The sequence below is a fragment of the Anser anser genome, assembly GCF_964211835.1.
Source record: "Anser anser genome assembly, chromosome: 1".
Classification (NCBI taxonomy): Eukaryota; Metazoa; Chordata; class Aves; order Anseriformes; family Anatidae; genus Anser; species Anser anser.
In genome coordinates this window covers 58,860,573-59,004,751 of record NC_139720.1, presented here as the reverse complement: position 1 = coordinate 59,004,751, position 144,179 = coordinate 58,860,573, and the positions used below count along the sequence as shown (strand labels likewise).

At 39.4% G+C, this 144,179-nt stretch overlaps 4 protein-coding genes across 9 annotated transcripts in view; 2 read left to right on the top strand and 2 right to left on the bottom strand.

The window, feature by feature from the left end:
* The window catches only part of CHST11 (carbohydrate sulfotransferase 11), a 170,338-nt gene extending 144,869 nt beyond the window's left edge, over nt 1–25,469 (top strand). For both annotated transcript variants that reach the window (XM_083846609.1, XM_083846608.1), the window contains exon 3: nt 23,544–25,469. In XM_083846609.1, coding sequence (XP_083702735.1) covers nt 23,544–24,392 — 849 coding nt within the window. In that variant the 3' untranslated portion in view covers nt 24,393–25,469. The remainder of the gene's footprint in view (nt 1–23,543) is intronic.
* Nucleotides 25,470–38,900: 13,431 nt separating this feature from the next.
* On the bottom strand, nt 38,901–98,603 carry SLC41A2 (solute carrier family 41 member 2). Of its 4 annotated transcripts, XM_083846574.1 has the most exons (12): nt 98,194–98,603; nt 94,071–94,254; nt 88,903–89,647; nt 85,540–85,647; nt 80,890–80,961; nt 79,858–80,002; nt 77,815–77,961; nt 67,456–67,603; nt 66,803–66,882; nt 54,810–54,941; nt 53,614–53,762; nt 38,901–42,623 (listed from the first exon to the last, which is right to left on the bottom strand). In XM_083846574.1, exons 3-12 carry the CDS (start codon nt 89,455–89,457, stop codon nt 42,438–42,440), a joined length of 1,722 nt encoding a protein of 573 aa, XP_083702700.1. In that variant the 5' UTR covers nt 89,458–89,647; nt 94,071–94,254; nt 98,194–98,603; the 3' UTR covers nt 38,901–42,437. The 4 variants fall into 4 exon arrangements, with proteins under 4 accessions (XP_083702700.1, XP_083702699.1, XP_083702701.1 ...); XM_083846573.1 differs by lacking the exon at nt 94,071–94,254; XM_083846575.1 differs by lacking the exons at nt 94,071–94,254; nt 98,194–98,603 and adding an exon at nt 94,019–94,037.
* A 1,497-nt stretch (nt 98,604–100,100) lies between these two features.
* NOPCHAP1 (NOP protein chaperone 1) lies at nt 100,101–103,751 on the top strand. Of its 2 annotated transcripts, none has more exons than XM_083846632.1 (4): nt 100,101–100,256; nt 100,989–101,075; nt 102,356–102,492; nt 103,543–103,751. In XM_083846632.1, the coding sequence occupies exons 1-4, from the start codon at nt 100,202–100,204 to the stop codon at nt 103,723–103,725; spliced, it is 462 nt and encodes a 153-aa protein (XP_083702758.1). In that variant the 5' UTR covers nt 100,101–100,201; the 3' UTR covers nt 103,726–103,751. The 2 variants fall into 2 exon arrangements, with proteins under 2 accessions (XP_083702758.1, XP_083702757.1); XM_083846631.1 differs by lacking the exon at nt 100,101–100,256 and adding an exon at nt 100,287–100,441.
* ALDH1L2 (aldehyde dehydrogenase 1 family member L2) lies at nt 103,715–138,446 on the bottom strand. The gene is made up of 23 exons (XM_083846559.1): nt 138,258–138,446; nt 132,243–132,384; nt 129,747–129,981; nt 127,596–127,761; nt 126,628–126,729; nt 124,720–124,809; nt 123,174–123,308; nt 122,659–122,784; nt 121,177–121,268; nt 120,137–120,284; nt 119,275–119,394; nt 118,159–118,286; nt 114,883–115,033; nt 114,112–114,182; nt 113,900–114,005; nt 113,456–113,543; nt 112,599–112,692; nt 112,232–112,328; nt 110,694–110,792; nt 109,804–109,969; nt 108,426–108,531; nt 107,101–107,300; nt 103,715–106,080 (listed from the first exon to the last, which is right to left on the bottom strand). The coding sequence occupies exons 1-23, from the start codon at nt 138,306–138,308 to the stop codon at nt 106,025–106,027; spliced, it is 2,769 nt and encodes a 922-aa protein (XP_083702685.1). The 5' UTR covers nt 138,309–138,446; the 3' UTR covers nt 103,715–106,024.
* Nucleotides 138,447–144,179: the final 5,733 nt, after the last annotated feature.

Sequence of the window (144,179 nt, the reverse complement as noted above, 5' to 3'; positions counted from 1 at the left end):
TTTTGCTTTGGGCACGTAACTCCTCCTTCGTACCAGAAAAATTAGTGTATTAGGATGCATAAGATTTCTAAAGGTTTTGATGAAAAGCTTAAAATAGTGGGGCAACGTCAACTATTTTTTGTAGTGAAAGCCTGAAGACCGAAAAGGCTTTTAAACTCAAAAGCATATCAGAACATAAACCAAAACATTTAGCTTTGTAGAGCGGAGACAACACAAAGCTTGGGATTTCACGGTGAGCGAGGAGAGCCAGGCTCCATTCCCTGGTGTGGAGATGAGCTGCGGTGGCACAGATTGCTTCCCTGCTGCTCACCCCACACCCTCCAGACCAGGATGGCGGTATCCAGAGCGTCCAGATGGCCTGGGTCTGTCTGGGAGAGGGCTGCGCGCCACACAGCAACTGTAGGCCAGTGCTGGGGCCCAGGGAGGAGTTTGTCCAGCCGGATCATTATGTAAAGTAACCTTGGAGTTGAATCTCTTTCAGCATAAAAAGGCTGGGATTTTAATGCGCTGAATGGGGGAGCTTCATCAAATGGTCTAGGCGCTTAACCCATTTTGCTATGACTGCGAGCACATGGCATATTAGTGGCGAAGTAAACTTTCCATCACTACCAAGGAGGAGAGAGCAGAGTAGGACAAACCTTTCTAATTGGCCCAATTCTTGCTATACCATTGAATTACTCTAATCTGAGAAATTTATCATGTCAGCCAGCTGAGAGCATATGGGTAACTAACAAGCAGACCACGAAGGGGCATTCAACGTAGCTGCTAAATGGATGAAACCTAATGTGGAGTCACGGCTACAAGAGGTGAAGCACAGTGCAAGTCTGCTTTAATTACACCACTTCAATACAGTGGTAATGGACAGCATTATAAATCTCTCAGAGAGTTAGGTTTTTCATTACGTTTTTAATGAAATACTGATTAGGTTGTGCTAATTGACACGAGTCCTGAGCAGTCAGAAGCGAATGAAAACAAGCTGGCAAGCCGGCTGCTGCCAGGCATTGGTATGTCCCATCCTTCCTTGACTGCTCATCACGTGCAGACTGGTGGGATGCTAAGGATGAAGTGTGGCAGAGGTGGTGTGATAGGATCTGTTCCACCTATTTCACTGTTTAAAGTGTCTGTCATCGTTTCCATTTCTCGCTCTTCTTTTTGCAAATTAATTGAATTCACTTCTAGTACCTGCTTCGCTTACATTTTTATTTGCTGACTTGTCTGGGCAAGTAATGGTTTTAGACAGCCAAGTAAAATAGAGTTGTCCTCAAGTCAACTATTGGTGAATGGTTTTTGTATCTGGCCTGGTGGGTTTTCATCAGTTTTTCAAGCTCACTTCATGTTTATGTCTATAGGAGTTCTCTGCTTGCTTCCAAGAACAGAATTTTGTGCAAACATTTTTGTTTAAGATAATCAGTATATTGAATTTATGGTATGTCTATAGCTGAAATGCAAGCAGTGGATGAAATAGTTATATTTAATTCTGAGGATAGGAGCCTGAGAGCTTTAGCAAGACTGATCTTTTGATTTGACCCCTAGTCCTTAGGATTGACTTTAAATTAAGTGGTTGCTTTGGTTTTAAATGAAGATTTTCATCCTAGGCACATAAGCCTAAGTTTCATCTTGAATCATGTTAACCTGGCTTTCAGAAAGTCAGGTTAAAAGCCCAATGCTTGCTGAAAAGCTACTTGAATTTATCTAAAGTTGATTTTTGGAGGTTTGTTAGCTATTTTAAAAAATATAGACCATTATCTCTTGCAGTGTAAACACTGTGGAAAATATCACATTTAATAAAAACTGTGACCTCACTCACAGCCTTATTTTAAATAGTTTCATTATTTTACTCAATATATTATTTATTCATGTATTCAAATATATTTGTTCAGTGAAGGCAGAGATATTTTGATTAATTCAAAGACTAAATGCTCTGTACTTCACATGCAAATTGCCAAAAAAAAAAAGAGGTAAAACTCTCTTTGTACTCCAAAGGCTAAATGCATCATCAGAATGTAATGAATGCTGCTGCTTGTGCGCAGTCGAGTGAGGATTCATGTTATCATCAATCTCTCTGTGTGGCTTTTATTATTATTATAGTAAAAATAAAATCCAGCACATGGGTTATATATCTGCTCAATGCTTATTTACAGACCCCATTTAAGTGGGAAGTAGAATAAGTGGTCAGATGAACCATGCCAGTTACTCAGTTAGGTATTACGGGATGACTCCAATAGTTCTTTGCTATTATTTCTGTATTTCTCTCAGTTTTGCCTTTCTCAATTGGAAAGCAGTAATTTAAAAAAACAACTGTACAGCGAGAGAGGTGGCATTTTCAAAAAGTGCTTGCCATTCTATTAATTAATTTCCTACTGAAGTGGGGGAGTTAATCTCATTCACCTGACTTTGATGGAAGCAAAACTCTGGCCAATACCCAGCACTTCAAAACAGCAGGGGCAGTTGCATGTTATAAAGTGTAGACTTGATTTAGCTTAGAAAAAAGGCCAGTGAATTTGGTTTCTTTTGTTTTTTAATGTATGTTCAGGGCGATACGTGTACTTTCTGTCCCCTCAGTGCTATGAGCTGCAATGCCAATGATGTCTGCAATGTGAGGCCAGGTTGTCTGTGTCTGTGCAGGCTGGCGTTGTGATGGGGCTCTCCCCACGGGTACGGCTGGACAAGGGTCCGAGGTAGCAGAAAAATGGGGCCCCTTCACTTGGCAGTGTTGTGCAGAAAGACTGCTAATGGCATCCACCAGGCATTTTCCTCAGCGTCTTGCAGAAAGCAGCCTTTCAAACTGCAGGGCGAAAATTTTGCTCTCAGATCTGCACCAATTTTTCTCTCTCATGTTGTATTCAGTCCCCAGGAGGGATTTCCATTGACATTAACTGATCCTCTGTGCATTATGGATGTGAAAGAAGATTTTTTTTGCTCAGATTGCAAGACTTCATGCAGACACAAAAACATGACAGTCTGCAGCAACCCTGTACAGATCTCTGGAAAGAACAGTGGCTTTTTCATTCTGGTTCTTCATAGATCAACCCCGAAACATCAGTCTGAAGGTTCCTGCATCCTAGAGTGCAGTACAACTCAGTATTCTTTATTATAATGATTTTGTACTATAATATAGAAGTGCGTGCAGTTATGTAGTATGGAAATTTCCAGCAAATGCGTCTGTTCACCTTACTTATGACAAGGACTCACTAGTCTTACTTTTTTAAAAACATGCTGTAGTTCATCTGAGTCCCAACGCACAAAGTAGCTGTTTTATTTTATTTTTTATTTTTTAATTTTTTAGCCAAGGTCCAAATGAGAACATTGCAGTAAAAGCGTTTCTATTTCTTCAAATATGTGTTCTTCTAAATTGTGTTAATAAAATCCTGTATTGTACTAAATATTTTTTTAATGTATGAAGCATGACAAGACAGTAGCTTTCTATCTAATAATACATTCCATAAGTTATATCAGTAAGTTGGAATTACACATCTGCCTACTAAGGCAGAAGAACTGGAAGTTATTGAGTGGTTCTCATTGGAGATCAGCTTTACCATCAGAGAGGGACAGAGCTGAATTCTTGACCTTTCATTCAGTGGATACTGGATCAAGTGAAATGAGTCTTACTTCAGCAGGTACAGGATCATCCATTAATGTAGGCCATTATAGAAGAGAATATCCTCAGAGATGCAGGACTAGAAAACGCTGTCCTCCCATTGCACTTTAAAAGCCCCCCGCACAGCGGGAGTCTCAGACGTGGTAGCAGCAGCCGTGGAAGAAGCCAGGTAACTGCTGGGCAGGCAAGGAACAAAAAAATATTCAGCTTTTTAATTTCTTGACAAAGATAAGAGTGAAGCTAAAAAATTCATCAGAGAATGGGCTCAGAGGATGTGTCTTTCACATGGGATTTGTCCAAAGTAAGAGCTTTCTGTTCCAAAAATCTGGTTACAGAAATTGGGTTGCTACTGAGAGCATGAAATACTGCCTTGGCATGAACTTCCCTTTGGCTCCCAGTGATAGCACAGGCAGAAAACACAACCTGCAAGGTTGAAAAACTGTCTTCAGGTCAGAACTTACCAAATTTCAATGTCTCTGTTATGCTCTTCAGAGGAAGAGAGCTTAAAACAAATCCCAGCACCGCAGGAGGCAGAGCACTGCCAGTCTGCTGATCTAGACATCAAATTCTCGTTGTCTCTTTGCAGTGCTCACTCAGTCACATCTCCATCTAAACCTTCCGAAGTGGACGCTTGTTTAGGATATCAAAGTCTTTGCCTTTGTCATTTTTTAATTCCTCCTGCATGAAAACTCTGGTGTGAGACTTAATAATAAAACCTGTGGGCAGCTCTCCTAATAGTACAAATCTCCTTCATGTCAGTGGATCATCTGCTCAACCCTCAGCAGAGTGCAATACATCGTGCAAAAATGCCCATATCTGTCTCAGGTGGATATTTTCATGATAGCTACTGGACAATTCCCATTGTTTGTGACTGATGAAACAGAGCAGCCCCATAGAAGCAAAGAGGTTGGGGGCATTTGTAGATCTTTTGTTTGTTTTCTTAAAAAGTCTGCTGTACATTCCCTCATAGAAAATAACACTTTTATCTGAAACTGCTGTTGATGCACTAGCCTGAAGGCTTTAAAAATAAAATCTTTCATACCTGGCTTTGTGATGAAACAAATATTGCCATGAAGAGGCAAAGCATTTTGATATCATTTGTCTGTATCCTTGTTGTGCTCACTTTCTTTGCCTTTTAATTGGGGTGAGCTCAGTTTCTCCATTACTTTTATTTTTTGATTGGAACAGCACTCACTGGTGTCAGTTCACAATCAGCCTTTCATGGCTCTGGACATTGCACACACAGTGGAAGAAATTCAGAATTCCTTGAAGTCACTGTCAGATTTTACATTAATTTTGATAAGTCCCATGATCTGAACCACAGTCTTCTTGCATTGAAATGTAGACAGTAAAAAACTGTTCTGTGCTCAATTCTAGTCTTCTCAACGGCAAATGTGTTTTTCAATCAGTGTTGAACTCAATAAGAAAATTGAGAAGGGTGATGCAGAAAGGGAAACATTGAATTAAAAACCGTGAAACCTTTATTTTGATTGTTATATTGGTGGATTTGCTGCTCACAAATGCTGGTGTTAATGGCAGAAGACCAAGACACTGTTGAATATCAAGCTTGGCTCTGGCAGAGATTGACCATGTCAGCTCGAGCAAGTCAAAGTTTCACTTTTATTGAATGGAAATAGTGTTTCTATGCTTCATTGTGGGGCTGAGAGTTTGTAATTGCAGGGAATCACATATACACAGATGTTCACAGATATCCCAAATGAATGGCTGCTGCTTTATGTTTGGATGACAGATTAATTTGGTCTCTTCATGGTTTTGTTGGCGTTCACCTTTTTGGCATCCAGTGGTGAGAGCACTGCTGAGTGCCCTTCTTTAATCTTTAAATAAAATACATGTTTTTCTCTATCTGAAGATCTTACTAGGTTAGATACAAAAGACAGGTTATTGTGACTAACTGTAGTGTAAATTGCCATTGTCTAGATTTAGACCCATAAGAACTGAGTCTGGGAATAGTCTGTGTTTTTTCTACTTTGTTGAGCCGCAGATGGAGCAAGCTTACATCATGCCTGATGACCACAGCCATAACTAGTGGAGTGGTTTTGCTGATATAATTAGAGATTGCTTTTTGGTTTAATCACTTGCTATTTAAAAGTCCATGGGAGGAACTGATTTACACATTCTCTCAAATTTCACATAAGGCTCAGGAAGGCCATGAATGCACAGAAGGCAGGGCTGTTAAAAAAAGCAAAATGAGGGTATCGACATGTGCATTTTAAAAACACATCTATAAATTTTCCATCCAAAATTACATTTGTTATTCTTTGCAGTAGCTGTATAGCTTTGAGTTGCTTATTGAATTACTGTAGCATTCCTGAACATAAAATTTTGTTGAGTAAATAATTTCAGAAAGTGTTTTCTTATGGTACTACTGAATCTTTTTAATTACCCCATCTCTATATACCCTTCCTGTCTGATCCCAGATGCAGTTTTTTTAGATCTCCGTGAAGTGATAAGTTAAGTCCCCAGCTGCAATCCCGTGAGTTTAGGTATCCACACATTTCATTTAGTTTGTCAGTTTGGCAGCAAACCAGCCGCACTGGCAAGTTCTGGGAAACCAGATGGCTGGAAATGCTCAGGGGTCAGTGAGTCACCAAAAAACAGGCCTGCTTTGCCATGGACGCGCTCATGGGCAAGTGCAGAATTTGGCTCTTCCTCTGTGTCTGAGCTGAGAGAACTGGTCACTACGGCTGCCTCCCGCAGCTTTGGGGCTCACTGGAGGCCACGTTGGCCCAGCTTTCAGCTGGAGCAGCCACCTGCTGGTTCCCAGGTCTGGTGACCGGTGGGAAGGTTGCGTCAGTGACTACCACAGCTTCAGTCCTGCCTGCGGCCTGGGAGCTCTCAGTGTGGCCACGGGTGGGTCAACAGACCCATGGCTGCACTTCTGCAGTGAACTTGGCACAAAGCAAGAATCAGGCTCTTCTGTAGGCCCTCCTCAGCCAAACCTCCTTGTGCAGGTCTGGGGACATCCCAGAGCCCTCCCCGGGCATTATGTCCTGCTCCCACTGATGGCGGCGCTAGACAAGAGTGTTCATGAGCCAGCACCTCAAACTCATCAGGGGTTGAGCACTCTACGTAGATTTTCTATAAAAAACTAATTATAGACTTTACTGCTGAGTGCCAAATCCATTTTCTCCTCTTCTGGGAGCCGTTCAATAAACTTTATGTTCTGAGGTAGAGCAAAACTGCCGTCGTTTAATGCAGTGTTTTACTCACGTTCCCTAGCACTCTTAACGCCTGATTTTTGCTAATATCTCAGCGTGGTTTTTCTTTTTCTTTCTAAATTATATTAATAGGCCAGAATTGCACTGTGACCTGATGTTTCCCTCTAGAGGCTTGCTCTCTCTTCCCCGGAAAGAAGCCTGTAGTGTCAGGAGCAGTCACCTGCACAGATCTGTAGCCCAGCCATGGATGAAGGACCCCGTGGCACCCCCCCACAGTCTTGACCCAAATGTGGCTTTGCTCAGGATCAGCAGCCCCTGTCAAGTCAGGGCTGCTCCCAAAAGAAGGATCTGAGTGATTTGGGTCTCTGTGGTATGCACTACTTGCACTGTAAGTACCCTGGGGTGAGGACGTGCTCACTCCTCACCATGGCAAACACTCTGTGCAACATGATTGCTTGTGAAGAAGGGATGCAGCAGTTTTGTGTGGTTTCCGTAACTCTGAGCCTGGGGACACAGGTTGCGATTACATCGTCTTAAGGCCTCCATCTGGGAAGCTCTATTAAAGAAGAAAACAGTGCAGAAGGTAACATTTTCAGATGGTTAGCATCTATGTTTATACTCCTGTCACAGAACCATAGGACTTTGTTAGTGCAAGTTCTTGGGAATAAACCAGAGCAAACCGTACCTGGAAATGAAAAAACAACCCTACCTAAAATGAAAACCCCATCCAAGAAATCAAACCACAGAGAAACAAACTCAGAATTGAGGTCGTCACAGTGGTTTTCATTCAGGCTTTCTGAACTGGTCCATTTGCACATGCATGATCTTCTGGCCATGGATATATTTAATGGAAGAAAAGAAACATAAACTTTAGCTGGGTATCGGAAGAAATGCTTCTCTACAAAGACATGCAGTAGGATTATAAAACATTTTCCTCCCCCAAAGCAAACAGCCTTTAAAAATAAGACTAGAGAGCACACTGAATACAGTATAGTATGACACTGCGTGGCTGGAGGAGGGTTTAAGTGTGCAAACATCTTTTCTAGCTCACGCTTGTGATGGGGGAAGATTTTCAAAGGCTCTAAGAGGCCATTAGTGGAGTAACTCCCATATGCAGGTTCAAAAATAATCATCTCCATAACGCTGCAGGTAACATCCCCCCAGTGACCTACAACGGGACTTCAGATGCACCTTTGGTCTCTGCTGAGCAGAGGAGCTGTGAACTAATGGCAGTAAACCTTTGGACCTTTTGCATTTCACTGTGCTTCTGGGTGAAGGGTAGGATGTCTTTAGGTGCTGATAGTGGGGGTTTCCAGCTCTTAATGGGATCAGAAATTCCCAAAGCTTCAAACCAGAAGCTTCTGGAAACCAGGAGGAATTTTTCCATTGACTTCACTGGCTTTTGGATCAAGTTTTTGTATGTGTTTTTTTCTTTTGACATTGCCTAGTACAGAGGGGAATTGTTTCTTGATAGTACAGAACCAGATTGCAGGCTCTGTATCTTTTTTTTAATTCAGAACAACTCTGCTTTTATTAGGTTTGTGTTATCTCGTATTTCACCACAATCTTTTTTTTTGCATTTCATAAATATTAATTCCCCAGACAGTCTCTTTTGTTTGATAGTTTTTGTCTATCACAGGCTTTTCTGTTTTGTTTTCCTCTCTTGTCCCACAGAGATGTCATCCTCTGCCATCAAAAGCAAGAGCTTCTCTAAAGCAGCTCTGCAGCCCGGCAGTATTTTTACTGCAGATCTTTGTCTTCTTATCGGTGTTCTTTCCCCTTCACTTTCTACTGCCAGAGCCAGGCTCTGATTTACCTGCTTCCTTGGAGTTGGGGGTTAAAAATCTGTTTGCCAGCTTTTCTTGCTGTCTTCTTTCATCTTTGTACCAATGTGGAGGTACCACACTGCTTTACCAGATACCATTTAAACTCAGAGGGTTGTACCCAGGCAGCCTGTGACTTTGTTACTGTGTTTTTTTTTCATGTTCAAAGTTTCCTTCATGCTTCTCTCTGCCTTCTCTACCATGTTTCTAGTTGTTTTTAACGCAATAAGTAAGATGTGGTAGGCTAAAGCCAGTAGGTAGAATTATAATATTTTATTTAAGCTGTACCCACTAACTAGCTTCTTAATGCAGTTTCTCCAAATTGGACTGTTTTGACTTAATATTGTCGAGCTATTCCAGATAAATTGTATGCTTCCCAAGTCTCTATTTATTGCAGTGAACCCAGTACTTTTACCGGAAAAAAAAAAAAAAAAAAGCTGCCTTCTGCTTCTAACCATGCCCCTTATATATTCACAAACTATATTTTTCAGTGCCATACTGGTTGATTTTCAGGGGTGTGGCAAACTCATATTACCAAATTAAAAACCAGACCAACATGTGTAACCCTTCCTTGTTTGTACTGAAGTGATTTTTCTTTATCCTGGTACAACACCTTGGAGTGCTCTGACTGCACTGAATTTTGGTGACTATTTGATGACTTTCCTCTAGATCTCAGTGGCATATCTGATAGTTGTTTTGATAAATCATGAGAGATATGTGTTGCTGTAGTACATGCTATGCATTTTCACAATAGTCAGTGTTCATTGTCTGTTCTTAATTTCTCATAGGCACCAACTTGATATAGGAGTTACATCCAATGGTGAATATCACAAATATTGTTCAGGAAAGACATAACAAGGGGGGAAAGGTGCAAGTCTAAACCAAACATATTGAATTCCCACAATCTGCTGATACCAGAATTCTTTACTGCCACAATTTCTCAACCTGAATTTTGAGACTGCAGTTTAATCCATTTAGTTGACCTTTAAGTAACTAGGAGGACTCGAAATTTCAGGGAGGACAAATATTTAAAGAGAGAACTTGTTTTGTAATTCTTCCAGAGAAATACTGGGAAACGGTGCTGAAGAATAACCAGCTGTCCATTCTCCCTCCTCACCCCCTTCTTAAAATACCAGCAGAATCACAGAAAAAAAAAAAAAAAAAGAAGTGCTGGTAACATGGGGTTGCCTTGCCTCGAACCTAGACAAGTTGCACATCACAGGGGCTCCTGCTGCACCTGGGTAGGGAAGGGATGTCGGGAGGTTCCTTGGGAGGTCAAGGCTCTCCCCATGAAAATGGTAGAAAAATGCAGCAACATTGGACCAGTTCCCTGTGGCTTGGTCCTCACATCTGGAAAGCAGGGATAATGTGATGTGCTTTGAAGTTTACAGATGGAAGAAGACCAGATAAGTACCGAGTGTTATTTTTATCCCAGACCTCAGTCTGTAATAGTGGCTCCAGATGCAGCTTCAGGAGAAATTATCCATCCTGCCAGCACCTGCAGATTCCTCTGCAGTTTATCTGAGGTTTACTTGGGAACTAGCATTTATTCCCAGTGAATGTGTACATCTGTTGCCTTCGGTCGCTACTCGGGACTGCTCCACTACCTTGCTACAGGGAACAGGGAGATCTCTTAGTATTTCCAATAGCTTGTAGTTACAGGCTACTGTCGAGCTCCTAAGATTTAGTGATCACAATTGGTCCAGAATCAGTAAGTAGGGAGTGGGGGACAAGAGGGGGTCCGACACTGCCTGCAGTGTTGTGGTGGGTGAAGAGGGAACAAAAGGTGCTCCTAGGCTGATACATAGGATCTGTATAGCCTAGCTGGCTGTTCAGCAGTTTGTTTCTTCTCAGCTAATCTTGGCAAGTGTTTTCTCCTCCTGGAAAAGGTGTAAGCAACCTGCCAGTTTATCTCTGCTCAGGTGGTCCTTCTCTCACTGGAGCTGCAGAGCAGAGAACGTGAATCATTAAAAGTGAAATAGGAGCAGATGTTCTGCATCAGGTTTAAACTAGTGGTGTATGGTAGCTGCTTTATCTTAATCTCCAAAATCCTGTGCATCTTTTGGAGCAGCCTCTTACTCATCCTGTTTGACATTCATGCCTTCTTTTGAAAATGTTTGCATCTTCCTCCTCTGCTCCCAGCCCTCCGTGGGTTTGAAAGTTCAGCTTGAGCTCTGGTGATACGGAGTGCAGCTTGCAAAAGAGATGCCGTGGGGGGTAAATAAAGAGCAGCCAAGGAGAGTGAGGAAACAGCAGTGAGAAACATGAGTGAGAAAGAAATTCAAGCAGAACAGTTAAAGCTAACCTTAAAATAACTAGGATTACATTGGAGTCTGCATTGCATTAAGGGGCTCAGAGAACACAGTGGCACTAATAAGGTGAATTAGGGGGCCTTGACCGCTTCCACACAGCATTGTGGGGAAAAACAGAAATTGGGAGCATGAACTTGCACATGTATAAAGGTGATGGTGAGGTAGAAGAAGAGAGCATCCACGCGGACAGAAGAAGTTGAACAAAATTGCAGTGTGTTCCTGGAAGCAGTGAATCCCACGTACTGTTTTCCCTTGTGGACAAAGCTTATTTTTAAACAAACAAAGCTAAAGTTAGGTCATGGAGCAGGAAGAGAAGGTCTTTAAAAACAGTGGGAGTAGAGAAGGGGCTCTGTAAGGCTTTCCTGTTCATGCCAGCTGGGGTACACAGCAGTTGGAAAATGCACATGGGATGGAGCACAGGAATGGATATAGGGTTGCAGATCAAAGCCTGACCAAAAGCATTTAAGCACGGTCCTTGCAAATGGGACCTTCACATGGTGACCTGCTCCAGCTAGTATTAACCTCCAGAAGGGCTTTAGAAACAACAGGATAAGCAGACTTTTACAAAATCAGTTTTATATTTGAAATGCAAAGCTAAAAGGGTTCAGAGCATTTGAATGCTGTTGATAATCTCTAGGTCAGCTGTGCTGATGCATCTCGTACAAGGCCTGATACGTTCAAAGAGCAAAACCCGCTGTTAATTACCAGCATGTTTGTGGGAGGCATTTGTGCCATGGAAGCCCTCCCATGGGGCAAAGGGCACAGTGGTGCTTGGCAGCTCTCCGTGCCTTGTGAAGATGGGTCCTGTAGCAGGCAATGCCACGAGCTGGGGGAGGAATCATTAGCTCTTCATTTGTATGGATACAGTGGGTGGAAGCTACTGCACAGAGTCTCTAAAATGACAGCCCTTTTAGCTGTAAACTGTAATTTAGGTTTGCTTCGCCTGTCAGGAATATCAGCTTTTCCAGCATTGTGTGAACTTGTCACTTTTCCCCACCCCTAAATCCTTGTCACCTGGCAGCTCCAGAGAAGGACAACCTCCGTTCAATAAGCCAGGACAGCATCAGCTCCCAGTGTTTCTCAGGAGCCAGCAGGTACCTTTGCTGCTTGGATTGAAGTCATCAGAGGGATGATAGCAGTTCCCAGGTACTGACTGGCTGTGGGAAGCAAGGATGCTTCTCAAACTGCCCTACTAAACTCAGTCAGTGGCAGCACATGCTTTCCCCACACTGTGCTGCTGGATTTTTTCAGCCCTACCTACTTACCCAAGCAAATGTCTTCCAGTGCTTGGGTACTGTCTGGAGACTCCCATATGTCCTGGCCTGTGACTGACATAACCCAGTATGCCATCTGGGTGCTTATCATATAGGGATGTGGGCAGGGATGTATATGCATACGTACACAGGGAGATATATGTATTCCCACTCAGCTTACTAGTGTTATTTGTTAATCAAAGAGAAAAGTGTCTTTGTTTGAGGAAAAAATAAAAATAAAAAGTCCTGAGAACAGTAACAAGCTGGGGGTATGGGTAGGCAAGGAGAAGCCAGTGGTAGCTGTAGGTATGGGTAGCCGGGCTGTCAGTTCCCCCATACCATTTCAGTGTAAACCACCAGATGCTATGTTTTACCTGTGCTGAAGGGAAGCTGCCCAAGCTAACAGCTGAAGGCAACGCGCACCCAGCCACACGGGAGGTGAAACAGCGCCGGCCCTGTGCCTGGGACAGAAGCCGTCCTGTTTCCCTCTCTGCAAAGGAGAGGGCACATTTCCATCTAGCGCACGCTCTTGGCTCTCGCCGTGCGCAGAGCTGAATGCCTTGACTCACTCCTGGCTTTCCAGCCACGTCCCTGCGGGCCGCAGGGCTGCGGGCTGGCACCTCTCCCTGCTCGCCTGGTCCTGCTGCTTGCGGGGTGGGAGGGGGCCATGGGACAGGGGCATCTCCCCTCTTTCTCGATCCCCTCCATGCTCAGGAATGCCGTGAGCGCCCACCGAGCGCTGCGCTTAGCCCAGAGGCAGCAAGGACCTGCTTTGGGGGATTTTACATGCTGAGGGGTGTGGAGTGTGAGCTAGCTGGCAGCTGGGTCCTGGAGCTCCTCCTGGCCTTTGCTGGAGTCCTCAGGCTGCAGGTGGGACAGGGCGTGCGGCGAGGATACAAGGACAGCAAAAGGGGAGCCAGGCCTCTCGGCAGATGGAGAGGGCACTGATGAGGGGCTGGCGTGCGTTCAGGAGCCGTGAAAGGTGCGGGGCGCAAGGAGACAGCACTTGGCTGCAGCCAAGAAGGGTCCCAAAAATGGGATCTCAGAGTAGCCTTTTCTGCGCGACCGCTTTGGGAAGTTTAAAAAAGACTGAGCAGTAAAAAAAAAAGGGGGGGGGGGAAGTGATTATGTGCAATTTCTTTCAGGGTGTAGTTGAGGGAATGGTTTAAAAAAATAGCAGCCATTTAAGGACATACTAAGAATTTGTTCTTCCATTGTAAGCTAACATTTAGTATGCAGTGCCTAAATGGATCTGTTATTAGATGAGACAGAGACCCTTAGAAATCACAGTAAACACAGCTGTAGAGATGAGGAAAATTAACAAGGCATCATGCTAATAATTGTACCTTCCAGTTGTATTAATCACTGACGAAAGTTACTTTTAACGTTGCCCTCGTGCTCTGACACAACAAGTCTTAGTGTGGCAAGTCAGACGCTTAAAAATACAAGCCAGACCCTTTGGGATTTGTCAGGGTTTAAAGCAGATTACCTAGGCGTGTGTTCTGCTGCTGCTCTTTCAGTGCTGTGCCAAGGTCTCCCTGTCTGCAGGACAGAGTGACCCAGGGAGACACGTAGTTCCCAGCATGGGCCTCCTGGTCAGACCTGCAGGGCCTCAGGCGTTGTCCTTTGGGTACAGCTGGCATGGCTGATGGAGCACGCTGCCATTTGGGAAGGGGCATCAGTGGCCAGCAGAGAGGAGGGCAGCCTTGTGCAGATGCTATTTGCTTCCCAGAGAAGCCTGTGTTGGAGTCATTTGTGGTCTGCTGCTGGCAAAGAGCTTCTTTCAGTGCACAAATACTCAAACAACCTTTTTTTTTTAAACAAAAACAGAAATTCTTGCTGAAGCAGACATGGCGAATATTTAGTCTTTTGCTTTGGTCTCTCTCTGGGCCTAATGTCCAATGTCTGTCCAAACCTGACAACACTAGGTTTGGACTAAATGGTGGTGGCTTCATTTAGATCTGAGCATCCCTCAGGACTTGAGTCACTGGTATTCATCTCAGGGTAGAAGAAATAGATCTAGGAAGCTCTTGATGATACAGACTTTCCATGTTAACCCAGAATTATTTTTCATTCAATGGCAGAAAGGTTTTCTGGGAAGGCTATTGTAATTAAGATTATAAATGGATGCTAGCATTTTAATAGAGAAGGTCCTTTGTCTGTTCAAGCAGAGGGTCATCTGGTTCATTTTGAAGAGTAGCAGAAAGGTGAGAACTTTGGGGTTAACTGTAATTAAGGCTGTGGAGAAAGAGCAACCCTGGTTAGTTGCCTTCTGTGAACATCAGTGAGCAGCATGGACAGAAAAGTTATCCTTGGAGTAGAGTGTCTTAGTCTGAACAAAATACAACCTCACCAAAGGAAAGTAAAAGAAATACAGTGTTAATTTAGAATGGTTTAATTAGAGGAGAGCTCATAGCAGCATTACACACCCCAATGTGACGGACCAAGGGCTCGGCGGACAGGGCAGCAGCTACATCATAGTGTTTGCTCCTCTCTCCCAGTTACAACTCTTTACCTTAAAATAGTCCACACAGCATTTCTTGGTGGGGACTGACCCTGTGTCCCTGGCTCATGGGAGCAGTGGTGGCATGCAAGAAGGTGACAGAAGGGGTCATCCCGCAGCGTCCCACGCACAGTGCTCATCCTGGTAGTGGGGGACAGGGGCTCAGCACAGCTAAAGACATGGCTTTGTGGTGCCTCTCGCCTCCGGCAGGCTGCTAAGTACCTTGAATTATATGTAAAGAAACCAGCTATGCAGCAACTATCTTCTGTTTTTCTTATTTGGGTTTCAAAAGCTTGGGAGCAATATTGGCGTGTTGCATGCTGAGTTAAAAATTGGAAATGTATTACCCTGATTTAGCATGGGACTGAGAAAATTGTATTCAGTTAAAATAGCAGATATCCTGCTGGGAAGAAAATAAGTATTTCTACTTGACTGTGTGGCACCTAAGCTGCAACCCAGAGGTACAAGGGGAGGATTTGTGTGACTGAGAAATCCATTATCGCCGGATGCCAGGTCAGAGCTGGCTGCGGTGAGCAGCACACTGGTGTCCCAGGCAGCTCCAGCCCCCCAGGCGGCCTGGAGGGCGGCCTCCTCCTCCTCACGGTCTCGCACAGTGTCGCCGTGGTGCCACCAGAGCACCTGCCAGGCCTTGGCCCGTCCCTGGTCTGGTGGTGGTCCCTCGTCCCTAGGAAGGCCTTGTCATGAGGGAGGCCTTGTCCTGAGGGAGGCATTACTGCGAGCGCTAGCTGGTCTCTGCTTGTGTGGCCCTGCAGCGTTTGCTGGGACCTTTGTTTCTGAAAGATGTGAAATACCTGGGTTTGCAGCAGCAAGCTTAGCTTTGGAGGAGAACTTTGTGGTCTTAAACTCATGCTGATTCCAGCAGCCAGCGTCATGAAACTTGAAGGAGTCACAGGGAGACTCCTGTACACATGGCAGGGTCATTTAGGTTGCTCCTAACACCTTCCCTGGGAGGTTCCCGGGGGTTTCTCATGCTGGAGATGCCTCACTGTTTTACAGCACAGACATACCCTATCCTCTCTGTTAGGATTTTTCCCATATCTAAACTGAGTCTCTGTTGTTTAGCTCTGTTACTACACAGTGAGTCCGGAGAGCAGGTTATATTCCCTTCCTCCTTCTGGAATTTATGTGTTTCTGTATTTACGTATCTACTTCGTCCCGTTTCCCCGCTCCACCCAGTTTATCTCACCCCTACTGCCATAATGTCTTGCAAGAGAGAAATAAATGTCAGTGTTTCCATTGTCTCCTGGATGCCAGCTCTGTTAAAATGCAGTTCCTCACTCTGTTTTTTAAGGGCTACTCCCAGCTCCGCCCTGGCTGACTCCACGTATCCCCAGCCCAGTGCTCCTTCTGGTGCACTGCTTGCAGATGTCTGTGGCATGCATTTTGCTAAGTTGTTCTCAAGCCTCTCCTTGAAAACCACTTCTACAGCTCCCACGGTAGGGATGCAATAGCAGAGCACAGCAGATACTGGCTTCGAGCTTCCCAATGCATGTGCTGTTCCCTGGGCTTGGATTGTCCCAGTTTGTGACTTAGCAAGGGGTTTCCAAGATGAGGCCAGCGTAGATTTTTCTGGCTCAGCCAAAAAGATACAAGCACAGCCTTGTGCCCTCAAATGTGGCATGCTGTTGCATCCCGCTGCAAGGTCCTAGCTGTGAAATGGCCATCCCTGGGGACTGGGAATGGTTAGAAGGACCATGGCTGAGCTCCCGTGTGTTACAGGTTGTACACTCAGGTATGGAGCCGAGCTCCAGTTATGTGTGCATGTGTTGGAGGGGAAAGGCTAGAAAGTTTTCATTTGAAAATTAAATTCATAAGACAGCCAGACCTTTCAGCTTTTTAATATGAGCAGTGATTTATGGCGGCACTTAAAGAATGAGCCAGAAGTGGACAGATTCATCATGTGCTGTCCTTCCCTGTGGAGGCGGTGGCAAGGCTGGGCTCAGGGGCAGAGCCCAGCCGCAGAAAGGCCACACAGCTCTGATCGTCATCCCATCCATCAAGGCATCTTGGGGCCCAGCCCCAGGCTTCGTCCACTTGTTTTGTCTGAGAGAAAAGAAACGGATTGGCTAGCTGCTGAATTCCTTTCCCCACTCCCTTCCTGCAGCTGCCTTGAAACACTGAGGAGGTGACAGCAATGTGCTCATTGTACATGTAACAGGAGGCTCCAAGCTTGTCTTCTATATACGTCCCAAGAAACACACCAGCATTAAGTTTTTTTGCTGTAATTATTCTCAGCTCAAGGCTCCTCTGTACTTCCCAATGATTTCTTACCACTCAGGTGTATTGCGTTTAAACTCAGTCATTTCAATTTTGCCTGTACTTTGTTTGCAGGATTCCCATAGAGCCTCAGAATAGCAGCAGGCACAGAGACACAGTTTAGTCACCCCGTTTGGACAGATAGTATGTCTTTCTCCTGGGCACTTCCAACTTTTCTATCTTGCTGTTCCAAAGAGACCTTTTACAAGTGTGTACATTCACCTTGCCAGCCCCAAATCCTGCTTGCTGCATGAGCCCTGGCACCAAACAGTTTCTAGCAGAATGGCAATGGAAGGGCTTGAAAATATGTTTGGGGCTACAGAAGTTGTCATTTTTTTTAAAAAGTCTCACTCTTTTCTTCCTGAATCCATACCTGTATCTCTTATTGTTGGGTGGAGTACTTAGGATGATAAAAAAAGCTGGCTTTAACATATAGCTGGTATTGTTTGTTGTCAATCCCTGCTGTGACCCTCATGCCAGATAGAGAGCCAGCTTGTGTTTTTTCAAGGAGACGTCGCATTGTTCAGGCTCTGCGTGGTACCTTCAAGACAAAAAGGCCAAGACTTATTGACCTAGTGGTGATGCTTTCCCAGGACAGCATTGGCACCTTCAGCAGCATCTCTTTCTGCCACTGCATTTTGCCTGATGTAGTGTTGTTTCTTCCCCAGCATCCAAAGACGAATGAATGCCAAAGTTAACGCTGATGTGTCATTATTCAAATAACTGTTACCTCTGGACGCAAAGCAATGCAACTGCTGAACTGTTTCACCCTTCCCTTCTACATGCATGCATGCAGACACACACATGAGGTGGGATGCATGTATAGGAGGAAGAAGGAGGGAATGTGTGAAGCAGTTTAGGATTTTTGACAATACAGTGCTAGCAGCTGCAATGTAAGACAGTTTTCACTCAAAAGCTTTGATCCTTTTTTTTTTTTTTCAGAGCCCTGGTGCATTCTGTACGATGGGAATTTAAAAAGTTATGGTTATCTTGGGTTGCAATACAGAGAATTACTTGAAATAAATGCATATTTTGCCTTATCTTTGTGGGGCAATAAGTTCAATGAATTAAATGGAGAAAAGAAAGCAGCTTTGTAATATTTCATGAATTTTCCTTCAGAGGATATAATCTGTCTCTAAAATTTTCTTAGCACAAATGCTCCTAAGTTAATATTAGTTTTATTATCTTATATTATCCAGCCGCTCTGTAGAGACATTTTCATAGCAAATTTGTTTTCCAGTTTGTCCATCCTCAAGTTGTCAGCAAAGATATTAAGTATTTCCATCTCCAGCATGCATTATGTGCTTTCTAGTCTCCTTTATTGGACTCTGAACAAATATTGATTGAGGTTTTGGTGGGGTTATTTGAGTTCTGGGATTTTTTGAAAACATTAAATCAAGAATAATATACTATGAAATGTAAAATAAAGTATGAAATATTTCAAAGCTGTTACTTTTTTTTTTTTTTCCAGTCCAGGTCAGTTTAATTAAATCTCTTTATTTAAAATTTGCTTACTCTTTTAGATTCAGTGTCTTGATTCACATACTTATAATTGTCTGTCATCTATATAAATTGTAAAGACTAATAGTTATGTGTGATTTATTAGAACTACTTATGTTTGGACTATGACATATGAAGCATAGTTACTACCCCTTTATTGCCTAATGGTGAGTGTTTTTAAGAAAACAGTCTAGAACTTGTTGCATAGAATGTATATATACCAAGTATGGCAGCTATAGATCCAAGCTTTAAAAGCCAACCACTAAAACAACATCTAAAATATGTTTGTAGTTTCAGAGCAGTCCATCAAGATTGTAACAATCATTTTCACACTTTTTATGTTGAAAATCGGATTGGAAATGTGCATGTGTATAACCTCATGCTAAAAAAAAAAACCAACACCCCTAAACATTTGGGAAAATATAAATAATATCAATAAACATTTTATACAGTAAATGCCAAACACCTCCTGAAATTCAGATGATGTGGTTGCTGGGCAGGAGGGAGAGCTGCTCTTATTTTGAGAGTTTTCACTCAAGTGAAATATTAGTCTCTGTAGATGTCACATAAGTAGGACCATTAGTGCCACCTATAGTTAGTCTGTCTGACACTTTTCACTTCAAGACCTTGCTTTCAGTGGATTATGAGTCTGCTCCGCACAGCTCTAAACGAATACTCTCAAGAAGAAGTTGGTGTAGATGAGCTCTGGTTCATGCTAAGCTAAGCAGTGCTACTGGATAGACACAACTCAGAGTTCAGCGGAGATACTCCTAATTTTGATAACTTCATGGACTGCAGATAGTAGGAATGCCACGGCAACTTGCATAGTTCTAGCACGGGACAGACACCGAACCTCCAAACACAAGTGTAATTGAAGAACTAAATGCAGATGCAAATTTTTTGTTAATGCAAGGAAATGGCAGTATAGAAGGGTATTGGTCTGCAGACCCCTTTCATATTGTTTGTCCTCTTTATTCCACTTTAAACTAACTTGGTTACATTACCCTTCGTCCTGCCATGCCCAATGTCACGTTAGCACTCCCAGCATCGATTGTTTGTGAGCCCAGTTACAGTAATTTGCAGAACAAGCAGGAGCTGCAGGCAGTGCAATAAGAATAAATAAAACCTGCCTTATAACAGTTTGAGGCACTTCTTTGCACTGTCGTATTTTATAGAGAGGTGAAATTTAATGAGGTTTGTTGGTTTTTTTTGAGTGGCACCTTGGTTATTTCTGTCCTTCCATTCAAAAAGTGCTTTCATTGCAGCCATCTACATGAATTTTATTGATCTCTGCTCCTAGGCTGCATTACAGTACACTGTTCAATTAAAAAAATAATTTAAAATGTCCTGCGTTTAAATCTGAACTTGCTGCTTGACCGTCAAGCTTAGAAAGGCCCTTAAAGATTATTTTATCCTGCTGTGCCTAAGTAGTCAGAAGAAAATACCTCCCATCTCATTACTGTAATTTACCTTGAATAACCTTTGCATTTCACAGGCTGAAGGTTGTAAATTCGCCAGCGTATGTATTTCTGGTCAGTGTGTTCTCTCCAGTGCACTGTGGAGAGACAGCCCTAAACCACGGCAAATGCCTGTGCTTTGGCAGGAGCTCCGTTAAAGGCTCCTCAGTGCCATACCTGGCTCTGCTAGTTTAACAAGAGCAATGCTTTCATGTCATCCACCCCTTCAGTGAGAGGGCTGTTGTCACCAAACCTCAAGGAGGGTCAGCAGGACACACCTCTCTCAGCAAGGCAGGTAACTCAGCTCCTTCAGGATGCATCACCCACTCTTCGTCAGCTGCAGCAGAAAGTCTCTTCTTCAGTAGCGGGGATGTCAGACTGCGCGGAGGCATCAAGGGCCCTGTTCTGCTGACCGTGCAAATGTGGGGTTGGGAACAGTTGGCATTGTACAACACTTAATATACTGGCTTTTTTTTATGGTATGATGAAGCCTAGGGAAAAAAAAAAAAACGGAGCTTTCAGAACCACATTTCCTACATGGCTTTTCATCCATCAGCCATGGTACTGCAATTTATGAGAACAGGACAATACCCTTTTATTGTTACATTGCTCTTTAATATGCATTGTGTGCTACCAGCCAGGCCAGAGCAGGTGCAGAGCTGACCCCAGAGCACTGGTGTATGTTTAGTAAATGTAGCTGACAAAACTTCTATGCCATTTCTTCTTATTTTCTTTGTGATAAAAAGAGTGGGAGACAAGTGCCACTTCAAAATCCACGAGCGTTGTCTTTTAAGTGAATTTGACGTAGCGCAGTCTCGTTTGCAATTGCAAATATTAAGGCTGCATTTTTCCCCTTGCTCCGAATGCCTGAAAATCTCATTAATGTTGATGTGTAGAGAGAAAGTGCTTTAGCCCATTGATGTAGGAATGAAATCAGGAGCAAAGCACAGCTCTACAACGATTCATCCATAGATTAGGGTCAGAAGCAACCACTAGATTATCAAGTCTGACCTTCCATCTAATACAGGCCGCAGAATCTCATCCACTTAATTCTGTATTTATCCAAAGAACAGCATCAGAGAAGCAAATACAGTGCATTAACATATTGTAATGTAGCAGTATCTTCAGGCTTTTCTAGTGTTTACCCTAAAACCAGAGACAAACACCAGTACTATGCTGTATGATATTGATGTAAAATCTGCAGAAGGAGAGGGATTTGGGCACTTTATCTGTCTGCAGAGGAGAATTTGCATGTCTGTATGTTTGCATAGGGTTTTGTTTAGTAGTATGAAAATTATTCACTGGTAACTAACCCGTATAGAGCTGACCACTAGTTCTTTATCTCTCTGAGAACAGCACAAATTGAAATAGGGATTTATTTTTTTTTTCCTAAGAAAAAGTAATTTTCTTCAAACATCTGTGTGGTCCTTGACAACTGCTTTCTAACATCTTACTTTGGAAACTCCCAGCCAGTTTCCCTAGGAAATCTGAAGCACACTTCACATCGGTTTTCTCCTCCCTTGGACTACAACACAGAACTGCCCTTGAAATGCACCTGGAAGGCATTCAGGGGGATACCACACACGCACAAAAGGCGAGCCAGTCTAAAGTGGTCACGCTGGGCAATTGCATGTTTTAACCATTAGCCAACATTTTGCTGAACAAGGGACTAAGGAGATGAGTTGAGGAAAGTCTCAAGGAATTCAGAGGAGAAGTGGTGATTGGCCGTGTACAAAATACAGAGGTCCCAGGCTAAACACATAAATGTTGTCCTGGAGAAAAAATCCTCCTGCCCAGGTCTGAGGTGCACCAACCCCATGGTGTTCCCCATCACCACAAGAGCATTCCTCTGCAACCTACCGCAGCACAGAGGGAGGGAGAGTCTCAGCTGCTCAAGTGTTGCAAAAGCTTTTGCTGCCCTTGGGCGGGTGAAGCCTGGGCTTTTAGGGTTTGTCTGTAACAATACCATTTCTATCTCCTTTCATTCCACAGCTCACACATCCTACGACTGGCTTAGTTCCATTTTTCTGTCAGTAAGATGCTTTGGGGGATCTTGTCTGGTCTGGTTTTTGCCTCTAAAGTGCATTTGAATCCTGTTTGTTGCTTTCTTTCTTTCTTTTTTTCTTTTATATGAATCAGGGCTTCTGGTCTTGAAAGCAGAGATATGACCCATGACTGCAGGAACCCCCAAGCTGGTGCAGAGCCATTTGCCCAGGGTATTTACCACACAGGGGAGGGGGAAGGCTCAGTATGGCCCTGTAGCCAAAGGCTAAATACCCTCACAGCAGATGAATGCAATCTGCATTGCCCCAACTGCTTCGTTGCAGCATCCTGTGATGCGTGTTAACCTGCCTGGAAGGCATTAAATAAACACATTGGGAAGACTCAGCATTCAGGAAGGCATCTCAGACCTCTTTGCCCATCAGACTGGAAGGTCAATACTTGCCTTACTACTTGGCTTTGAGGCTAAACTAATTACTGTGCACAAGGCTCTTCGAAATTGACAGCTAAGTGGTGTTAAGTAAATGTAAATGCCATTACCAAAACCTTCCCTCTGCTGCTTTGATAAAATTCATCCAGAATATGTAAAAAGGCATTTATATCAGTGAGGACAGTCTGCACAGCAAAACACAGTGCTGTGCAGGGACACCTCAGGTAGCTCTGAAAAACCAAATAGTTTTACCCATTTTTAGCCCTGCATCGGTGTGGTCCTTTACCTGGGGTAATAGTTCGCGTTTCCCAGAGGAGTTCAGTACCTGCCTTAGCAGAAAATCTTGCTCCTGTTGCTGTTCAGGATATGGTAGCTGGTGGCTGCTGCACCGCAGCCCAGTGGGCCCTGTGGGCTCCCCCTAAGAGATTACAACCTCTCCAAAGCATCCAGTAGCAATAATAGTAGAAAATTAGGGAGCTATTAACAAAATAATAAAGGGCCATGGGTGAATATAGTGCTGTGTGTGTTAGAAGGCTGTGTGCTCTTTCCTTCTGTCAGTCTGGCTTTAGCAGAGAGGCGAATTTATAGCTAATATTCTCCCAAGTCCCCAGGAAATCATGTCTGTGTGAATGGTCCCCTTAGGAACTAGCAGAAATCTCCATGGGCTTCATTTCTTCTGCCAAGGTCATAGCCAACAAACAAGCAGAGATTATTAATTCTCTAGCATAAAGATATCAGCAATGAAACCACATACTGTTTTCATTTTGACAAACTTTCTGAATCTGGTGTCTTCCTACCCTATCTCATCAGCAAAAAGTCAGGCAGGGTCTGACTGCTGTAGCTGTGGGATGGATTGCGGAGTGGAGATCGGTTTTCCAGGGCTAAGAAAAGCGGCGACCACATCTCAGGGTGTGAGTTTTGTGTAAATACACTTGTCACCAGGATGTGTAAGCACTTACACTTCTTTGCATCGGTGTCAAAGTGAAACCCTGGGCAATGTGAACAGTGTTGAAGCAGCTCGTACCAAGAAGTTTGGAGACAAAAAAGTTTTATCTTCTAGCACAGGAACATTTTTACTCAGCCTCATTATGAACTGTTTTAAGTTCCATATAAACACTAATCTGCTTTTTTGTGAATTCTTTAGTAAGTAGAAAGGCAGTAAGAGCTTCTAACCTGCTTAACTTACTTGGTGCATGTGCTTTCTTCGCAGTTGTCCAACACGGCAATTCTTCATCAGATTAGACGAGACCAAGTGACAGACACATGCCGAGCAAACAGTGTGTCTAGCAGGAAGCGCCGCGTGCTGACGCCCAACGATCTCAAACACCTGGTGGTGGATGAAGATCATGAAATGATCTATTGCTATGTTCCCAAAGTGGCCTGCACAAACTGGAAGAGAGTCATGATGGTTTTGACGGGAAGAGGCAAGTACAGCGATCCAATGGAAATCCCAGCCAATGAAGCCCATGTGTCTTCAAACCTGAAGACCCTCAACCAGTACAGCATCCCAGAGATCAACCACCGCTTGAAAAACTACATGAAGTTCCTCTTTGTTCGCGAGCCCTTCGAGAGACTGGTGTCAGCCTACAGGAACAAGTTCACACAGAAATACAACACTTCCTTCCACAAGCGATACGGCACCAAAATCGTGAGGCGCCAGAGGAAAAACGCAACCCAGGAAGCTCTGCGGAAAGGCGATGATGTGAAATTTGAAGAGTTTGTGGCATATCTCATCGACCCGCACACCCAGAGAGAAGAGCCCTTCAACGAGCACTGGCAGACTGTGTACTCCCTCTGCCACCCTTGCCACATTCACTACGACCTCATAGGAAAATACGAAACACTCGAAGAAGATTCGAATTACATTCTCCAGCTTGCAGGAGTCGGCAACTACCTGAAGTTCCCCACCTATGCAAAGTCCACGAGAACTACTGATGAAATGACCACAGAGTTCTTCCAGAACATCAGCTCGGAGCACCAAACGCAGCTGTATGAAGTCTACAAACTTGATTTTTTAATGTTCAATTACTCAGTGCCAAGCTACCTGAAATTGGAATGAGGGATGGGTTGGGGGGAGAGTGGGGAGAGAAAGCTTGTTTTATTTAAGATTTTTATTTGTCATAATAAATATGGAGAGTGGGTTATTTTGTAAATTAATATTTTCTTTTTTTTTTTTTTTGAATGATGCTGCGAGCAGCACAGTCAAAATTATTTAAATCAACTGTAAGAAAGGACAGCTCTCTTTGCAGGGTAACAGGATTGTGACGATCTAGCTGTAGAAATGAATAATACTGCTACACTGTTTAAAAAAATGTTAATAGTGTTCTGGTGAATTTCGTTGATCTTGCATTCCTCAAATTCTAATTAATGTTATTTATACTTATTTAAAACATGGTCTCTTGGTAGGTTTCACTTTAGTGACAGAGATAAGATAACATTTGGACAAAAGGAATCTGGTTTTATACTTTTTTCAGTTGAGCTTGTCTCTGGATAATAATATTCTTCCATTAGCCTTTCATACAGGTAAACACAGGCGTGGTTCTTGATACCACATGCTTTGAGAATAATGATGGAAATAATTTCTGCAGAAAGTGATATTGCACTTAAGCATACTAAAAAGCTGTCTTTCTAGCCCTGAAAGGGAAAAAATAAAACAGATTTTGGTAGATACATGATCTCTAAAACCCATGACTAAAAGAAATGTGAATGTATTCTTTGGGAAGAGAAACCATGAACTTTTTTTAAATCTGGACTTAATGGTTTTATCAAGAATATGATGAGTCCCGTTGTCTCATAATTTGAAGCCCACCCACACAAACGAATGCAGATTTGCGGATGCTTGATCTGAAAAATCAGCATTTTGAAAGTGGCTGTGGAGATTTTTGAATGCCAAAAGCAATTGGTGTTCACTTAAGTCATATCCAAGATGGGGTTACTGGGGGAGCTCCATCGTCTGAAAGTCATGCCTCTCTACTTGATCTTAGGGTGGGCAACCAGAATTGGCTAATGTGCTCCAAAAACACCAGTCACAATATGTTGCTATAAAGGATGTGGGGATGTCATTTAAAAAGTCAGAAAGTCATCTTCGTGTTGATCTCTAAGCATGCAAGGCAATAAAAAAGATCTCTAATCTTCCTACATGCTGGTTTCATGGCTTTTTCCTGTGGGGAAGGGGGAGTCTTCTCTTTTCAGTTGTTGCTGACAGGGATGCTTCTGATTTGCCATGGTTAGGATTTCTTCTCAGTCAGGTCTACTGTAAGAGCACAGCCTTTTTACTGAAGGTGAATGTCTCCATGGCAGTTGTTTCGCTTGCTTTAATGCGATGCCCATGAGACATTTGGCCTGGAGGGCAGCAGGAACTGAGTGGGATGCACTCCAGAGTCACCCATGGGTGTTCTGCCCCGGGGCCTGCTCAGGGCCAGCGCTCACCTGCCTTGGGTGCTGCGCTGAGCAGGGATCCGAGGCTTTCCTCCAGTACCAGTGCCGGTAACGCACTGTGTAGTCCTCAGGGTGACCACCTGTGTTTGTGCCACCAGGCAAGCTACAGCTTTCCGAAATCAAGGGGTAGCTTTGATTGTGTGAGGCTTTGGGGAACAAAAGAGAGAAGATTGGCAAAAGGAGGCATAGGCTTTAGGCGAGGCATTTGTGGGAATGTTTGAAAGCTGTTCACTAAAATGGGGTTTTGAATTGCCTGCATGTGTATCTTCTTATGATCAAACCCAACGCTTCCAACAATTAGTGAAGATTTAGGTAAACTCAGTGGAAGGCAGAGCAGTATCAGAACCAGATCCGGACAATGTTGCAGTGTACAGTAGCTGATAATAGCTGCTGAATTATGTAGCCTCCGGGACACTACATGGTTAAAGAGGTAACATAGGTCTGTCTTATTTTGTAAAAATAAGTCACTGAGTAAATCTCAGTGGAGAACAAATTAGCATAGCAAACAACAGCTGAACTCCTTTCATGATTGTGCTCAGTCTTACCCAGGCTTTGGGTCTTTATTTTTTTAATCATAGCCTCCAAATAAATCTCTCATCCACTCTGGAACAGGCACAGTTTTTGTAACCCAGGTCCTATTTATAACCCCAATGACTGGTGAAGCACTGGCTGCCTGAATCTGACAGCTCTGAATTCCTGAGTGGTTTCTGATTGCTGACTAGTGCTTTACTTGAAAGCAGTTTGTCTCATTTAGAGTATGTGGAGCTGTTGCAAGTGCCTATCACAGTGTGCCCCGTCTTTCTTTTATTTGTAGTTTGATGGGTATATGTTTGTTAAAAAAAATAAAAAATTGTATGAGGGTAGATTCTCCCTTCCCCCCCATCCTGCAAGCTGTTTCTGTGCCTGTTTCGTGTTGTATCCAACAGTGCTAATATTTTTGTCCCATTTTTTCCTCAGTTATCTGTTAATCCACTCCAACACAATGTGATTATTTTTTTTTCATTTAAGAAAAAAAAAGGTTGCTTCAGAAAGTAAATATGTTAAAAGCACGGTGTGCATTCTCCCTTCTTTCTGTACTTTTTGCCTCGCTCTCTCATCACCACATTTTTATCTGTTCTTAAATATTCTCTTTAGCTTCACCGCTTTGGAGACACACACACCAAGAAAACAACCACACATATTTGACAGCTCTGATAAGGAAGCTTTAGGTGAAAAAGCATGTTTAGAAGATCTGAGGGCTGAGTGCTGCTGGTGCTGGGGTTGTTGAGAGCAGTGCTGGGCTCATTTGCCCCTCTCTGCCTCCATGCAGAGGCCGGCCTGAGGCGGGTGCCCAGCTCTGACATGGCCTCCGTGCGGTCTGGAGCAGGCACTTAAAACAATCTCATGCTATTTAAAAAATCCTGATCCCAAACTGCTGCAATCTGTCAATTTAATGTTTAATCTGTTCTGAGGTGCTGTGAATTGGTTGTAGATTCCTGTTTAAAGTGAAGAGCTGAGATGCTGGATATGATCGTGTCCTGTATGTTGAACGCAAAGCCCTCATGAGGTTGAAGGAGGACCACAAATGTTAAGGAATAGATTTTGTTTGGACTACTGGGTGTGCTGTTTTGACTGAGCCAAAAAAAAAAAAAAATCCCTTTCCCATGACCCCACGTCGGAGGTTGTGCCTCCTCATCTCAGCGAGCTGGTGGCCACCGCCTGCAGTGAGGGGACCAGAGCATGCAATCCCAGCAGGGGTCCGGCCTGCTCCTCAGCATGGCCTCCTTGTGGGGTTCATTTTATAGCTGTGGCCACAGCTGGTCCCAGGAGACAAGCAGGCAAAATTCAAAACACGGATGTGTCCATGGGGCTGCAAGGCCAACCGGGGAGCTGCCGTTTTGGAAAGAGGTACAGCAGTTATGGTTGAGCCCACCTCAGCCACCAGCCCCCTCAAAGCCACTGGGCCTCGAAGTGTTGATCTCCATGCAGGAGCTGCTGGTGCTGCCCCATCATCAGGCAGGGCCAGCACAGCCCAGCAGCACCAGCCACTCCTCCCTTGGCTTCACCCTCACAGATCACCCCAAGCACCTTAACCTGGAGCCCAGCCTGCATTTGGCCCACCTGAACACAGTGGTGGCTTCAGGGCGTGGGGGGCCCCCAAACCCAACTTCTTCCATGTTTCAGCCTCTTCATAAACCATGCCCATTGTCACAAAAACTTGCAAACTGCCTGAACCATGCGCTGCATAAGACCTGTGAAATAATTCACAAGCTGAAGTGCTTTTAGAAGTTGACCCCAGATGTCTTAGGGTTTCACTGTAGTCTGCTGCACTTTTCAGGTACAAAAAGGGACTGTCCTTACTATTACTCTTGTTACAGAGAGTGTTATTTTCTTACATGCATGCACAATACAATGTGTACGAATAATTTAACATCAATGTGGGGTTGGATTTTTTTTTTTTTACCTATTTGTATGCAGTAGAAGGCTTGTTGTAGAAAAGTATCTCCTCATACCTAAATATACTGTTAATAAAGAAAAAAGCTAAATTATACATTGCCAACACAAGTGTGAACTGCTCATGAATCTTTCCTTAAAAAGCCATTCAAGCCTGATTATTTTTCTAAGTAACTTCAATTAAATTGAAGAAAGAAAGTTCTTCTCTGTGTGCTTTATTTCTGGCTCATGCTTTCAGGGTTGAGGGTGGGATTTTTTTCACAAACCTTTGCTTTCTCACAAGGGTTATTGCAGCAGGACAAGCAAAAGACTCTAAATTTGCTGTGGCACAGCAAAGCTATCACCTACCAACATCCCTCGTTCCCTTCCTCTCGGAGTTCCCAGCCAGCATAGATGAGGGCTGTCAATTTAAGACTGTAGGATGCCCAGAAACACAGTCCCACCTCAAATGAGGGTGCTTTGGAGCCAGTTCAACGAAATAAACTCCCACTATCTGATGAGCTTTAGGTCGTGTTCTTGCCCATCCTCATGAAAATTTGCTAACAACAGCTTAGTGTTAAACATTTCCAGCAGCCCCCAGACCTGTGTGGCCGCATCTGTGATTTTCACTGAGACCACAGCTAGCCCCAAAGCGGAAATTTCCAACTGGGCTTTGAAGACAAACTTGGGTGAGGAAACCAGCACCGTAAATTATTTAGGCAAAACATACATTTAGGAAATAACTGCTCACTGTGGTGGCTGTGTTGGTGGAAGGGACCCTGGTGGTCAGCTGGGACATGCTGTTGCTGCTGCTCAAGACCACCAAGGCTAGGCAGGGTCAGCCGTGGTTTCGACAAGCCAAGGCTTCAATACCTCCAGGGACAGAAGGCTCACGGCCTCCCTGGGTGCCCTGTGCCATTGCTGTACAACTTTCCCAACAGAGATGTGTTTTCCAAGTTGCCACTGTGCCACTGTCACCCTTCAGTTTGTGTCCATCCTCTGTCACTACTGGAAGGAGAGTTCGGATTCCCTTTCTTTGTAAGTCCCTGTCAAGTAGCTGGAGGCTGCCATTAGATTCCCAGCTAGCCACATCATCACCAGGCTAAAGAAGGCCAAATATTCAACTTCCCCTTGTAGGTTATATGCCTCAGGCCTCTGAACATCGTGGTAGGCCATCACTAGGCCCTCTCCAGCATCTCAACATACCTCTTGAGTTGAGGAGGGCCCAAAACTGGATGCCATATTCTGGGTGCAGCAGGGCCAGTGGCAAACAGGCCCTTTGATCTGCCAGCCCCTGCCTCACGAGGCAAGCTGCACCGTGAGCCATGTTATTCACAACAGGAGAAGAAAGCTAACAAATAAGAGATACAAAATATGCTGAGTAGGTGTCGCAGCACCTGTTGGGGCACTCACTGCCTGTCATTAGCGTCCGAGCCCGTTCCCACTGCTAACGCACCCCCACCCTAATTAGCAGGCCGAGTTGCAGCGCAGCTTCCTGAGCCGCGCAGCATCGAGGCAACAACCTCCTCGCTGCCAACACCACCAATTTGTTTCCTCTACAATCTCGATCAGAGAGGGAGGTAATTAAGGAGGTCTCGAGAAGGTCTCAATGTAAGCGAATGCTCAGCCTGGCTCCAGACACCACGCTGATTGCTCTGCCTCCCCTGGCAATTTGGCAGGCATTACACACGCTTCAAAGCAACCCAACCCCGTTCCATCAGTACAGGGGCTAAGAAAACTGCAGCGCTCCTCTGAGGAGTCTACCAGCTTCGGTAACAGCTGTATTCATTCACAAGGGTGAAGTGTCTGCTACTGCCCTATGACAGCAGGGCTGTGGCACACCCAGGCATGGGGGAGATGAGTGTGGAGCATGGGGGCACGCAAGGAAGCGGCCGGATCCTACTTGTGCCCAGGCAGGCGAAAAACCTGTGCAGTAAGCCCAGGGGAGGTGACACAGGGATTGAGCAGAGCCTGCCCTTGTGGTCATGTAACACGTTCGGTGTGGGCATGACCTTTCATCTGAATGAAAATACATTTATTTCTACCATAATTAAAAAAATAAAATCTGGGAAGCTGGGAAGAAAAGAGGAAAAAAACAAAAAAACAAACAAATGCAGCCACCAGCAGAGCAGAAACTAGAGCATATGCTTCCTAAATTGCCATGCAGGGCTTTTCTCGCTAGCTGTGTTACACATAATTACATACAAAACTCCTGATGCCACAGAAAAATAGCTTGCCTTTCCAGTTGCACTTACAGCTCTGCCATAGCTTGAAAATTTTGAAAAACTAGAGACCAGATCTATTCTGCAGTGCTTGAAAGGACAACATATCCCAGAGCAACCTCCCCAAACTGCTTGCAAATCAGTTGTTAAAAATCTGTTCGAAGAGAAGAAACAACTTTATTTTCCCTATTTAAGTGCTCCACAGCCTCCCCTTTCCCCTGTATGCCCTGTGCCAGTCTGCGGGAGCACTCAGGCTTCTGGAACAGGAGACAGCCCTGGCCACTAACCCACCTCTGCTGGGTAAGTCCCGGGTGCTTAGGACTGAAAGTGGCACCTTATTCATGGGGGATAAGTATAGAAAATATTCTCATTCAACTATACATCGTTAGAAATATCTTTTTCCCACTGTTTAAAAAATGTTACTGACTTTAATGTTGAAATTGGTTTCTCTGTCATTTTTTTTTTTTTTTGAGTGAACACAGATTTGATAACGTTTCTTTAGGTGTTCAGCAGCACATGGCCTATCAATTCGCAACAAATGCACAGAATATTTGGAAAACAAGGCTTTGCATTTCAGGTAAAATGATGTGTTTTTAAAAACTGTATTTCAGTCAGAGATTTTACTTAAGAAACAAGCAACCAGCAAAGCTGCTTCCCTCAGCAGGGGAAAAATCAAAAGTTTATGACACTGTTTCTATTTTTCGACTAATATATAAAGCTGTCAGGGTAATGCACAGCTGAATAATGACAATTAATCCATTAGGCTTCAGTTTATTCAAAACCATAGAATTATACTGTGGCAATCCATGACTTTTTAGCTAGCAAGAGGTCTCCATGGTGTCAGCAGCTATTTGCAGTGCTACATCCTTCAGAAGCTGCTGCCTATTGCAGCCCCCAGCTTCCTGGAAAATCTCCTGCAAAGCCAGCAGTTAGGCATCACCTAGGCCTTTCTTAGGCTTAATGTAGTCAGACCTATCTTAGCAGAAAACCATTGTACCCAGCTAAAACAGGTTGTTTTACTTCTACAATAGGTGTTGTTTGTTTGTTTGTTTTAATAACTGTTCACTCAATTAATGCAATCAATCAATGCATTTTTTTGCCATTTTGTAAACTTGCAAGAGACAGTAGTATAAAAAAATGTCAAATCAGAACATGCAGAATAGCTATGGAACGGTGAGAGCTGTCTGCAGAGCCATCCATGTAACAGCTGACACCTGTACTCAAGAAAAACCAAAATATTTTCCTTCCTGGGATTGTAGGTATATGTGATTTATTGAGAGTTTTTCCTCCAGTAATATGGAAAGAGATAACACTTCAGCTATTGTGTATTAATGTACTTTGCTATTTTATCATAAAAATGTTACTGCTGTATATGCAATAAGATTTTATGTGCAATATGTACCGTTCCTACAGCAGATGCTTTTAAGACTCCGTTTTTCACTTAGGAAATTTTCAAAAATTATATCTGCAATTATTTTTTATGAAAAAAACCTTGAAGTCAATGGTGCAAGAATTAGAAGGAGGAACAGCTGAGTGAAATTCAGATGAGATATTAAGTCTGGGTAATTATGGAAAAGGAATGGGAGGAAATTTAAGATGCAAAGCCTCTGCAGAACATTTTGGGAGTCTCACTGTGAGATATTTAGAATTAAATCAGAGGACAGTGTTTAAGACCACAACAAAGTGAATAATCTTGCTTTACTTATGGTATTATGTTTCAGGTTATCTGGCCACTCTTTCTTTGCCAGGGCTACTGGAAGTGGCCATAAACCTACGAATGACTCACGTCTAACATTAATGAGCATTGCCATGCTGAGAAGTGCAGCTGGATGCTAGCACGCAGGCTCCATCCCAGTTTCTCAGTGAGGAGTTACACGCTTTGTTTGCAGTGTCTAATTCCAGTCTAATTTTTCATCAGTGTAAAGACGTCAGATGGAAAGCACTCAGGTCAGCACTTCTAAAATAATTACCTGGTGTCAGGTTTAAGACATTCTGTGCTTGGTTTTGAATGGCAGAGGCTCCACCTGAAGCTATTAGGAACAGTGTTTCCTCCACACCTTAATCCAGGCTGAGGCTGCAATCAGCCTCTTGCTTGCAGGTGCTGTCACAGTCCCGGTGATGGGTGTTACTGCTAACTCCTCTTTTATTATCAAATTGTCATGCAAAGTGAGCTTTTCAGGTGAGAAGAGATTTGCATCTGGAGACAGAGATGCTCGTTTTCCCTCTAGCAGAACATTTCAGTAGATGTACTCAGCCAGGTGTGCTTCTGCTTAGAAGTAAAATAGCACACTCACATCTTCCTTTGATCAAATAAAAAGCCTCGGGATACTTAGCTGAAGAGATGCTGGTGATGGCTAATGGTTTCCTTCTGTGCCAGAGATCTGACTGATGTGAGCTGGGTGTACCTCAGGAGAGACGTGGACTGCATGCTGCTGCCTGCTGCATTGCCAGGACCTTCCCTCTTTGGAGGCTATCAGACCGTGGAGAAGCATCCTAAAACGGGGCATCCTAACGCTCTGCCAGTCACAGGGGTTCGTTTTTAACAAGTGACCGTGAGAGTCTGCTATGCAGAGCCAATGTGGCTACCTGTATTTTTTTGACCATTTCGTATGAAGGCAATTGAGTTCATTGTGGGTTGTTGACTGAGGCTTCCAGGCCATGTCACCTGCTTCAGAAGAAGTGAATTGATGTCGGTGGTGCGACAAAGCTGGGTCTTCTCTTTGGCTACTGGCACACCACGTAGCTCGAGAGGGAAGCAGCCTGACCCCTTCCTAACACTGCAGGGAAAGTGGGTGAGTTACTGAGCACACAGCTGTGCACGACGCTGCAGCCTTCCTCATCCTCATCCTGAGGGCTTGCATTGGAAAAGAGAACTCTGAATACTTAAAGGGCTTTCAGAGGTCCTTGTCTAGCAGGAGACATGACTGAACATAGGTGAGGGATACACATAGCCATGACACGAACTGGAAGCAGGGCATCTGCAGGTGTGCTGTGGCTCCAAAATAATCAGGTAACTAACAGCAAGCTTTCTGTTGAACGCCTCAGTTTAGTAATCTGCCACAGAACTGAGCGCGATGTTGGAGCTGAATGGGAATTACCAGTCAGAAAGGTGAATGGTTATTACATGTGACAAATGAATCCATGTCGTGAGAAGCTTCTGACAGGAACAGGACATTTTTTTTTGTTTCTGGCAGGGAGTGCTAAAAATGTTCAGGTTTGTTTCTCTTAGCACAATTCTGAAAGCTATACCTATTCCAGACGTATGTATGCATTAATCAGAGCTTTAAGTGTAGATTCTGTACCTATTAAATATTTATGTAATGCAATAATCTCATTCGAAATACTTTAAAATATTTACATGCCTTAATAAATGTTTAAAAAGCAATATTATTTTTTTGTACCAAACACCAGTATTGGACTTCCTTTGAGCTAATGGACATTTCTGCATCCTCCTGTGCCTCTAGTGAGACACGAGAACCTGGTGAACATGGAGTGCAGCGGTATCTGCGTGCTGCCCTCCCATATGAAGTCAACAAGGTAAAGGAGAGAGAAGCAGATGGTTGAAACACCTTGCATGGGACAAAGGCCCATTGAGTAGAGGGTGGATAGCTCGGTAAGCACCTTCAGATGGGTTGGAGGAACTAGATGGGTTGGAGGAACTGTTGCATGGACAGGTTCCCCCCCCCCCCCCCCCCCCCCCCCCCAGTTTTCAGCAAAGTCTTACTCTGCAACCAGCATGGACTGTGCCAGCAACACAGCGGGTGTCCTGGTGACTGCTCCTCCAGGTATGGAGCTGCTGGAGGGGAAGAACCCCACACAGCCAGTACTGTGTGTTGAGTACAGCGCCAGTCATAGATAGTGCCCGTTCGATGTCAAGATGATATGGTCAGGCTTTGCTCAAAGTAAGGGATTTAGTTCTCTCTAAGGGGCTACCGTAGTCACAGATCATGTCAGTCTCATGCCCAGAGCACATAACCAGATGTGGTATCTCCCGGAGCAGGGTTTCATGCTCTTTGGCATGGTGGTCCTACAGTGCTCTATAAAAAGTCTTAACAAAATGAATCAGCTTTCAGCTGTGGGAATAGAGCAAAGGCCAGCTGGAAATCAAACCTAGGAATGAGGCTGTCTCATTATCTGAATTCACAGCATTTTAAATCTTTCATTTTGCAGAAATGGCATGCAGGTTTTGCGAGGGGTTTAGTTAGTTCACTCGTTTTCAAAGGCCTAAATGTCATCTATTACAGAGGGGGACCATAATTTCCATATATATGTTATAGACTTACACTACCAAAGCACTTAGTGGCCTTAATGGATGGGCTCTATAGAAGCCACAACAACAAAGCATTAACAGTCTGAGCAAGTGAGATCTCAAATGGGAGACAGACAGAAGAGCGATCAGCCAATCTTTACATATTAGATAAGTAGTTTACTCACATCTCTGAATTTTGTACATGAATTCAGATGATCTCAGTGCCTGAGCTGATCTCAGTTATCTAATGTGGTTAAGAGCTAACTTCTATTTTGGAAAATCTCCAAATTCCAGAGATACTCTTCTAGTTTAAGTGAAAGCTATCATCCATCTCCCCAGAACTAGAATCAATCAGCCACATCTAAAATTGCATTCAGTAAAAATTGATTCAGTATTCAGAACAACTGAGATGAAGCATTTAATGTTTCTCCAGAACCTTGGACAGTATAAGAGGAAAAAAAAATTGGATGTGTCAGCACAGTGAAAAACACCTGCTTCAAAGAGAGTTGAAAAAATGGCTGATCTAAAGCTAACCAAATTAGGAAGATTCACAAGAAAGAAACCTGGTGGATGATTGCTTCCCAAATATAAGTTCATTTTGTACAAGTATTATTGGTCCTGACTTTTGGAAAATCCTTTAGAATGTCAATGTTATTAGAATGGTGTTCTGCTTTAGCCAGGACATGACAACAACTTCTTTAATCAAAACCAGGAGACAACAGCAAGTATGAGTAAACAGACAAAATCCTTCTTAGATCTTGTTTGTAGTAGAACTTGTAATGTGAATCTGAGAACTTACAGATATTAAATCTCAAGGCACTATTAAGAAGTAAATTATTCCCAAAGATGTCTATGAAATAATTCATTCAGGACCCTAATGATTTTTTTTTTTTGTAAAAAGCAGATTTCAAATTATTTAGGGAAGACACTTCTTAGACTTCTCAAGACTCTTATCAACTCTTGCAGAGAAAACTCCCAAATGAGCAATTTGAAGAACGTTAAATCACATAAACAAGCTAGTTAAATAAAAGAAGCAGATTTCCAGAATAGTTTGAACTGAGAAATAAATGCATAAATAGAGCATATGATGAACTGTCCTGCATATTAAGTAAACAACTAGTAGGACTGAAACCAAACTAGATTTTTAGCTGCAGAGAAAGTAGAGCCCATCCAGCATAGGGAGTTTACAGCTCTACTTCCATTTGAGAAGCCCTTTGTTCTCCAAGCCTGACAAGGCTGAATGGCTAAGGGCTACATTACTGCTGTTGGGTACCCCCACAAAATATGGCAATTTCACATACTTACTAAACATGGTGGTTCTTAGCTTTAATCATGAATTATTCATGTTCTGCTAATACTAGGTTCTCTAGAGTATCCTGCGTGACACGATCAAATTTTCACTGAATTTAATACAAAGACTTTATGAATACGAGAAGGAAACTTTCACGACAAACCATGCCTCTACTAGTTCTTCCCCCCCCACCTTTATATACTGAAAGCTGATTTATAACATGGAGTGTATGTGGAAAAATGATGATCTAAAAGATAACTGAACAACAGACTGACTTCATTAGGAATGGATTAGAAATCACAGTTAACAGAGCATATGACAAAACAACCTGGCCAAAAAAAAGAAGAAAAATCACACTGGAGACCTCACGTTGCCTCTGGTACCTTCAGTACTGTTTTTGAGCATCATCTTGCTCCTTTTTAAGCAGTTGGTAATTTAATTAGCATATTATATTGCTATTTTCTGCTCTTCTAAAGAGACTATCCTCTTTGCAATAGCAATTTTACCATAATAATAACAATGAATTTCAAACACTTCATTTCACAGGGTGCTTATACTAGTGCTTCCCAATGTGTGTATTATGCGTTATTCTTGGACTTAAGAGAGCTTGCATGGTGCTCAGAACTGAAGTGAAATAGCAAATCCATTAAAAAGAAGATAGGTCTTATTTTGAGTCCTGATTCTGGAAACTATTCAGCATTTATAAAGCCTTAATCCTCATACCATTTTAATCTTTGTATGAGAAAAGTCTCATTTAGTTGGTAAATTGCAAAAAGAATTGAAATTAATTTGCTGCTCACCAGTTTTTCATCAGCATTCTAAAAGCCCCGAAGAAATTAATGTATTAAAAACTGGATTGGAAGGGGATATCACAAATTTAGATATCACAGATCAATGTAAGATATATAGTGATGCTAAAAACCTCAAAATATTGATCTAAGTAGTTAAAAGAAGCACTCTTCCCTGTGTCAAATAGCATAATAAGCCTGCAGAACTGTCTTGGCTATGTAATTACTCTAAAAATAAGCTGGAATAATTCAGTAACTCACTAGATTGCAAAGATCATCTCAAAGCACTGCACAGAAGAAGAAAAGGCCCACGGTATAAAGTGCTTCTGACTCCAAATTTAAAGCTGCATTTGGTTGTAGTTTAACAAATGAAATTGTTCCCTTTCAAGCACGCTGATAGAACAATTGAGAAGGTCACAAAATCCTTCAAAATGCCAAACAATGCACATTTCGAATAACTCACCCTTACTTCTATTTACCCTCTGGATATTTCTGAAGTAGGGAAAAAAAGAGTAGACAGTAGGAATGGCCAAACAGGAGGGCTCCGACTGTTACACATCAAAAAGGCAAAGCAACGGGAGTTTCTGGCTGGTCTAGCTTGTCAGAAGAACAACAATGGTACAAGAAGCTGCGGAAGGAGCTTTAAGACGAATTGCAGCTTAAATAAGGAAAATTAGGTAATATGAACAAGAGTCAAATAAAGAAAGTGCTATATGCTGACACAAAAGCAAATAGATGTCAATCAGCCATAGCCCTAATTAAACTACAAATTATAAAGGGAGGTACAAACGAATCTTCTCCAGTTAGAGGGGAGGAAAATATTTAATTCATTTTAATAAGAATTCATCATTTTATCTGCAAGCTTATAAAATATATCTGCTTTGTTAACAAGAGACAATACTATCTCAGGCTGTCCCTTTCAATTGTATGCTCTGAATGGTACAAAAAGGGACTTGTTACCTGTCTTCAGTAGAATTTTTAGTAACATTTCTTACACACACATACATTGAAGTAACTGACTTCTACTAGGATAAGCTTAAAAATCAAGTTGGTGGAATGCTGTAGCAAGGCTGACTTGGCCAGAGTTAAAATTGGTCTAGCTAGTAAAGTTTCTGAGCAGATGATAGATTCTCTGGTATCCAGTAACTCTTTTGTGACTTCTCCCATGTTATGCTCGTGCAACAGAATAATATACCCTCCAAAACTTGGGCATAAGAGCTTTTTTCCTTCATACTACTGTGCAGAAGAGTTAGCAAATTGGCATGTTTTTTAAATGCCCCTCCCACATATGAATTAAAAACCTTTCCACATCATACATTATTTACTCCTTCTCCCTCCAGATGTCTAGGTTCTCTCTGCTTCATCAATGTGATGCTTCTTTCCCCACTCAGACTTCTCTTCAATCATAATCTACTGAGTACGTTCTTTTTTTTTCCAGCTTCCACCATTCCTCAAAGTACCTCTTTTTCCACTTCTTCTCCAACTCCTTCCAACACCAGCTACATTTTTCTTCCCTTCCTGAAAAACAAGCTTGGCTGTGTCTTTTTTTTTCTTTTCTCCAAATAACTACCTTCTGTTTGCTCCTGCCTCTCATAATGAATGCTGTGTGAAAGTTTGCACCTCTTTCTTTCCCACGACACGGATTTTGCTCTCAGCCATGCAATGACTTTCCTCTTCTCGAAGTACCTTGTTTCCCATTATGCTTTCCCATCATTTATTGTTACTGTGCCCAGATTGTTCCAGCCTGTCTATATATTTATGCTTGTCAAATTTTACTGAATTTGTCCCATTTGACATTTCCTCCCCAGTTCTGCAATCTAATCACTCACCTATTTGTCAGCAGGCTGTACCAACAGTTGTTGCTTATTTACTGTGAAAATATTTAACACAATAAGGATACTGCTATGGCTAGATACCACAATTCCCTCATGAGTCATATAAGCACAGATCACAAGTATCTCAAGAAATTTTAATTTTTAAGAATCCTGAAAGTCATTTTAAAAGGACTTTAAAATCCAGGAAGTCTAATGAGAAAAGTGTTTGAAACGGCAATTTAGTTGAAACGGCAATTCAGATGGCAGTTCTATTAGAATAAAAAAATCTTGCATCTAAGTCTGTACCAAAAATAAATAGCCATTATTGAAAAAAAAATAAAACTAGAGTTACATCTAGTCCATTTTAAACAATTTAATGGGAATATTTCCTGCAATACTACATACAACTATTTTAAATAACATTAATTCAAACTAAGAAAAGTCAGAGAACCTGAAGTTAGAAAGATTTCATCTTTCACATAATAAAAGACATAATACATATGATTCATTCAAACAACTATGCCATATAACTGTAAGAAAAATCTTAAATAAAAATGTTTATATGAGGGTGCTAAAAGTCAGGCATCTAAATCCATGTGTAGGCACTGGATAGCTGGTTTAATTTTCAGAATTGCAAACACTTTCAATTTCCACAGAGTTTAAGGTGACGAACACCTATAAAAGTCCCATTAACACTTATGCACATAATTAACTTAATTCATCTGAGTAGGTCCATCAAATTAAAAGGGACAATTTATATACCGGCAATACCGGTTGTTCTCCGGACACCCAGTGCCCTGAGCTGGTGGAAGGGGATGGGGAGCAGGATGTGGCCTTCGCTATCCATGAGGAAATGGTTGGCGACCTGCTACGGAGCTTGGATGTGCGCAAGTCGATGGGGCCGGATGGGATCCACCCAAGGGTACTGAGAGAACTGGCGGAGGAGCTGGCCGAGCCGCTTTCCATCATTTATCGGCAGTCCTGGCTATCGGGGGAGGTCCCGGTTGACTGGCGGCTAGCCAATGTGACGCCCATCTATAAGAAGGGCCGCAGGGCAGACCCGGGGAACGATAGGCCTGTCAGTTTGACCTCAGTGCCAGGAAAGCTCATGGAGCAGATTATCTTGAGGGTCATCACGCGGCACTTGCAGGGCAAGCAGGCAATCAGGCCCAGTCAGCATGGGTTTATGAAAGGTAGGTCCTGCTTGACGAACCTGATCTCCTTCTATGACCAAGTGACGCGCTTGGTGGATGAGGGAAAGGCTGTGGACGTGGTCTACCTTGACCTCAGTAAGGCTTTTGACACCGTTCCCCACAACATTCTCCTCAAGAAACTGGCTGCTCGGGGCTTGGACTGGCGTACGCTTCGCTGGGTTAGAAACTGGCTGGATGGCCGGGCCCAGAGAGTTGTGGTGAATGGAGTCAAATCTGGTTGGAGGCCGGTCACTAGTGGAGTCCCCCAGGGCTCGGTACTGGGGCCGGTCCTCTTTAATATCTTTATTGATGATCTGGATGAGGGCGTCCAGTGCACCCTCAGTAAGTTTGCAGACGACACCAAGCTAAGTGCGTGTGTCGATCTGCTCGAGGGCAGGAAGGCTCTGCAGGAGGATCTGGATAGGCTGGAGCGATGGGCTGAGGTCAACTGCATGAAGTTCAACAAGGCCAAGTGCCGGGTCCTGCACCTGGGCTGCAACAACCCCAAGCAGAGCTACAGGCTGGGAGATGAGTGGCTGGAAAGCTGCCTGGCCGAGAAGGACCTGGGAGTATTGGTGGATAGTCGGCTGAATATGAGCCAGCAGTGTGCTCAGGTGGCCAAGAGGGCCAACGGCATCCTGGCCTGTATAAGAAGCAGTGTGGCCAGCAGGTCTAGGGAAGTGATTGTGCCCCTGTACTCGGCTCTGGTGAGGCCGCACCTCGAGTACTGTGTTCAGTTTTGGGCCCCTCGCTACAGGAAGGACATGGACTTGCTCGAGCGAGTCCAGAGAAGGGCGACCAAGCTTGTGAGGGGTCTGGAGAACAAGTCTTACGAGGAGCGGCTGAGGGAGCTGGGCTTGTTCAGCCTGGAGAAGAGGAGGCTCAGGGGCGACCTCATCGCTCTCTACAGTTACCTTAAAGGAGGCTGTAGAGAGGTGGGGGTTGGTCTATTCTCCCACGTGCCTAGTGACAGGACGAGGGGGAATGGGCTAAAGTTGCGACAGGGGAGTTTTAGGTTGGATGTTAGGAAGTACTTCTTTACCGAAAGGGTTATTAAGCATTGGAACGGGCTGCCCAGGGAGGTGGTGGAGTCACCATCCCTGGAGGTCTTTAAAAGACGTTTAGATGTAGAGCTTAGGGATATGGTTTAGTGGAGTACTTAGTGTTAGGTCGGAGGTTGGACTCGATGATCTTGAGGTCTCTTCCAACCTAGAGAAATCTGTGAATCTGTGTGAATATGCATACATCGCATGACTAATGTTTACCGGTTTACAACATATGCTGATATATGGATTTAGTTGTCTAATTTAAGTCTCAAAATTTAAAACATCTGATCACAACATTTAAAGTCTGACATGTTTATATAATTATGCATTTAGGATGTATGTTGTAGTCTTTAAAAACATACACCATGAGGAACTCCCACTAGATTTTAAAACAGAGCATTTAGTACATTTTTTTTTCCAAAGTGACAACCAGAGTCCTCATGATCAATGTATTATTTGAAATATTGAGGTTCAGAAATAAGATAAATCATTCAGCAGCAGTCATTCCTTACTAACCATATTACTTCTAGAACTTGAAAACAGAAATCCTGTTAACAAGAATGGAGATTTTTGCTTTGAAATGGATGACATAGCTCTGGAATTTCAAAGTTCATGTAACTTCCTAGGTACCTGAAATGCAACATAATCTTCTATACCCTAAGTTTTAATCAGGGGTAAGTATTTATGTTTGACTCAACACCTCTAAATAATTCATTAAAGTCAGGATACTGGCCATCACAACACCATTAATATCAGTTAGTTAAACATTTTTTTCAGTTGCAAAATGAAAAGACACTTTTCAGCACAAGGAATTCTAATAATTCATCCATTATTATTGATCAGGTCAGTCTCACATTATATGACTTTACTACGTTCTCGTTCTAATAAATTACAACAGCAAAATAATTAGGTTGCTCTTTTTAGCAGAAAGAAAAAGGGCTCAGTCCTGCAGACACTTTTCAAGTGTCTGATTTCAGAAATGATGATGGTCATATTAGTATACAATAAAGCTTGAGACAAAACATTTAGACAATCAGGGTTCAAATCGCTGTAACAGTTATTATTGATATCAAGCCTGCGATGGTCAGAGAGTTACAGCACTGAAATTGCAAGTTAAGAACATATCAGCTAATCAGGTAATGTCTATGAAAGAGAACTCATCTGAGGTCTCCTAACCACCTCTGTGGGAATAAGAAAACGTACCCACTTTCTTCTAGGGATAAAAAGACAAGGCAAGCCACTGATTGTTTTTTACCTTCTTCTTTGTCACCACCGAATGAGCGATTGAAGATTGTTCTGGTTTGCACTACAGGTAAGAAATTGTTCATTTAAAAGACCAGATCTTTAAAAAATTTAAAATCTGATAAAGGATTGACATGTCCTTTATTGTGTCTACTCAGATATTTTCAATTAGCAGCCATCCACCTTGTTTTCAGTCTGAAGTTCTCAAATATCCTCCTCGGTCAATCCTTTTTCACAAACAAAAACAAAAACAGAACAACAACAACAACAACAAAATGATTAAGGCTGTTTCATATCTGTGTCAACTTGATTTACTCAGACCAAATGGAACAATCATTTTGAGGACCTTCAGATGGAATGATTGATCTTCTCAATATTCCAGGAAAAGTCATTGCATCCATTGAAATAACTAATCTCCGACATCACCATCTCTGTCACCTATGAGCCACAGAAAATGAAAACCTACGGCTAGTAAGGCAGTTCCAAGCAGATCTCCCAGTGCAGTAAGATAAGGGATAGAAAAACTGTCAGGATCTTTCCCTTTTTTCCAGAAGTGGTGCACCATCCAGTCGGCAATCCATAGCAGAGTAAACACCTACAGAACAGCAAACAACCAAAATCTGTATTATTATCACTGAAATTCCACTGAAAGGGAGTCAAAAGCCAACATTATTATCACCTTAGTACTTAGCAATATTGTATACTACTGTTTTTGAAAAATTTAAATAATTAAGGTGCATTAATTTCAGATTAAAACTCCCCACAACTAGAGACAGGGACACTTAGTCCATTTCTCCCAGGAAATCATGTGCACAGTTAGGAAGAACATAATGAATCATTGATAGCATTCTTCATCCTGGCTATTCTTGAGGATTCCTGACAATGGCAAAAAAAAACCAAACCAAAACAAAAAAAACAAACCACCAGCCAAATGTGTGATTGCATTTCCTACACAAGACATCACTCTGTGTATAGTGAGAGCATAACTGGGATTTCAAGATCACTCAGAATTGACTGATGTTACCCAGATGAAAGCACTCAACACAGGCATAGCTCTTGTTTCCTGACACCTAGATCAGTACTGAAATCAGACACCATATAAAGAATATGGGGTCAGATTAGGAACAGTTTCACCTGGATCGTATGAACCACTGAAAACAGCCTAGAAGCTACTTTTAGGCATGAAATACCAACTTCAGCCCTTCTGTATAAGGCACACCTGCAATATATATTATGAAATTGTCACTCCAGGCTGAATTCATCCCAAAGTAAAAGATCTCATTCCCAACTGTGAATGCCTGAACATTCAAGTAGTTTGATCTTAATACCAAAGGTATGCATAATTATTAATCCAGTTTTAGAAAAGAATTCTTTTAATGTTGCACAGCTGTATAATAAGAGATTCTGGTTCAGTAGAATCGTGGTGTGGCACAGCACAAGATGAACGGAGAAAAGCCTGCTAATTTCCTGTCTCTTATACAAATCCACTTAAGCAGAGATAAACTTTTATATTTTATGCATTTTAGTTAATCAGATCTTTAGGAAGGGTAAACTTAAGAATTATTACCATATTACTTTTCAAGAATTCCTACTATGTACATTTAGAAGAACAGTAACAAAAGTAGTAAAATGTACAAAATTAATTTTATTTCCTAAGTGATCAATTATTGGAATAAAAAAAATCTTTATACATGTATGCACTCCTTTGCTGAAATATTGATATGATAGTTGAAAGACTCTTCCCAGCAATACAAAATACAGTAAAACAAATGTCATATAAAAATTTGTGTTGAAAAAGTTATACCCGATTAATCTTTGCTTTGCAAAAGTACCTTTTAAAATTTCAAACCTGGGGGGTTAGTATTTGCTTCATGAAAAATGCATGGTTTATTTATATAAACATATCTGCTGAAAAAGGAACTCTGTAGTCTAAGCTAATTATGCAAGTCCTAGGTGTGCTTACTGGAATCCAAACAAATATATTTAAAACAGATGTTTTCTTTGGAAGACTATCAGATTCTTTGAGTTGGCTCTTTCTTCTGCCACAGACAAAAAGAGGTCTGTTTATAAAAGATACTGTACATTACCATTGCCTAGAGGATGTACACAGAAGGCTCTGTAGTGCCCCACAGCAACAATCGTTATGCGTGTTTTATTAGAAGATGAGAGCATTCACCCCAAGAATAACTTATACCGTATTTATATTTCACAACCAATTAGATATAACATACACCGTCCAACTTAAATGACAGTATGCATTTTTGTCTTTTAAAAATCATTACATGAAAACTTCAGATTTTTCCATATATTTTCCATCCTACAGCAACTGACTTAGACTTCTGTGAAAAATAGATAGTTTGGAAATTAAGTTTTGTGAACCTTCACAAATAATTATTTTTGACATAGTAACTTAAGTGTGCATAACACATAATGCAAAATACAACAAACCTAGCTTCTGTAAATAATAGGAAAAAAGTTATAATGCATTGTATTAACTGATGGTTATAATAGTGTGTGATGGCTACTGGGACATAGCCCTTACAGGATAAATTATGCAGTTTACCAGTCTTTATTTTGGGGAAGGAATAACGCTATCATCATGCATTTGCATGGCTATAAGCTCACTAACATCTAAGAATTATACAGATCCGTTTTTGGAAATGGTTACTTGGTAAGAAAGGTATGGCCACAGTAGTTGGTGTTGCAAGACAGAAGTCAATCAATGTGACTCAAATCTTTAATGAGATTTTTCTTTTTATGAATGTTAAGGGTGGGGAAGGGGGAATCAAAGTCATCAACCAACTCTTATTTTTGACCAAAAAAAAAGTAAAAGCTCTACTATGAGTTTGCTGACTTTTCTGAAAGTAAGCCAATTCTTGAATTTACAGTGATAAGAAAAGTCACTTGCAAAGATGTGGCAGGCTTGAAAAAAACTAGGGCAAACAGAGAAGTCTAAAGGAGAGCAAAGATTAATAAAAAGGAAAGGTTACTAAGGCATGGGTGGAAGACTGTATGAGACATTACAAGACAGTTTAGTGGCAGAGCGCTTTTTGCTGGGATTTATCAGTGACCTCTAATCATTTCAGCAAAATCATGCAGATGGCATAGCAGTGCAAATTCAGCTTACTTCTCCTCTGCTCGCATTCTATGAACAAGAAAGCCTTCATAGCTCAAACTGAAAACCAGCTGTTCTTGAGAGAAAAAATAAAGGTATCAACATCCCAGAAAAGTCTAATGAGATGGTACAAAAAACACCTGTTTAACATGAAGTGCTGTAGGAAAGTGATAAGAGAAGTTTGAAAATGTACGCAGAACTGTTGTTTAAGGTGTGAGCTAATATTTTAAAATTATTTAATATACAGAGAAAGGGGAGAACAATGAAGCGCCTTTTACAAGAACAAGAGAGATGAGTAGTAGTAGAATTATGAAACTGAACTATAGGAATTCTTCAAGACTGAAAAATGAGATAACCCTGAGGGTTAAGAAAGGTAAAAAATATAACTAAGTAGCTATACACATTAAGATCTGGCTAAGAAAAGGGAGAAATTATAGTCACCAATAAGGACAAGAAAGCCCAGAGCAAAGATTGCAAAAATACAGGCAAAATTCCAGATGTTTTAATATTTTTAAAGGAAGGCAACACTAAGTTATTACTCTTTTGGAAAGACAACAAAATTGAGGAGAATGAAACTAAAGACATCACCAGACTAATGGAATATAACATGAGTATCCCAATAATGACTGATATTTTCTATTTATAAATGTGTATTTGTAAAAATGTGCATCAGACACATTATCCAAAATAGGTCCTCAGAAGACAGAAGAGGAGAGACACTGCATAATGAATATAGCGATAAGAATGAGAAGGAGGGAGGGAGAAAAAGAGCAGGAGAGAACTCTTTATTAACCCCTAATGATGAAGAATCTGAAAATAAGGTGTGTAAATATGCATATTATTATGGACAGAAAGGACAGACATAAAGAGTAATTCTAGATATTGAGTTTTCTGATATTCAATTCAAATCAGAAATATCCTATTGAAACTGAAATTGAACACTGATGCTTAAATAAAAGTGAGTCTCACTATTTAAAGCTCTAATCTTATGGTTACAAAACTAGAAATGGGAACATTATACACTCCAAAACATTTTTTTCCTTTGTTCTTGCCAAAAATTGCTTTCATTCTGTGCAGATCTTTAGATACAAATAACAAGTTTAGCTAAACAAAAGTTTCTTTTGTTTTGTTTTGCTTTTCTGCATGCAGTAAGGACCTCTAAAAGTTATCTGCATGTTCTCATGTAATTAATTCCTCATAACTTCAGAAAATCTATTATTTCAAATAAAAAATATAAAATTGCCTCCAAACATTCATAATGCTGTCTAAACTCTCTGTAGCCTAACCGATATATTGCAGGATGCTATATAATATTTTTATTCATTCATATGGGATGACCATGTTTAATCAGGGAGTGTGTGTCAAATTCAGAGTATAGCAAGTGATAAAACGTATAACAAGCATAACAATCAACTGCATAATCTCTGCAAGAAAATGATTTGAATCTTTCATGTTTATATTAGTTTTCACATTGATTGCTCTGATTTGCGTCTTCATATGGGCATTATTAAAATTCAGCTACTAGTTTAGTATGCAGAACCGAGATCTTTTAGCAGTTTCTTTTGCATGGCTTAGATGGACAGTATCTCCTGAATCTTATTAGTACCACTGATTCACCTTAAATTGTTTCCACCTGAAGATGCGTTGCAAAATAGTTTTGTTCCTTTACTTTAGATTGAAAACATAGATGCAAATTAGCTGTGGTAACCTCTTTTCAAATGAATTTTAATTCTGCTTTATTCTCAACCTCACACTGACTTGAAATTCACCTATAATGGAACCATTAAAAGATCTGGTAATTCCTGCAAGAGAACTCATATACATCCATGAAAATCAATGGTAAGTTTATATATATATATATATGTATGCATATAGACATACACATATATATATTCTATATTATATATATATATGGATAGAATTATTACAGAAAAGCCCCAGTTAAAGATCTCTAAAGATTACTGTGTCCCGACTTCAACATCATTCTCATCAGATTTATGGCTTAGGTCTTTTAGTGGTTTTGACCCTTCATCAAGTTAATTTTGAAATTATACATTACATTTCTCAGATTTTAAATGGCTTTTGATGACTTAATGTGAAACTAAGTAGTAACTCGAAAGCACTCATAACAGATTTATGCTGAACTTGCTGAATTTCCATTGCCTACAGCCAAAATTCTATAGTCTGTGCAGGGTCTACACACGTATCATGTCCAGGGGAAAATAGTCACTGTCTATCTTCTCCAAGCATGCATTCGTGGCTGGCAGTAAAAAAAAAAAAAAATGCTGTTCCCGCTTGCTATCATTGTCTGTGTTTTAGCTATCTTGTGGTTTGGAACCACTGATTCATTCTCTTTGGTAGTGAACATGGATACCTTGCAAAAGATCCAGCCCACTCATTATACAACAGCTTGCTTCTCAAACAACACTCATCAATAATGAATACACTTCACTAGTCTTTTGTCCTCCTGGACTCAATCCAAGTGCATAAATGGATACAGCAAGCAGTTGCGGCATGTCTATACACAAAAGTCTCACCAGTTTAACTTAAATCAGTTTCCAAGCTAATTTAGGACTTTGGGTAATGAGCTTTGGAAACTCCTGATGCAGCAAATTAAGACATTATAAATCCCATGCATTTCTCTACACACTTTTAGAAACTACTGCCACTATATCGAGGTCAAAAAAAGGCAACACGTATGTCTATCTGATGCTCCTTTTGTAGCCTAACACAATAAACCAGCGTTACAGTGCCAATGTCAGTGGAGCTGTGATCATAGGCCAGACCGTGGCCTACTGGACACTGCTTCTGCTACCTGTCAATCCAGAGACAGACGAGAAGAACAGTAAAAACAAGTTACTAACTCTACATGGTAATTGTGTTGGGATCAAGGACAGGAGCCTATTTGCAGACTGAAGACATTCTTGGTAATACTAGTTCAATTCTTTATATAAAACCTTTGTGTTGCATGTATACAGGCAATATGTATAATTACTTGCTTTCTGTCTGAAGTGCACAGCACTGTGGTATCCAAGCACCCAGAAAGCAAAACATAAATCTATCTAAGACTAACACCTCATTTAAGTCAAAAAGATTGTACCATTTTAGCTGAAGGTGTTTCTGAATCAATTGGATTGTATCCATGTAATTTTGTGTGAATGAACTTTCTTTATTCCACAGTTTAAATCCAAATTCCTGACTGTCTTCTTGCTTTCTTTGTAGCTTTGCCAGACATCCTGGTCTGACCAAGGCAGTCCTAACTTCAGGCTGTTTGCCAGATGTCTGGATTAGGAGTGCAACACAGACCATTAAGTCTTCAGGTATGTTCAACCTGCACTAGCTGAAGCACAACTCAGTGTGTCGTGCTACCTACACAGCCTTCTGGAGGCAAAAATGATAATTTCCCTGCTAATGACTTTTTGGAGCCAGGCTTCTACTACTGGCTGCAACATGCCTGGAAGCGAAAGAGATAGTGATGGCCACGTTCAGATCCTAATGAATCTGGCAAGTCTGTCTCTCATGCTGCAATGACAAAGCATTGAATAGGCAGAACTGTCCAGGTTTGGACCTTCATTTCCATATTTCCTTGAATCATGATGTCTCCCCAATAGTTACATCCTCTACACTTTGGAAGTAACCCTTCCTATTAGAAAAAAGAAAGCAGTATTTCAAATGCAACAATAGTTCCTGTACAAACACAATATTCCTTATTTCTATATAATGAATAGTATGCCCCATGAGTTACTTTTCCACATTGAAGTGACCCATACTGTAGTTAGAATCCTCAGACTACTGAGAAGTCCAAGACATTTTTAATGTGAGCAGGAAGTCATCATGAACATTGCTGAATTCTTGGTTTTCTGTTGCCCCAGACAGCTCTGAGGCACTGCAGAGGTTACTTCTCAGGAGCAGACACCTGATCTTCATTGCATAAGAACAACCACACTTTGAAATTACTAATTTGGTCGGTAATAGCTCTGGGAATCTCCTATTGTTTGTTTATTCCCTGGGTATTTAATGTAACTGTGTGTTCAGATTTGCTCAGTAGGTGTTAAAATTCCTTAGAGGGCATTTTACTGGCTCAGTGAGAATATTAAGAACAGAGGCTGCCTTTGAGCGCTCGGAGCAGTGTGCCAGGACTGATGGCTTGGCAGTTCCAGTGTTGCTCTCATTCTGCTCCAGGTTGACATAACAGAAGGTGAAACTTTGCTTAGTGTATAGCTTTATAAACTTAAAAAATACTTGTGCCCTTGTGAGGTAGAGGTGGGGAGCAGTTTTTTTAATTAATATATTCTTTGTTGGCCCAAAGCCAGACTGTATCTTCATGCAGAATACTAGTGTGTGTTTGTGTGACTTGTTTTTGTAAAATTTTCAAGAAAATACAGTTCCTCTTAAATAGATGACACTTACCAAATCCAAATCTCATTTATGATCAATATACTGTTTTTCACTAATGCACAGTGGCTTGCCCAGCTACTGTATGCTGCATGATGTGAAGTACCCTACATACTTACAGGTGCCTTTGTACATAAGTGATATTCCTCATAATATTTTATATTTTGATATTTTCCTCCGACGCCAACATTCATAAACACAGATCAGACTCAAGCCTGAAAATTTCAACCTGAATGCAGATTAATATGAATGTGTGCAGTTCTCCCTATCTTTATTAAAACATATTTGTGAAATCCTAGTCTCACTGAAGTTAAGGGGATTTCTGCCTTGGATTTCGATAGAACTTATTTATAAATGTATTTCACGAACATTTCAACAATATGTATGTCCTTCAAGAACAGAACCAACTGTGCTGTTAAATTAGGAAAATGAAATAAAAGCAAAATAAAATAAAACAGTTTCTGTGGTTTCTTATGTCTAGAAAACCTGAACTGTTTTGCGCATATACAATCAGAGAGGAGAAATTGCAGACCATAATACTGGCTACTCATATGACTTAAAATCTCTTTACGTAATGTTTTTTAGAACAAATGCATGTTCAGAGAAGCTACATTTTGTTTTACTACATAGTGTATAATAACTAAATTACATTGCTAATTGCATGCCATTTTAATTCTTTATTTTCCATAAATATTTCAATTACATGACATGCAAGAGACAGAATATCTACGAACAGGTAGGAAGAGAGTAAAGAAGCTGGTAGGCATTAGTGGTGAAAAAAAAAATCAAACAATGATAATATTAGAATTGAATGAAAATGAAATTAACTACCTGACTGGAATTTCAGTAATGCTGTATAGAGCTTTCAGTGCAAATAAATTATGTTTTATTACTTTGGGAAGTACACTGAAGTTCACAGGCAACCCGAAAAAGTCTTGTTAAAATGCCAAATAGAGGAATTCACATTTATGTTACAAATTTACTGTAGAGATAATGTATAATAGTATAAAATGAGAGCAACAGATAAATAAATATAAGTCGTGATTAAAGCTTTCATGTAAAATCTTCCTTCTTTTTTCAGCTTACTATAATATTCCAGTTCTAATTTTGTCATTTCCCTAACCCCTTTGTCTCCATTTTAAACAAACACAGAGCTGGATAATCAGAAATAATACAAAGATCTTGAAGTTAATTTAAAATCTATTTCAGTCCACTCTAAAATATGTCATTAAATAATCATGTCATCTTACAAAAGTCACTTGAATTTTAAAGATATAATTTTCACTTTTTTGTTGTTATTTTTTTAATTTGGCATATGTATTTTTTAATAGTGGAAAAATGTAGATAGGTGGTATATTGCCATAATAATTATTCAGCTTCTCATTTACCCCCTCCAGCTAAATATAGGGAATGACTTAGAAAGGGCAAAGCACTGGCATCGAACCTCCTCGAACACTGGACTGACTATAATTAACTCTCACCTTTGGGAATCACTATACTCTATTAAATGATAATCTCAAACATGGAAAAGAAGGTATCAAAGCTTTCTTATATGAAGGATTGTAATTCTTGACATCTATTTTCAGATGCCTTCCATGCAAACTGAAAATAAATGCAAAGTCCAATACATTATAAAAAAGGGCTAGAAAGCACATCTTTCATTGCTCAAGAGACTGTCATTCGATTTGTTTTGTTGATAGTTGAAAAGACAGTAATCAGCTATGTGGTTTTTCAGTTTTACAGCAGAGCTGAAAAGCTGTCATTGGAAGGACAAAAATATAAAAACTTCTGGAACAATGAGATCAGTAGATGTTGGTTTGTAAAAACTCAAAATAGATGACAGTTTTCAAAACTGTTCTTTACTATATCCAGGTGCATAGATGACTTCAGTGAAAAGGGGAAGAGGTATGAGTACTAATATTGAAGTGTTTTCCCTGAGAAATGTAAGATGTACAATCTGCAGCAGGGAAGCTCATCAGAAGGACAGGTAAGTAAAATGCATTCCAGACTTAAGGGTTAATGCAAGAATTTTTCCCTGTAAAATTAAAAGCTGCTGTAATTATTGGTATGTAATACCGCGATAATCACTACTAGAAAAATGCCAGAATAATGAAAACGAGGAAAAGAATCTCATTAAATATTTTCAGAAGGTGTCAAAAACCATGGGGTTCCAAATTGTAAATCTGTCAAGACCCATGAGAATTTACAGTGTGTGTGCAATACTGTTACTTGGTTTCAAAATAAATACATCTCAAGCTGCCTGGTATAGCTAAAGACAGAAGGTAAAGAGGGAAAAAATCATCTATAAAAAGGAGAGGGGAAAAAAAAGGCTCTATGTCTGCTCTTCTAGGTGAAAAATCAAGAAAATCAGATGTGGCTTTATGGATTGCAATGGAGATTTATTCTGCAATGGAGACTGCAAAACTGAATGCTCTGATTTACAAAAATCAGCTGTGTGTATTTGTGCCAGCACGGGCCCTGAACTACTGTGTGATCTTAAAATCCTGCCCTAGAGCCTCAGACTCGGTTTTCAGCTAACTTCTGCGTTTCTCACACCTTACCCTGTCCTTTGCTGCAGAAAAAAGATTTGTAGCCCTGAACATATTATGACTGTAGTTCTGTGAACAGGCGAATCATATGGATTTCATATGGATTTATGCCTTGACCTTGACTCCCATGTGAAATCATTGAAATCTAATAATGGCTGAAACCACACACACTTCATTCTTACCTTTGGTAGAGACATTAACAGGGACTCTTTTTCCCCACCTGTTTTTATTAAGCTTATAGGGACTTCGTATCACTGAGAGACCTGAGTCTTAGAAAAACTTGACTGAAGCAGGCCAAAGGATTCAAAATTTATTAGAAACGAGAGACAGATAGAATAGACTGAATGAATGAATAGCATAATTTCCTCAGGAAAACACAGTATAAAACAAGTCTTAAGACTGGAAACTAGGAATAACATGAAAGAGGAAAATTAAAAGTAATAGTTTTGTAATTTTTACTACGACATTCTCACTTGCAAAGGTTGGAACCTTTCCAATTATATTCTACCAAAAGAGTACAGAATTCACATATAAAATTAAAATAGTAGCAGTCTTCAAAACCTATCCATATTGAAATAGCAGTGTGATAGACAATTCAGAACATTAAAATTATGATTTTTTAAAGGATTGATTGGTGATAATACTGTTTGCATTTTAAAACTAAGTTGCTTAATTTTAGAAACAATGCTTATATACATTTAATATACAGATAATTCAACTGTATTTTTATTGTATAACATGAACTTTCTATTTTTGTTTCTAAAGAACAATGAAGCACTACAGTTAATTCAGCCAAGTTTTAGCTAAAAATTGGCTGTGGATTTAGTAAAAATATTTCATTTTTTATTAGCGATTTTTCTTTGAGAAATTATTTCACATTAAGACATTGGTATTTCAAAAGGCATCTTTCATGAAATGCCACTGCTGGGTGTGGACAGACCAACTAGGTAGGAACACAAAATAATGAACACTGTTTGACAATTAATGCAATTACAATTTCTTGCACAGTGATCATTGATCGCTGTTACACTAACTTAAACTTTAATAAACGTTAAAAATGTACCAAGCAATAACATTCTCATCTCCTACATTTTTGACTGTGTTAACTAAAACAGTACCATGAACCATTTTAAGAAACCACTGTGGGAGATTACTTTGAGAGTTTTCTTGATGTATTCATTATTCATAAGTGTTACTTCTCCATCTCTCCATCTCCCCTCTAGCTGATTAAAATGATTGGGGTTTTAGATGCAATGGTGCCAAGAAGTATGTGAAAGAGAAAGTGCAAGATGGATGACTGTGAAATAATGTAGTCATGAATCTTCTGAAAATCACTCACAATACCTATACACCTTTGTAAGCAATATGCATGCGGAGATAATTAGTTACTTCATAACTGTGCTGAAAGTCTGTAATAACCCATACCCTCTTTTACTTATTCATGCAATTTCAGAAATCAGACAACACATCATTTTCTTCAGGAACTTAACTTTATGTGAGCATTTTCAAGTTGTATTTTTTCTTACCTGTAGCAGAGCTGCAAACAAATATACTGCTATAAAGATAGGAGTTAAGGAAGTGTGGCCACTTTTCATCAAATGGATGGTGTACAAGAAAATTAGGTGTCCAGGAATCACCAAAAGAAGCAGAACTTGGGCTGATTTGTTATTTACTCCTATAAAAAAAAATATATATATATAAATAAATCCAAAATTCAGTTAAGCTCTTTAATTATTATATCATATTTCTATTTATTTTAATATAAAAAGACATTTTGAAATTTCACAGCATTGGCTATTGTGGAACAGCAGGAATTATTTTTCACAAAGCCAATCCTTGAGATTTTCAACAGGGGCAAAAAAGTCATCCCTCGTGCCTGCCAGCAAAGTTAAGCAAGGCCTTTCCAGAAGACTGTGCAAACTGTCTGCTGTCAATCAGTGCATTTCCTACATCTCTTTTGGTTCTGTACTTATGTAATAGCATCAAGTTTTTTAGAGCTGCACTGACTTCATAGAACCTTCATAGGAAAGAGGATGTTTTAGACACCATACTCAAGCCATCCTCAGAAGTATCTTATGTTTCTAAAAGATAATCCCATTTACTATTTCCCATAATCCCATTTTACTATTTTACTGTTACATTTAGTATTTTCACATCTCAATGCCTCAATGCATTTCATAAATATTAATGTGTAATACATTCTATTGAAACATCAAATTTCACTACAGATACTGCATTGTTAGGAAAGGGGGAAGTACAGGGAAGACAAACTGTGAAGAAAGAATCTAGAAAGAAATGGCAAATGGGGAATGGAAAGCAGGGACTAGGCTTAGTAACAATGTTAAAGTTTGGTCCAAACAGGAGACTGGATTGAACTCTGGAGTTAAATGACAAAGGTTAAGAGCAGGGAAACAAGTTAAGGTATAAGGTATGATAAAGGCTGAAATCCTCCTGAGTTGATACCATCAGGGCCCTGCCTGATCAGTCCCTATGTCTGAGTCTTGCCAAAGTTATGCCTTTTTCCCTCTCTCTATGCATCACCTCCCGCAGGGAGTTGCTTGTGATTGTCACATGTAAACAGCTGCAGGCAAAGGAAACTGCCAGACCTCTGCTGCCTTTGAATTGCATACAAATTGAGTCTCTCACTGGGGGTACAGTCATATAGGGGGAAAAAGAGGAGACGTGAGACACCATTTTTAACAACTAAGTGACTAATACATACCTGTACCATAATAGGTTCTGCATGGATAATAGCAACCCTTGGCTTCTTCTGGCAGTTCTCCAGGAATACTATGTAAATGGAGGTAGGTAGAAATTCTGCTAGCTTGAATAGCTACTAGATTACCACCAATACCTGAAATACAAAAGGGAACAAGTGGTAAATTTTCAACTTTTTTTTTTTTTTTCCTATAGTAAGCAATATTTTTACAGATTTTCCCTAAATACAGAAGTCAAAAGGAGAAACATTCTTAGACTGTGTATGTTGTAGAAAGGCTACCACCAATCTCTAAAGTGATCAAACTTGGGCTACAATTTGGTGTATCACTGAATATTTAGATATTTGGTATATCCATGCTATATATTGGAAATTTGGGGATGAGTTTTAATTTGTAATAAGTGCAGAAAATTCCTCCAAAATGTTCAACCTGATACTTTTTCATAGGTGAAGCTGCCTTTTAAGGCTCCTTGTTATTTGGCAATCCTTCCTGGAACAACAGAAGTAATACATATCTGTGCCACTGCTGAATTAGCTTCCTCGCTCAGTGTTGCTGGTAAGTATAAATAACACAGAGCAAATGCAGTTGCTACCACAAATATAAATGCAGACTTCTCACACATAGGGCTGGAAAGGACTTCAAGAAATAATCTATCCATTCCCTTTCGCCACAGAGACGGATTTAACCATAATCTTTTGCCATTCACAATTCAGGCTGAAAGGACAAGCATCTGAATAACTATTTTTAAAAGAATGGCAGGGATGGAGATTCTACCTTCTCCATGACAGCTGTTGATATGTTAGGAAAAAAAAAAAAAGACAACTTCTGTGAAACAATTTCAATTTCAATGAATTGAAAAGTAAACCAACTTGTTATATCTACATTACAGAATGAAGTGGCACTAACATATAACTCTCCTATTGCTATTATATCTTAGAGTTGTCTACTTGCATATCAGATACATACCCTTTTTTCCCAGATGCTTTACATAGCTCTGAGAAATATGATTAGGTGGAAGTAATGTGGATCTTTGCCCTACTTAGGAGACCTTGGTTACTGTAGTTGAACTAATGCTTAGGGCTTTGGTCACAGAAAAAGTGTCTGTCATCACCAGAAGAAACTATTTGCCAAATCTCTCTGGGGACTATGGAGCGGTTGGGATAAAGATTTAATACTGAGAACTCAATGAAAATGTTCTGCTGCAAGGCAGCCTAAAGACAGGTTTTGGCAGAACCTAACAAGGGGGTCCAACTTTTAAACAAAAGGTTTCATATCAGGACATAAAGTATTAGAAAAAGTCATGGAATTGGCAGAAAAGACTGATTATCAAACCTACCTGCATCTTCTCAGTCAGGAGATAAAGGGACAAAATGTGAACTACCGAAATGTTGAGTCAGTCTTTGCAAAGAAAACTAAAATAACAGTAGTTGTTTGTTTTTTTTTTTTTTTCATCAAACTACAAAAGGAGAAGTAAAATAAAGGATTTATATAAACTATAAGAGGGGTTTAAACAAGATGAAAAACAATCTAAGTAGGGTCCAAAGTCTATTTTCTGAATGTGAACAATAATGTTGATACGTCTAACTAATGAGAATAAGGTAAGGAAAGAGAGACAGAAGTAAAATGAAGGATCAATGCACTACATTTGGATGGAGATCAGAAAATTTCTGTGACTGAATTACAAAAAAGCTGTTATGTAAAACTGCATTTTAATAAAGCTACAAAGCTGGGGATGGTGCCATATGACTAGAAAATATGAAACAGTTTCTGCTTTAAAAAAAGGGGATAAAAGCAATCTGGATAATTACAAGCAGGCTAGAAACTGCAATAACTGATCTATTCAAAACAATATTAAAAGATAAAATTAGTTAACTCTTCTCTCCCTATCCCTATCTTTTATAGCATTAAATGAAGAAATGAAAGATAAAAGTAAATAGGGCTAAATTTCCAGGCATGTTTTGAGGTTTGTGGCAATGCAACCATAAACCACTTTGGCACAAAAAAGGCAAGATTTCACATACTTCCTAGGATGTGTGCAATTTCCTCTTGTGACTGATAATTATCTGCTGTAACAAATTCAGACAAACAGAAATATGAGAGATGATCTGGACATCTTTCCCTCATTAACAACAAGGGAAACCAAGAGAAAAGAATTAAGGAAAATGGAAATTTTCCCATTTGAAATGGCAGTAAAACTGGCTAGACAACAGAGACAGACCTTATGCAGGTGCACTGAAATTTACAAAGCTTCTAGAGCCCATACATCCTGCTGAGTCTCAACCAGCTAACAGCATATGGTGACGGACAGCAGCAGTCATCCTGTCCTTTAGTTCTGTGCACTCATGTGCCAATTCTTCCTTCTAACTATTTTTGAACCTCTGGGCCAATTTCAACCATGTCTGACACAAGGATTACTTAATTTTAAGGGGTTAATATTAATATTAACTACCTCCTCCAAGTACGGTGGCTGACAAAAAGGAAACAATGGTTGATCCTGCGTAAATAAAGATTCAAATCCACACCTCATTGAGACAAAGGCAGTAATAAAAGCTGTATAGTTCTCAGCATAAGCATGCCAGGTGCCCAGTCAGCACATCTTGGAACTAGACATGGTGCCTCTTACTCAGCCTGTAGTTAAGTGACACTGAAGAGGAAGGACGATGGCCAAAGCAGAGGGAGAATGGAGAGAATATTGTAAGCAATGGGTATTGCAGGGACACTAGGACACAGAACACTGTGGGTTGAACGGTGCTCTAAAAACACAGGATATAAATCAGCACAGAATCAAGTTCCATTATTCTGCTGGTCTTAGAATGACTTGAATAAAGCTGTGCTTGCATTAAATGAATCACTATGTACAGAGACATTCAGTTTGTTTTCCTCTAACAGCAGTTACTGTGCACGTGAAGTTAACTCAGCAATATCAGATTTACCAGATCCCCACAAGAAGCAGAAAACAGATAAAGCTGTGTAGGTTGACTAGATGTCAATACACAAAACTGATCATTTCTGAGCATCTTCTAAATGCATAAAATGGTCATGTGCTAAGTAGCTGCTCATATTATGAAAATCGCTGCAGACATATATATGGACTGTTTCCATGAATTTAAGGGAGAAAATGTGTTTCCTGAAATTGTATTGTAGTCATCGTAGCACATACTTCATAGCAAAAACTAACTGTTCTTTCTCATGAGTACTATATCACAGAGGAAAATAATTGCTTTCAAAAGTAAAATCCTGCAACTGTTACCACATTCCTCTCAGGACAGCAGATGTGTTTAGCTTCAATGTGAGTGCTACTTTGTCAATAATAAGAATAGACATTGCTAAAGTGTGAAGGACATCATGCTGACTTACGACATTAAAAGAAAATTGAAAATCTCATCATGTTATTGAGTCAGTCAAGGGATAAGCAAGAATTAATACCACCTCTGATTTATTTTTTTTATCACAGTTCTTTTGTTTTGTAAAACAAGCACGCAAAACCATATTTAAAGTAGAGCCAAAACCACGTCATGTATTTGTGAGTATGCCTACAGGCATGATTCTACTAAGCACTATTTGGAAAAGGATTTTTTTTTCTAGTAAGAGAAGTAACCATGCTAGTCTGAAAACCACATTAAAAGTACTTTGTATCAATGCATCTTAAAGAATATTTCAAAGCAGATCTGTCCCTCATTACTCTTATTAACATTTTACAGGTTAAAAAAACAAACAATCATAGAAGTTAAAGGAAGTAGACTGGGTGTTGCTGATGCAGACTCATCTCAGATCACCTAATGCTCTGGGTAATTCACCAGGCTGGTGTTGTGTTTTTTGTTTTTGCTTCTGGTTGATTGATTGGTTTTGATGTTGTTGTTTTCCACATATCTTATACCACACACTTTGGGTACCATTTCCAAGGGAAAACTGGAGGAATATCTGACATACCAGAGGGTTGTGCTGCCGTTCAGAGGGACCTGGAGAGTCTGGAGAGCTGAGCTGAAAGGAAGATCAATGAGGGGAAATGCAAAGTCCTGCATCTGGGGAAGAACAAGCCTGTGCACCTGTACAGGCTGGGAGTTGGCTATCTGGAAAGCAGCTCTGCAGAGAAGGACACGGGGGGTTCTGGAGGACAAGAAGTTGGCCATGACCCAGCGATGCACCTTCATGGCAAAGGCAGCCAACGGTATCCTCAACTGCATTAGGAAGAGCATCAACAGCAGGTGGAGGGAGGTGATGCTTCGTCTGTACTCAGTACTGGTGAGGTCATATCTAAGTACTGAGCCCAATTCTGAACTCTCCAGTACAGGACATGGACCTACTGGAGCAAGTTTAGCACAGGATCACAGGAACTGGAGCATCTTTCATATGAGGAGAGGCTGAGAGAGCTGGGGCTGCTCAGCCTGTAGAACAGAGAAGGCTCAGGGGGATCTTATTGACGTGTTTAAATACCTGAGGGGAGGGATGAAGACAAGGGAGCCAGGTCCTTCTCAGAAGTGCCTACTGACAGGGCAAGAGGCAATGAGAAAAACATAGAACACAAGATATTCTATCTGAACACACACACACACAAAAAAAATACCACATTTTTAACAAGGGTGATCAAACACTGGAGCAGGTTGCCCAGAGAGGTTGTGGAGTCTCCGTCTGTGGATATATTCAAAACCCAACTGGACACAATCCAGGACAATGCTTGAGCAAGGGTCTTGGACTAGATCTCAAAATGTCCCTTCCAACCTAACTGGTTCTGTGATTTTATTGAAAAGCAAATAAAGCCAGCTCTTCCTCTCAACACTATTTCAGCTATGCTTCCAATGTACAGAACAAACCCTGCTTACTTCCTGCTTTTGAAGAACAAAAGCTTCCATCTAACCTTAGAAAAGGACTCTAACTTTGAATCTTTAGCACACAGGTGTATTTGTTTCCCTGTGGTCTTCCAAACTAGCTCACCATCCTCCACACACTACTGGGAACCCTTTGCTCTAGATTTAGTTTCTCTGCAGGCAGCCAGACACCCAGAATCAAGGTGCTCCAAAGCCCAAGTTCATGGTAGATACAGCCCCCTACATCTTATAGAAACCTATCTGTAAATGCTCCATAGGTAAATTGGTATAAGTTATGTTGCAGTAAAATAATACGATTACTAGTCTTCCTCTCAGACTTCTAATTCTTCTAAGTCAATGTCATGATGCATTGCCTGACTAAACATCGCTTTGATACTTTAATTTATCCTTAGCATATCATGAATGATTCACAGTCTTAATTTAATATCCACTCTTCAAAATCTGGACTGAATACAGACTTACTAGTTTCTCTTCTGCTTTTCATTGGTGCTTGTCACTATAAATCTGAGTGCTTTGCAAACATGAATGCATTTATTTTTAAAATATACCTGTGAAGTGATATTTTTATACTGTCTGCAAAGAGCGTTTTGCAGTTTTTGGTAATGAATGTGAAACATTTAAGTCATTTTGTTCTGAATAAGTATTTAAACCAGACTTTTCATTGATTTCATTTGCACCAATGAATGTTTTCATTTGTATCAATCAGTGTTTAATATTTTTGCAGGTCAGATTCAGAATCTACAATCAGATATTTCAGAAAATGAGAATAATTATGTTACTACTAATTGGTAAAAAATTTGTTTTAAGGTACTTGTTTAACACTGGGGAGAACTGCATGGTAGGCAAGAGGAATTTTTCAAAGCAGTATTCAACTACCTTATATATAAAGTTACCTCCTCTCCTTTGGGTTTCCATCTCATTCTTTTTTTTTTTTTTTTCCCTTAAGTATATATAAATGAAGATGGGTTCCTGCAGAAAACTACCTTCCTGAAAGCACTGAGAGCACAAGATAACAAGATAAAGCCTAGGTACTCAGCTTTAAAAACCAACACCATAACCATTCACAAGACTATTAAGAACAGTTGCACGATGGGGTACACAAATAACTTTGTAAGAATGGCAAACTTTATGCACATCAATTCATTGAGATTAAAGGTCTTTATAAATTCACTTCTATGGGAGAGATTATCAGTCACAGAATACTGTGCTGTTCCCAAACTTCTACACTACAGCTTCTGCAATAGGACAAAAATCTATTAATACCTATATAAGGGTAGAATTAGGCCAACAAAATTCCCGAAGAAGAATGCTCATCTTTGCACCCTCCTAACCACAATACACAGCAATACAGTCAGTTGTGCCAATTAAGGTGTTTTTTTTTTTTTTTTTTTAGTTTTTAAGACATTACATATGCAAACCATTACATTTTAAAATTGAGTGGTTTAGGTTTGGTTTGGCTCATAAATAATTTTTATCCTATGCCTAATTGACAAGTATTCCTTGACTGTCAAAAAATGAAAATATTCTGGATATACTTGTGATGTGAAAACTAATGATTACTGAAATCTTGTAAAAAAATAAAATACTTAAAAGAAAGAACTCACATCTATAACAGCACAGATTATGCAGATTTACATGTACAACTAGCAACTAAAAAGTAGTAGAACTATAACCCAATAATGAGTCAGAATTAAATATTCAGAATGAAAATCCTCCTCCATTTTCATTCCAAAATAAAGACTGAATTATAAATCTCATACAGTATAGGTGCCTTCTAATTCTATTATATTCTGTGCAATTCAGGATGCAGAAAAACTAATTTCCTACACAGACAAATTGCTCCAGTACCATAGAAGTACACTAATGTCTTCCCTTGTAACTTACAGAGGAAAATTTCAGAAACTCAGCCATCTGAGACAATGATTGTCTTCTAATCAAAGCACTTCTCTGTTGTATAAAAGCTGAGAGTACAACTATCCTATAGCAGATTAAAATACATAAAGTTATTAAAAATACATTTTATTTTTTGAGGGGGAATGATTTCTGGTATTTTCTTTCCATATTCTCTAAAGGAAACAATTTACATCAAGAGATATCTGAAAAGCCTGAAAGTCTGTCCTTCAATTTATCCTATTAATAGATTTAAAAAAAAAATGGTTTGGGGAATATATTACATAAGCTTAACTTTCATCTCCCAGACAACAGACACTCATTAAGTTTTGTGTTAAATTTTCTCATACAGGTTCTTCATATTCCTTGATCTACATTTATTTCTCCCACATATCAAATACTACGTACAGCCAAAGAGTAGGGAATATTACAACAGATTTATGTTACCCTTAAGGACTCTTGTTTCAAATCATCTGTAAATGCAAGTTTTTCTATATGAAGCCTTCATACCATTTCTGGTTTTCAGTTGTTTTCAGAAGTAATTTGTAGAACCTCCATTCTACAAAATGCATAAAAACGGGGTGAAATCTAATGACATGTTGTTTACTACGCAGTAACTCTTGAAATAAAAATACTTACAAGATATCTCACAATATTTTTTTAAGCATGCAAGGAAAATGGAAAGTGGCTCTATCTAGTAATCTCAGTTAATTTCAGCTGATTATTCTGAAGCATATAATTGTATAAAGCATTATCTTTTTTTTTCTGCACAAAAGGAACTCAGCGACTTGCAAATTGCAGTTCCTGAGCCAAATTCAACAAACTGTGTTGCTGTAAGTGGATTTGTAAATTTTATACATCTCTTCCATTAGAAAACATAATGATCAGCTTTGAGTATCTAGGCTGAAGCACAGCCATGCTGGAATTTTAGCTAGTTTCTTCAGAACTTCAGTACATCAAACACAAACATCTAAATTTCAACTAGATTTAAAGTACCCCAATGGCTAAAACCACAAAATGATTTATTTATTTTTAGAAAGCACAGTTAAAATTTAACCCAACCGACCATAGAATTAAAAATAATTCTTCATCTCAAGAAATCTGTTTAACAGGGGAAAATTGGAAAACTGGTTGTAAAATACTTCTGGCCACCAGCACTAAAGTTGACTATAAATGCCTGCCTGCTTAAGAACTATTTTAATATTCTTGGCAAAAATTTGCAGTTATTGTTAACAGGGGTAGGAATCTTTGAGGGTGTTCAAATTCCAGACCAATATTTCTTAAACCAGAAGATATATGGCTCCAAACTGTAACATATATATGATGAAAGTGCCTTGTCCCACATCTAAGAATATGAAAACCACTTAGACAGGACCTGATTGAATGCTACTTACTGGCGCACAAAGGAAGCCTAACACCTGATGACTTTGCAGTGTATAATGTCCAGGATTTCACGATATCCAACAATTGGCACTGAAAAAATCAGCAACAATTTGAAATCTTGGACACTCACACACCATCCTGAGATTTTGGCTAGACATAATCCCAATAGGTTACAATATTTATTTCAGGTTTCCTTGTTTCACAGGAACAACAAGCTTCAAAGTAGGAGAAAGGAAAAGGCATCTAAAAACCACTTTGAGTGGGAAAACCTGCAGCTACTTTCACTGCTTATGTTTACAATGATAATTCCAAGGACAGGAAAGCACTGGGAAAGAAAGCTTTCTGCAAGAGTCATATTTAAAAAGCTTTCTGTTAAGTGGCCTAGCACATCTTTGGTTAGTAAATGAGTGTCAACAGATGTTTTTTTTTAACTGAAAGATTTCCTAAACTCCAGTTTTCTACGTTATACTGACCAGCAAAATCAAAAGGAGCCAATAGAATTATGAAAACCAGGAAAGCCTAATCTAACAGCAACTGAAAAAATCACTTACCTACAATTTCCTTTTTCAGGAGGTGTACCATAAAGCAGGCACACTGCATCCTCTACACAGAATGTATTTTCTTCTATATTTTACAATAGAAATGCCTCTATATTTCAAATTCTGAGGACTGAGGAGTTTAGCACACACATACGACACTTATACTTACGCCCCTCTGTTCATTTGTGGATGAGGGAAAACCAGAATTCATTAGTGCTTACGTTGTTGTCCAGTGGCACTGCAAAAGCAGCATTGCTATTGCTGATCATGGGTCACAGGCCTTGCACTAGCTTTCCCTTACGGTAGCAGCACAAGTCTCTAGTCTTGACCTATTATTATGCTTGTTGCCAGCTTGTTAAGAGTTCCAAAATGGCGCATGGTGTGAAGTTACTCTAATTACAACATGGAGTTTAAGACTGGGACAGTAGCTGAAATATATGGACAGGAGACTATAAACAACTCCATGATGGTCCATTACTAGTCACTAAAAAGTTTAAACCTTGCGAGCTGGGAAAAGATTGCTTTACGCGTAACAAGAAAAGAAGCAGCTAAGCATGAAAAATCCAAATAAGCAACGGGGTAAGGTACCTGGTGTAGCATGGAAAAAAACATTCTCAGGCATTGCACAGTAGTTTGGGGGGCAGATGCCAAAGGCTGAGAACTGCCTAGAAATACAAAACTTCTTAAAATGAAGGCAGCTTTTATAACTGGGGTGGTGCAATTATCACAGCAATCATCATCAGAGAACCACAGTGGGACTGTCACAGCTACAAGCCCACTTTTAGCCACAGCTTTCCCTCTCTCAGCCTACCTAATTCTTCAGGGATCTTTTGACCTGCCAGCTAATCATCCATGGCTATGTATAGTATTTGGCTAGTTCTTTTTCTCTAAAGATAGATCAAAAGAATGTATGCACATTGCCTTAATTCTGTTCATAAACTTATGAAAGAAAATCAGAAACAAAGTGGTACATTTAACTTTTTCTCTAGAGGCATGTTTATAGTAAGCTGTCATTCCTAGCAATTAAAATGATTTACTTAAGTCCAATCATTAACTACAAATTTTTAAAAAAGGCAAAATGTAAACACGCACGCAATTCAGCTTTTACAGCCAATTTCTGTGAAAGAAACCAACCTTGAACAGGATGCATAGTTCCACTTACAAGGGCAGTTCATAACTACTACAGGGTAAAAGACCATCATCACTGCAACATCTGGTAAGAGCGTGCGGTCTTGAGAAAGGCCTGTATCCATTAGACCTATATCCATCAGACCTGTATCCATCAGACCTGTATCCAGTGTAGGCAGCAAGACCAGAACATGAGAATCTATAGAGGAAATCCAGACCTATTCTACTACTGTACTGGAGCAGAGAGAGAAGCCTACTGGAAAACAGTATAAAGCAATCATCAGACAATTGTTTGCTGTTGTAATCAAGAGATGTCATCTAGGAAAGCAGTACCACTGGTAAGAGCTTTGGGTGCACCTGCCTCTAAAGAAAACACGATCCTCTTCTCTTAGGAAGTAAGCTACCAAGGAGGAGGACTATTACAAGAAAGCTTTCAGCTGTAAAGCAGTAGAGGTCAAAGATCAACATGGTCACCCTGCTCTTTAGGTATCTGGAAATCAAAATGGAAATGCACAAAAAGTAGATGCAAGTACTTGCAATTCTGAATGAATATAAAGGAAAGGCTCAGGCAAGGAAGCATAAAGGCTGAAAAGTAAAAATGAATTTATAGTCAACAAGGAACATAAGCAGCAACACTGAAATGCCTTATATTTAAAGGAAATTAAAAAGAAATACAAGAGCTTAATAGGAAAGAAGCATGCTGTGTGGAGGACTGAAATACTCAGTTCCTTTTGTATCCTGACTTTGTAAAAAATGGTGATGCCTGATCATAAACTTGTACGTTTAAGTCTGTACGGCCTGAGGATAAATTAAATGTAGAGCATCCTTAGAGAGCTAGATGAACAGTCCATGAATTATCATTATTAATTATTGAATTATTGAATATGAATTATTATTTTTGAATATGAATTATTATTTTTGCAAACTGATTATCTTAGAGGTTAGTGAATACCAGAGGGCTGTAATAGGGAAAACAGAAAATGTATATTTAAAAAGGACCAAAAAGAATGATATGGGGAATCTGTATGTTTGTAAAATTTATATTCCTGACAAGTATAAGAACAAATTACTAAATAGACAATTTGTAAGCATCTAGAAGATAAGAGAGCAGCAAAACAAAAGCTAACATGAATTTACCAAGAACATCCCTCTGTCAAGGTAACACAATTATCTCCTTTAACAGAACAGCTTGCCTAATGGGCACAGCCATAGATATACCAACTTTTAACTGTTGCAAATTGTTTTGATGCTATCCCATGCCGCATTTCCACTAGCAACCTTTGGAAGTTAATTATGTCAGAGGCAAAGTGTTTCAGAACCCAGCATCAATATTAACATTTTTATTATCAAAGCAGATGAGCAAACCAAGTGGTTTTAACTTATTTAATTGATAGCTTAGAAAACAAAATAGAATATACCCCAATGGCATTTGCAAAGGCCAAGTTAAGATAAGCCAAAGCACTTGATAAGCAAAAATCTGAAGTCAGAATCATCTTGATAGTTAGAGAAATTGATTTAAAATCAATGCATAAAAGTGCAAAATAATGTACAGAATCAAATGTAGAAATAAAAAAGGGGAAAAGAGCAGCTAGTGAGCATTATTGTGGGAACAGATCCAGTGATTATAATTATTGCAAGCTAAACGTATTAGTCACATGATACTGTAGCAAAAAAAAAGAAGCTAAAAATTTGCATGTTGCAAATAACTACATCAGTCTAATAAGATATTATCTGTTCATGCAGAATTTGCCTTGTTATTTTTCTTAGATGACAAAACTATTTATGGATGAAATTGTCATGAATACATTTTTGTGCATCTGGAAAGCGCATAACAAACATGGGAACCAATATACATTTCTCTTAAGAAATCAATTTGCATGTAGCGCCCCTGTTGGCTCTTAAACCTACACGCAAGTAAATATTGAATTGCTATTTTGAAAATTTGCCCTTGGACATTCAAAAGAAAATCATCTGAAACAAATTATTATCTAAATTTTCCTCAGCCATATCAATTTCCATATAATATTTGGTCATATAATATTTGAATATACCTCTTCAATTTTCACATTTTCTTAATGCATACTTCAGGCTCATACTTCTCATTTTCTCCAACATGTTTTAATGATTGCAGTAAATAGGACCAAGAAACTCTCTTCAGGTGTTAATAGGCTTTTATCAAACCAAAGTGTATCAATCAATACGTAGCAGCATATAATCCTGTCTTAGTCTTACCATTAATTACCGGGGTATAAACAACAATTCCAACCAAGTTTGGATCAGATACAGTAGTGTCCAGAATAAGGCCACCAATACTGAAAAACAAAGTACAATATTTAGAATAAGGCAAACAGCTACATTAATTAGTATTTCAAACTTTTTTAATAATTTCAATCTTTTAATATCTTCAAGCCAATTTTCTTCTCAATTCATCTTTTTTCCCCTATTACTTTGTCCTCCGCTACAGACTAACATTGCTACAGCTACTGATTTAGATATTAAAATTGACTTCTTGTATAACAAAGACCATAGAATTTCAGAAAATCACTTGACTTTTAAGATTCATAGCTTTCATTTGATTAAATCACTTCTTAGATCAGTGTGCAGTTTTGATAGGAAGCTGCAGGAGATGAATACTTCACTGTTTCCTTTATTTGATACAGTACATCTCTGTTCAGTCATTTCCACAGGCTACTGCTAGCTTCCCCACTCATTCCGATCTATGATTTAACTATGTAACTTCGTAATTTTTGGAAGATGAAAGTTTATTCCCACTCCGCATTCTAGAGGCTCCTTGAATGTTTCTTTCAAGCACAGTCAGGTGTTATATAAGATATATAGAGAGACCAACGAGAGACCTCAAGACAAACAAAAACATATAGACTTACCTGCTTATAACCATGGCAGTTATAACAGGCTCCCATCCTGAATGGAGAACAGTTCTGGTAGCTGGGTGTTTGGCAGCTATGACAATCCCCATAGGAGTCAGAGCCAAAAAAAAGGCACCAACTAGAGGAGATACATAGTAATATGTCTCTAAAAACAAAAAACAAAAAACACACACACAGAAAAACAAAATAACTATTTTGCTTTCCAGACATTCATGGAAGTTATTCCTAACTTAGAACTCTAAAATAAATTATATTCTACGCCATTCAATTGAGGAATTTTAATAGTCTCTAGCACTACTGTACCTAACTTTTCAACTACTGCATCAAAAAAAATGGTGTAACGTCTGCCACCTGTGATCGCTTTCTCCCATCCCATCAAGGACAGAACTATCTGTGTCAAGTAGAAAGTTTTTAAAAACATTTTTATATGATGCTTGATGATAAAAATGCAATAGAGATGTGGAATATAAAACATTGTTACATGTCTGCTAAAAAAAAAAAAAAGAAACAACATATTGAAAATGCATTTTGTTTATATATAAATTTGTAGCATATGTAAACCTCCCTCTTTCCAAAGCACAGATAATATGCTAATCTCCCCAGAAACAGCATATCTAAAATGATGCAGGCACAATATGTAATACTGAAACATTTATATCAGTAGTTCAGTTGCTTTATAACCTGTCTGAAAGTCTGGAAATTCACAGCCACAATTCTGCTGCCTGCACCTATCCATCAGAATGGCATCATATTTCATAGGAACACAATTGCAAATATCAGTAAGGGAGTACCATCGTAAAACAAAACTAATAATGCAAAGGGCTGCCTCCAGAAAGAATAATATTTTTCAGATTAGTTCAGTCATACAGTCCCATCCACTCAGAAGCTATCACAGTGATCCAATTCAACTGTGGCAAATACACGTGTAACTTACACAAACAGCTCGCATTTACATACATTTAATTTTATGAGAAATGTGGCAGTGTATTTAATATTAAACACATTTTGTTTAAACTTTCAGAATTTGGACAACTCAATGCAAAATATATTTTAAATAAACAGGTTGAAGTAGTTCACATAGAACGCATAAACACTTGAACAAAGAAGAATATCCAGTATATATAAAACTATCCTACCCAAGCATTATGGCTTATTACAAAGTCTGCAAGTTCAAGCAATTACTACTTTGATGTTATCTTGGTGGAGGGATGGAGAACAGCTAAAACTACTCCTGAAAGAATTGCTGTAGTGTTCTTAGAAGTTACTGTCCTTCTGCATTGACTGGTAACAACCTCTGCAGCAGAGCCAGCAGAAAAGAGACTAAGATTCCTATCACTCTGTAAGCTAAAAGTAGAAAGCTATCAGAATGAGAACGAGACAAAACCCAAAAGAGAAGTAATTTTTCCTTTCCTCTTCTAACTACTCTATAGTATATTATCTCCTTCCATTGTGGTGCCTTTTTTTTTTTTTTGTCATTTTTCCTCCTTCTATGAACTAAGAGGTGTTTAATGTGAAAAGGTCTGACTCAAAAGAGTACACATAATACATGACTCCTTTATTTGGTAATTACAGTTTTTTTTTAAACAAGCTTATAAGAGAAAAATGTATTGATGTAAAGTTTTTGAACTTTTTGTCACGTGGACCACTACTTGCTGCCCAAGTAAATGCATTCTTCCCTCCACTTGCAATGAAGAAAAATCCCTGTGCGTACTGCAGTGGGTCCTATGGAATGGCATCATTCATTCTGTATCTATTTACGTAAAACTTTGAGACTTCCTTCTTTTTCTCTTTTTTTTTTTTTTTTCTTTTTAAGATGTTAATCACATTATGTTCCTGCTACTTATTCTCATTCCCTCTATGTCTGTTCTGTCTGAGAACTGGCTGAATGGCAGGTCTCAGAGATCAGTGAGATCAGTGGCAGGGGCAGTAGCTAGCAGTGTCCCCTGGGGTCAATACTGGGTGCAGTATTGTTTAACTTACTCATCAGTGACTTGGATGAAGGGATAGAGTGCCCCCTCAGAAAGTGTGCTGATGATACTAAACTGGGAGGAGTGGCTGATACACCAGAGTATCAGCCGCTCAGAAGGATCTCAACAGGCTGGAGAGATGGGCAGAGAAGAAACTCTTAGAATTCAACAAAGGCAAGTGCAGGGTCCTCCACCTGGGGATGAATAACCCCACGCACCAGTACAGGCTGGGAGCTGATCTGCTGGAAAGGAGCTCTGAGGAGAAGGGGTTGGGGGGGTCCCAGTGGACAACAACTTGACCATGAGCCAACAATGTTCCCTTGTGGTCAGTGGTATCCTGGGCTGCATCACGAAGAGCATTGCCAGCAGGTCAAGGGAGGTGATCCTCGCCCTCTACGCAGCCCTGGTGAGGCTTCACCTGGAGTGCTGTGTCCAGTTCTGGGCTCCCCCGTACAAGAGAGACAAGAAGTTCTGGAGTGAGTCCAGCGAAGGGCTACTAAAATGACGAAGGGACTGGAGCATCTGTCATCTGAGGAAAGGCTGAGGGAGCTGGGACTCTTCCGCCTGCAAAAGAGAGGGCTCAGGGGGGGATCTGATCAATGTGTATGTGGAACAGATTGCCCAGAGAGGTTGTGGAGTCTCCTTCCTGGAGTTATTCAAAAGCTGTCTGGACGCAAGCTTGGGTAATGTGTTCTAGGGACCCTGCAGGGACGTTGGACTAGATAATCTCCAGGGGTCCCTTCCAACCTCAACCATTTGATTCCGTGATTATGAGATTTTTACCAAGACAAGAAAGGAAATTAAAGTTCAAAAAGGAATGGCATTTTACTACAATTTCTTTTTTAATCCCAATAACAACTTAAATAACTTGTTAGAACATGTTCATGAGAAAAGAGAGTATTTAACTATCAGCAGCAGTCTCCAAGCATGGAGAACTAGTCCAAAAATATAGTCCAAGAATTACGAAGAACACTAAAAATAAGTACTCTTCTACTCAAAGTAAAATACATTGTATAATTCCTTTCTTCTGGGAAAAACAAACAAACAAACAAAAAAAATACAAAAAAAAATGCCAGCACAAAGATAAAACAGAAACCAGTCCAGCAAATGAGCAATAAATACTAACCAAGAGATATTTAATAAGCAGCTTATAAATAAATAAGTGAAATATAAAATATATGTATGCATATATCATCCTGCCACATAAATGTTTTGTAAGATGTTTTAAAAAATGAAAAAATAAAAAAAAACGAGAAGACAGTCTTGCTAGTGTATTCATGAACTATAACCAAAATAAATACAATTTATATGTGCAGTGCAACAGGACTGTACTATTTCAGAACTCAGCAAGCAGCCAGTAGCAAGGGCAGCTTTACAAGCCTTAGAAAACACAATTAACCCATGGATGATTTTCAGTCCTTTCACTAGTCGAAGTCAAAATATTTTAAATTAGTTAACAGCAGCTACTGAAAAAAAAAGAAGTGCATCTATACAATATAACGCAAGCTGTCATTTTTACAGCAAACAAAGCAAAAGTTAGATGAACTTTCAAGAGAGTGAATAGATATTTTATAGCAGTAAAAAGAAAAGGTGTGTAGTGATATAAAAGACAACGTGAAAGAAAAGCAGCTGGTGGTTTTGTTACATACTAAGGCATGACTTTCAACAATACTCAGCAGTGGCTTAAGTTTCTTCCTCTGAGTCAACAACAAGTGAGAAGAGTTATTTTTTGGCCTTGTTTTTCAATATTTTAATATGTACAAGTGTCTTAACTTTACCATGCAGAAAAATCAGAGACAATTTACAAAATAGGTTTTATACCCGAGGCTTTTAAATGGAGTTGGACATAAACCAGATTATAAAAGCTACCCATTGTTACAAGACTGTGTCACAAGTTTTTCTGAAAAGGACAAAAGTCACGAGTGGTTCTCAGGAGTGGGGAATCTTCAAGGGCAAGATGAGGCCAGAGCTTAGATTCTTAAAAAATGATAATAAATGTTTTCTATGATAATATTCTAGTACTTCATTGGGATTCCCTGATTTAAAAAAAAAAAAAAAAAGTGCTAGAGGGAATAACAAACAAATAAATAGGGCATCAGTCACCCCCATGCTGCTAAACAAGGAGGAAATCAGGTATATTTATTAATCAATTTACAGGTTTTAGCCTACACAACTGAAATTCACCCTACCCAGGTTTTAAGGCAAAGATTATGTAAAATTGAAGCTTAAGGCAGCTGTTCCCTAATAGAACTTTATATTCGACTTCCCATCTATTAAGTTTAATTAAAACCAGAACTGTAGAAGCCATTAATAGTTTCAAAACATATCACAGAAACTGTCACAAGTTAGCTATGATAGATTCCAGTTCCCTGCAGACCCAGTGAAACTGCTCAGCTCCAGTCTAACTCTCAGAAAGGACTTTCCTTTAGCTAGGGGAGACTCTGCTGGCAGAACAACTTACTTGGATCTTAAAAGACTCTAACCTCAAGATGCATCTTTTGAGGAAGGTTGGGCCACCATCCTATTTATATTTAATCCATAGAAAAAGTAAATTTATTCTACAATAGCTGGAGAGGGGGAAAAGGGAATAAATGACTCTCCTTTTGGGACTCATTTCACGCCACTTTTGACAGCTGGGTGCTGTTTACCTTACATGGCAGGAGGAAATTTGCTTGGCCTGTTCTGGTGGCTCTGCTATAGAGTTTGTAACATCCAACACTGCAAAATCAACTCCTAAAAACACTCAATAACTCTTTAATGAACTCCTGACTGCGACCTTAAATCAAACAGGAAGGAGGAAGGAGGGAAGAGACAAGGCTTCCAACCAAGTCCTTACTGATCTTCAACTATTTAAAGCCCTCATTCCTGTGGTATAAACACTGACAGCAATCAAACAAGCAATTGGGGAACTCAGATGGTTAACATTTTGCCGCTTATGCAGGATGTCTACTGTGGTGTACTGTTCGGTGTGGTGCCTCTGAAAACAACACAACCTCTAGGTGTGAGCGGGAAATGTACTATTTCAGAGGCAAAATTAGTAACGATGGGGGATCCCGCCGTCTGGCTTCTCAAACTAGATCCGAGGATAGCTGAGAGACGCCGGCATGCACTTAATCCCCGCCCCGTGAGGAGAAGAAGGTAGCTTGAAACGAGGCCCCCGCAGCGTTGCAGGGGGCGAGCAGCGCGGTTTTTCTGTCAGAGCCGGGGCGGGCGCCCCGCTGCCGTCGGCGGGCCTGGAGAGCCCCCTAGCGGCCGGCGGGCCGCCGCGCTGACACGGAGCCGGGGGAAGAGGGTTTTCCTCTCAGAGGAACTCCTCGCCGCCCTTTCACTGTTCGACGAGATGTTGAACACAGGCCTGGAAGGCGTCCTACTGTTAAGGGGTGTGTTTACATGGTTCTAAGTGCAACGCGCAAAAATGTGGAAGTTTTTCTTCATTTTTTTTTTTAATGCGTGCTGAAGGACTGGCTATCGAGGACTCGCCACGAATTAGCTAAAGGATTCAACTGGCTTCAGCATTTAAAGGACAAGTTAGTTTACAATAATTGTCTCAGGAAGGAAAACGATTAGATTATCTCTGAGGCTGCAATTCATGGAGTAATTTAGAAGTGCAGATACAGTCCTTTTCAGGGCATTAAGACAGAGCTGTTAACCTGGTGCCATTCAAATCCCCGGCTCTGATGGGTTTGCCCTTATTTTTGAAACAGTCAAATGATTTTTTTAAGAGATTGTATATATGATGGTGGACAAACAAGATGCTTGATATGTCCCTAACCTAGGTAAGTATGCTACCGTCCTTTTTCCTTGCCTCTTCTGGGCATGCCATGAAGCACCTACTGTACAGCTCCGTTATAAACAAGCAGAAAACTTTTAAATAAATAATTTCACCCTTTCTGGCCTATTATTTGAAAACTTTTCCCATGCATAGAGCCAGAACCTTCCCTCTTTGTTGGTGTATTTGAGTAATAAGGCTAGTAAATTGTAGGGGAAACTATTGCATTCAGAAGACAGTTCAGAGGTGGGCTCAACCCGCGTCACTACTAGCTCATAAACCGTGTACTTCCTTATAACGTTCCTTCTATGCTTGTTGCTCTACTTCTGAGAAAGCAGGGAAGTGGCAGAAAGAACGTAAGGACATCTGTGCTGAGTGAAGCCAAGAGTCTCATCTAGTCCAGCATCCTGTTTCTGACCACAGCCAACAGTTAAGGCTTGTGGAAAGATGGTAAGAAAATGGCACGTTTACAGCGATGTTCTGCCTCTTCTGCTGCACTTTGCCTCAGGGATGGGATTTCATCACTCTGCTTTCTAGCTGCATCTTTCTCTTCAATACTCCTCCATAGATTCTTCTCTGATTAATTTATCCAACTAGTGTTTTGGTTTTTTGTGTTTTTTTTTTTTTTTTAATCACTTTGGTCCTCTTAATATATGCTGGCAGTAATTTTCACATCCCAATCATATATTGTGTGAAAAAGTTCCTGTAACTTTTTTAAACAAAACAAAACAAAACAAAACATTGTTGTCTGATCATCTTCTGAATGCCTCTTCCCTGCCTTTCACTGCTTTATATACTTCTCCTGAGCTGAAGCTACTACAATCTTATATTCCTTGTTACTATTTCATAGTTCAGCTACATCTTGGAGGCCACACATTTGCAAGGGCTTTGTGGTTTGTTCTTACTTTAGAAAGACTCTCTGTTTCTGAAGAGAATACAAAGGCATAGAACAAATGTAAAGAGCAGAAACCATTATTTTAGCGATAACTAGATAATTACATACATATCACCAAAAGAGAAGCATTTCCAGAAGACCATACAGAAAGAAAAGTTGGGAGTAACTCTTAGAAGAATACTTGAGAACACTACTCCTTCTTCCTACGTGTGTGTGATCAACTTTTCAGCGGCAGTGGCTTGCTACGATGTGAGTGTCCAGCTGTAAAAATAGCAAAGGATCAATTCAAGCTGGCCACGCTTTTTATGTTATTCCTCTGAGAGACATTAGGTCACCTGTAACTAGAAATGTAAATTTCTAAATAGATATGAAAAGAAGAAAGAAGAAAGTCCAAGTTTCTTTTACTATCTTCTTTTTGAGTTTGAGTTTTTGTTGTTGTTTTTTTGTTTGTGGTGTTGGTGATGGTGGTGGTTTTTAAGAAGAAATAATGTTTTAGGAGAAACTGAAATATTAGTACTAATTATTTAATTTTTAAAAATAAGAAACATACTGTGCAAAATTTATGTAAAGGACAGGAAGCAATACTAGGTATATGCACAAAATGACATACATTGTTTACATGCAAATGACAAATGTAGCTGCTATTAAAATCCAATTGTGTGCCATACCAGTGCACCTAACTAGGTTTTTCCTGTAACCAGCACTGAAAAAAATTGAAAAGAGTAGAAGAAGGTGTTTAAAAACAGTAAGAATCACTATTACTCATTTACTGTATTTGCATCTCTGGATTCAACTTAAGCTATTTTACAGAGAACATTACAATGTTCCAAAACTAATATTTGGAAGGAAAAGCTTTAGGAAACAAATTAAACATCACTGGTACATTCATTATAAAGTATTTTGCATAGTAGAATTTTAAAAGACAAAATAAAGTTTGATCTATGTAGCACAAGTGTCTAAGAAACTTCATTTGGATACTAGCTGAAAATTAAAGCCTAAGTCCAACATTAATGACTCTAAATCAGGCACTGCCCTGGCAAGAAGAAATTTAGCCATAATCCTAGCCCCAATCTAATCTTAGTGTTAACCCAAGTTTGGCATCTTCTGCCAACTCCACAGCTACCCAGATAGGTAGTACATGACTTCCAGTAATCCTGGCCAGCTCTCTGCTGACTTCCATCCAGCCGCTATAACAGCTTCCCTGGCACTTCACCGACCAGCACGTGTCCTAATTTTGAACCAATTTTGTCCAATCAACCGTATCAACTGCAGAGTCCAGAAATCTCTTTTAGGTGGAATAACCCCAAGCTATAGTCTAGTAGGAATTTGGGGCATAGCAATAAGTCTAGAAAAACAAACTTTAATGAGCTAAATTAATTATTATCCCAGCCCTAGCATTAGCAACAGACACCGCATTTTATGCAAATAGGTGTTTCTCTGCTGTTTTCCTCACCAGAAAAAAAGAAAAAGTTAAAAGTCTTTTGCTTTTCACTATAAGTCTATAAACTTCTTTAAAAGCAGTATTTAAAGGAAGTATTTGAGAAATAAGTTATTTTATTAGAATATAGGTTAAAAATACATTAAAATATAGTTATTAAATACACAGTACAATTTAAGTTTTAACAAAAATTTATAAAATATTAAAAATGGATGTATTGCACACTGATGCATTTAAGATGACATGTCAACATGTTTAAAATACGATAAATCAAATACTAAAAATATAGAATTGTAAGTTGAAAGTGAAGAAACAAAATGGTAAGTCACTCCAAGGTAGCTTGAAACTTATTTACATACCTTTTCTGATTGATGTTGTAATATCTACACAAAACAGCTCATTTTTTTAACTGAAAAAGGCTTGAAAAATGAGCACAGATGTAAAGAATATATGCAGTGATGTCAACATGTCTGGTAAAACTATCACGAACAGTACAAAATTTGGCCTGTGCTATATTGTACTATAATTGCCTATAGTTATATATTTTAAAGTACAATATACTTTAAATAGTTTCTCTGGAAGGAGTCAGCTTCAATAATAATTTAATTTTAAATATTTTTCTGAACAGTCTTTTCCTCCTGCAAGAAGATGTTCTCATACTTTTTGTTTCTTCATGGGGAATAGAGGAGGATATGAAGAAACAGGAAGAAAAAGATTGATTTTCAAGTTCCTCTTTCTCATTTTCCAAATATCTCATATCTCTTTCTCTGACAATCAAGCATTTCACTACATTTGCCAAAATACAAGCATGTTTTTAATGATAATAATTATTGCCATATTCATTTTTAGAATTCATCTTGTGGCAATGAACCTTGTTCAGTAATCTGCTCCTTTAAGAGAGTAGGATTTAGACACTTTGGGCCCTAGAAATCAGAAAGACAGTTTTCTAAGGGACTATAGAAACATGCAAATAACCAGTAGAAGAGAAGAAAAGCAGACTGAAAAAAAAAAAGGGAGAGTAATTCACAAGAAAATTAATTTGGACCTGTTTATGTGTAATTCCCCTGTTCATAGCTATAAATGGGAAACTAAGCAAATAGTGAAAAACTTCACCAAGAAGCCAGATAGAATTCATGCATCAGGCAGGATTAGATGATTGCCTTCTGTAGTCAGTAGCCAAGGAAGGCCTCTCCTTTGCTGCTCAGCTATTCACAGCGGTTATTCATTTTTTCACCTTTCATGGCAGAACTGCTGTTCTGTAGAAAGCTACAGCTGAATTTGCAGATTTACGTTTGAAATATATTCACCAAGTTTATTAGGCAAAACAAAACAAAGAAAACCAAAAACAATCAGGTCATTATCTGGAGAAGCTGGAAGTGGTTACTTTGTTCACTGAAAAGCAGAAGGAAATGGTGGTAAAGCTTGTAAAATCATGCTTGGGACCAGGGAACAAGAGGGAGACATGGAAATGTCAGTGAAACATATAGGAAAGAGTGGGGAAACTGCTACTGGAAGCAGGAATACAGGAGCTGAGGAAACAAGGAGGTATTGCAATGGGAGCTGGAAAGTACTCGGCAGGAATCAGAAGGAAACTCATTTTTGTGTAATTCATTTAAAAGTCATAGCAATCACAAAGCACAAATCGATCTAAAATTACGCTTCACTTCTTCAAATACATACTTGTTGAAGACTTGCTATTGTTACTTAAATTACTTAAATTATTGCCATGTTGATTTCCAAGCATATGTATAGTTGCAGCTCAAGATATATTTGAATGGTGTCTAAAACCACACCCTACCAAAAAAGAAATCTCAAAGCACAGCTCGTCTCCTGTAAAGTAGCTGATCAACATAGACAATTCAACACCTTCCCCTCAGTGCAAAAGGACAATTCAATAGGGCTCTGGGAAGCAAATTGATTTAGAGATGGGCATCCAAGAAAACCTGGCTGAAGACAGCTTCCCCTCTCCTCCCACCCCAAAAGAAAGAGGAATAAATTCAGCAACTACAGTTTCTAATTCACGTGTAGATTGGCTGTGATACTATGAGAGTCTTTTGCCTATTAGGAGTTTGTGCCAAGACTGTGGTTAGTGATTAGATAATAAGATAGTAATATGATAAAAAGAAAGAGCATGACATAATGTTGCAACCAAAGATCATTCAATCATCCAATGGTATAAATGTTGACAAAAAAAGGCAGCTTAACACATTTTCTAAACTTCTCCTTCCCTGCCTTCTCTCCACCACCCTTGCCCCAGAAAAAGGCTTCTAGGGAGACATATACTTACCAAGGCAAGTATAAAGACCCTGACTTATCCACGCTAGAATAGCAAGAGTGATAAGATCTCCAAAACTTGCTGCTATAGGAGTGGCAACATTGTCAGGATTAATACCGGTTTTCTTTGATCCAACAATAACTCCAACCATTATTATTCCTAGAGTCAATGAAGAAGAAAATACAGTAATCATATCTACTGTTGGAACCCCATAGGAAATGTCAAGACAATGGCAATTTCAAACTTAATAAATAAGAAGTCTGTGCTTTTGTCCCAGGATGATCATTCCTCTCACCTAGATGATTTCTGCATTTTTAAATTTTAGCCATTCTTAAGAATGAAGTTAGATATTTAAAAAAAATACAGTAAGCATGCAAAAATATCGAACCATCTGTACAATGAACTATTTTGCTTATGATTAGAATTAGCACAACTTAAATCGTAAATCAACCATTTCCTGAAGAAAAAATATTCAGTGTATTATTTCTACACCCCATTAACTTTAGCTGACTGAAATTTAAATGGCTCTACAGTGAAAACAACATAAGATTAAATACTTGGACGTCAGATATTGTGCAAGATTTCCAGCTAAGTACTCAATACCAAAAGTCAAGAAGCTACATCATAATTTAAACTAAAACTAGGCAACACATGAAAATGTAGCTTGCTACCCACTTAAAGCATTTCAAATTGACACTGTTGGTTTCTATTATTTTCCTACATACACCAACACTAACTTTTAAAGAGACATTTCCCTACAGAATGGCTACTAAAAATAAAACTCACACTGCTATTAACATCCTTCTTTGGCACAACTTGAGTTAATTTACCCCTCATCATACAATACACGAAAGTGCTTCAATTGTGTATACTATTCTTCATGTTATTTTAAAGAATTTTTGAAGATTTGGTATTATAATTTTCATTATATTTTTCATGTATTGTAGCAAGTAATAATATTTATTGTAGGGTAAATGAGTTCACTTTCAGAGAAACTGCCTGAAGAGTTACACTCCAAGAAACTTGCAAAAGAAAGAACTGAAATGATCCTGTTTGATCACAATATCTGAAAAGCACCTGTTTCATGCCTAGGAGGCAGAAACTTAGAAAGTAATTTCCTGTGCTGGCCTATCACCAGATAACGTTAAAAGTTTCTCTTCATGTCCAGCTTATACATAAGTGGAAAAAACACACTCATGTTCCCCCGTTCTCTTGCTGCTCTTAATTTTGTTACATGATCAAATTTAATGGCTTTGGAGTCACTAAAGTATATGCTCATAATTCCATGCTAAACATTTACAATTTTGCACTTTTCACTTAATTAAGCATATCAAATTAGTAAAAAGGAAGCTAAACATTTTACTTGATTTACTATTATTAAGACTACTGATTGCATATTTTCATTAAGAATATGTCAAAAGTAGAGGAACCTTTTTTTCCCCCTCATGCCCATTAAATACCATATTTTGCGGTTAAATATGTCCTGACAATTGGCAAGAGAAGCTTAATTTCATCACGACATGTGGCTCCAGACAGATACATTGGTACTGTTTGTAGAAGGGGACTTGAACTCAATCCAGAACTTTCATATAACAAGCCAATTTGTTAATTTCAGAAACAAGCAAAACATAAAATAATATATAAGCAGCATGGATAGATAACCAGGGAGTTTGGATTCAGCTAAGTTAACATCCAAGATAACTTGAGCTTAATTACAAATAAGTTCCATGTATTAAGTGTTAAGAACATACTTTGTACATCAATTAATATAGAAAGTAGGGGAAAAAGTTCTCCATCCTATTAGGTGAAATCTAAAAACATACTTTTTTATTCTATTTTTTTAGACGTGCTGAGGAGGTCAAGCAAATCAAACCTTTTCTAAAGAATATGACAGATTAATGTAATATTCAGGCCTCTATGGAAATTGCAGAAGGGTTGTTCTACCCTCAGCTGTGTTTCACATGTATTACACCCTGCTGGACTGAAACATAATATACACTCAGCATCCACAGAGAACTAAATAACTGTAAAAAGTAGCATATATACTTCTTTTACCTTGTAAAAGAGAAGCTATGAATGCAGTTGCTACACTGCTAGAACACAGAAGGATTGAATGATCAAAACGGTATTTGCCCTCTGGAATCCAGCCCAATATAACTGCTGCCACTGCTGCCAGAAAACCAACTACTGTTGCCTGAACCTGGAAAAGAAAAAGAAGGTGAACACATGTTTTTTAGTGATCTGTGATTCTTAAAAATAATTGAGACTTAAGAATAATTTTCTGTTATTCTTTCCTCCTATTTACGTTTATTTGCAAGTTGTAAAGGCAGCATGTTCACCCATTCTGTATAGACAATGATAACCCTAGATGATGAAGAAGAAACATCTTATGCTAGCAGAAAAGGCTTTACTGATAATTCAGACTCAGGAATAACAAAACTCAAATTAGGGAAAAGAGCTGAGGAATTACCAGAAGCCAAAGATGAAATGCCTAAAGAGGTTCCTAAGCCACTTAAAACAATGAAGTCACAGCAAAAACATTTCACTTATTTTTGAGTATGTTTTTTTATAACATATGAGTATAAAATAGTTCTAAAGATTAAGAAATAGTTGCTCTGGAGAACAAATACTCCTTTGTTCAAATGACCCAGCTATTTAAAATATTGTTTATTATCCAAAAGCTCTATCACATACTTTTCCTGTAAATATTGAGTCCAATGAAAATACAGCATTGAAAATATTTGAGAGGTTATGTTCAAGAGGTTTTGCCAAATCTGAAATTTTTATCCCGTCTTCCTTAGAAATGCTCTCTCAAAAAAAATAAAAGGAAGTACCCTTGGTGCAGTCACAAAGAATACCTCTTCTTGTGATAAATATAAGCTCATATCGTTTTAGAGAAGAACTACACTGTACCAAAACAAAACAAGACAAAACAAAACAAAACAAACATATAAAAACCCTGTATGTTAAGTATGAACCAGTGTAATAGGGTAGTTTCCTGTTAACATTGTCTGTCTCTATACTTGATTACTTTTAAAAAAACTTAGTTCACCTAGAAAAGTTAATCAAACAAGTTGATTTATTTACCTGTTTTAAGGCCAAATTGCCAATTATTAGGTTCCATTTCTCAATGGGAGAATCCATTTTTCCAATATTTACCTGTCAAAATTACAAGAGAATTTTAGACGTTTGGGTTTAAACTTACATTACTTTGAAAATGCACTAACAAGGCAGAAACCCACAAATAATTCAACTCTCACCAAAAGATAGACATTTTGAAAGCAAGTGAAAACTGTGCTTCACTTTTTCAAGTTAAGCATTGCTGTTGATTTGAAATCGTATTCACACTAGCTATCCGAGAGCAGCTAAGCTTGATGCAGTTTTACACAGTAACTTGTTTGACATTAGCTTATTGTGCAAGATATACTAGCTGCCTTGTGTTCCAGGAATGCCCAGGCAACACCAGTGATTAGATCAGTGGCTGGAAGGGAAAATTCTCAGTGTTCAGTCACTTTAAACTAAGCTTGTTTCTGTGGTCCTTTAATTCTATGAGCCAATGAAAAAATACACAACTATACGGTGTATGGACACAAACACTTTCATGCAAGTGTTTTAATTGACTGCAGTGGAACTACTTGCACAGAATAACTGCAAGTGGTTACAGACTTATGATGCTTTAAATGATAGAGGTCCAGTCTTAAAGCAGTAGCTGGAAGACAGCAAATGAATTATTCTAACAAATGAACAAGTACATACATGGTCTTTTATAATGTACTTCAAACCTGTATTTTTTGAGTTAGAGGACAAAATCTGAAGATAGTACGTACCACTGCAGTATAATGATATTTAAAATAACTACTTTCTTGTAAAAATGGTGTAAGTTTTTAAGTTTTTAGCATAAATTTCAGTGGTGTTTCCCATACAATCCTAACCTACAAGATACTTTATATTTCTCAAAATGTAGAAAGTCTTAATGCATATTTTTCTTCTTTTTATAATTTCTTTATGATCAGTTTTATACTTCAATTTCTTTTCCACTTTGTTCCACTTTCTGATATTAATGAGTTGTGAGGAACTAACTACCAAAAGAAATACCAGCTTAAAAAAAGGAAATGTAATAAGACACTTTATCCCAATCTACACTATAAATACTTTACAGTGTTTGAAGTACAGTCAAAGCTCCACAAAGATATGCATTAATTTTAAATATTACATCAATATTTAAAGAAGTTTGGATAAGAATTTCCCTTGTGTCTTTCTTAAATATATACACTAAATGAATTAAATGACAGTTTATAGAGAGGTTCACTTTTTTTGTCCTTTGAGAAAGTTTTTGGAAGAAAAGCACCCTATCAAACCAGTAATCTTGCAAAGAACTTAATCCAGTCTTAAAGAGAGCTGCTACCAGAAGGTATAGTTCTTTTCCCCACCATCATCCACACATTCACCTTGCCTTTCTTGAACAAGGTCCACCAATTTCATGAGTAAGTTCAGAGCAACTTACAAGCCACGCAGACTTGCTTGATGGTTTGATGGAAAACACTTTCTTCTGGAGTAAAAAGATTTGTTTATTTTTTTTTATTTGTTTATTGTTAAGTAACAAAAGGCTTATGAATTCTATAAAGTCAAATTGCTAATGCCTAACCCCAATAACACATAGTCAAAACAAAAGAGTCTGCATAAAGTTTACAGGGATGTCTGGATGAGTGGTTGTTTCTTTTTGTTTTCATTTATTTATTTATCTATTGTTATTGTTGTTGTTTTCACTTCCTCTTAAAAAAAGAAAAAGTAGTAGGGAGAAAAGGCAGCAGTGTGAACTGAGACAATGAGAATGACTCAAACAACAAAACAATGCAAAACACACAATATAAATAGTATGCTTGAATGGGCAGTTGCCTAAGCACACCTCATACACTTCTGCCAGCACAGCAGTGGGATAAGGGAGAATTTCACATCCATACTAACACCAAAGAGAAGTACAAGCTACGCCCTGAAGTTGATTGAAACCACAAAGATGATTAGTTTACAGCCCCAAGAGCATAGACACATATACAAATTCAGATGTAATTATTAGCTAGCTGAGCAAGAAGGGTATGAATTAGTTCCAATGCTGAAGTCATTCTGGAAATGTCTTCCTCAAAGGTAAAGCTATTCACAGAGGCACAGTCTTGTATTTAGTGTGTACCTGGTGGGGAGCTGGCTTCAGCAAATTCAGGCATCAGAAAACAAGCAAACAAGAAAAAGATATCAACGCAAGTCTGTTCATACAAAGCTGGGAAACAGCTTGGTGCTGGTGGTGCTGTGACGGTGACACCAGGCAATGCCAAAGAAACCAGAGCTCCCACATGCCATAAAGCATTGTCTGAAGAAACGTACACTTCACTGACCTTTTCTCAGTCAGCTAATTTACCTTCATGATGGCAGGCTGCTAACAGAGCTGGCTAACTTGTTTTTGCCAAGCCAGACGTGGCAATTTCTTGTATTGAGGTGAGGGGAAGCCTTGAATAAAATGCTTGAATAAAACCTACTGAATCATTAGCTGACTTACGTCTTGGTGAGACTTAATGACAGTGGTAAGTGGCACTGGCAATACTCCTCAAACTAACACTTTTCATATTGGGCTGTTGTCTGGAGGCTTGGGCTTCAAATGGCCGAACTGGCTCCAAAAAATCATACTCAAGACACCTGCAGATCACGTTATCGCACAGTTAATGGGATACTCTTAAGAATGCCGATCTGGGCTGAGCAGAAATGTCCTGAACCTCATGATGTCAACTTAGCCACTGAACACGCAGCCAGTGTTGTGGAAACTCTAGTATCAACTTTCTGTGTGTGAGGGGGATCAACTCCTGCACTTTTGGTAACATTCAATGGATGATACAAACTGGGGCTAATGTTCCCAGTGGAGACAAAAGGTCTGTGTGACCCTTTTCCAAATGTTCCCTGAGATCTATGAGTTTCACAAATGACATGGCGTTGGTGATGATGGGGAAACCAACCACTGACTGGCCCAGAGAATAGGTGCTGGAGGCATGATCTGACAAAGATCAAGGATGTAATTTGGACAAAGAATTAAAGATCCCATTAACAGAAACAGAAGAGGTGGAGGTAATTCTTAACCTCTTTTTAAGCTTTCAGTTAGGCACTGGTAGATATTGGGCTTCCCTGATTGTGTTTTTCACTGTGCGATACAATCACTTTCAACCCTCAGACCATGAGCTGTAACAGTCAGGAACAAATTAAGCAACATGTCAAGCCAAAAGAAAGTAAGGTAGAAGATAAATTTATGCATGACAGTAAACTTAGTAAGGTTAAAACAACAAATATTTTTAAGAAACAGACAGAATACACAGAAAAGTAACCACTAAAATAAAACAAATATGAATAGCTAAGGCTGCTACTGACAAAGATGCAGTACATGTCAATTCTTATGCACGAAAAAAAAGGGTATGGGGCAAAACTCAGTAGTTTCTATAACAGGCATGACACAAGCAAACCTTCACAGGACTGCTAAGGTTATGTCCATCACAGTGTGCATTTGGACAATCACTCAATATAATGTGATAATGAAATGTATTAATGACAGAAACCTGGGAGGCATTGTCAATACAAAGCATTGAAATATACAAAAACTGAATGACCTTGAGGATTACAGCAATGGAAACAAATGAAATTCAACAGTAGAAGTGCAAGGTTATGCGCTTACTGACCAACAATATTTATGCCAGCAGATGGGAGCAACAACTGGAAATAGCAAAAAAGGAGAAATACTAGGACACACTAATTGATTACAAAGTAACTATGAGGTCTAAACCTAACACTGCTCAGAAAATAAATCCATATAAATGAGAAAGTTTCAAGAGCAATTTTCAAGGGAAATAGGAAAATGCTATTTTACAATGCCATAGCGAGGTCCCCTTTGGAGTTATATACACCTGTGACCGAACATTTTATAATAAAATTCATTCAAGCAGCAACAGGCAGAGAAAAGAGGCCTTGCTGGAAAACTGAAAGCTTATCTTAGAAAGGTAGTGTCTTACAGAGATACCCAGTTCAGGTACTACAAATAGCTTAGCTACCTAATTAGTTCATGTTAGTTATTTACACACATAGAAATATTTATGCTAAAGTAATCCGGATTGCTTGGGCTAGAAAAATGAAGGTACAGAACATCTCTACATGAGATGTAGAAAAGAACTACGACAAATACATACAAAAGGAGACTGCAAATAAAACAGTTACGCTATGTTACAGTGCTGACCCCCACACACCAAAAAAAAATCGAAAAAAAAAAAGGAATAAAATTATTTAGCAAGAAAGTAAAAAAAAAAATCTTACAGTTTGATCAATAAAGGTCTGGAGTGGCAATGTGAGAAATGTTTTATTTTGGTGTCAAGGGGTCTTTGGAATAATATATTCAAAATATTCATGTTAGCATATTCAAACCCCATCAAGGCCAAAGACATCTGCCAACCTGACAGAATACAAATGTAAATCTCAATAATCTACTTTATCTTTTTGAATGATGACTCAGAAGAGACAAAAGAAGTAAAATTTTGATATGTGAAGATTGGAAGACGGTTGTCTTTTTAACTTTGCCAATTTAATAACAGATTTAAAGAGCTCCCGTAAAAGCCAGATTAAGCCATAAACATAAATCACTAGAGTTCCAAAGATTTGTTTTCAAAAATTTACAACACCTATCTGAAGGGGGAAGGAGAAGAGAAAGTTACTTACAGCAGTTGACAGCCGGGATGCCAAGGTCATTTCCAAATTTCCTTTGAGACCAAGAAGTGCAGGAACCAAGATAAAAACTTCAGTAACATTCTTGAACACATCCCAGTGCTATTTAAAGGACACAGTGGGAAAAAAATCAATTGAAAAATTCTCTAATTCTCTTTAGGCCTTCTTTAATGTAATGCCAAAAATTCTGTAACTCATAATTAAAGTCTCTATAAAAATTGATCTTTTAATACTAGACCTAAAAGTCTTAAAGCAAGATCTGTTATCTATCCAGATAATATAGAATTATGACTGCATACTACTATTTCAAAGACCAGAATACAAAAAGCAAGAGATACAAAACTTCCTAAATTATTGCGTCTCCACTACTGTACTTTCTTTGCATCTTTTAAATAAAGACTAAGCAAAGGTCATTGGAAATTTTTACTCTTCCTGTTGTATAAGTATTTATTTCTTACTCTCTCTGAAAAGAGTTCAAGTACCTAATCTGTTTGATGCATGTAATTTCTGTTTGTATAGTGCATGTTAGTTTCTGCCGCTTAAATTAAACTACTACTTCAAAGCCATCATCAGAAAAAAAATGAAGTTTAATAACATTTATTTTATAGCAGAAAGCTAGAGCTAAATAACAAACCTAGTTAAAGAGAGATAATTAATTTGAAGCTTTTTAAAATGACTTTAAAATAATACCACGTGCTATGACTGCTTTTGGAAACTGCTCTTAATTTACAATATTTTCATCTTTTCTACTGCAGCTGTTTAGAAACCTCACGTAAAAAACTGCAAGGAATAAGCTGTCAAATGGACAGAGCTTGTAAGTGAAAAAATGGCTCCTAACTCTTAAGTATGAAATTTAGAAGAATACAGATTTCCAAAACCCTGATTTTTTAAAGCAAATGAGGACAAACTCCAATATTTTTTGTGTGTGTTGAGTTCTTGGTGTAGAAATGCTCTACTACTTCCTATGCCTGTCAATCTATGTATTTAATATGTAATCACGTATCAGCTTAAACTGAACTAACAAAACCACAACGTAAATCATCTTTGCATTCAGGAATTTGCAGCAATTTGAAATATGATAGTAAATAGGATCAATTCTCAAATGTAAACAAGATATCAGAATTTCTTGTATATGAATTCACATATGTACTTACAACTGAGAAAGAACAGCCATGAAAAGGTTCGTTAAAAAAAAAAAAAAAAAAAAGCTTAGAATGCTTTGTCTTCCTTACATTTTCATTTTCAGAAGATTTTCTATCACATTTCAATACCCTGCTCTACTGACATCATAGATTTATGCTTAGTTTAAGGTAGAAAAAGCTAACGGTTATTTAGTTTTGTCTTTTTTCACATTTCTCTCATGGATGCTGCTGAACTGAGAAACCAAGAAAGATTAAAAGTAAGATAGAAGGAAAAAACAAGGTAATATCTCAATCCAGATCAAAGAACAGCTACCCAAGTACTTCTGCTCCTTTCAGAGAAGAAAGGCATGGCGAAATATTGGATTGGAAGCCAGTAATGGCAGTAGACACAACTGCCTCTTTTGGCTGATCATTAAGCTGTATCACGACATAAAACACATACTAACTGTGGATGAACAAAGCATCTGTAAAAGAATAAAACTGGCAGTATGTATATGAACAAAGTACAAGATTGATGCAAAACAGTGTAAGGAAACAGTAAAATTTGCTTGTCAATTTTAATTTTCCTTTTTCTTAATGTACAAAGTGTATTTTCATTGCGATTGCTTTAAGACCATGTTTTCTTTACTCTCTCAAGATTTTGAGTGACAAAAGGAGAAAAAAAGGAAGGGAAGGGAAGGGAAGGGAAGGGAAGGGAAGGGAAGGGAAGGGAAGGGAAGGGAAGTGGAAGTGGAAGTGGAAGTGGAAGTGGAAGTGGAAGTGGAAGTGGAAGTGGAAGTGGAAGTGGAAGGCACCTTAAGAGATCATAGAATCATAGAATATCCCGAGTTGGAAGGGACCCATAAGGATCATCAAGTCCAACTCCTGGCACCACACAAAATTAATACAAAAAATCCTCATCTAGTCATCCTCATCAAAAGATCATCTAGTACAACTGCCTGAACAATTATGGGATAACCAAAAGTTAAAAAATGGTCACCTCTTCCTTAAGTGAACTTTAAGTATAGCTAAAGAAATCTCAGAGACAGAATGAAACAAAGCAAAACCAGATGGATTTCTCTACTGTCTTTTCAGTTTGAATAGTGTGGTTATTTCATCTGTTTGAATAATTTTTTGTGCATCTACTCATACAGGAAGAGAGAATCCATTAGATTAATGTTTACAACAAATTTCTGGTTTTGAAAAAAAAAAAAAGTTGGTAGGAAATAAAAGCAAATATAGCCTTCAAAAAGCAAAGAGTAGGCAAGAAAGTAATTTAGTCCATTAAGCCTTCCTTAGCTATTACTTTCTTCAGAATTTTCTTCAAGTATAACTGCACAAAAAATACTTCATAGGCAACTTTTATTTTTAACTCTACTGAAATGCTGCAAACACCTACAACTGTGTTAAGCTAGAAAGCACTCTTAAAAATGTTCTCTACGATATAATGTTCCTATAAAAATGTTCCTTAACTCCAAAACAGGTTTTAAAAATACTATTAATGTAACTTAAAATTCAGAGAAAGTTGTATTTTATTTTAATCCTGAATAACTATCATCAGATAAATCTGCTAGCACATATCTACCACAACTATATTTCAAGGTGGAAGTGACTTTGCAGCCCTGTTCACACCAATAATGTTTTTAACTTCAAGTGTTCTGTATACCTAACACTATATAAAAAAGTCACTTCCACCTGAATACTCAAAAAAACTCTAATACACTGAATTTCATTTATTATATGAATTTAATGCACACTTTCATATCCATGTGCATTATCATAGACCAGATCTACACATTATGTCAGAAATTGCATAGACTGCAAACACACATGGAAATGAGGTAATAAAATAAATTCTCGTATCTTGTTAAACACCTGTGCATTGTGGCATCACAATTAATTACAATTTCCACTTAAAGCTGAATACATTTATTACTGTCAAAAAAATTTTGAGCATGTTCATTGTTATATTTCTATCTTCATTTAAAGCAGAAGGTAACATTTTTTTTCGCCAGATTACTGTGGCTAAGTGACAACACTTACCAAGTCTTGAATGACTCCAAATGAAATATTTGAACTATTTAAGACAAGTTGGGGGGAAGGAGTTCATAATAGCAAAGTCTTATACAGACCTAATTACCCCTAAATACTGTGAACATCTACATTATCATGCCTTAGAACTATCAAAACCCACAGATTATGTGTTAAAAAAATATTTTCCAAAGCAAATACCAACCTGTACAATATCCAAAACCATGCCAGCAGAAACAGTTCCAAATCCTGCTAGCAAAAAAGGTACAAGTATCTGCAATGCCATAATACTACTAGATTCTTTGGGTTGTTTTCTACTCCCTTCCACAATAATATCTTCATTACTGTCACTAGACAGGTTGTCTTCTTGCAACATGGCATCTGTTTCTGAAGTGTCCATTCCATCACAGTAATTATAACTGGTAAAATCATCGTATTTAGGGCTACAGCTAGTTGGGCTGTGTCCATTACTTCCATGAAAAGTTGGTTCTGCAAAGTGATGGTACTCTGTGTGCTGGTCAGATCTAACATTATAATTGTGTCCTGCTGGCTGTAATCCATCTTGCCAGATACCATTCACTTTTTTGTGTCTTTCATCCTGGTTTATTTGGTAAACAACAGGAACCATACTCAAAAGCAAATTCAAGAATTTATCAGACTGAATTGTACTAAAATTTATGGTCCAGTTTACAAAACCTTCTCTGTCATGAACTTTGCTGTTTGTTTTGGCAATGGTAGATCTGCCTTTACAGTTAGTCATAGTGCTATAGAAGTACAGGTTGGAAAAGCACTTTGTTCTTCAGACGTCAGTGAAGAAATCTTGTAGATGAGTCATCAAGAGCCACGCTTGATAATTTTAAAACAGATAAACCAAAATGTTCCTTTTTTGCATGCAAAAAGTTTTTTTCAGAGATCTCAGGTCTTCAACAATTCCATAAGCAAGTCTGGATCTGGAAAAAAAAAAGTATATATAAAAAACTTGAAAATATTTTAACTCTCTACAGAAGGCATAAGATACTAGTTTAATGTTTAGGCCACCCACTACCTTTTCAAAGTAAGTGTTTGTAAACAAGCCACTCTCCTCCAACCCTCAGCTACCTAAATTGAAAGAAATTAGAAGGGAAAAAGAGAAAATTGGTGGGTGAGGAGGTTTCACAAATCAGTGTACTTTCCAGTGAGACAAAGATAAAGCAACGTGGACCGTAAGTGAATTGGTGAGGGCCCAACTTTTGCCTTCTTAAAGTCCAGAAGTCAAAGCCATTAGGCAAGTCCTGAGTTTAGTCCTAGACTTCCAGCGTCCTTGGAAGCTGTAGGTCCCCAGAGGAAATTGTTTGTGGAAGGTGCACAGGTGAGGTAAAAAAGAGCCCACATGGTGCGCTGTGGTGCTGCTGTTGTTCTTCATGCCCTGTGCTAATGGCAGGAAGCACAGAAAAAAAGGGGAAAAAACACCTTTCAAAACAGATGTGGCAAGCCTGAAGTGATATTCTGGGTGGCACAGTCTTTATGTGTTGATAGCCTCTGCTCCTCAGCCCCATAAAATGATCGCAAAAAAATATGGGCACGTACAATTCAAAAGCATGCTGATTTAAGATCTTACTTACCGAATTTGCTCTGAAGCAAACATATAAATTATGTTAAATATAGAGAGATTCTATATATGCAATAAAGCTGGATGTTTTTTAATGAAATACTACAGTATCAAGGAAAGAAGGCAGTAGTGAAATTCAGACCAATTCAGCCCAGTCTACAATAGTTTATATTTGTATATAAGCTAAGTTTATATTAGTATATATAGTATACTAGTGATTTAAAAATACACCTGCAGCACTATACTCATAAATATGGTATATTAAATTTTAATTAAAATTAGAAACAAAAACTGTTAGGAGTTAGGATAAATAAGATATCACAAAACTGATTTTTATTTAATTTTGCATGAGGCATCGGTTGCACATATTTCCTTAAAGATACTTTATTCTCCTGTCTAGTGACCACTAAAATATTATTACTTGATCAATATTAACACCAGATGTGGTCAGTTTGTTTTGCTTTCTGCAAGTCATCCAAAGACAATATATCTTTTATGTTTAGTGTGATTTTATGTGTATTTATTTCTGCTTTCAAATTGCTGCTATGGTAGAATATTAGACAACGATATATAGGCAGTCTCGAGTCATTTGACATGTCCTCCATCAGAAGCCACTTCACTTTCCTCTTCTTTAGTTTTCATGTTGCAATAATAGTTACAGTAATTTACTAGAAGTACAACAGTATTCATTTGACTGGAAGTTTTGTTGACCTGTATTTATTACTAGACTCCATGAACACAAGTAAATCATTGGTACAAACAAAGAACAAAGGTTGGGCAGACTGAACTAATATGATGTTGGATAACACATTTCCACAAACTCAAGAGAAAAAAAAACTATGCAAAGCTGCAAAAAGTTATATTTTTACAAACTGCAGGAAATAGAAATAGTTCAGGGTTGAAGGATTTTTTAAAATAGGGTTACTAAGATCATATATATATGTTATGATGCCTACACTTTCCATCTCTCCGTTTCAATGTTTTTTAAATCATCCAATATTTTTGAAGCAATTTCAATTACGTTTGACAGAAAATAGAGATGTCAAAGCTTTTAGTTACTAACAGCCTTACAGGAGAACCTGACTGGTGCCCTTGCTGTAAGGCATCTTCAAACATGAGTTAGGATAATTCGCCCACATACAGCCACAGCAAGTCAGCTTCAAATCTCCTGCTGCTTACAGAATTACTTGTTTGGTTTTTGTCAGTGAGGAGACGACTCAGACTCGACATGAAGACTTTCCCGTCTATCAGTTGCATTATCCAAGGCAGCTCTGACCAAGAAAATAATATTTTAAAAGCAACAGTGGAGTTTATCATTCGATTTAGAAAGAAGTCAAATTTTGCAAGAAAAACAAAAACAAAACCCACAATTTTTTCCACATGTCAAAAAGAGGAACCAAGATTCCTGAAATATCTTTTTGCCACTCTGTAGTAGTTTGTGCTATGTTGAACCTTTTGTTATATATAAAAACTTGTAGGCCTCAATTCTAGTTTCCCCACACATCATTATGAGGAACAAAACAACAAAATGACCTTTGTTGCTGTCCCAGAGGAGCTCTAACCACAGTCGAAAATGGTGCTTGGTTATGTGCTACAGAAAGAGAACAAGAAGGAGCAATTTAGTTTCTGCCTGACCCAAGCAAGGGTAAGTAAAGAAAGTAAAAGAAAAGATAGGATGCATAAAAAAAGACAAGCAGATGTGTCATTAAACTAGCAGCTTAACTATTACCAGAATCTGTGACAACAGAGCTTTATAGAAGGATTAAGAGGAATGAAAGGGAAGTTCATGGAAATTGTGGAAAATCAGGGTTTCAGGAAGGCTGTAACACAGGGTGCTGAAGGTTCCCAGCTGATTTATGAGGATGGAAAGCAGCACACGAGTTCTGCAGAGGGCAAATTTAAGATTGCTTTAGCCAGGTGACTTTCAGTCGATCACAAGAAGCATCCAGATTAGAGGTGAAATAATTCAAAAATGGGATGTGAAACTAAGATTGGAAGTGTCCAAGATAAAAGCCACATAGCCCGACTCAGCCCCAGTGTAAGGATTTTTAGGGGTGGCAGGTTTTTTTTTTTTTTTTTTTTTTTCTCAGGGGTCTGGGGGGGAGCGCGGAGTGGAGGAGTAAGAGATGACGGATTTAATTTCACTCCCAGGGAAATACACTGAGAAAATTTCCCAATAGCTTTAGCAAGGCAGAGGCTGGCTGTCATTGTGGTTACTCTGATGTCCTCCAGTCAAATCACTGGAGTGCTAGACTGCTGACTCATGGAAATTACTCATTTCTCTGGAACTCCGGCCAAAAATATTTGGGTTAATTGCCCATATCTTTATACCATATGGGGTTTTCTCCATGTAAGTCTATACTTTCTATTTTCTTAAGATATGGATCTTTTGGGGGTACTGTGGTTTCATTTAATATGAGAGATTATTAACAAATAGAAATCACACCTAAAAGAACAAAGGGGGACAGAAAAATGATTCAGTCAACTGTAAAAGTTACAAACAGGGAAAAAGCTTGGCCTGGATGGCTAACAGTTGAAATGAGAAAGTACAAAGCAGTCTGGATGACAGTCATTTCTATTTTTCCTACCAAAAGGACCTGAAATGCCAAAATGAGGTAATGGTAAATGCTTAAAAATGAGAACTTTAGAAGATGAACTGAAAACTATCCTACAAAATTTAAATATACAACGAAGAGTAATTACATCTTTAGAGCATACACAGAGGAAATAACTTTGAAGCCTTCTGAATGTAAGCATTCGTTTCTAAAAACCTGCTCCAGCAAAGATAATCTTCCAAATGTCACCTGATACAATAATTCTATTCTGAGCTACAGGATGCTAATATTGCTGCAGTTTTAGTTTTTTGCTTGTAGCTACAAAACGCTTGTACCTGCTACATCTAAGGAAAAACATGATCTCAGGGATTAGAAGTCCCTAAGAAGCTTTATCATTGACAAGAACAATTGTGATTTTATTGTGTTGTCTAGAAAAGATATAGCCAGGTAAAGGAGCAAGCACTACTAGAGTAACTACTAGAGTAACTCATGTGAAATAAAGGAAGTAAAAATATCAAAAATTGCATCCAAAAATGCGAGGAGATAAGTGAGTCTTGTTTCCAGCCATATAATCCAGGAGGTTACAGACAAAGGTGAACTAATAAAGAAGAAAAAAAAAAAGAGAGAAAGAGAGAGAAAGACAAAGATCCTTTGAGAAGTCAGAAAGCAGCCTCAAATTTATTATACTAAGCATGTTATATGTGAAATGAAAGGACACCTTGTCTTTCTGCCTACAAGCAAAATAATGAGCTCTGCCCAGAGTATGAATATAATCATTTTCAACTCATTATTGTTTCCTAAATAGCTACATTTAACAGTTCCTTCTTTTCCTTCATTCACTTTATACCACATAACAATTACTGTGTGTTATTCACCTCTCTTTCTCAGTCCTGCAAACACACACAAATAGGAAACAGAGTCATACCCTGCTGTGTGCTGAGGACATATTCCTGAAAAGTGAGACACTTAGCAATCTGGCACACAACAAAGCAATGTTCTCCACAAGAATTAATACAACTAATGCATACAGCAATTTTTAAAATACATACAGAGACAGCATGTCTGATGCTGTAACTGGACAGGCAGAAGGAGATGGTGTGGAAAATACAGAGGACCACCAGCTGGAAGAGATGCTGATTTTTGGAAATGAATAGCTGCTTCGGTAAAATCTCTCATACTTCAGCCATGAAACTGAACACCTGACTGTTATCAGATTTTTCCATCCTTCACCTTTGATTGACTTGATTGGTCTTGTCACATATGAGGAAGATGAAGATGACATGGAAAATGTAACTGTTCATGAAGAGGCAGCAAGAATGCTCTTCGTTATTACCCAAACGTTGTTTCAGTCACGGTGAGGATTCAGTTCTCAGGAGCGTAGCAAGGAGGAGCTTCTTACATGCCTTCCCAGCACCTAAAGAACATCCACCACCAGCAGGATCAAGGGACTGAGTTCTATGGCTAAAAATTTGATCGTACAGCAATTACACTGCTGACGATTGATTTAAAGCATGAAAACAATCACCATACTTTTTAAAGTACCTTCAGAAAAAGCGGAAGAGGGAAGAATGTTGAAGCACAGAATACGAAACTTTTCTAAAGTCAATATTATGTGAGGCTAAAACAAATATTTATTGAAGTCTACGGCTACGAAAATTAATTTTCTGATTTCTTTCAGAGTCTGGCTAACAAAATGAAAAGATAACACCAAACTAAACAATACTGAGAGCTTTCACAGGATCCATATCTAATCATACCGTAGTCAAAGCCCTTTTTTCCTATAAGCTGCAAACAATTTTTACAGGTAATTTTTTAAGGCAATAATAATCTCTATGCTGCACTTCTACGTGGCTTAAAATAAAACACCATAGCTTAAACGTGTCTGAGAAACACCTCTCAGTACAAGAACAAGCCTTGGAAAGGGATATTCAGGCACGTTATATGAAATATTAATGAAACACTGACCTTTAATATGTTGCCATAATAAACAGGTAGGTACTACCTTAGAAAGGGCCTTTCTTTGGACAACAGACTATGTATGTGATAATCTATTGTAGAGAAAATTCAGGACTCTAGCTTTGCTCATTTTCACACTTGTTTGCAAAACACTCCTCTTCAGAACGGTTAACATACTAATGACGTGTACAGCAACAGGAATTTTGCCACTGATTTAACTGAGGTTAGGATTTCATCATTTGAGACATGCCTGCAAACACCATTTATTAATTAAGGAGACACCCTGGTGTTTCTGGATTTTAAATTTAAATCACCATATATAAGTGTCACGGAGGGGACGTTGATAAGTGTTTTTAAATAGTTTTCTATACCAGCTTTTGTAGCTACTGAATATCTAGTGTTTCATTCTTTTCCCTTCATGGGCTGCTTCCACCTATTCAACACTGGGATAATTATAACGGAATGGTCATTGCCATGTCTATAGACGGATATAATGAAGAAGATTACATGAGATGGCTGTGCTACCATTCAGAGGGACCTTGGCAGGCTGGAGGAATGGGCCAACAGGAATCTCATGAAGGTTAGCAACAGGAAATGCAAAGTCCTGCTGGTGGGGAGAAATAAGGCCACGTTCCAGCACAGGCTGGGGACCCAGCAGCTGGAAACCACCCGTACAGAGAAAACCCCGGTGGAGGACAAGCTGACCTTCAGCCAGCAGCGTGCCCCTGCTGCAGAAAGGCCAAAAGCATCCCAGGCTGAATCCTGCCGGCAGAGCATTGCCAGCGGGTGGAAGGAGGCAATCTTTCAGCGATCAGCAGTGGTGAGACATGTTGGGAGTGCTGTGTCCAGTTCTGGGCTCCCCAGTACAAGAGAGACATGGGCACAGTGAAGCCAGTCCGGCAAAAGGTTATGAAGATCATTTGGGGATTTGAACATCTGATAGGTGAGGAGAAGCTGGATGCCCAGAGGGATCTTGCCAAGTGTACAAATAACTGGCGAGAATAGTTAAAAAAGATGAAGCCAGACTCTTTAGTGGTACGGAGTGAAAGGATGAGAGGCAGTGGACACAAATTTAAACACTTAAAATTCTGTTTATGCATAAGAAAAAAGTGTAGTTGTTTTGTTTTGTTTTGGTTTTTTCCCCTTTTTGTTTTTCCACACTGTGAGGGTGGCTGAACACTGGTCCAAGCAGGTTACAGAGTCCCCATCCTCGGTGATACAATCCAAGCGGACACAACCCAGAGCAACCTGCCCTAGCTGACCCTACATTGAGCAGCAGTGGTTGATGGGGCAGTGTCCAGATTTCCCTTCCAACCACAACAGTTCCGAGATTCTGAGGTTTGGAATGTGACATTTTAGGGGATTTTTTGTAGGTTCTGAAGATTTACACAGGATCTGCACGGCCTCTTCTCCACTGCTGTGTCCTGTGTACGTACAAATTCCCGGTATCACCCCGACATCCTTATGTTAGCTATGGCTAATCATTTACACTACTGTGTCCTGGTGAACATATCAGCAGAAAGTGAAAGCTACATCAGTTCACCTCAGCATATAGACAGAGTAAACAGTCTGTATTATTATTAACCAGTTTGTAGCATCCCAAACCTAAAATGGTGTGCCGTGCTAAGATAATTTATACCAGATACTTAATGTTTGGGATGAAAAAATGGAAAACATGATGAAAAATTATAAACGTTGTGTGCACAGCAGATAAACAGGCATCACATACCATTTTTTAAATATTATGTGATATACTAGTTAATATGGTGTTTATTTTTTGGCAGCTGTAGGTTAAATCAACTGCAAAAGAGACCAAAAAAAAAAAGAGAAAAAAATAGATGAAACAACCTCCAAATGCCTTCTTGAAAATAACGAAGACACTGAAGGAGCAGCCAGCCTCAGGCTCAATTTTCAGACAAGTTTCAGACTGCTGCATTTCACTTCCTGAACATGGCAGCTTTCGATTTCTGCCCCGAGGAAGGGAAAAGCAGCTGTCAGAAAAAGATTTGGTTTGCCTCTGCACTTTTAAGGCAACTCAATTAAAAAAGACCAAAACAGAGCCAGAAACGAAGCGGCAGGCTGTGAAATGCGGTCAGGTTGCAAAATCACCCAAACGGAATGCCGGCACGAAAACTGTCTGGCAAATCACATCCAGACCATCAAAAGCAGGTGGGGAAGTTTGAAACAGAAGAGGTAGCGCTCTCCTTTAGGTTAAGTAACCATTAGGTGCTTACCTGGATGAGTCCTAGCTGTATTATTTGGGATCCTGATTACAGGTTTCTACGGTCATCATGAGGGAGGGATGTATCGCTTATTAACTCAGGCACTAGGATACAGACCTCACATTGTTTTAGGGGGATAATATCCTTAAGTATTTGAAAAGAAAATGATATGTTTTATTTTTCTTTCTGAAATGTCTACCAGTCGTACCATGTCATTACAGTTCCAGGTTCATAATCTCTTTAAGGCAATATAAGTGGGGAATACTGCCAAGACAGGTCTTCCCATCTAATCTCATCTTTTTACCCGCATTACTGAGCTGGTAAAGCACAGATAACTTAGGATATCTACTAACAGCTGGCGGGACTCTATGTAGAAGAGACATATGAGAAGACTTTATTTTTTTCCCTGTATCTTTATGATTTATTACCGATACTAAGAGTAAACAATAATTTAATTTTATATGCTGCACTTATCAGAGCCTGGCTAATATATCGTGGTCTATAATCTAGCATAAAATGTTAGCGAAGAGGACACGATTGCATCCTGGACAGCACGGGGCGGGAGGTAACGATAATATTTACTGAAATTAGGGAAAGTGGTTGCAGCTCCTACTTGAACGTAATTGAGAATTAACGATGGAGTGGAGGAAATGACAGAAAGCTCTTATGTTTTGGCAGGAGAGGATGGAAAGAGCGCAAGTGTTGTGTCACCACATGTTAATCGCAAAGCTTGTAGACAAAAAAAAAAAAAAAAGAGGAAAGAAAGAAGGAAGAAGGTGATGGCTGCAGGCTGCACGCCTCCTTGCTCTTCCAGCGACCCCAGCCAGATCCCGGCGCAGCTGAAGGGCGCCAGGTGGGACCAGCACCGCCAGGGAGATGCGGGGAGCGCCGGGCGCCGGCAGTGCCTCCACGGACCCGGTACCGTGCAGAGCAGCCTCCGGGCAGGCCACAGCACCGGGGCCGAGCGCAGGGGCAGGCTGCGGGGCCGCCTCACCCCGCAGCACCCTGCCGGGCCCCCGCGGCTCCGCCCGGCGGGGAAACTTTCCCGAACCCCCCCTCCCCCGGGGGGGGGTGGGGGGGGGATGGCAGCTGGCCGGCCGGCCGCCCCTCACCCTCCCCCCCCCCGTCCCCGTCACCCCCGTCCCCTCCGTCCCCTTCCCCTCGCCGCCCCTCACCTGGGCGAGGCGGGCAGCGGCCGGCGGGGCCGCTCCATCGCGGCGGTGACAGCTGCGGGCGAGGTGAGCGGCGCCGCACCGAGCAGGCGCGGAAGCGGCGGGCGGGCGGGCGGCCCCCGCGATGATGTGGCCCCGTGATGCGCCGCCGCCACCGGCAGCCCGCAGCCGGCGGAGGGGAAGGGGCCGGGCGGCCGCGGCCGCCACCCGCCCGCTGCCCCGCCGCTGAGGGGGGCGCCCCGCAGCCCCCGGGGAGCCCGAGGGGCGGCGGAGGCAGCCCTGGCCTCGGGGGGGGGGGGGGGGGGTGGAAGGTTTCCTGGCAGAGCTTTCCGAGTCAGCAGTTTTTGCTTTGCTTTGGAATTTTTATTTTTATTTTTGCTACTTTTGGAACGTTTTCGTTCTGTCCCGCAGGGTGGTTAAAAATAGCTTCCGAAGAAACGGGGTTTTCTGGGTATTTGGGTCAGCTGAAGTATTCTGGCTCTTGTCAGGCCGCCTACCCTTCCCTCAACACCAAGCGCTTGAGTGCAAGTCCATGCATACCACGCCTGCAATCAACTGCCCGTCTCAAATGGAGCGCCACTCACTGACTCGTTGTATGGCCAAGGCCTTGCTGGGCCCTGTTAATCAACCCTCAAAACCCTTATCTGGAAGCACGCTTGCTTTTTTAGCTTAGCGTATTAAAATGGTGGAGCCGGCTGAATCTGTGCGGTTGTTACCGTTGTTGGTGTTATTCCCCGACAGCTGCTCCGCACTTCAAAGCACTGGGGATGCCTAAAGTGGAAAGTAAAAGAGAAGAAAGAGGAAGGAAAGGCAACCTGGATTTAATGATGGTGGCAGCAGCCAAGCCTGCAGCGTCTTTTTTCCTTTCTGTCGACAGACCAGAAGAGAGCACGGGCAAGGCACCAAGTATCTGCCATCGGCTGGAGCTAGCTGCCTCAAGGTGCGTGGAAAAGCAGCAGCTCAAGCACAGGACGATGTATTCGCAGGACAGCAGCCAAAACACTCTGCACTGCAGCAGAGGCACACAAAGCATCACCGTGAGCTCCAAGTCGAGACTGCATTGAAGGAATGAAGCAGCCCAAACCTTTGGGCTATCAGTTCTGTGGGCTACAGGAGCTGTTGTCCCCTGGCCTCATGACAGCCACATGCACCTGCACCCTGTGCTATGTAGCTTGAGTACCCAGCTGGGTGCTGTGCAAACCAAGTGAAGTGTGCTTCTGCTACTGGTATTGCCGGCCGCAGCTTGGAATATACGAGAATAGCACCCGAGGGTGCTGTTCCTGGCTTTTCTCATTGCTTGCTTGGGCATCTTGCGCAACTCACCTCATCACACCCTGCCAGAGGTTCCCTGGCAGCACCGTGTCCCTCCCTCCGCTCAAGTTGCTTTGTACCAATGGATGAAATGTCTTACTTGGGGCTCACGTATGGTTATTCTGGGCTGGGAGCAAATTCAGAGAGCCTCGGTGTTTTGTGGCCCACCACTAAATAACTCAGTCCTCAGCACCTGTCAGTCTTCAAGAGCAGGCAGAGGGATCCTTCTTGGAAGCTGGAATTCCGGAGCATGGCTGGGCAGAAAGGTGCGAACCAGGCAGCAAATTCAAAAAATTTCACATCTCCTACTAGAGCAATAGTTACCTGGTTACTCCTTGTCCTCATGTTGGGCCTGGACATCCCATCTCCTCTCTTAGGAAGCACCCAGTTCTCATTTTAGGGCTTTGCCGTTCCCCAGCTTACAGACAGGGCCGGGAGCTGCGGAACAGCCCCGAGCTGAACCTGGCAGCTGCAGCACTTGCTTTTCCAAACGACAACTACAATTCCCTCGCGATCCCACATTTGACTCCCCAGATTCTGATCATAAAAACGGGAAAGTTACCAAAAAAAAAGGCGTTCCACGAAGATTCCAAAGCCCTTTTTAAAATCATTTTTCGCTTTGGAGCGCACCCCCCCCGGGAGCCCGCCAGGGGTCGCTGAGGGCCCTTCCCCGGCCGCCATTTTCCGGCCGGGTGCGCGCATGGCGGCGGCGGCGGGCGCCTCCCGGGAGCTGCTGGCCGCGGGGCGCCGCCCAGGTGAGCGGCCGGAACGGGGCCGGGGAGGGGGCGGCGGGACCCCCGTGCTCGGGGAGGGGGCAGCGCCGCCACCCCTCTTCAGCTGGGCCTCCGGGCACCGGGGCCTGTAGCCGGGATGCCCCCCGCCTCCGCCGGCAGCGTGGAGCCGACCCGAGCCGCAGCCCGGGGGAGCTCCGGTTTGCGAAGTAAACCTTTGAGAAAGACTTTGAAGTGACCGCTGGGCAGACCAGTGCTCTGTGTAGTCCGGCAGCCTTTCTCCCAGCAGCTGCGGTAGCACGTGGTACAGGGGGATTTTTTAACTTGAGCGCTGTCTGCTGCTGTTCTTGTAGTTGCTGTGGCTGTAGCTGTAGGGTAGGGCTGCTGGAGGGCACGTTCCCTCCGCTCAGTCCCGTGGGATCTGGTTATGTCTGCTGCCCTGAGTTTGTCTAACTCCGTTTTGTACCTGCTGATCCATCTGCTTTCACACTCTTTGTGGTAGCAAGTTCTAGATACTCGCTCCCTGTTGTGTACAGAGGTACTGACGTGTCCCATCCCAAACAAAAGTGAAAAAAAAAAACATTTGCAGGAAAGCAGAGTGGAATTTCTGGAGACAGAGATGGCTGAGTTAGTCCTAATCTGTTTAGGTTTGGTGTAGAGAGGGGGGAGAAGGAGCAGCAAGAGATGATCTACACGCTTAAAATGTGAGATTTGTGGTTGGTGCAGGTAAACATTTAAACACCTGTTTGTTTCCAGGGCTAGAAGAAACATTACTGATCAGTTCAAAACGTAGCAGCAAGAAGGCCACAACTTTACAGACGGTTAGGATGCCAAGGAGTAATGGTAAGTATAAAGGCTTCTGGGGCAGTGGCAACTACTAGGTATTTTATTTAACATAATTTAATGTTTAATACTTTAACAGTTTAACATTCTTTTGCATCTGTGAATCTGCAACTATTTCCTTGCATTGGTAAAGGGAGAAATTCGCATGTTCTGTTTTGTTGGTGTTTGATTCTTTGTTGCAGTTACGCCTCCTTCAGGTTTATTATGTAACTGCTCTTTCTGCAAAACTAGATATGCTGTGCTAGGTGTTGCAGTTTTAAGTTTTAGAGACTTATGCTCAGAGAAAAATCCCAATGTCTGCATACAGTAAACTAGCTAGGCTGTACCTTTGGTCTTTGTTTAGTCAGCTACTTTCAAATTCATGCATGTTATGTGGATAATTTTAATAACTTATTTTTTAATGAATGTTCTGCCAGAATTATTAAGCCAGACCATATAACATTTCATTCATAATAAATTAATTGGAATGCATGTCTTTATGAAAATGACAACATTTCAGATGTACGTTATGCCTGTTAGACTTGCATGGGGCTCATTCAGAATAGTACGTATTACTTCACAGAGAATGAAAACTAGTAACTGATGGATCTGTGTGTGTGGAGCAGAGATTACCTGAAGAAAGTCTGGAGGCAGGTGAAGATTCTCTTTTTCCACATGGAGGAGAGATGGGTGTGATTCTGCTAATTACAGTGATTATCTTAAAATTGTCGGGAAGTCCACAACAAGCTTAGAGGGAGACTTCTGTAGAGGACAAGTGCATTATACTTTAACCTAGATCATCTGTCTCTCTCCCACCATCTTAATTTCAGAGCCCTTTTTGGAAACTGTATTACTTTATTTTGTGTAGCATGACATCTGTGCTACAGTTAATTTTTCTGTCATCTTTGAGTCCTTCAGTCTATACTTGGTAAGGGAAGAAAGGAGGACATCATTTTATTTCCATTGGAGGTAATGCTGATGTGGAAGTTTCTCAAGATGACATTCAATGTGTATTTTAAACCATGGCATTTACTAGCTACATTTTGTTTTAAGAATACAAATGGAATTGTAGGTGTGATTTCTTCACCCGTACCAGATGCTGACCAATTCTTTGTCTTTTTGCAATTTATGTCTTGGGAAATTGAATATTATAAAGAATCGTCCTATTAAAACATAAGATGATAATTGGACATTACAATTGAAATGGAATCTGTTTAGAAGCTCAGATTTCTGAGGTATAAATGTATAAATGATTATGTGTCTTTTTATAGATATGCAGGTGGTAATTATTTCTGTTTCAGTTTTGGACAGAGTACAGAGCTTTTTACCACAGATGGCGCATGCAAATGATGAGCTAAGAAGAAAAATGGTAACAGCGCCAGCTCATCAATTTGATATTGAAAGTCTAGACGACACCACAGAAAAAGTTATAGAAATGGTAAATACTATGTATTTGGTTCTATACAATAAATTTAGAAACAAGTAAAATAATCTTCTGATCTTAGAAAGAACTAGGCTGAAGAATAGTGAAAAAACAAAGTGGATTATGAGAATTGTTGTAACATGCTGATATGGCATGGGTAACTGGCAGGATTTTAAAAAGATTTTTGATATGGCAACATCTGAAAAAAGTCTTGGCTTTATAATAAGCGAGCTAGGAGACCTAATCATTAATAGCATAGTGCTATTTGCAGATCATGTAAGAAATGTATTTGCATAACAAATATGTATCCTATATTTTGTATTTATACATGTATTTATATACATGTGTATATTTATATGTGCATTTAACATATATTTATGTTAAATATATTTTATGTGTATATTTAACATATTTTGTATAAATATATATTCCTGTATTTTGCCTTGCAGCATACAGGAAGTTTTTGAGGTGAGAACTGTCAGTTTAAGACAGATGTTTTCATAGAAAAAAAAAAAACAGACCTCAAATCATAGCTCTGCATATGGAAATATACAATCATTTTTTGCTTCAGAAAATATCCTGGTGATTTAAACTACTTGCTACTTTGTGTTGATGGCTGTAGTACCATCAATAATACTAGATTATATTATTTACATTCATAAATATATAAACACTTCATATGCATATATCACGACCCCTTTATGCATTAAGTGGTTTGATTTAAATTCTTTACTGAATATTAGTTTTGATGCTTACTGCTCACCACTTTAAACTTCTAATTTAGATCTAGTTCAGCTATGTATTCAGTTCTCTCTTTTATAATGATACAAAAATGCACTTATGTTTGTTATTGGGCAATAAAATTACAACTTTTGTATTTAGGAATCTGTTTATGATACCTGTCATAATCACAGAAGAAGCCAAAATTTTAACTGTGGTTGTGGTTTTCTTATGCTAGTAGGGTTGATTGATTTGTTTTCTTTATATTTTACTCAAATGATAGAAGTGATACAGAAATGTATAATGTGTTAACTCAGTTTTGTTTTTGTTTTTATTTTTTTCCAGAATGTGGCTGTAGTTGAACTGAGTGGTTCTGATACGGATGAGGAGATACTAACTTCAGAAGATGACTCGGAATCTGGAGATGACTGTACAACTGACGAAGTGACAATACACAACATTAAGTTTCCTAAACAAAAGGGAGAAAAGGGCAAAATAGAAATTTTGGACAGCAAAGTGAATGAGTAAATCCATTTTTATTTTACTTTTTTTTTTTAAAAGAAAAAACAAAAACAGTTTTCTGTCTTTGACAATTTGGCCCTTAAAACTACCGTGTTTTTTGCATCACCAATGTGATGCAAAATGTGACACTTCCCAGGATCACATAAAATGCTATAGTTTACATAAAGGAGAATTCAGGATCTACTCATGACTCTGAGGCAAGCTGCATCTCTGAAGATTAAGTACTGTCTTATTCATCAAACAAAACGGAAATTCCAAGCTTCATCATGAGGTTAGACAAAGAAAGTGGATAGAATTTGGGGCACTTGAACAGGAAGGCATGCTGCAGAGCTAGTTAAGAACTGTTGCTTTGTTGAATAAAGATTTTTGTAGTGTGCTTAAAATAAATATTCGCTTCAAGGGGAGGAAAGAGGTAACTAGGAGAAAAATATTTTATTTCTTTTATATGGTGTCCTGTGAATTGTTATGTACCATGTCTTCAATATTAAACGTTACCTTAAAGTACATCAGAGGTTGTCTACATTGCACTCATGATAGTAGCTGTTGAACACCGAAGCAGTGGTTGGAGCCATTTCAAGATGAGGTAGCACGGTAAAGGACAGCTTTGTAACAAGCCATGACTTGAGAGAGTTTGACAAAGGATTACTTATTCTTCTTGGCTTGCACTGAGTTATGGGTGGGTTGCTGCTAGTCCCTGAACTAGCTCATATCTGCAATGTTTGTGGCTATAGTGTAGATATCCTTGGTACTTACATGGTTAAGTCTGCCTCTGTGGTGTTACAACTGCTCTAAGCCACACTTCTAATCTCCCACTTTCTCTACGGTGTTTCTGTCCTCTCCATTTGGTTAACAACTGCCATTGCCAGAAGAATAAGAAGGTTAATTTTCAGTATGCCTGTACTGAGGTTGAACTAGCTTGAAACAGTTGTGGAACTGTAATCAATGAAGTTATGTCTTATTTGTACTCTCCTCAGATTGATCAAATACAATGATTTGGGCAGTTTAATTTACTTTACAGATGGCTTTGCATTTCAGAAGAATCTATGATGCTCCTGGATATCACAGTTTGTTTCTTAAAGGAACTTTGAATTTTCTACACCATTAAAGTAAAATTTTCTATATTGTATTTACTCAAGTATTAAATTTAAGATATCATGACTTCAAACCTGCAATTATTTACACCATTTATTTTAAATCCAGCACTTAATTCTAGAGTTTTCTTTTATGATCTGTTTGGTAGTGTTTCTGATAAGAAATTACAAGGATTCTGGTCTTTCACAGTGTGGCTTCTTAAAAATGGAAGGGGGGCACGATTCACTGAGATTAGCTGGTTAAGTCACTGAGTATTTTAGGGAATGGAAAGGATGGGAATCAAAGAATGGGGCTGCTACTTTTAATGGTAGCTCACAGATCATATTAAACTCTAGGTGGAGTTGCAGACTAAGAAGAGCAAGCAGTCCTAGTAGGTTTAGTTTGTTAGATAAGGTCTTGATCTGTTCGGAAAGCTTCAAACTGAAGAAAGTTTGAAAGCCAATGTCTTAACTCAGTCATTTTAAAATAGATTTTCCAGTAGGTTAATATAAAACGGTGATAACAGTCCATCTGCACAGACACAAAGTGATTTTAATCTGTTAGTGTAAACACCTTTCAAACTGCAGGCAGATCACATGTTCCATATCAACAAAAAGATAGAAAATATTTTCAGGTAACTTTAGCTTGATATGCATAGTTTTAACACTGATGTTGAACTCTGTATGTGTTATACAAAGATCATAGTAAGTGCACTTTCTTGCATTGATTTACTTATGGCACAAAGGTTTTCTGTACTGCTGAAGAATCACCAGAGCAGAATGTTTAATTGCTACTGTAAAACTTGAACTCGTTTATAGCAAAAATGACATAATATGCATATTTTAGTTCAACTTTAAGTCAAGCTTTATGACTAAGGATTAAAAATGATCATGTAGATACTATGTTCACACAAATAAGTAGTAGGCATGTGAGAACTTATCCTTCAGTTGTGGTTTGGCTTATTTTTTTAAATACTTTTTTTTTTTTTTGCTTGTGCTTACAACTGCTACTGTTGCTGGATAATTTAAACAACTTCAGGTTAATTCCCAAATACCTTTGTCTTTCAGTGAGACTAAAATTTGGACCTGATTTACAGAAATTTATCTATGGAATGGGTGTATTTTTTTTTCTAGTTGTAGCACTGCAGACAGCATATCCTGGGCATGGTATTAAGTGCTCTGTGGAGTCCTTAAGATTAAAACTTTGCCAAAAGTTTACTTTCCAAGTGAGGCTGTTAATATTCCACAGTGATGGCCTTTGTTCTGAGATATTCATGAAGAGCTTCTTCACCTGTACAAGCACAATATTAATCAGTTAGAACAGCAGCTAAATGAGAGAAAGCTGTCGGAGAACGTAACTATATCATTAAAGAAAAAATCAAAATGCTGTAGCCAACATTTGAGCCCTTAACAAATCATGAGAAACTAATTAGTTTACCCTCCCCTTTAGATTTACAGAACTGGCTTAACAAAAAGAGACCAAACCTAACAAGTGTGGAAAGAAAACAGCTGGAATTTAAGAAGCAGTCACTTGGGTGGGATTAAAGTGGCAGCAATCTCTAGATGGCAACAGGGGGGGGGGCTCGTAGTTGAATTCAAGAAGTTTGGTTTGCCTTTAAGTTTCCAGATAAAAATTCTGTGTAGAAGTTTTTGATCTTCCTTTTTTTTCCTGATAATATTAATCATTTTGGTTTCTACAAATGTCTGATAGTTGCTAGAAATTCAAAAGGCAAAAATCTGTTGCATTACTGTGAAAAAAAAACTTTACTTTTTCATTGCCATGAGGCTTGATCTGTCCAGACTTGTAAAGTTTCTTTGCTAGACTAAGCCTGACTTTTTTTTTGAAACTTTTTGGAAAGAAAATATCTTCATGCAATCTTTCTCAGTGCTCACTGGCAGATTTTGATGACATTTTGAGGCATAATGAAATTTCTGAAGCTCTTACAAATTTAGAGGAGAGACCTAAATTAACATCATTTCTGAGGGAAAGGAAAGAAGATTTTGGCCAATACTGTTGCTGCTTTACAGCATTTTGTAGCCTGCGGGCAGCTCTGGATAAGCTGTTGTTTGACTGCTTGAGAGGAATATTCTGTATGCTGTAGCATTACTTAACATTTGTACAGGAGGGACTGAAGTGGAGGTATTGAGGTGGGAGTATTGTACGGATGGGAGAGGAATTAGATCTCTACCTGGAGGAGTGTGGGAGATGCAGGAAACACATCCATAGCTTTTGTTTTAGTAGTTCATGGCTAAAGTTGTTTTTTCATTGATTTGGACTATAAGAAAAGAAACGAGGTAGAGAACAACTTACCTAAATCTTTTCCAAAGCCAGACTGTTTAAATCCACCAAATGGTGCTGCCACATCTGTTTTGTTATATGTATTTATAAAAACTGTCCCAGCTTCTAGCTTTTCACTGATATAGAGTGCTTTGCTTATGTCTTTTGTGAAAACGCCTGAAGCTAAACCATATTCTGTGGTGTTTGCCCGTCGCAGCACTCCATCAACATCCCTGTGGGAGAAAGAATTGATTTAATTGCTAGGAGGTAAAATAAACAAGTATTAGCAAGCTTTCACCTTCATTTTCATTGAAACACCTTTTCCCATGCGCTCTCTTCTCCAGTTAGCTTTGTGTGTCTACTTTTGTGACTACTCTGTGTGTCAATCTGTCAGATTTAAAGAAATTCATACACTTGCTTCAAATTTATAAAGCTTGTGTTTACATTTCTGCGTGTAAGACTACACTAAGAAATGTCAAATGAAAAGTTGCACTACGCATACTAACTTTGCTCAACTATAACACAACCTGGGGATTAGAGCAATACGAAAACATTTGTAAAGCAGAGCTTGTCAGCAGGTTTATGAATCAGTTTGCCAAAATTTACAAGTTAATGGAGAATAAATGTTGAATCTCAGCCTTCTATGTGACACATCTTTTCAGGACATGTTCAGAGTGCTATTTCCTGATTGTATTTCTTCTCCATATACCTTCAAAGTTAAAACTTCAAAAACTTGTTATAGCCCCTTACTGCTATACATAAGTTGTAGATATAAAGGGGTGTCCATGTGGCCATGGATGCACTTTGATACTGCAGCAAAATGAAACCTGGTGGAAATAAGTTACATGATGTTTTTATATAAGGTTATCTCATCTGTTTGTAAATAATACCTATGATATAAAATGATTTTGTGGACTGCCAGTTTTAATAGCTTTCAGTTACAAAAAAAGAAGTGCCAGTCTTGCCCAATGCACAAAAATGCTGTGCAGTCCTTTGTGACAAAGAGAATAAGCAATTACACCGGGAAAAAAAAAATACACATTTTGCAATTTGATCAAGCTGTCGCAATTATATAAGCTCCAGTAAAAATGTTACATTAAATACCAAGTCTTATTTAAGAAGTGGTACTTGGGGTTGCCTTCTATTCCCTTGCACAGTTCTAATAGCATTAGTTCTATATTGGCATGGAGAAGGATACCCCATACTAAAAATTTTCAGATTTTTCAGCCAGGTCTTACAAGTTAAAACAAAATCATACTACATATTTTATCATTCCTATACTATGTATTTTATCATTTCTATGCATAGGGTGAAAATGAGGAAGTAAATTTGCAAACAGTAACCAGAGGAGAACGTACCCATTTTTAAATTTGGAAATCACCATCACAGGACCAAAAGATTCTTCCTGGGCAATATACATATGGTCTTCAACATCTGTGAATACAGTGGGTTCCATGAAGAAACCTAAACAGAAGATAAGGCATTATTTATTTGAGCATGGACAAAATGCTTTGTGGCTTTATCAGCCATACCGTCTGTTTTGCATACTTTGACATCATTGATACACTGAGACTTGAAAAAGAAAATACTAAGATTGATATGAATGAAGTATGAACAGAATCACAGAATCATCTAGGTTGGAAGAGACCTCCATGTATGTAGAAAAGCACCAGTGAAACAGCAGCACAAGGGTTAAAAGAATGGCCTTTCTTGATCGGAGCAGTAACGTGTTGGTCATGCCCAGACCAGAAGGCCTGCATGTCACCAGCCCAGGTGACTCCTCAGGGGAAGACCCTGCACTACAGCAGCAGGAAGACAAGGTTATGGCACGTCACAGAGGTCACTGCTTTTCTTGTTACCCAACAGGAAGACAGACTAGCCATACATTTCTGTATATTCCAAACAAGGAAAAAGATCTGAAGGGCAGCAACTTTGCGTAAGATTTATGGAGACTGAAGTAAAGAAAATTCTAGGACAAAGGCTCACCTAATAACAACTGTTCATTTCTAAAGGGTGGAAAAAAAATCCAAAAATTAGTTCATTGTTGCCAATCAAGAATTGTCCCGGTCTTAGACGTAACTGATCCTGGCCACCTAGATCTTGGTGAGCGAGCGTATTTCACTGTAGTGGGTAAAGTCAACTTCCAAGAATTCGTATAAATTGTCTTCTCCTTTCCTCTTAATTTTGTTACACTGATTTATTGCAGCTACAAATCTTCACTTTCTTTTTCTGTGGGGATGCATTTGTTATATTGCAAAACCCAGGCACAAATGTCTATTATTCATTTCTGATAAATGACAGATGTACATGAGAAAACGCTGCCTTCCCATTAAACTTAATGCACATATTCTTTATATAACAAAACAGGTTCTTGATAATAGTACCTAATGCAGGCTCTGCCAGCAGTTTCCTCAGCCAGCTTTCGTGTTTTGTTCATCTAAATGGATATAATTACAGTTCTTGACAGGTCAGTGATGTCCCAAAAAAGGCCTCAGTGCTCCACAAACAATAGGAGTAAATGATCATAAGATTCTAATACAGACTCAGTTTTGTATGTTACATTTTGGTTGCACAGGATCCCTTAGTATGAGACTTGAACACTGTTCTCAAGTGCTATCTTGGGCTTACCTTGTACTGTTTCTGTGATATTGCAGCTTTATATAAAGCAGCAGAGACAAAACCACTGGCTTTTATTTAAAGTGTAAAAATTCCAAACACTTTTGAACAATACCTTACCTGGTCTACATACTTGCTTTCCTCCGTACACTAGAGTGGCTCCTTCTTTTACTCCAGTTTCACAATATTGCAGCAGCTTTTCCAAATGCGCCTTGTGATTTTGTGGACCATGATCCGTAGCTCTATCAAGTGGGTCACCGATTTTCATCTTTTTAATTTCTTCCACCTATGGGTTACCCGATTGAAATGAAGTTATATAACATGAAATGGTTGTTAAAGCAGCCAGTGATTGAGCGTGCTTTGTTGATAGTGTTTTGAAGCTTGGCTCAAAGAAAGGGCTGCACTCTTAGAAGGTGAACGCTCCTCCCCTTCTAAAATGAGACTGTTTATATAGTCTTGTGTTTGGTAAGCTCTGGTTACTTCTCTGTGTTTTTTATGCTGTTTTCATGTACTCGTTCTCTTCTGTTATTAAGAAAGCATGTAAAATGTTAGCTTTTACCCGTGGTAAATGAGCTATCACAATAATTTCCTGGTCTTGAACTATACAAATGAATTCCCTAATGATATGGTATGGTAACTATTGGATTTTTAAGAATGACAAGTTACCCTTCCAATATGCCTTTTTCAAAACTGCATAGTGATCTTCAATCACACAGACTGAAGTTCAGTCGTTGTTTTCATCTTACTTTCTTAGTGAAATACGAAATATCATTGAAGGTAAAATATCTACTTCAATGTCACTTATCTGTGCATTACTGATGAAAATATCTCCCTTTAGTGTCTTCCTTTTAACCCTGTAAGAGGGTCACAAGAAGTAGCATTGCCTACCCTAAACAATAATGAGAAGTTAAACAACTGAAGATAACAAGAAATGCACGTTTCTATAAAACTAGTGGATCTTTGTGCCATGGTAACACATCTGCTTAAACTTTATTCTTTAAATATCTTACCACTTTTCTAACAAATTCATCATGGATTGACTCCTCCACAAACAGCCTGCCAGCAGCAATGCAGTTTTCTCCTTTGTTGAAATATACTGCTCCCATACCCTGATCAAAGGAAAAAAAACACAATCATATTTATGTATTTATAGGTATCCTCTTGTTCATTCTCTCTTTCATTCTGTTCCCTTCAGATGCATTCAATGCTTGTAACACTCAAAGTGTGATGCTTCATGTAAAGGGACATCATCAATGCAACAAGCAGACTAATCTTATAACTGGCAAACACACTGCTCTGGAGACAAATGGCTTGGGACGAACCCATTAGCACTGCTCTTTTCATTTCCATCAGTGTTCCACAGAAACACCTGCTACAGCATCACATTGAAGAGAGCTAGCAGCATGACCAGAAAACATAAAACTGTGTTAATCCAGTGAGCAATACTGCTTGTGTAGATAGTCGCATGGAATGGGATGAACATTACCTCACTGTAATCTGCAGTGAACCTTCTGTTTCAAGAGTGTGGATTCAGAATCAGTGCAATATGTTCCCTTTTATTTACCAAAAAATGATGCCTACTATTGTTTTTCCAGGGGTGGTACGGAGATGGGGGAAAGAAAGGCAGGAAAAATAAAATTCCCTCTAAGTTGTTTTTTGGCTGCTGCAAAGGCCTAGAGTTTTGGCATTAGTAGGTAAGATGAGGATCATGTGCTAATGTCAAGTGTGTGGCAAAAAAAAAAAGCACTGTTTTGAAAAAAGCCATCAATGTTATGTATATCTCAGGCCAACCTCTGCATCACCCTCTCACTTCTACATGTGAAAACAGTGGTGTGACCAAGCAGTGCACTGACTGCAAAGTTTTAACTTTTATTTACACATATACTTCACTGTGCCATCACTCAGACTCTTGTCCTGCCAACACAAGCTCAACAAATGTGGAAAGTATGTAACGGTTTCTTCCTGCTTTCTGAGACCTTCGTTTACTTCTTAGTGAGCAAACTGTATCTGTTGTCATTTCATCATCAGATCACTTGAGCAGGAAATAAGATTAAAACTAACAAATTTCGTTTGCTCTTTTTACTTTGAAATTTTAAATGCATTATGGCTGGTTGGGAAGGTGACGTGATTGATGGTGAATCAAGAAGCATTGTATTGCAAAAGGGAGCTCATGGTATATTTTAGCTTACTTTCAGACTTTTATTTTTGAATCTTTTTTTTCCTTATTTTGAGTATCATATTTTGACAGAAATCATTTTTAATGTGTTAACTTGGCTGATGAAAATACTTTCTAAGTATATTTCATTGTTGTGTTCTGTCTAATGTATACTTCTTGTAGTACAAATCCCTGTCTTTTTGGCACAGCATGTACAATTCAATTGTCCTAGCATAAAGAAACATCCTATAGAAAGAGACTCTGTTTTCTAACAGATTACATAAATTTTTATGCAAGGGTTTCCTGCTGCAGTTTTTGACAAGAAAAGTATTGCAATACTCTGAGGATGCATCACCAAGGCCTTGAGTATGTTTTATTTCAAAGTAGCATTACCATTTTTACAGCTCTGTCAAGATCACAGTCGTTGAATATGATCAGTGGTGATTTACCTCCAAGTTCAAGTGAAACTTTCTTCAGATTAGTGGCTGCACTGAAAAATAAAGATTATGTAAAAACAAACAAATAACAACAACAAAAACACTCACAAACTTTTAAATAGCTGTTTCATTATTTCATTTGAATCATAACTAGTGGAAATGTAAACCTCTACTTTCTAACAATGACAGTAGAATTCTACATACACGTAAACAACCATGTCTAGTTGTGCTTGTGTATTACTGCTACATGCAAGATAAAGCTAATAAAGTACTCAAGAACTAGATAAAGTAGCATTTATTTATGAATCTTATGCTGAGAGTACCTCTTCATGATCTCTTTACCAGTTGGTGTAGAACCGGTGAATCCAATTTTGCGAACATCTGGATGTTTAGACAGGTGCTGTCCCACTAGGCCACCTGGGATGGGAAAAACAGCTTAGCTGGACAGTACATAAGCAATTTTTACTACCCCAGCAGTAGCACTGTACACAGAAAGAGCTAACTATGTCAATCAAGTAAAATATCACATCCTCATTTAGATTTACAGCTTTATTCATATGACTATGAAAATATCCTGTTAGTTAACTTAAATCACATTAATGTGTCCAAATTCCCTCATCTCTCTGTTCTAAAGAATTTCTTCCCTAATATTCCACTGTAGGTGGAATGACCAGATTTGTAACAGAGCCTGCCCCATACAGTTACTTGGTCACTTTACTTCTTCAGGGGAAAGATGAAAATGGTGTCACTAGGTAACACGGTGTGGACCACATTATTTATAGTGACCAATAAGCATCTTACCTGCTTGCTTTTGGTCTCACAGTCATGTTTAAATACCTCCAAGTGAGGATAAGATTAGGAGAAAAAATGAAGTCTTACAATCTAGTGCAACACGTTTCTGTCTAATGCATTCCTTTTCAGAGTATTCATGCTATTTGTTTGAGCTTGGAAAGGGTGTAGGCTGACAGCTCTTACCACTAGTTAGAGCCAGGTGACATACAGAAATTTCCAATTCAGTTCTGGAAATTCGTGAAATCGCTGTATGACACAGATACAAGCCTACTACCTACAAAGATAAACAAACTTATGTACCAGGTCTTCAACGGCACACACAATTCTAGTTCCCCAGCTTTAGCATGACCTACTCTTCCCAGAAAAAAATGATTAGTTGAAGTTTTACCTGAACCAGGCAGAATATTTATAACACCCTTAGGAAATCCAGCTTTAGCTGAGAGTTCTGCAAACTTCAAAGAAGTCAGAGGTGTGACCTAAGTAGAAACACTTAGATTAGGTCTCCTATTTTAATTAAATGCATATCAATATCTCTTACACTCAGTACTTCTTAACTTTGAATTATTTTCTGTAAGAAACAACCACTTTTATTTTGTTGATACTGTGAGGAAGAAGATGGATATTGTATCATTCTTGAAAATGAGAGTACCATAAGAGTAGAATTTAAGACAATCAGTATCTTGTATCTTCATGGCTATTTATATTAATATACATGCACTTGAAAACATAGAACAAGTTAGCCTATGGATGAAATCCACTAGGGTGCATGAATTATTTTGCCTGAGCAAAAACTGGAGGACCAGAGCCATTTGTACATTTCTTTTAGTTTTACCTGAGCTGGCTTGAGAACCAATGTGTTGCCTGCAGCCAAGCATGCTGCACTCTTCCATGCGAGCATCATCAGTGGGTAATTCCACGGGATAACAATTGCACAGACACTTAAAGTAGGGAAAAATGGGGTAAGATTACAGTTTTGAAGGCAGCTTTTGTATGTCTTTTCTATATGCCAAGGCTGTCACTAAGAAGTAAAAAAGTGATACTTACCCTATTGGCTCTTTCTTGGTGAATGTTAGATTATGGTTTGGCCGGGCCTGGTTGATTGGAATTGTAGCACCCTGAAAAAAAAAGTCAGATTAATACTGGTACCATTTAATCATTTTTGTTTCAAATAGAATTGCCATATAAGTATGTTTTGGAAAGCCAGAGAATAGTCTGCAAAACCAGAAGCACTTAGGAATCAGCGAAAGGAGCAGGGATGTTTCTGAAGTAAAATTTCCTTCTAAGACTATTGTAACCAGCTCCTGATTTTCAGTTGGGTGACATAAAGGCACAGATAACAAAAATCTGGAAGAACATAAAACGAGAATCTAATGGAGGAAAGAAAGCTGAATGATATTCCTGGTTGTGGATCTTAAAGGAACCTGTGCTGTTTGCTGTGGTACCAAGCAAATTTAGCAGCCTCGGCCAGGATGTAACACAGCACGAGGCTCTGCACTTAACAGCATGACTGGACCACAACAATATTCTGTTCCACGGATAATCAAGAACTGACTAAGCGTACATATCCTCTGACATCTCAAGTAATTTCTTAGATATTTGGAGTCAGACTTTAAATCCATATTCTCCAATTGGAAGCAGACACTGATTTTGTATTGTCGGGAACATCCATTGTCGGTAAAATTCTAATTATTTTATTTTTATTTTTTATTCTTTGTTTACTTTGCTAACACTGCTTTTTGGCATTGTGTCAGCAGAAAAAAAAAAAAAGCATAGAGAAGTACTGTCATTGGTTATTTCCTTTACACATTCACTTGCCTGAATTTTGTCACACCATCCAGCAAAGTATCTGAATGTTTGCACAGACATTCCAATATGGGTCTTCAAAGCTAAAGTGTAGACAGCTCCTGAATCAATAGACTCTATGGTTGCTAACTCTTCTTGATGTTCTTCCATCAGGTCTGCAAGTCTGTAATCAAAACATTGCAAATGCACATCGAAGAGAAGTGACTTCTAATCATTGAGAGCATAAAATGATGTTTTTTGTGGTAAAGAACTATAACCAAAATAGCATTGCCACTGAATCTGGAAATGCAGCATTGGATCCACTGCTCATTAATGTCAGCAAGTGCTTGAGCAATTGTTTGTTAAGTCTGCAAATGTCTTCACATAGACTGTAGTATACACTGGATTAAGACCAGATCCGTGAAAACTTCACCTGGTCATTCAATTATGGTTTTGCAATTACCATAATCATTAGAAAAATTGCTCTCTCTGTGTTGTACTACAAGGAGCCAATTATAAAAAATCAGACTGGTAAGTCAGAAAACAAATACACAGTAACATAAGAAATGTCAAGTAATCAAAAGTACCGAGAAGGGCTAGTCAGTGTCCTAGTTTAAGACTTGGGAAACCTAGCTTCATAACACTGCTTTGCATTGTCTGAACTTGGACAAATTGCTTAAGTGTTAGGTGCTTCAAAGGCACATCGATGTCCAAAGATACAGATTCTAAGCTGTAACACAAATTGAATTTTATATGCATTAGTACGTTTGAAAAATCTGTCTCTGGGTTACTTAGGCCTCAAGTTCTCCATCTGTTAGGTTTGTGAAGCAAGACAGTGAGGTATAAGTAAGACTGTGAGGGTATCTGTGGTAAAAACTGTTGAGTTAATAGTAGCTACAGGAGTGTCTCTTAGTGGTCCCCTGCTCAGGCAGAAAGGTATGTTTGTGTGAATGAATGTTTGCATCCAGGTCTTATGTCTCTCCTATAGAAGTAAAACAGATGCAGCAAGGTTTTTCTTAAGCTTCTTTCTCTGTTTTGGTACTCAGATGTATAAACAATGCTCTCGTGTGATTTTAAGAGGTTAACTAGGTGTGTTTAAGATCCTGTAAATAGTATTTGAAACTGGATGTGGAAAATATTTTTTCCATTGTGTCAGTTCTGCACATTTAAAACATTTGCAGAGACGTGGAAAAATGCTCTTCTCCTTTTAAAACTGTATTTTCAAGAGCCGGCTACAGGTCAGGGCATAAGCAGCACTGTGCAAAAGAACAGGTATGGCATGTCAGGCACAAAGGAGGAAGTTCCATTTACTGCATGCCTCATATCTTCTATTAATGATTCCCTAGGACAAAGCAGCAGAGCTAGAGGCTTTAAAGGTACAAACCTCTCCAGTCTGACACTCAAAATCTCAAAGAGGAAGAAGGGGCCTTGTTTGAATTAAGGTGGACTGAAGAGAGACTTCATTCATACTGGGAATGACTTGCAACATAAATATTCTGGTATACCTATCCTGGAGAGCCAGTCCCCTAAGCAGAGAAGAGTTTAATCCAGGAATAATCTATGCAGTGAAGGGGAGTTACCTTTTCAATATGCCTAACCAACGTAGCTCTGCTTGCAGGTCTTTCAGGTGTAGAACACAGAACAGTAGTCCTAAGACGTTCAGGGTTTATCTCCAGGGCAGAGTTACTCTGGGTTCTCAAGCACTCTACATTCCTAACACAATTTGAATCCAAGTTTGTACATGTTTTGAACTTTGTACACTTTTGAAAGTTTTAAGTGTTAGTGGTGGTGTTTAATTTTAATCTGAGTTTTTAATATTAGTTTTGATTGTTTTCTGTTGTGAAGATATTTTTTTTCAGTTTTGCAGGCCTTTTTCCAAATTTTTCCAGATACAAACGTCTCACTCACCATGAACTCCTGGAATATATATTTTTTTACTTTATGAGACAAGCAGATTTTTCAACTTTGCTTTCATTCTGTATTGCTAAGATGCCTGCAATGTATTGTAAAGCATTTTTAATACTTTTTTTTTCTTAATTACACCTATTTGGCGCATAACCTCCTGGCACAAGGTAATACAGGCTTAATACAGCTGTGCATATGGGCACACGATGCAATATTATATTTTTTAAAGGAAAAAAAAAATCCCTCTCTTCTCTACAGATGAACATGCAGTTTTCTCAGCACAATTGACTTGGCCAGGATATCCAGTAGTAATATTGATAGGCTTGCAGGTTACAGACTGCAGAAGAAAGATGTTCAATACACAGGACCTACTCCTTTGTGAGTTCTTTGGTGCAGGAAGTTTCAACTCTGTTCAAGATCCTACCTTCCTTAAAGCTAACTGCTATGTCAAGTACAGTAACTAAGCTTTCTGCCTACTGAATAGGGACATAATTTGCCAAATACATTTCTTTCTCTGTGCTGAGAATTGATTTTTCGTCATCACATTAGCTAACTGTGGACCTGTGGCAATCAGGAGTAGCAATCTGCTTGTTAACTCATTTGTGCTCTACTTACTCATCCATTCATGTGTACTGAAATTGAAAAAAGGACACCGAAAGCAATAAAAACGCTTCATATAGCTCCACAAAAGAGGCTGTCTTTATAGGGAAGCTCTGAAGCTTCTAGTTAGGTCAAGTTTGCAAGACAGTCCCCTACCAGTGCTTGCTCTCTGGCATCAGAAGTGTCATGCTGCATATGGAGAATCTTCAGTAACTGGGTTTTAATTAGCTGCCTCTAGTGTTGCCCTTTGAGTATCTAGCTAGCATGATCATCCTATCCTTCCCAGATCACCTCTTGCCCTTCAAGGATCAGAAACCATCACTAAAATACCATTCATGCAGCATAATCTCTGTCTTCTGAAACAATAACAACGCAGGCAAAAAGAGAACCAGACGTTCTCTAGGGCTGACCCAGTGAAAAAAATTCAAATGAGAAGAACTGAGCTGGAAGCGTGTCATAAAAGTGGGATTCAGCTTACAGTGTTTCTACACAGTGCAATTCTTTCAAAACAGACAATAAAACATCTGCTAGGGTGGGTCTGTAGCAGGTTAAGAAGTATGCTGGTTTATGTACATGGAAAATGAAGCATCATTTACAGTCAGTTGCAAAATTAGTGGCAATGTGGCTGTATGGTTACTGTATGTAGTGCAAACACAGGCACTGAAGGGACAAAAGGATAACTAGTCTGGTAACTCTGGGATTAAGAATATCCATCACGTTCAGAAAATGTGTAACAATTCTTCAGAGGAATAAAACAACATGATTTTTAAAAATGAAACAAACAAAAAACTGCTCTTTACATACCTGTACATGAGTCGCCCTCTTTCCCTTGCATTCATTCTTCCCCATTCACCATTTTCAAATGCCTCTTTTGCTGCTGCCACTGCTTTGTCAACATCAGCCAATGAAGCAGAAGATACACTGGCTATTATCTGTCAAAAGGTAGCGTTTTGTTAGTTCAGACTGAAAGGCTACTATGCTGTGTGTAACTTGTTCCTCCTAAACTTCTTGATAGGGTATAAGCAAATAATCAATATTGTCAAGCCCATCACTTGTCATGGGTGAATCATGCTGCAAGAAGTTCAGACACAGCTGGTGGTGGCTGAATTTGGAGGACAATGCAGGGACTCTGATTCCTACATCTTTCTTTACATCAAGACACATTGTCTCCCTAATATACACACAGTATTTTATGATGATTGTGTTCTATCAACATATACATTGTAAATCCTAACACAGAATTGCTATGATTTTTATTCCATTCCATTATGGAGTTAAAAAAAAAAAGTACCAGAATCTGGCTTCTGATGACAGTGACATTTGTGGTATTGATTTCAGCAGAATTCAGTTACTCCAGAATTAAATGGCATACAAGGGCATCAGCAGCACTTATTTATAATTCTGAGTCACGCAACCAATGTTCAGTGTTTTTGAGAGGATGAAGCAGAACTGTATTTTCCTGTTGAGAAGTCATCTTTCTAACTGGGAATTTAATGGGATATTTTAAAGTCACATTTGCCCTAAGACATCAGCTTTGTAAATAAAAGTAAAACAAAAACTGTTGATGACTGACAAAAAAAATATACAGTATTCTAAAAGAAATACTTCTTTAGCAAGTAATCTTCAGCAGTTTTTGTTTGCAAAGCTAAACAAGAATGTGAACAAGGTAAACCATAGAGCTAGGCAGGGAGACTGACATACTAGTTGAAGTGGAATTGGGTTATTTTTAATGTGCAACTTGATTGAAATGGAAAAACTGTAGAATATATAAATTGAGAAGTAAATTGAAATTTAAAATTATTTCTGGAGGTTCTTTAATGTATTTATGGTTTTGAACTTGGCAATATTTAGTGTTTTAGATTTTTTGTAGGCAAAGAAATTGAAATAAACTGGTATTGATTATACTTAAAAATTACTTACTGATCCATCTGTTGGGTTTATGGTGTCGTATGTTTTTCCATCATCAGCATTTATAAATTGACCATTTATGAAACACTGGTATGGCATATTCACAGTCATGTTGTTCACATTTTTTGAAACCTAAGAGCAAAATGAATAAGATATTAATTTGACTTTTTTAATAATTAAGATTTTAATGTAGCTTAACAAGCTTTTGGTATGTACAGCCAACATCCACCCACATTTTAGGATGCATATATGGCTGTTAGGAATGTCCAAGAAAGTAAAATGAAATTGAAATCATATTCTCCATTAACACCAATGCCCATACTCAGAGACAGTGAAGTAGATTTCCATAATTTTTATAATTGGATCTCTATGGCTAAAAAATACTAAACCCTGGTTAAGGCTGGTCCCAGTGGACTTGAAATGAACATGTAATTCCCAAATTCAAGTAATCCTGCCTTGTTTAATGACTTCATGAAATACGCTATCCTCCCTTCACACAAAGTTTTCAATCAACACCTAGGAGAAAAACCTAGCACAGCTTGCCTCAGGACTGCAGAAGGTCTAGAAAAATTCTGACTGAGGCATACTGGCAGGACAGAGCAGGGGAGGCAGGAATATCTGCACATGTGAGAGCTACTCTAACGTGCGTTCTTGATCTCGCAGTTTGTATAACATTGTAAATGATGTTACATACATACTTCCACTCCAAAATGTAAATACATAAAACTTGGGGGGGGGGGGAAACAGTTACAAATGGTTTGCATGACCAAATACTTGTATTTCTGCCAGCATCAAACAGTCTAGGAAAATGCACTGTCTATCTTCCCAAAAAACAATAAAGAGTAAGCAATGAAGGCAAAATAAAAGGTCTTACATAATCAATGACCAATTCTTCTTCTTTGTCCTCTCCTCTGAGTTTTCTGACAGCCATCTGAACAAAGTCTGCAAACTTAGTGGCCATATACACATCTTCGTTCTGTAGCTGAAGCCCACTATATTTCTGTTTGATTTCTTCTAGCATTCTGAAGATTTTAAAGAAATAATAAGTTGAATTACAAATGGAAGAACTATTCAGATAAACAAATCACTGTAAGTTGGAAAGGAGTCAAAACTGGCTACCGGTTTGTATGCATGTGAATATATGTGTGTGTGTTTCTCTGAGAACAATGGCACTGCAGTTGTACATTTTACTGAAATCCCTTGGGTTAATTGGGGGTGTTATGGAAAAGAAGATGTGAGTTTTGGAATACTCTTGGATAAACTTTTGGAAATAAATGACAAATAACATGTACTGATTGATGAAACAGCATATGAGACTACCCATACATGGAGGAAATTTAGAACTCTGTGAGACTGCTAAGTAATAAGGACAACAATCGTTTTGTTAAAAACAAAAACAAACAAGAAACCAACACTGAAATGCTGGTCTTATTTTATGGCCTGGGATATCTGACTTGCGAAAAGAATTTAACTGAAGAGACCCAACACAACATGAACTCTGTGCACTTGTATGCATGGGCTGAATCCTTTCTCTAAAAGAGCTGGCTCCTCTTTCCTTCTCAGGAGTTCTTTGCCATATCAGCCTCCTGCTCTTGAGATACCTGTCACTGCATTCAAACAGGTTTGGGCACCACCATTCTTCCCCATATGGCTCTGTTCCTGAAGTTACAGGGAACTTTGCTTGAACACAAAGAGCAGGATTACATCAATAACTCCTAATTTTGGGAACAGAACCCTATAATATTTTCAAAGGTAGGAAGGGAGATAGTTAAATAGTACTAGAAAATACAATGGACAATCTTTTTTTTTTTTTTTTTGAACACTACTCTATCAACCCTGACTTAAAAGCACCATGACAACACTGTTTCCATTAACTTTTGCTTCCAAATTTTGTTGTTTTGAATAGTTTTTTACCTGACAACATGCATAGAGGATGCTCCAGATTTGAAGAAGTCTGTGGAATCCTCAATTACAGCAATATTGCTCAAAATTCCTTTCCAAATGGCCTAATAATATACAAAAATTGTGGAGACAATAATGAAAAATCCTCTAATTGCAAGAAGTATTTATCAAGTGGTATTTTATAAGGTATCCATGCCTACAAAGTATATTATTTCATAGGATTCTAAAACAGAAAAACATTTTAAGAGGATCTGGAACTTTCTATAGACTTCATGTTAGCCAATAAAATATTCAGCATAATTATCATATTAAAAATTATTTCATTCATAATAATATTACTTAATGAGGCACACAACCTGGTACAAAGGTAATAATTGTCAGGCCCATTTTTCAAGGCCTTTTTCTCCAAATAATAATTTCCTGCTGCATTATAGAATGTGCTGTCAGCAGAGGTGGGGATAGCCTGGAGAAATTTGTGACTGGATGGGTGGAATTTCTGGCAGCTGGGCAGAGCTGAGGAGTAGTTTAAGCTGCATGCATGAGATGGACATTTCTGCTAATGTGAAAGGTGAAATAACTGGTAGAATGAAATTTCAATTAATTATAATTCAGAGTCAGCAGCTCGTGACCTGAGTTCATCTTTCTTTTAGCTATTGTCTCAGTCAATAGCTCCAGGCAGTATTGTAGTTGCTGGCAAGCAGGTTCAAGGTAATGTTGGAGCAGCAGTTTAAAACATCAGTTCATCAAGCTGCATGACTTGTGCCAAAAGTTACTGGCAGAGTTAGCGCAAGGGAAGACATCTGTGATTCAGTTGCTCTGGCACGAAACCCAAACTAATCACCAATGTGGCTTCAATCTAAGCACACGACACTCATTACAGAGGGGAAGACTATGCAAGAGGGCAGCAAGGTGCCTCTCTGGCCTTGAGAGATTTCTGCTCCAGCTGCCCCATCGCCACACCCCTCTGCAAGGTAGCCTCTTGTGTGTGGTTGTGGCAGAAGACAGCACAAAGGTAGAGGTAGAAAACTGCTGCTTTTCTCTCTTGGACTGCTGTTCCTAGACTCCCTGGAGCTTGTCCACAAAAGCAATTCAGACTGCATCCGAGTGAGTACTACCACAGTGATGAAAGGATCTCAGAACTTTCGAGGTCTTGAAAACCTCACTGTTGTGAGACAAACGTCCTTTTGTTTCTCCTCACTCTACATTCACTCCCACCTTCACCATTCACAAACGTTTACCATAACTGACCCTGTGATCATTGTCTTTGTAACACTTATATCTGAAAGAAAATTTGATAGGGTTATGTGTAAGTTTTTGTATATTCTAGTGAATTCTCACATCCATCAGAATTAATTTCAATAACTAAAAATTTGACCCCATACTCTTCACAAAACAATTTTCATGGTTAAATAAAAGATATGCCTTCCTTATAATGAGAAGTACCTAATGTTTTTGTCTGAAGTAATATACTACTAAAACAGTTTATTAAATTACCCTAATATCTTCTGCCATCCTTTTTTCCTCTTCTGTAAGTTCCAGGGCAGTTGTTTCATCAGCAGAGAAGTATTTAGATGCAGGGATCATTTTTCCATCCTCAAACTGTAGATTTCGCACTAGTACCTGAAAAATGAGGGGACATGAGTTCAAATTATCTGGAAGGCAAGATGTCATTGTGTGGAGAGTTTTTAGGTATTAATATGGTCGTGGAAATAGTAAAATAAATGGCTTATAGGAAAGCTGCTATGATACAGGTAATTTAACAGGTCATTCCTACTTGTCTTCAGATTCTCCCCTAGCATTAATACATTTTAATCCATTGAAACTGAATATGGATTTAGTCTGAGGCAAAACATGAATGTCTTTTCTCTAGGATCGCAGAGGACTGGTAAGCTCCAAAAAAATTTGCTACCATTTGCAGCTCAATTTTTATAGCATAACAATTCCACACTACCTGCACTTCTTGCTAATTTATTCCATCCATACTCATGTGTGCGAGGGTGAGCACTTACCATCTTCCCATCATTACCAAAAATGACCAGGCCGTTCTTGGTTACAAGTCCAGGTTTTGAAGCACCTTTTATTGCCAGCTCTTGCCCAGCAGGCACCGAAGCATCAAGTAATGATGATCCATAAAAAGTAACCACCTAAAAATAAATGGATTTAAAAGTACATAGATTCTAAACATGCTCTAAAATCCTAATGATGAAGTGATATTGTTTGGAAGCATTAGTATAATATAAAGTAATAAAATATAAGTAACTACACATGGAAAACATGTTATAACATTATTTCTGTATCTTTACAACCCAGGACATGTAAAACTTTGCAAGCTGCCTAAACCTGCAAAGGTGCTTAGCTGTAACATTGTGCAAGACTCAATCAATGCAGAAAGGGAAACAATTTTTGTCAGTGCATGTCCAAAGTGAGAGACCAGCAGAAGCCTGAATGTGAGTGGTAGAGTCCTGATCTGCCTGCAGGCTGGAAATGCTGAATGCCGCCTCTCGTTTAGCCTCTTCTGCTCTTTCTGGGCTCTCAAATCAGTCCCTCAATATTAGGGCAGAGCCAGGCTTTTGGATCAGACTAACAACAGCTGGCTAATAGTTAAGTAACAAAATTTGGACATCATACCCAGGAAATGTGACTTTAAAATATTTTATGCAAGTAAAATGCAGATCAAATGTGTAATGGTTTTAAAATATAGAGTAGAATCAGAATCACAGAATGGCTTCGGTTGGAAGGGACCTTAAAGATCATCCAGTTCCAACGCCCCTGCCATGGGCAGGGACACCATCCACTAAATCAGGTTACCCAGGGCCTCGTTCAACATGGCCTCGAACACCTCCGGGGATGGGGCATCCACAGCTTTTCTGGGCAGACTGTTCCAGTGCCTCACCACCCTCTGAGTGAAGAATTTCCTCATAACCTCTAACCTGAATCTCCCCTCTTTTAGTTTAAAACCATTCCCCCTTTTCCTGTCATTATCTAACTGAGCAAAAAGTCACTCTCCATCTTTTCTCTAAGCCCCCTTTAAGTATTGAAAAGTTGCAACATGGAAAGGAAGTAGTTGTTCTGAGATTAAATTAGATAAGTTTAATTCTACAAATGGTTCTAGTATTCCTAGGACCAAATCTCTTTTAAAAATACTTTGTCGTTGTTGTTGTTGTTATTTCAGTTGCTCAGTGTTTCATTCTGCTGTTATATTGTGATGTTGCCCACTGTACAGCATGGGTTTTGTTACACTGTAATGCATACCTACTTCCCTAAACGACTGGCACTGTCTGCTTCTACCCTTGCTTTTTACTGCTTTGTACTATTCATACTATTTTTCAGATACTGCTCTTATCCTTCTTTTAATTAAATGCACCTATCATAAAAATGTTACCTACTGTGTTCTGTGTATTCGTTCACGTGCCTGTTCTAGATATATACAAAATATACAATGACCAAATGAGAGCTACTCCAACATAACTCAAATTTGTATTCACCTGTATGCAGACACCTTTAGCTTTTGTAATAAAAAAGTCACAAATAGAGTACTGAATTTAAGGAGCTTACCTGGCCATCCACTGTTGCCCACGCTCCAGGTACTTTATCATGCCCTCGGATCCAATTGTGCAAAGCTGCTGCAGGTTGATCCCAGGAGATCTAGGAAGTCAAGATATGCCAGCTAATTCTTCTCTATTTAGTTATAAATCAAGTTACTAAGGTTTTCCAAGCTGCATACCACCCCCCCCCCCACCCTTTCTCTCAACTGTTGAGAACACAGAAAGGGTTTGGTCTAATACAGAAAGACCAGTGCAGCCTTTATCTTCCCACAGATTCTCCTTCTTACACTAATGTAATGAATACATAACTCTTGCTACTAGGTATTCATTCATAATTAATATTATGATGAACAAATTTACTAAACACTGTATAAATATAAGCAGCATATGTCAGGGTAACACCTTCTGCTGAACATGATCTATTTATTGCTTGGTTCCTAAGTTCTTTTAAAAACTTTTATTAAAATACTGACTAATCATTTACCAACCCTTTATAAATTGTTTCATAAATGGAATCTCTACTAAAACTTGCAGTTCCTGCAAGACCTTGAGGAAAAAGGAAATAATGTTTTGTAAAGAATGTCATATATACTTAAAATGTAACACTAGTGAAAATGTATTGCTTTATCTTTGCAAGTACCATGAGTATATGTATGAAATGAATTAAATAAAGTAATAGAATATCTATTAAATAACAAATCTCAAGTGTCCTTCTTAGTTAAAGCACAAGGAGTATTTAGAAGCAAGTTATAAGCCAATGAGAATAGTTTTCCAACCAGGGCATTAAACTAGTTCAATCCGGGAGAGTTCCTTATATACTATATTTAAGGGATGAATACAGCTTTTGGACAACACATACAATTTAAATAAATACATTAAAAATTATAAGACACTATGAATCTTTGAATTCACTGCAGTTTTGCATATACTGTTTACATTTGTTAGGTCCTCATTCTCATTCTTCCCTGCAATTTCAATAATGACATGAAAGTTCCCCTTGGTCAGCTCCTTTTCACTGACATTTTAGAATAGCTAGGAGTCAAAAACAGTAACCTCTTCAGCTGTTCTGCTAGTTCCTACATATGGGGTCAGTATGTATATGGGCACCCCAAAATTTTGGTCCATAACTGTTATATAAGGTCAGAACACTTAAAAATATGCATATGAAAAGCTATTTGTGTCTAAGCTAAGTCAGCAATTGTGATATGATAAAAAAGCATTAAAATTTCAGGTGAAAAGGAGTATGTTCACCAAGGTCAAGAGGCTGAAATTGTTGGTAATATTTTCACTTTTTTTTTTTCTTTTAAACTTCTGCAATGGTCTAGAAAAGCAAAAGAGGGTATTAGAGGCAGCGTTCACTATCATTTTATGGTGGCTTTCCCAACCACAAAGAAGACCTAGCTAATGCAGTAGGGATAATTATATAGTATATGTTGCCCATGCTCCAGGGCATGGGCATTATTATTATTTTTTATTTATTTTTAAAAATATGTTGTTTGTTTATGAGACCTCCTTGCTTATTTGTTTGTTTTTCTGGTAGGTGCCAACACTTATTTTTTGTAACATCAGGCCTATTTCTGGTAGAGAATATAGCATGGGTTGTTGGTAAACAAACTATCTCCATTCATTGCTGTATTTAAAAGTATGGTAACGTAAGAAGTCACTGAAGGTGCAGCTGCTATCTAGCTATTTGTAGATGATCTCAAGTAGGTCATCAAGTTTCTATATATATGTAACTGCTGGCAGGCTATATGAACCTAACCTGGGGCTCCATCCCAGAAATATGAGATGAGGAAACAATTGAGTTAAAACCTATATTAATTTCATGTCACTACTATTGAAATACGAATTAGAAACAACTTTTCTAGAGATAGGCGGTAGATAGGCAGTAGAAAACCACAGAGTTATTTAACACTACCTCTGCATTTTCCTTTTTCTGGATCCCTTCATATGTTGCCCCTTCTTCAGGCTGAGGTATACGAGGTGCCTTACCATCAGCGATTAGATGTACAGCTTCCACCTAAGTAAAAAAGTAACAGATTTAATGTTAGCTTGGTTTCCCTTTTTGAACTCAGTCATGCTTGTGACTGACTGCAGAAGACTTTCTTCCACAAGAATAGGTTTCTTTTTAAAACTTGGATTTTCCAAAATCTAGGGAACCAATACTGCACTGATTAACATACATATATACTTCAACTTCTTTGACAAAAAAGTAGCCTTAGAAATTTGATTGGAGTGCCTAGTTACCATGCAAATAGCAGCTGCCTAAATTCTACAGGACCAGAACTTAGCTAAGCACAGAACGAAGTTCTATATGTTTGCATTCATCTCTTCTTTCTGCAAAAAGATATTTCTCTGCATTAAAATAGGGAGAAAAAAAACAAAACTCTAATGATCCATGTTGAGTATTTTTATGTATTTTCTTTTCTTCATTTTAAAACAAAACAGAGCAAAACAGAAAAAAAGGACATGTATACAAAGTCCAAAGCCAGTCCACCAAGGCTGTGAACTTTAAACACCATCCCTCTTTTTTCTTCAGCCTCACCCCTAACTTTCTGTTCTCTGTAAGCCTGTAAAAATTTTCACCTTGTAAAAACATTCAAGTCTGTGGAAGAGCTACACTCAAGACAAATCTGACCTGTTGCCTTCTGCAGAAACAGGATATGCTCTGCCCACTGCCAGCAACAAATATTCTTAGGCAACCTCCTCAGCTGTTGTGAAGCAGCAGAGCTCCTCTGAACTCTAAAATTCATCTGAACACCACAACCTCTGTCTTACCAAATTTATGCATTTTGTACTTCCTCTTCCTTTCTTTTTCTTTTCAAACTCCAGCAGATGCTATTCTTTTCATTTTAAAATGTTGATATTTAATACAGGTAAACATACCATAGCCTTTACTCCCTCTGGGAAGAGAAACCGGTTATACAGATCATCCACGGTATCGTTTTGGCCAACGTCACATTCTCGCTGCAGAAGTATTGGTCCAGTGTCCAAACCATCATCAGCCCAGAAAATTGTAAATCCTGCTTTCTTATCTCCCTGAATTAAAGTCCTGGAGGTAAAAGAAACCTTACAGTAAATAGAGACATTATGAAAGCAGTCAGGGATATCCATTCTTTTGTTACATATTTATTTGCTTTACGCAGAAAATAAAATTCCAACACTATTTACCCCCAGTTTCATTGCTCATTTCATAGCCAGGTACCCAAAGTTTTGATACTATTGATGTGTGTTTCCCCAAAGTGACATAAGAAAAGCTGCAACTGAATCCAAAGCATTTATCACACAGTTCATTGTGCTATTTTAAGTGTATTATCAGTGATAAGACACACAGAGCAAAAGGTATGCAATAGTTGTGACACAGTTTGAAAGATGGAAGTATCTAGACAGTATATTTTCTAAATAATTCCTAATTGTTTACAGTAACTAGCTAAGCTTCAAAGCTTATCTGTAGGTCAGCAAGGGAAGTACAGCTGTCCCACAGCTGAAAAAGAGCTAAAGTGAGAGTGGAAAATGATGGATGCTTAAGAAAGCAGGAATGTGTAACTGTTTAAGGAAAAGTCAGTGGGGGAATTTATGTCCAGCCAGATTCTCAGCTGGTGCGCATGAACATAGCACTGCTCATACTGCAGACCTACGCTGATTTACATCAGCTCAGGATCTCTCTGAACTTGAAGGGAACTTCAGCTACATAGATTTTCTGGTTCTCTGTTGGAGCTGCAGGTGCCTCAGAATGATGGAAAATCAAACCAAAGTGCTTAAGCAAGCAACCAGAAGTGAAGAGGCACAACTTTTCTGTGTGCTTTTAACAATATGTATGCATGCAAACACCAACGTCATATTCTGTAAGACATATATCTCATAAATATTCCCTTGGCAGTCCATGTTGTGACAGGATCATTCGAGATCTGGCTTATACACATGAAAATTCACAACATAAACACTGAAAACTACGTTATTAAAAGGAAAAAAAACATGCATTTGAGCAAAAGAAAAAAAAACTCTGAAGACAGTTGGAGAAGTTAGCAGTTACATCAAAAATGAAAATTTGCAAAAATTTGGGTAGGCCATGTAAGATCTTTCACAGATTTAAGCAGCATCTCATCTGTTTTATATTATCTAAAAATACAGAAGGAGCTCCCTGGTGAGAAGTACATGTCCTCAGCATTGCACTGAGGAAGAAGAAAGTAATGTGGGCAAATGCCGCTGATGCTGAGTAGACAACAGGATGAGAATTACTGTGAGCTCCTTCCTCTGTGCACCATCTCCCTCTGCAAAAAGTTGCTCATAACAAAGTGGCAGCAGCTGGAAGAGGCTGTAACTGATGGAGTGAGGAACCCTCAGTGGCTTAGAACCTTTGTTTGTGGTTGGTGTCCCTTAGTCATGCCTAATTCCCACTGTTCCCCAATACATCTTTAAATAATCACCACGCTACCTGCTCGATTATTTTTAATTTGTTTCTTCATATTTAGACAATTTCTTATTGAATTTAAACATTATGATAGGAACATTTCTGCTTTCACAGGAATGCTAGATCTGAGTCCACTGTGTTCATTATTGGAGGGTAGTTCTTTCACAATAACACTTTGAATCTAGCCTTGTGCATTGCTCAGGATGATAGCAGGATAAACTTTTCTTCTTGTAGATTGTTTTCTCTCTTTCTTTTCTGTGAAATCTTAGGCTCTGTCATGTCTCTGTAGACAGTTATCTAGTGTTTGAAGGGGATGAACTGTGAGGGTACTGTCCTGCCTATGGAAACTACATGCTGTTGAGTTACCTATGTGAGTAAAATATATGAACGGACAGATCACATCACTGATCTTCCCAGAATAACAGCTGCACTTGCAGTGGAAATCGTGCTGAATCTCAGGTATGAAGAGCAATTCATGACCCAAATACTCAGCTGCTTCACAGAACTTGCTTCAGAGCAGTTGCAAGTCAACAGAAATGTGTCAGCAATTACATGAGTAATGGGTCTGGCCAAACATCCCACCAGGACATAGACGTAGTTTTGATGAACGACATGCAAAAAATTACCAGTTAATTGCAGAAGCTCCTCGGTGCCGTGGTAGGATGGATGGATGGTAAATAATTGAGCCATGTTTTGGGCAGTCAATAACATCCATAGGGATGAACTGTGTACAGAACGGAAGGACATTTAGCTCTGCTCCAACAGATTTGTAGGCTGCAACTACTTCCTGGATAGGCTTGCCTTTAGCTCTCCATCTGGGAAACTTAAAAACAGGAGTGCCATCCTTCTCTGCTGCCAGTGCTGAGGGATGAGAATATTTTTTTCGTTAATTCACATTTTTTTGTTAAAAGTTCAAATTCAAATGAGATATGGCAAGACAACTCAGATCATGAAATGCAATACATAGAGCCCTTTGTACTGTTCTGTATGGTGTTTAAAGAAAACTTTGTGCTTGAATACATTTTATTAATTCTGTCACTGATTCTCATTCCTACAGCTTGTGTCCTTCTCAACTTTTAAGTTCACTCTTATGGCCTGGCTCATAAGTACAATGGAAAGCAGAAAAGATTGATGAATGCCATTGACTATTAAATAATTACACTTCATTTCTTGTCCAATCATTACATTTGCCTGAAACTGGTTTGGTTTAGCAGAGCTTAAGTTTACATTTCAGCAATTTGTATGTGAAAATTACATGCTCATCTCAGTAGCATCTTGTCATGTGGCTCAAATATTAACAGATGCTAGTGGCCTTCAGTTATTTCTTCAAAATTCTGTTTACTGGTGATTTCTGGATCTGTTTCCATTTATCTGTGTGACACAACTACACCCAAAATTTGGCTGAAGGCTGAGAAAAAGCAACTGCATTAATTGCAGAGAGAATTTTTAGGTGTTTTATAAATTCCATTGTGCATTTGCTTCACAACCCATCACAGGGAGGACAGTAGAGTCGAACTCTACAGCTGTTGAGTTGGATAAGTAATTGCAACAAAAGGGAAGACAAGAAGAGGTATGGACAATTTACCTAATTTAATTTCTATTTTGAAACACATTTTTGTACTTCCTTCCTCTTTTTCATATCTGAAATTGAATCTTGAGTTTGACCTGAAGCATCTTTAGCCAACCAACTTAGGTCTTAAGTAAATACTTAAGTATCATTCCATACTGTGCACTGGAAGTTAGCATGCACTGCAATTGCTTTTAGAAATAAAAATCATAGCTGACTGAGGATATAGAAACATAAGCCAACTTCACGTGAGTCTTCAGCTGTTTGGATCATCAGGAATTAAAAAGCAACAAAACGTTAGGAGAACAATAAACATTCCACAGCTTAGTTAAAATGGCCATGACTGAAATCAGTGGAAGAGTTGCTGTGTTCCGTCTGCTAGTTTAACTGTATAGTAATAGTCTGTGTAGTACAACCAAGTATTATGGTATGCCTCCAGAGCTGGATGGTTAAATTGTCTTTTTCTAAACTAATACTTACCTCCTGTAATTCTTCCAACGTGTGATTAACTCTTTTAAAGAGGTGGGGTTATAGAATGTAATAAACTTGAGAACTATGTGCTAGTTTGGGAGTGCCATAGCCCAAGTAAGCAAAATTTATGTTTAATTCTTCCCTTATAAGAGTTCTGGAAAAACATGTCAGGACCTGACCAAAATAAAAAAGCAGAAGAGATGCTTGAGACAGCTCATGGAATGTAATTTTAATTTCTGATTATCCATAAAGGTAAGTTCCTTTCTGGCACTTACATTTGCTAATTCTATTAACTCACCATTTTCATGGTACTGAAAAATAAGAGAAAGTTATAATTCAGATAGTGATACCAAATATGCTTCTTCATCACACTATGTTCTGCTGTACAAGTACAGTTCTGAATACCTGCCCAGCAACTGTTTGTTTAGAAAGTCCAGAAAATCATTATGCATCATGGCATTGTAAAAAGGGAGAGCAAAGCCTCTTCTACCCTTTTCAGTGGGTTTTCCATAGTCCAGGTGGAAGAGAAATAGGCTCTGCAGGTGCACTGCTGCATACAAGCTTGTCAGAAAGGGCAGAAAGCCAGGGATAAACAGTCTTGGCTCCATGCCTTGAGTGTCCCAGACAGCACCATGAAACAGGCGACAGACATTTGTGCTTGAGTACAGGCTCAGCAGCTATTTGCTTCTTCTCCAGAAAAGGGAACGAGTCTGGAGCTAATGCAGCCTATCGGACTGTTCCTTGAACCTGCTTTTACATATTTTGCATATTGTTAAGATACAGATCTAGTTCAAGATGATTACCTTTAGGATGTGCATTCAAATAAGATGCACAGATTAATTTATTTTCTTAATATCACAATGTATAGCCCTGCGTGGCTAGAGAAAAGTTTTAAATACTGATCTAATTAAGAAGGTCAAACCAGTTCTGGGACTTGTGTTTTCATTTAAGCATAGTTCTTGTGCTGAATTCAGTGTAATAAAGGCAAAATATGCAAGTCATTCCCATATAGACATCTTCTTCTCACGACAAGGCAAGTTTATGTATGTCTGTAAGTTAGCATTTAGATTAAGGTTACACTTACCCAAAGGATCAGCTTGTCCATTCTTGTCAGGCACTGTGAATACTCCCACAACTTTATGGCCTTCTTTTCTCAGCTTGTTATATACTTCTTGTCCAAAAATGCTTTGACCTATAAGGGCTAGCTTTAGCTTGTTCTGATAAGCCTGATCAAAAGAATTAAAACAAACCATGTTATAGGATGCAAAGTATATATGTTGCTACTTATATTTCTCTCTTGCTCTTTTTGGATCAACATTCATTTTGATTTAAAATGCAACAATTTTTCTACCTCAAATGCCTTTGGAGAAAAAATAATCAATTGTTTACCTATTGTTAATCTCTCAGAAATAAATAAATGAGAACATACTGAACATAAAAGTGTCATTTGATATTGCCACTGATGTTTATATTGGTTTCTCATAATTTTTATTAAACAAACTCACTTCACTCTATAAGAGGCATAACAGGCTCTATGACCTTGTTCCTAGTCATAACTAACATGATATGAAATACAAAAATATTTTTGAAACAGGTACATACAACAGTTTTTTTAGGCATAATTTAGATGTCTGGAACATGCCCTCTAAATCTATATAATTAGATGGTGGCATACAATTTGTGGTTAATATGAATAGACAAAGAAGACAAGCTTGCATTGTTCCTGCCAAGTTAAAAGCAGCGATCATCCATTTGATCCTCCTACACAGAAATACCACTAAATATGAGGTTCCCTTGCTGGACTTCCCTTGCCTTCTGTGTCTGCTCATCAGTACAGTGGATACATGCTTTTACGCTTCTTTAGACTGAGTAGGTGCCAATAACTGCCCCAACTTTTGATTTTTAGGACAGTTAGAATCACAGCACTACTATAATACCAGAAAATCGTCTACTGCTATTTTATTTAAGCTCTTCACATGCTGAGAAAAGTACTAATTCCCTTAGGCTCCCCAAAATCTAAAGAATGGTCTTCTGCAGGACTCCAGCTTTGAGGACACTCTAATTTTAATCCTTCCCTTTCAAGGAAACATACCAGATGAAGCACAGCGTATGTTTTCTGGGTTTGATGTAGCCCCTGTGTGAACAGGGAAGGCGGGGAGAACCCAGCTTCAGTGAATCCACCTCAACTTTGAAACTGTTCCAAGACCAATTGAGTTTTACTGTGAACTCTACAAATACATTGATGCTCTTCAACATAATCCAAAATCTCACAGAATCACAGAATCACCTAGGTTGGAAAAGGCCTTCAAGATCAAGTCCGACCATCAACCTGACCTACTGAGTTCCATCACTACACCATGTCCCTCAGTGCCTTTGTGCTCCTCTTTCATCCTGCCTCTGGCCCCTTACCCCTACCACCTCCTTTTTCCTAGAGGTATTATTCCTGTGGCTGCAAGGTGAACTGGATTAGGGTACGGAGACAGGTGGTCAGTGGCCTGACAAAATGTGGCTAATTCTTAACTGGATCTATTCACAGGTCTAGTTCATTGCAACACCACAAGCCCTAACGCAGGTCCAGCAGGGGTGCAGGAATGAGCATGGTGTGGAACTGCCCTTGCAAGCGCTGCCTTTGCATTTTTCATCAGCTATGACTGATACCTTTGAAAAACAAATGGACTGGCAGACCTGGTCATTAAGGAAAGCTCCGCACACAATAAACAAAAAACCTGCCTTCCCCACAGCTGCGTCAGATGGAAACTATTCCTAGATTTGGACCACTGAAGGAGGTCTGAATGAAGGACAGAGTATAAATCCACATCCCCACCTTCATCCTTAACTTCATCTTTCCCAACTGAACTTGGACTGCCATTTATCCTGAATGAGGTGCCATGAGCTCAGAGCGATACGTAGGAATCGAGGCACTGTCTGAGCGTCTTGAACACCAGTATTTGTTCTGTGTGTTGGCACTTGCAGGTTTTTCTCCTGCGTCCTCTCTTCCCTTTCTTATGGAGGCTGGGACATAAGGATGGCTTGAGGAAGTGGGTTATTGATTGGACACCAGGTGATCTGCACTGCCCTTCAGATCAAATGACAAATTCTGTGACAAACAGAAATGTCCTGAAAAACAGGTTACTCAAAAACACAATCCATTTCAATGCAATTCATTTCACAGTTGAAATATTATGGATGAATTTTGCTGTTTTCAAGTTACAGTTCAGTTGTGCAGATGGCCTTAGGGAAAGGACATTACAAAATGGTAGGCTCCACTACAGGAATATTGAAGCATGCTTGTTATTTTATGCATACCATTTTTATATAAACCAGTAGGAAATAACTATTTGTCTCCAGAGGCAGTGTTTTACTTCAGAATGAAGCTGCATAAGCAAAACTATCCCTGTGTTACAGCATTAGTCAGCATGCCTGCAACTGCAGTAGTAATAAATAGTTGCGAAGGTGGACATAACTTGGGCTGCAAAATCAGATTTTCACAGCTGGCTGGTAAACGTCCTCTGTGAGACCGGTAATGACGATATTCCCAACCAACGCTGCACTGGTGGTAGTAATGCCTAAAATACGTCCAGTATTTTGTCAACATTAGTAAAGACAAGTCCTGGATCTGAATTTCAGAGAGCACAAGTTATCTTTGCAGTGTTTATCTAGCAAGGCCCAGTGGATGCAGATAGACTGTATTCCCAATGCTTTGTGACCGGTGTCTTTACTTTTACAGCAGAAACACTGCTGCATTATAAAATTTAGTCATCAGATTTTCCTAATCTTTTAATTGTTTTAAGTATAGCAGGCAAGTTGGGGAAAGATTAACCTGCCAGCTCACTGAACATGTTTGGCATGGTAGCAAATCCTCTGATCTCTGTGCAGCACTAATTTAAAGCGGTAGCCCAACAAGTACACTGAAAAAACTTTAAAGGTAGTCCAGGTACAAGTTACTTATTCTACTTTCATCCTTTTGCTAGCATCTCTCAGTAAGAACACAAGACTGGAAGTGACCTTAGCTAAAAATCCAGTGCTCTGCCACCACAAGCAATGTTGTATGATTGCTTTTACAGATTTATCCAACCTCCATTTTAAATTACTTTAAAAGTACTCAATGAAAAAAAAAAAAAAGTACTTTTCTGATACTTGGCAATCTTGTAATTTACAGTCCACGTGTACCACCACTTTAAGAGCTACTTTCTCTTCACTTGTTCACAAAGTGTTAATGACACTTGTAACCTATATCCCTAAACTTAACTCTTAGTTCATGTTTCCCTGTCTGATCCTCATATTACATGGAACTGCATACCAGTTCCCCTCCCAAATCTTGAGCTGCTGTAAATACAGTTTCAGTTAAGCTACACTTGCTTAATTCATGCTAATCATGGAGCTGAGTGAACAAATGGTTAGAAGAGAGAACACAGTTTCCAAAGGACCAAAAAATAAAACTGGCCAAACTGAGAAGATTGCGGACGGGCTAACTCAGAAAGTCCCATATCCTAACTGCAGTGCACAAAAAGATTGCCTGGCAAGAAATCAGCTCTGCTGTCTCACCCAAATAGAAAGTTACTCAGTTGGAGACTGCCTTCAATTGCAAGACGGATCTTGTAACTGGGCTATGACCAGCGATTCTCGCGTTTTCTCCAATGAATGGTACACGTGCATTGTGTGATTTTTAACATCTGGCTTAGACGTGGTGGTTTGCTTGTCTCGCCTTAACACATGCACTGTCATCAGCAGAAAGCAAGTGCCAAACCCACAAGTCAGCCATGCACAGGATATCTGTGGGGTTCAGTGGGAGAAATCCCATATGTGGAGAGGCTTGCATGATCAGACCACAAATTCAGTCCTTTGTTTTTTGTCTTGTTTGAAAATCGACAACTGGCTCAGTGCAGAAGATCTAATAGCCACCCTCTGTATTATTTTGGAAATTCTCCTCAAACATTTTTATGCAAGATGAGTTAGACTCGTGACAGTGAGAAATCCTTTTAGAAGAATTCAGTATGGACATGACACTCAATTAAAAGTGAAAGTTCTATAAAATTACAGGGAAATGAAAACTAGTTTGGTGTTTTCCTTCTTAATGAAATGGCACATTTTGGCAGGATATGGTCACTAGCATTCATCATAAAGCTGTAGAAAGGAGCTCCTTAAAGAACACCAAAACAATCGTGTTGAATAATGTGCTTGGTGGGTACTGGATCATCACCGCTAGCACATACAAAGATCAAGCTTGTTACTGTCTCTGTCAGTAGTGTTAGGAGGTTATGGTAGGTTTCTTTTGCAGCTGCTTGGCTGACTATGAACATATGATACTCATTAATAGATGCATTTCTTGTCTTGGGAAGGTTAATGGACATATATTGTCACTGTGGATTTCTTGCTTTATTTTTGTAAGGATGCCCAATTCCCACTTGTGGGAAACAACGGAGCACGGATAGTTTAGAGAGGCCTGACCTTTTTTTATTACACAAGTCATAGAATAATATAGTGAATCTGACAGTGCTACCAGATAAGTTGATGCTCACTTTACTGTAATTCTGTTGGTTTCCTTGTCTGAACTTTTTCTTCTTCTTTAACCTTCTGTTTTGCTTACATTGTAACACAGATTGACATGCACTGGGACTAGTTCGAAATAAAATCTCTTTTCCTGACTCAAGTGCTTCCTGTTCGGATGGAGGAAATAAGATAAAGGTAAAGGTCACAAAACCTTAAGGCTACTTGTAAAGCAGTCTTGTCTTGAATGCTCAGATTGTCTGAAAGTCCACTTTTATTTCATGGCTTGGGTTGGAAGGCACCTCATAGATCATCTAGTTCCAACCCCCCTGCCACAGGGAGGGACACCCCCCACTAGATCAGGTTGCTCTGATATGAAAGCATAGCTTTTTTTCATTGCCCTAATATGAATGCATAACTTTGAGTTTAACTGCCCAATTTTAAAATTCTGGCTGTGCCATCTGTTGATACAGAGCTGGAACTGATTCTACAATGGCTCATTAAAATAAATGCAGCATTTTGTTAGCTTCCATTCTGGTTCTTTTTCTCCTTCAAAACACCTAATCCAAAATAATCAGTAGAATTAAGCACCATATAGAGAAGCAGCCTGACAAATGCTGGTAACTATCTTTTCAAGTTCTACTGCCTAAAATTGCAAGACAAGTCCAAGAGTTGCATTTTCTTCCTTCGTAAGAGTCTAATGCGGTAAGACATTTGCAGAGAATAATATTTATTTCATAGCTAAAACCTATTTTCTGTTACCGCCTCTTTTGTACATGGGTATATATGCATGTCTAACAGTCAATGGGTTATCAGTTTCTAACCAAATGTCTTGAAGGCTACTGTTTGGTAACTGCTGTCAAAAAGATGACAACATTTTATTTCTTCTCTATAAGGATTTAGCGAAGATTTTAATATTGCTACATCTTCTCAAGGCTGAATTTTAAACCCTGCTTGCTTCGAAAGCTTGCTTTCTGCTGAGGATCCCCCTGCGTGTGCTAAATCCCAGTGCCCCAGGCTGAAGCCTCCCGCAGAGCCTGCCTCCCTCCCTCCGCACACCCCCGGGCACCGCGCTCTCCGTCGGTCATTCATTCGCCTTGCGGGCACTGCTGACCGCGGTCCCCAAAGCCCCGCGTCAAACCCCCCCGTTCCCAGCCTGCCTTCCCATGCAGAGCCCTTCGGAGGACTGCTGTCCTTGTGCCAGACAAAGAGCGGTCCTCGGGGGAGCAGAGATCCTCTCCCAGCCTCAGCTGGCCGGGGCAGGCATCCGGACAGCCCGGAGCGGGCGCTTGCGGGCGCTGCGCTCTCCGTGCCTTTAGCGGGACGGGAAGCGGGGCCGGGGGCAAACCCGGCACCCGGCAAAGCCGCCCCGGGGGCCGCGGGGGAATTTAGGCCGTGAGCAGGGCAAGGCCCCCGCCGGCAGCCCCGGGCCCGGCGGAGGCAGCAGCCAAGGGCAGGGGGCCTGCAGCCCCGGGCAGGGCTCGGGGGGTCCCTCGGCCCCGCACCCCCACCGAGACCCCCGGCAGCCCCCGGACCCTCCCTGCCCCTCGTCCCCCGAGCCCGTCAGCTCCCCGCTCCCCGCGTCCCCCCCCCCCCCCCCAAGGCTGCTCACCGCGCCCGTGGTGCAGATCGTCCTCAGCAGCCGCGGGGCCGCCCGCAGCATCTTGCGGATGCTCCGCCGGGGGGCTGCCTCCCCCCTCCGCCCTCCCGCCCCCCACCCCCGGCCCCGCCGAGCCCAACGACGAGCCCCGGCACCGGCACCGGCGGCACCGGCGGCGGCAGCGCCTCGTCTGATGCAACCCGCGCCGATGCCGCTGGCTCCGCGCCAGCCCGGGCGGCCTCGGCCGCGGCGCCGCGCCCCCGCCCGGGGCCCGGGCTCGGTGGGTGCACGGGGGGAGGCCCCGCACCTGCAGCGGGGTCGGCAAGGCCCCGGTACTCCCCCCCGGTACCCCCACGCTCCCCCCGGTACCCTCACAACCCCCCCCCAGTACCCTCACTGCCCCCCGGTATCCCCACGCACCCCCTGAGGGGCAGCCCCCCCCGAGGATTGAGGCGTGTGGTGAGGGGAGCCCGGGCCCCCCGAGGCCTGGAGGAGGTTTTGGAGGCTGTCACCCACCCCCGGGCCACAGCGGCCTTGGGACCAGCGGTGAGAGGGGAAGGTCCAGGCAGGTTATCGGCTGCCACTCCAAAAATGCCAGTGCTGGGCATCGGCAGCATTCTGGAGACCCGTGTTGTTGCCAGCATCACTGGATATACAAAGCGGCTCATTTATTTAATAATTAAAAAAATCCTCCCTGACCTCCTTTGAGGTCAGCTGTTAACATAAAGTTTTCGACTTTCACACCTTTCTAAAGTCGTGACAAAATCTTGTTGCAGGTATGGAGAAGATCGGGAAAATACGCATTCAAAGTGCCAAAAAATATCCTAAAGCAAATGAAAATGACCCCAGAAGGACCACAAGGAGCAAAACAGCAGAAACCGTGGCAGTAGTATAAGCACGACTGCTAACTGGGTCAGGTTTAAACCTCAGAAATATTTAATATTTGTAAATAGAGGTGGGTGCAAGGCTGAAACACACCCTGTTTCTGTCAAGAAAACAAGGAGGAAAAAAATGAAGAAGTTGGTCATCATATGGCTGGCTTGTGAACCACATCAGAGAAGCCAAAACAAAGCTTACGCCAAATCCATAACCTGCAGAGATCGTGTTACAGTAGAAACCAGTAGAAACGGTCTTTCCCAGCACTTGCAAACAGCCATTTCTTACTGCTCTTCTGCAGAAGATCTGTGATAGCAATGTCCAGGGTTTAATGACAAGGCTCCCATCCTCTTCTTCAGGGCGCTGCAATTGCCCGGCCAGACCTGAAAGAAGAGCGTGGCCACAGAGCTGCCGCTGCTTCTCTGTGCTCGGGGATGTGGGAAGCAGAGGCACCGCATTGCACCGGTCCCGCAGGGAGAGGCAAGAAGGGCTTGCACAGCACACTTTCCCCATGGAGTACAGCGACACGAGGTTTTGCTTTACAACCCTCATCATATATCTCATTCCTCTATTAACTTCTATGTAGACAAAATATATCCTGACCCTTACTCAAGGCAGTCCCGTAAGAATAGGCGACATGGAGAGGAACCTGCAGAAATTGTAATTAAAACAAACCACTGGACTTTGTTTTTGCAATGAAGATTCAACACAGAGAACCACTAGTCAGTTCCTATAATTTCCTCTCCTCCTAGGCTTAAAACTCAGGGTACAACTTCGTCCAGTTGATTGAAGTTTCTTCTCATGATGCCTTCATTTGGGGTATGTGGCGACCTGCTAGGCTATGGAACAGTCTCCTGAGGGCATCAGTAAGTTCCTCTGCTCTGAGACATTGAAAGCTGAATTGGCTAAACTTGTAGAATTTATCAAAAAGTCACATTAACGAGGAAGAAGAACATGTTTATACAAGTAGTTCCTTTCCTAGTATCCATGGTAGTATGAGTTTAAGAAGAAGGGAGTGCAGTAATTCCAGATTTTCAATAAGAAAGCTTCAAAATTTTGCTTCCTGACTTATTTTTAAAGCCCAATGTATTCTATTGTTACTGACTACTTCTACAGGATGTGGCCTCATATCTTCTAATTATCTCACATAAAATCTACCAAACTTCACCACTAAAAGTGTTTCTTTCAAACAAACCATTTGAAAATTGCATAAAAATCCATAACTATATAAAACAGAAAATAAAAGAAAATGGCCCAAACCCTCAATCTCGTTGGACTAATGCATCATTTAACTACTACAGGCAGCATTCATCTGAAATGCTTATTGTTAATCTGGTTCTTTTTTAATTAGTGGTTTTTTTTTTTTTTAAAGAAAAATTGCACAGTTTGATAGGTCGTGTTGTATCTCTCCAGGGACTATACACATGCATGCACATGACAGTCCTTTTGGCCGCTGACTGAAACCATGATGTGCACAAATAAAAGGTACAGACACCTGGTCCCTTACTAAAGGAACTGCTTCACTACCTCAGACAGTAGGAGGAAGCAGCGTAGGGCAGCCTTCATACAACGATCCAGTTGCACAAATTCCATGCAACAGAGCGCAAACAACTTCTGCTGTTGGCTGGCATCAAAAATGCTCCTGTACTACAAAGTGTGGAGCGGGATTCAAACATTGCCAAAGTGCATGAGACTCCAGATCCTGGTTTGTGATCCAAAATCCTCTCCAACTACAATACCACATACTTGGCATTTAGCAGTTGACATGCAGGCTTACGGCAAAATACCCGCTGTTCCTAGATAAGCAATTTGTAATGACTCATGGCTCTATTCCTTCTACACCCACAACACAGTACGTACAACACTTCACGTGTTGAACACCAGGGTTTTAATTAGTTGGCATACCTTGGTCTCCAAAACACAACTCCAAACCCACTGAGAAACGAATACATCTCCATTTATCGTGTCTAGATGGCTTTACTTCACAAACTATTACAATGTTAGGTGACACAAGGGAAAAATCAGTGGATAAGGCGTCCCTTGTCAGCAGAATCTCAGTATAAAGAAGAGGAGGGGATTAGGGTGCAAGCTTTACTTTAGATTTCGTAGTAATGAAGAGGGAACGAACAGGGATAAGGACATGCTAAATCACATGCCAGCATAGCATTTGCATGCCATCAGCTTTTTTCTTGTGATCAGTGATGCACTCATCATATGCAAGGGCTTTAAAAAAACACTTAAATTGAGTATGTAGAATTTCAGGGATCAGCATAAACATTTGCAGTCAATTCAAACTGGAGATTTCTTCGTCATGCAGAGGATGACAGCGTTGATCCGTCTGAGAATGAGCCATAGTACCTTGCAAATTATCAACATTTCTTGTTCATCTGGGGAGAAATCCTAGCTCTGGTGATTATTGGCGTAGACTTTTGCAATTGATTTGGTGCACATTTTATACATTAAGTTTTCTCTCTGGATTTCTCTCTCCCAGTTCTGGTCTCTGCTTCTTAAATCCAGAGGTTAACTTGAAGGAAATTGCAATTATCCATAGTAAGCTTTCCAGCACTGCCTTCTCCCTAACCCATTCAGCTTCTGTTCCCTACTTTCCCGGTGATGTTATGTCCACAAGTTGCACAGATATAGGGTGCTATGTATACTGATGTGAAACACAAATACCATTCAGAAGTTAAACATGCTTGTTCAACAGCATGCTTATAAAGCAGAATGTGTTTGTATGTGCAGAAATGTACAGAACAAACGTGAGACCTAACCCAGCTGAACTTTATAAATCCTCGCTGCTTTCTGTAAAGCAAAAGTTTCTCAGTGTCTTTAAAGATATCATCAAGAGTTGGCACGACTGCTGAGGAAGGCTGTGTTCCACAGGACGCCGAGTACGTGCACATACTGAAGTACTTGGGAAGCTGCTCGATCTTCCAGGATTTGTTTTCTTTTGAAAATCATACCCTGGGATTTAGCAAATGACTGAACTAGATCTGTATAGGCTTTTTGTCGTTGGAAATCAGCCTTGATGGGTCTTTTCACGACGAAGAAAGATTTGGTCATAGTTCAGACCTTAATTCCGCAGGCGTACTTTAGAGTTCATCCAGTTTTAAAGACTGAGTAATTAAAAAATATAAAGTAAGGCTTTGTACTGGTTATTCCCTAACTATGTTAATTGCATGACAAGTTTCAACTCAAATTTTGTACAAGAGCAACTTTTCTTGTTTTGCCATGTGCTAATGCAAGATTTCATGGGAAACTATTATTTCTTGTTTTGCTCTGCAATGTTTATATATAAAACTGTGGGGTTTAATTTGTTTGTTTTTCCCCCATTTGGGCCTTATATCCACTTCAGGTTAGAAACACACATGATAGCAAAGTTTTCACAGCCTATTCATACAGATTTTCTGCCAGCTATACAACCATCTAAAACTGCATGTTTGGCATTTCATTTTTCCAGAGTAATGAAAAGGGGGTATATATTTGATGAGCAAAGGGAATTACTTTACCAATTTAAGCAGTAGAAAGAATTATCATGATCAGGTGCCTTACTCAGATGCATAAGTAGAATTTTCTCATATTCCACACAACAGACAAGAAACTACTTTTGTAAAAATTGATATTATCTTTTTGGTTCAGAGTTGCAAAGAGCAAGTCTCAGATAGTAAAACTTTTCTGGGAATCCTGCCATAAAAATTGAGGAAGGACTTTATTTTATTTAAAATATTCAGAGAGCTCAGCACTGAATGTTCCACAGACAAGGAATGTATAGCAGAGCTGGTTTCCTGCAGATTCAGCAAGCCAAATGCTTTCTCCTATAAGTAACTACAAGTCTATCAAGCTTGGTGGAACTTTGCCTGTATACACTAAAAACAATTTTTGCTCTGGATGCTTTCATCATTTTTAAAAAATAAAATGGTTCCTGCTCGGTGCAGTGCTAAAGTTTTCACCGAGCTTTCAACTATCATAAAAATTCTGTTAAAAATACCAAGTAACTGTATTGTCTAACGTTTAATGATGTTTCTGACTGGGATAACTTCAAAGGAAAATAAAAGGTTAATACCTCACACAGGCGAGCTCATGTTGATTTACGAAGTCATAGATAACTAGCCACTTCATAAATAAAAGAGTCATCGTACCAAGTTAATTATACTGTATTTTGGACTTTATTCTCTCAACTACCCTTTCTAGTACTCAGGTGTAACAAATAATTTTGACTGGTACATATTTATGTAAGACTCAGTTCATGTGAAAATTCAATATGAAATATTACTTTCATGGTCATTTTGGTCTGGTCAAAAGAAATGATTGCTTTATCAAGTGTGCCTCTTCAGTAATATTTAAATTACCAAAAAATGACTGTGTTAAACAAAGTCTAAAGATTTTTCTGACTACTGTATTTTCCGAAGACAGTAACAGATATTGAAGTAATCTTCTTATAAGCTTGTACCAAATAAAAACATCCTGGTACACATGAAAGCTGTGTCACCTGAATTTCAGAAAAGGTGCTTGTGAAATGTGTCAATAATTTCACATGTGCAACCAGCATATGGACATTCACTGATAAGTCAGCACGGTAGATTTATCGGCCAGAGCTGAGCTAGACTTGCTGTCACTGAAACAACAGGCTTCAGGACAAAGTCCAAGTAAGATTTCCAGAAGAAATAGAAATTCTAGCAGCATCTAGAATTGACCTAAATTTCAGTGTCAGCAACAAACACTGCCACCTACCGTTTCACAGGAAAAACAATTAGCCTTTGGAATAACTGCATCGTGAATGCCAGAGTAAAATTTCACTGGTGTACTTGTTTGAGTCTAATTGTGATTTTACGAGTTATGCAGCCTCCTGCTCCTTTATTTTAGAATGGAATTTATTGACATAATGCGTTTTTTAAAAAAGGGTAAAGGATATATGTATTCTAAATTAATTTCCTTTCCCCATATTCAAAATAAGGCTTGCATCCGATTATGCTACGGTTATCCTGGTGTATTTAGCGTGGCCCCTGCGTAACCCAGCTAGCTGGGTTACCTGGTCTGCAGTTGCGATGGTCTCACACC

What these genes read in the sequence shown, in the direction of transcription:
- SLC41A2 (XM_083846574.1), bottom strand. Translation starts at nt 89,457, where the DNA reads ATGACTAACTGTAAAGGCAGATCTACCATTGCCAAAACAAACAGCAAA. An exon ending in CATCCCGGCTGTCAACTGCT is followed by an intron (nt 80,962 to 85,539) that starts GTAAGTAACTTT and finishes TAATTTTGACAG; the next exon opens with GTAAATATTGGAAAAATGGA. An exon ending in ACTGCCATGGTTATAAGCAG is followed by an intron (nt 66,883 to 67,455) that starts GTAAGTCTATAT and finishes TTTGTTTTTCAG; the next exon opens with TATTGGTGGCCTTATTCTGG.
- NOPCHAP1 (XM_083846631.1), top strand. Translation starts at nt 100,372, where the DNA reads ATGCCCCCCGCCTCCGCCGGCAGCGTGGAGCCGACCCGAGCCGCAGCC. An exon ending in TAGGATGCCAAGGAGTAATG is followed by an intron (nt 101,076 to 102,355) that starts GTAAGTATAAAG and finishes TTTCTGTTTCAG; the next exon opens with TTTTGGACAGAGTACAGAGC. An exon ending in CAGAAAAAGTTATAGAAATG is followed by an intron (nt 102,493 to 103,542) that starts GTAAATACTATG and finishes ATTTTTTTCCAG; the next exon opens with AATGTGGCTGTAGTTGAACT.
- ALDH1L2 (XM_083846559.1), bottom strand. Translation starts at nt 138,308, where the DNA reads ATGCTGCGGGCGGCCCCGCGGCTGCTGAGGACGATCTGCACCACGGGC. An exon ending in TTGGTAATGATGGGAAGATG is followed by an intron (nt 122,785 to 123,173) that starts GTAAGTGCTCAC and finishes CTCATTTTTCAG; the next exon opens with GTACTAGTGCGAAATCTACA. An exon ending in TTGACAGAGCTGTAAAAATG is followed by an intron (nt 110,793 to 112,231) that starts GTAATGCTACTT and finishes TCCTTTGATCAG; the next exon opens with GGTATGGGAGCAGTATATTT.